The 144,179-nt window shown below is 41.7% G+C and overlaps 8 protein-coding genes across 8 annotated transcripts in view; all 8 read right to left on the minus strand.

Moving 5' to 3' along the window:
* Window positions 1–8,661: 8,661 nt before the first annotated feature.
* chchd6b (coiled-coil-helix-coiled-coil-helix domain containing 6b) lies at window positions 8,662–69,859 on the minus strand. The gene is made up of 8 exons (XM_080782324.1): window positions 69,611–69,859; window positions 68,779–68,869; window positions 68,267–68,321; window positions 65,834–66,005; window positions 47,077–47,160; window positions 38,493–38,563; window positions 27,162–27,297; window positions 8,662–8,949 (listed from the first exon to the last, which is right to left on the minus strand). Exons 1-8 carry the CDS (start codon window positions 69,692–69,694, stop codon window positions 8,926–8,928), a joined length of 717 nt encoding a protein of 238 aa, XP_080638450.1. The 5' UTR covers window positions 69,695–69,859; the 3' UTR covers window positions 8,662–8,925.
* Window positions 69,860–70,192: 333 nt separating this feature from the next.
* On the minus strand, window positions 70,193–80,430 carry tpra1 (transmembrane protein, adipocyte asscociated 1). Its single transcript, XM_080793486.1, has 11 exons — window positions 80,257–80,430; window positions 79,257–79,447; window positions 78,928–79,060; window positions 77,493–77,579; window positions 75,410–75,482; window positions 75,195–75,274; window positions 73,637–73,747; window positions 73,465–73,525; window positions 73,221–73,323; window positions 72,517–72,597; window positions 70,193–72,420 (listed from the first exon to the last, which is right to left on the minus strand). Exons 2-11 carry the CDS (start codon window positions 79,433–79,435, stop codon window positions 72,150–72,152), a joined length of 1,179 nt encoding a protein of 392 aa, XP_080649612.1. The 5' UTR covers window positions 79,436–79,447; window positions 80,257–80,430; the 3' UTR covers window positions 70,193–72,149.
* Window positions 80,431–82,236: 1,806 nt separating this feature from the next.
* Window positions 82,237–83,517, minus strand: LOC308325698 (chemerin-like receptor 1; the record flags this gene model as incomplete). The annotated part of the gene is made up of 1 exon (XM_080778340.1): window positions 82,237–83,517. One exon carries the CDS (start codon window positions 83,515–83,517, stop codon window positions 82,525–82,527), a length of 993 nt encoding a protein of 330 aa, XP_080634466.1. The 3' UTR covers window positions 82,237–82,524.
* Window positions 83,518–83,527: 10 nt separating this feature from the next.
* On the minus strand, window positions 83,528–89,037 carry LOC308325707 (chemerin-like receptor 1; the record flags this gene model as incomplete). The annotated part of the gene is made up of 3 exons (XM_080778351.1): window positions 89,015–89,037; window positions 86,653–87,511; window positions 83,528–83,601 (listed from the first exon to the last, which is right to left on the minus strand). The coding sequence occupies exons 2-3, from the start codon at window positions 87,479–87,481 to the stop codon at window positions 83,528–83,530; spliced, it is 903 nt and encodes a 300-aa protein (XP_080634477.1). The 5' UTR covers window positions 87,482–87,511; window positions 89,015–89,037.
* A 1,647-nt stretch (window positions 89,038–90,684) lies between these two features.
* On the minus strand, window positions 90,685–92,401 carry LOC308325715 (chemerin-like receptor 1; the record flags this gene model as incomplete). The annotated part of the gene is made up of 2 exons (XM_080778362.1): window positions 90,685–90,720; window positions 91,619–92,401. 2 exons carry the CDS (start codon window positions 92,399–92,401, stop codon window positions 90,685–90,687), a joined length of 819 nt encoding a protein of 272 aa, XP_080634488.1.
* Window positions 92,402–103,340: 10,939 nt separating this feature from the next.
* Window positions 103,341–112,992, minus strand: LOC308325722 (uncharacterized protein; the record flags this gene model as incomplete). Its single annotated transcript, XM_080778377.1, has 10 exons — window positions 103,341–103,624; window positions 104,172–104,294; window positions 106,777–106,860; window positions 106,997–107,263; window positions 107,936–108,055; window positions 108,749–109,015; window positions 109,916–110,049; window positions 110,667–110,835; window positions 110,949–111,341; window positions 112,755–112,992. 10 exons carry the CDS (start codon window positions 112,990–112,992, stop codon window positions 103,341–103,343), a joined length of 2,079 nt encoding a protein of 692 aa, XP_080634503.1.
* A 2,554-nt stretch (window positions 112,993–115,546) lies between these two features.
* trim107 (tripartite motif containing 107) lies at window positions 115,547–118,693 on the minus strand. The gene is made up of 2 exons (XM_080779802.1): window positions 118,635–118,693; window positions 115,547–117,545 (listed from the first exon to the last, which is right to left on the minus strand). The coding sequence occupies exon 2, from the start codon at window positions 117,532–117,534 to the stop codon at window positions 116,092–116,094; it is 1,443 nt and encodes a 480-aa protein (XP_080635928.1). The 5' UTR covers window positions 117,535–117,545; window positions 118,635–118,693; the 3' UTR covers window positions 115,547–116,091.
* Window positions 118,694–119,548: 855 nt separating this feature from the next.
* The window catches only part of LOC308323252 (phosphatidate phosphatase LPIN2), a 26,531-nt gene continuing 1,900 nt past the window's right edge, over window positions 119,549–144,179 (minus strand). The window contains exons 2-20 of the mRNA XM_080774961.1: window positions 138,162–138,362; window positions 137,971–138,066; window positions 137,049–137,302; window positions 135,691–135,804; window positions 134,737–134,848; window positions 132,122–132,995; window positions 131,734–131,827; window positions 131,365–131,552; window positions 130,490–130,583; window positions 130,313–130,382; window positions 129,289–129,381; window positions 128,626–128,708; window positions 127,501–127,651; window positions 126,890–127,038; window positions 125,769–125,855; window positions 125,458–125,610; window positions 124,776–124,890; window positions 123,640–123,743; window positions 119,549–123,082 (exon numbers count right to left, since the gene is read on the minus strand). Of these exons, the coding sequence (XP_080631087.1) occupies window positions 122,938–123,082; window positions 123,640–123,743; window positions 124,776–124,890; window positions 125,458–125,610; window positions 125,769–125,855; window positions 126,890–127,038; window positions 127,501–127,651; window positions 128,626–128,708; window positions 129,289–129,381; window positions 130,313–130,382; window positions 130,490–130,583; window positions 131,365–131,552; window positions 131,734–131,827; window positions 132,122–132,995; window positions 134,737–134,848; window positions 135,691–135,804; window positions 137,049–137,302; window positions 137,971–138,066; window positions 138,162–138,353 (3,168 nt within the window). The 5' untranslated portion in view covers window positions 138,354–138,362 and the 3' untranslated portion in view covers window positions 119,549–122,937. The remainder of the gene's footprint in view (window positions 123,083–123,639; window positions 123,744–124,775; window positions 124,891–125,457; window positions 125,611–125,768; window positions 125,856–126,889; window positions 127,039–127,500; window positions 127,652–128,625; window positions 128,709–129,288; window positions 129,382–130,312; window positions 130,383–130,489; window positions 130,584–131,364; window positions 131,553–131,733; window positions 131,828–132,121; window positions 132,996–134,736; window positions 134,849–135,690; window positions 135,805–137,048; window positions 137,303–137,970; window positions 138,067–138,161; window positions 138,363–144,179) is intronic.

The raw sequence follows: 144,179 nt of genomic DNA on the forward strand, positions 1-144,179 counted from the left end.
CTGCAAACCAAACAAACCAACTTTATGCAGAGAAAGCAAAGCAGCTTGAGGAAAATGTTTAAACCTTGAAAGTCTGTCCAAACCAAATGTCCTATTTAAAGGTTTAATCATGCTGCATCCTGCAGCCCACATGTCTTGAATTCAAGTCACTTCATAAATGTCTCATTGTCCTCGCGGTACAAAGGCTGGAGCCTGAGCTTAGTTAATCACAGCTGGCTTCTGTTGACACAGTCAGGAAGTCTATGCGAAGATGCCACGATAGAATGCCCCGATCAACTCACCAAACCTTTCTTCTCTTCGCGGTGGACAAAGCCGATGAGACACAAAAGATAAGATCTCTATACAAACAGAACCCTGCTGTTACCGACGGTGTTTTTGTGTGGGCGTCTGAGTGGTCGAAGAGAGAAGAGGAAATAGCGACGGAATGCTTTATGAAACTATGAGATGATCACAAGGCAGCCTGTGCACACCTGGTGGGGGCGGAGGATGGTCAGTACTATAGTGGTCTCAAAAGATGACAAGCAATATTGCTGTTTAATGAGCCATGCAGCTTGCAATGGTTGCGTAACAACTGTCATTGAGGTTGAATAAACTACCTCTCTAGACACTCCACAGGAGAAACCACTGGAAAACCTGTTGCTCCAGGACAGATTCACTGTAACTTCCTTGTGTAATCACAAAGTAACGCAATATCACACCGCGCCAGAAGCCAGCCGCACAAGTGTTGGAGGCAGCCGATGAGCCGAATCCCGAGCTCTTTTGGCGGAAAGCCGCAACCAAATCCCATATTGCACAGCCCGGCGATCATACAGAGCCAAAGTAATGTAGAATCCATGTTAGTCCCTACAGCTGCTGTGAAGAGAGGATTCCGGGGCCTAAATACGGAATAATGAGGCATTAAGGTCTGGAACTGGGGAGTGTTATAATAAGAATGGTGAATGGATGGGGGGGGGGGGGACAGTGGTTCCAGAGGATAGAAGAGTGAAGGGAAGCGGGTGTGAGGAAGGGAAAGATAAGACTGTGGGCTTATCCGTTACTGGGGAGGGATTAAGTGATGTGCCACTTTGGTTTGCCGAGTATGTGTCCATGTGCTCACGTATGCATTTACACGCACACGCACGCGCACACACTCACACACACAGTCTTTCAGACATGTACACACTGTCTCTCAGTGATGAAATCTTTTCTTCACTCCACACACACACACACACACACACACTCCTGCTGAGAGGGGTTAAGGTGCTGCGTTGCCCTCTGAGCTGGTCTTACTGGGCTGTAATGACTTTAGAGCATGTACAATTCTTTTATCCACCAGTGTAATGTAATAAAGGAGAAAGAAGGGAGCTATCTGCTTCAAGCTGCCTCTACAGGCCTCAAAGGACTCTTTTCTCTCTCTCTCTCTTTGTCTACTCCCCAAATGAGCCCTGTGTGACCTTCTGTTAACCTTGATGGGTTTTGTGGCCACCCTCAAATCCACCACGTTGTCAAATTCATGGGCAAATTTCCACTTCCTATAGCCTCATCATCTCCTGTTTATTGCTTCTCTGCCTTGACTGCACTGCACTCTTCTCTTCTCTATACTTTCTGTTTGATGTGGCACTACAGCAGGGGGTTACTGACCTTTGCTCCTGGATCTCTGCTCCTTCCCAGGCCTTGCTCCTGTGTTGTATGATGATAAAGCAGGGCTCAACTCCAGAGATAGCGGTCTGGGCTCCTGCTGCGTCAGGGGCCGCTTGTCAGCTCTTCACATCCCCCTTCAGCACATGAGAGAACCCTGTGCCTTTTTGACTGTCTGTCTGTCTGTCTGTCTGAGGACACTTGATGACATATTAGGCATGGAGTCCGGAGAGTGCTAAGTACAGAGCTCAGATCGTATTCAGGACCGATCGGTTGACAATAATGAACAGTTTGCAGTGGTGGAAGAATTAAGTACTCATATTTCTTACGTAAAAGCCATGTAACTTTGCCCTGTGTTTACATAGCAAAACAAATGCATGTTTACCAGCTACTATGAAATAGCAAGCTGAGTCTATCATCGATGTGCAAGCTAGTACTCTAGTAGTGTAGTCCAGTTGGGTTTCTCATTGGCTAAACCTCAATGCCTGTTTCTGTGTGTGTGTGTGTGTGTGTGTGTGTGACTTGTGTGTGTGTGCGTGCGCACCACAAATATGTCCGGGCGGAAACGAGTGACTCAGAACACAATAGTTCCGCCTTGGAGAATTCTGGTTCCTACCTAAACTACTGCGCTGAAACTGACACAGAGACAGTTATAGCGGAGCTCCAGCTGGTAATTAATTGATTTAATCAATTAGGGCTTGTTTTACCAATCATTAAGCTCTATACCAGCAGTTATCAACTACTGGAGTAGTCTGGTGGTGTTTACACTTACAGTTAATTACCTGCAGACACACACTCTGCTGTATATTTAGGTGTTTTCAATCCGTTTTGGTACACAGGATGTTTTTAGGTTCCATGGACTCAAGAATGGTTTGATTCACGCAAAAAACTTTACATTCTCAAGCAGGAAAAATGCCAACATTAGAATTAAAATAAGTCACAGCAGTCATTTTGACAAGTAACAGCAGCTGAAGCTATAATAATAATAACATAAATTGTATTTTATTTAAGAAGAGTTGTCCATGCTGGTGGCACATGCAGTTACAGTACAGTGACACATGAATAGAAAGCACACCCACCTACCTGTGTACCTGTCGAAATGGCTACTGTGAAAAGCATAGATATAGAAACGTAGATACCTCATTGGCCACGGCAGTTCGTTGGAACACTGGGTGTCTCGCGGCCGCCAAATTGGTAAAGGGGAGCCAAGCCTTCGAATGCATTCATCAATCATGTCCATTGAAGCAGGTGGTCTCTCCACTATTGAAATCATCATAAACCCACTGAAATCTCAACCAATTTTCAAGCAGTTAAGTTTGTAACAAATGACAGACATGAATTTATACTTGGTCACATCTAAAATGCATTTTTCATACCAGATACCTTTATCTAATCTGGGGGGGGGGGACTGATGAAAGAATATCAACATCCTAATACATCCTAATACTCAAATTATGACAGGCAATTCCTGCTGTCAAAATATGACCCCCCAGTCAAAAAACCCTTTGTTTGAAATAGACACTCATTCTTTCCAAGGTGTGATTTGGGGTCCTGAAGAAGAATACAAAATGAATATCAACATCTTAAAACCAAAATGTTGAATTGTGGGTTTGAGCTCACATGCCCTTTTGATGTAAATCAGGGGGGGGGGGAGTAACTACCTGTCAGTGGGGAGTGTTGGCTTGGAGGAGGAGTAGGACTAAGGCCTACTGTATGTAAAAGTAATAGTCACAAAACATTCACTGAAATAGACAATATACATGAAATATGTGTCTATATCCAACCTCCTCATCATTCTATTCAGGTCAGAACACAGCTATCTACAGTATGGATGTTTTTCAGTCCAGACATCCAGACAACAATAAATACAACAATGACATACTGTATGACTAAGAATGTGCTTCATTTGACAATGAAAGGTTTGGCTTACCCTGAGTCAGCGGTCATCTGGAGTTGATGACATTCAACATGTGCCAACAAAAAAAAAGTGAACTGCAGGCCAGTTTCTGCAGGGAATGGAGGTCTTGAATATCATCGAATATCATCTGTCCCCTTTTTGCATGATTACAGTACATGACGCTTTAATGATAGACAATCATTCTAATCCATTTAATTATTGTTCAAGGACGAGTTGGACACAGCCTTATAGTGATGTTCTTTTTTAATGGAGTACTCGCCTCTTGCTTTCTTCTCTTTTGTAGGTGAGGTTCCTCTTGTCCCATTGGTTCAGCTCGCATAGGGTGGGGTGGGCGGTCTAATTCAATTAGAGCCAGTTCCACATTAACACTGTTTAATACAAAAATTATTCAATTAAGTAGAGAGCTCTGTTGAGTGTGAGAGTGTGTGTGTGTGTGTGTGTGTGTGTGTGTGTGTGTGTGTGTGTGTGTGTGAGAGAGAGAGAGAGAGAGAGAGAGCGAGAGAGAGAGAGAGAGAGAGAGAGAGAGAGAGAGAGAGAGAGAGCGTACAAAATGGACTGATCAACTGACATTGATGAAGCCACACACACCATTAGGCTAACTGTTGAATTCTCATACATGTTGCCAAGTTGGCTCAGGGCACAGCTTTATTCAAGCACCTCATAAGAAGGGCTGTTTTGTCTTTGACATAATTATATTTCACAATGAAACAAGATATGTAGCCTATAGAGGTGTGGTAGATTTGATTTACGCGTGACAGAATGAGACACATTTATTTAAAAAAAGACAAAAAATGTAAACATTCAAAACATTTCATCAGTGGAACATTTCATCTTCCATAGATTTAGGCTAGTTTTGGTCCACCCAGTTAACCCATTCTGAACGGGAACCCATTTTGGTGTTAGCATCATGACATGCTTTAGCTATTGAAAAATAGCAGATCTACAAGCTCATAGCGCGCCACCGAGTGGCGCGCTACGAGCTTGTAGGTCTGCTATTTTTGAAAAAGCGAAGAACGACTGACATTTTTAGAATCTGATCTCAGGTCAGAATGGGTTAATCAGACCAGTGTGTGTCCAGTGAAAACCTCGTATGAATCTGATCTCAGGTCAGAATGGGTTAAGGCCCACCCATCAGTATCCCACAACTATACTACATTATGGTTATGGCATATTTTTCAGTGCAAGAGGATTTTTAACTGTATATTTCAGCCGAATTACAATGTATGCAAGGAAGTAAATCAATCTAACCACAGATGCACAAACAGGCCCAGAGGTAATTGAAAGTGACCGAGAGGTAGATGAGATGTGTCTGTTATTTCTGTGTTCCCAGAGTGTTACAAGAGTCTCTTTACTTAAACTGATCCCAATTAAACCTTTATTATAGAAGCCTGACAGCATCTCACATCTGGTGACATCGTTCTCTACAAAGATGTCAGGAAGAGAGCCCAATAACAAAACAAGACCTTTGCAGTAAATTATAAAACTTGGAATATAACACGAACCTGTACCAAACTAAAAAACACTCCCGTGTGAAGTGAGGGCAGAGGGCGCGCCGCTAATATATTAAAGTCTAACTAATGTTGATTACTGTAGGTGATGTAATGGTGATGTAATGGTGATGTAATACAAACGGAGCTAACACAACGTACGACGTACATTTTCCCTTCATTGTCAATGGCGTTTTTTTTTAAACTAAAAACAAACATTAAACCTAGGAGGGGCTATAGCGTCCCTCAAAAATAATGTAGGTGTTGTCCCATAAGTTTAGCAACAACACAAAGAAAAGATGTTGCCAGGACAACGGGTAGCAACGCGATGTCATGGCTGCAGTGACGTCGCCATGACTATAAGAGCCTAGGGTTTTCAGGTGAAGAGCGATTAGAACATTCATAGCGATAACATCAAGTAATATAATATCCAACCTCATCCTTCAAGACACGGAGTAGCTCATCGTGCTTTGGCTCTCAAAAGTACACTCTGAACTTGGTGGCCCCGCCCCTAATACATGGAATGACCTGCAAACTACATTCAAAGTATAGTATACTGTGGTTACTTGGGTCGTTTGATGTGTATGTCCCGTGGCAGTGTATGACGTAATGATTAATTTGTGCTCGATATGGCAGTAGTGGTGTCAGATTACATATTACATACAGTAGGGGCATTACCTTTAATCCACCCGACACTGAAACATATCGTCATTACGTCACCATCGAAAGCCAATTATATATACCCTGGCATTGGCACATACTGTATCTTCATCACATCATATTCTGCTATACGGGACATACTGTATGCATCGTAGTACCTGTAGTAATGAAATGACAAATGTCAACACATGCAAATATTCTGCTTATTACCTCTGAGCTGTAAAGCTATAATAACACAGGTTAGATTTTTAGAAATTCGTCACTTAAGGCAATAACCATAAACCCTCCAAATGATAGGACCACAGACCCCACCTCATAGAGGGGGTTCCCATTCAGCTCTGTTGCAGACCAAGCATTAGCACTTGCATTTAACAGTAGCATCCCTTGCTCTATAATATCCATGTGTTTTGTCGGTCATACTCACCTGAGCAGAGTAATTGCTTTGGACTGGAAATCAATAGCTGTGCGGCGTGCACATATAGTGAGGCACAATCTGCCATTTTCTAACCTCGCACCTTGCAGCTCTCTCCACAATTAAAGGTGAATTGGTTTCCACGGCAACCTCAATCCCACATCTTTCATGTAATAAAGCAGTGAAAAGAAGTGTAAGTTATGGAGGTGAAACACAGCCACGGGCAAAGTAAGGACTAGCAAATGCATCCGGTTGTTGAGAAGTACAAGCGAGGGCAATATTTAAGTGTTTTGGGAGTTATGTTTTCATTTTAGGATGTGACCATTTCAGGTCTATCGACCATGGCTTCTTTAATGCCTGACTTCAACCTACCCTTATTGTGTTTATCTCATTCAGCCCACCAAACTCTATTCAAAACATTTCATCAAAACATGTCCCTAGTGCTGACCCGTCCCACTATTCTACTCTCTTATCCAATATCTTGGAAAAATAGTAAATACCCTAATATTTCTGTCATTCAGCCACTTTAATTAAAGATGGTGGTTTTCTAATAAAAGCCAAATGGCAGATAGCATTGCCCGGGCTGTTCACGGCTTGTTTAATCAGAGTTGTTGAATAGGAAAACGCAATAACAGAATGAATAGGGGTTGGTATTTGTGCAGAAATGTCAGGGAGAGCGAAGGAATATGAGAGACTAATATTATGGTGCTGGATTTAATATAGGTAATATGTGTGCCTGGCACCTGTGCTGAGAGGAAAAATCCCCAATCCCTAGTGTGGCTGTGGAGATGTGGTCCGAGGTATTCAGAGAGCCACAGACAGAGGGATATAGGCATGTTGCTCACTCACAATGCATGAGAGCACACAGCAACCCAATCCCACCCAAACACGGTGAAATAACACGGATTGGCAATTGCGAAAATACACTACTAGAAAACCTGAACATCCGTACATATACACTACCCTGAAATCCTGCCCATAGACTGCTACGGAGGGGGGCCGTCTCAAGCCAACTTGAGCAACGAGAGCCACCACCGAGCTAGAGCGAAAGTTGCCTCGGTGAATGCTTCCGTCGTGGTCAAAACAGTAGTAGTGTAATATGTACGGATTTGGGGTTTTTCTAGTAGTGTATGTAGGAATTTCCAAGCCAGTCGAACAGAAACATGCACTCCCGGGGTGTGTGCACATACCTGTACAGTAGCCTTTCTCTCTTCCAGCAATGAAATCACTTCACGTTCATTCTCTCTCTGTCTCCCTCTCAGCAGCTCAGCGGCCAGACAGTCCATGCTCCGTGCACATATCAGGGCGGTGGCTCAGTTGTCTGTGCGTCTGTGTTGTGTGATCGATACCACACAGAGCCAAACAGGACTAAAAATTATAATCAAAAGTTTACTGCTTTCAGTTTTCACAAACAAGCACACACACACACTGGCTGGCAACTCTCTGAGTGCATGTGAATATGTACATGCAATGCCTGTACATCATTTAGGTTAATGCCCATATACACTGTGTGTGTGTGTGTGTGTGTGTGTGTGTGTGTGTGTGTGTGTGTGTGTGTGCGCGTCCAAGTGTGAGTGTGTGTTCGATAAGAAACCCCTGTCATTCCAATGGTGGCCGAGTGTCTATTTATCCAAGTGGAAATAAGTCTCTCTCTCTCACACGCACGCACACGCGGGGTTAAGTGTGTGTGTGTGTGTGTGTGTGTGTGCTCTGTGCACTGACCCCCAGGGTTATCTGGGAGCTTCCTCCACACCTTGCCACCAGCATCAAGCCTCGCTGTCTCCATGGCAACACAGACAGCAGGGACAATAGGTGGCCAGTCCGGTGGACTGTTCATAGGAGCATACTGTCTGCACGCACACATACACACACACGTGAAAACAGCAGATAAGACAAACAGACGGACGGACAGAACACATGCAACACTGGACTTGCTCACACGCACGCACACAAGGATGCATACGACACCTTCCTCAGTATAGTGGGAGCATTATTAGTACAGAATTGACAGAAACACGTCTGCCCACCATTAGTGTCGCGTTGAACACTCCCTATACTCTGGTGTAAATGTATCCTAATATAAATAGAAATCATCTAAGCATATATAGCTTGCTGCTTAGCAGAAATGGAAATAAAACAATAAGCTCTAAAGATATTTTAAAGTATATATTTGTTAACGGAAAAGACAAAGAGATTACTGCGGATTTCGGGTTTAGATTTAGTTCCAGACTCTATAGCATTCGGAAACCGTGTGGAATAGTTGTCTGTCTGACTACGCGAGACTAGCCCCCCATGCACATATACACTGTGTATTGTATTCTGCATAGTGCAGGCTATTGTATAGGGTGCACTCACTGCAATGCATATACAGTCCTATACTTTTGTTCATTATTGATTGTGGTTTTTTTTTGCAATGACAGACTGTAGGAAGGCTTACTCTGTATCTGTACCTTAACTGCTGGGCTGCCTCTGGTGCCTGCATGTCCCCCTGAAGGATCAATAAAGGCCTCTCTATCCACACGCACACAGGCACGCACAAATCAAAACAAACAGACAGACACACAATCTGCAGTGTCCTCTCCCCTGGATCACCGGGATTTATTTGGGCGACAGCAGGAGTGTGCCTGCGCAACTTCACAATAAATCACCTCATCATCATATACACTCACACCGGAGCAATATGAGTCAAGATAATACGCTCCAAAAATAAGAGGGATGTGCTTATAGTGATAAATAGGTGGACGGGTGGACAGAGAGGGACAGAAGACAATGAGCTGGATGAATGTGGACGCGTTCCTCTTGTTCCCCCTCCACTGATTGCTTTAGGGCCCTCAGCCGCGGCTGCTCAGCAAGCTCTGTAAAGAATGAGAGAGAGAGAGAGAGAGAGAGAGAGGGGTCATCAAATTCTAAATATATAATAAGAACCATGTCCTCCCGGGTGGTTTTGCAGCACAGAAAATTGACGGCGTGACAAAATAGTGGAGGAGGGTCAGCGTTCTGCAGAACATTATACAGTGCAGCAGCATATTCCTGTCATCACCACTGATGTTTATGCGTAAAGCACAGCAGATCTACAGGCTATGGGCTAACCCACACATACTGTACTATCTCAATGTAGACAAACCAAATTAGGGAACTGTTTCAGCCACATACACTAAAACGGCGGGTGCAGTACTCAGTTTAGACAGTTTTTGGTTTAGACTAGTCATTGGTTAGACCAGTCATTAGTCCTATACAACTACAACCTATGTCAAACCCTCACCCTAAACCTAACCTCCCACGGGGCAGCACACCTAAACCTAACCTTAACCCATGTCTAACCAATAGGTGGATCTCAATTGGCGGTGCACACACTTACTAGGTAGATACTAGGTAGAATAGGGTGGTGACTGCACTGGCACTAACAGGGGACTACACTGCGTAGGTGGCAAAAGGGTACACGGAATAGTGTACAGTGCTGTACACTGTCGATTGGGACACTGAGCTGGGCGGAGCCGAGTGGAGCTGGGCGGAGCCAAGCGGAGCTCAGATTTCTCGACTGGCAGCCATTACTGTTTTGTCCGCACTGACTGCAATGTTTTTAAAAGGTCTAGAAACTACTTTTTTAGCCCACGGAATTTACTTTCAAGTTATTTTTGGGTAGTATTTAGTTGTTTAAACTTCATATGTGTGGTCAATTAATCATAAAAGATCCTATTTAAAAATATCAAACAACGATGTCGGAGAATCCGAGAACCGTGTTGTCTCGCCTTGGGGGCTGCCAGCAGAGAGACGTACCCGTGTTTACCTCTCCTTTGTCGGCATAGGCCGAAGCAATTTCCCCTGTTTCTCCTACGGAACGAAATTATGACCCATGCCCGTCTATTGTGGATATTTACAGCCTACATGCAATTCGTTTCCAATTGTTTTATTTCCCCAAATGTCAAATTATAATAACAGCTATTATATTATTGTTATTATTATTACGTCTAGTCTATGGTCGAATCTGATTTAACCTGAGTCCTGATTCCGTGCAAAGAGTTGCTGAAAGGAAGGATATAGGCTACCTGTAACCTGCATATATATATATATATATAGCCTATTCACTTAATGATAAATGTTTTTACATTTGGATAGAATACAGACTATTGTCGCATCTGCTGTTTGATTTGTATTAGCAGGCACCGATCAATCACTGATCTACGCTATGAGCTTGTAGATCTTCTAAGTAAGTTCATGGTTAATTTGTGTATGCCTATACCTTTACAGCCAGCTAACAGCTAGTGCGTTTTCATATAGGCTAAGTTTATTGCTATAATGACATTTAACTTTGACAATATAGGTCTACTTTTACATTTAAAACAACCACATATAGGCCTATATAGCCTACTGTAAAGTGAGTATAAACTGTTAATTCAACTGAGAGAAATTCATTAATCAGAATGCTACTCTTAATCAGTTAATCACATTTGCATTTACATGAATGAAAAGGTTAAACCAGGCCAACTCTCAGCTCCAAATGGATAGGCTACATTTATCACAATATTATTTTACTGTGTAATCTAACACAAATCTTACAAATGCTGTCACTCAGTTATTTAATTTAGGCAGAAAATATATCACTGAATAGTGTATGCAATTAATGCATTCAAAAGAGCTGAAATGTTTTATGGACCCTAGTGATTATTTAATAATAATAAAACTGTATTTGTATAGCACCTTTCATGACATGAAATGCAGCTCAAAGTGCTTTACAGAGCAATGGAGAAAAAAAGAAGAAAAGCAAGGCAACGACATTAAAAAACAAGTAGTAATGCAATGCAATACAGTGAGGACATGAATAACAAAAAATAAAAGATCAATTAAAAGCAATGTTGTAGAAGTGGGTCTTGAGCTGTGCTTTAAAAATGTCTACAGAGGCTGCCTGTCGAAGGTACAGTACAGTTCCATGCCGACGGCCCGTAGAAGCAAAAAGCTGCTTCCCCGTATTTTTTAGTTGCCATTCTTTTAGGCAAAGCGAGCAGGCCAGCAGTGGAAGACCTTAGGGGGGCGGTTTGGGACATATTTAGGAAGGCAGTCATGTAGGTAGGAACTAGGAAGGTGCGAGACCATTGAGAGCTTTTTACACAAGTAAAATAATTTTAAAATCAATCCTAAAAACAACCAGTGGAAGCCAGTGCATGTGAAGCCAAAACTGGAGTAAAATGTTCTCTCATCTTAGTTCTAGTTAAAACTCTGGCTGCTGCATTTTGGACAAGTTGTAATCTGTCAGTTGTTTTCTTAGGCAGTCCTGAAAGAAGTGCATTGCAGTATAAATCAAGCAGAGAAAAAACAAAGGCGTGGATTAGCGTTTTCGCATCGTCCAAAGACAAATAGGCTCTGAAGGTGAAAAAAGGCAATCTGGGTAACATGATTAATGTGTTTGTGTGTTTAAGTTGTTTCGCCATACCCATTTATTTTGCCATAAATCAGATAGCTTTAAGGTACGGCCATGACAGCAATGGTAGGAAAAAATATATATAATATTAATCATATTCGGATATTCGGTTTTCGGGGGGCCAACTGTTTCCTATATTCGGTATTCACTGCAGTTTCGGCCAAGAATTTCCCTTTCGGTGCATATTGTATGAGTACCGGTATGTAAATAGTTCAATTCAACTTTGTAAATACAAAATGTATTTATTGTTATTTTGTCTTCAGTATAAAAATGAATGAACATTGAACAAGGATACCGTATCTCAGACTCAATCATGTAAAAAATAACGTCAAAATCAAGTCATTCCAGTAGAAAATTAACACAAATACATAAATAAAAAGTACATTCATTGAACATTAAACACAAACAAATAGATTGCACTGAACTGAAAATAGATTGCACTGAACATGAACATTACACATTGCAGAGAGAGGATGAACTGGCTGTTCTCTAGAGTCTCTACTACATTTAAATGTAAACTACTACTACTACTCTCCCCCTCTTCTTCGGGCCAGCCTGCACATTGGGCCCTGGTGTTCCTGACCCTGCTCCAGACCCCAGTGCAGCTGTACCACTATGGTCTGGTATGGCCTCGGCTAGGCCTGGTGGTGCTGTAGGCCAGCAGTCCGGCTCCGCTCCAGAGACTTCCAGACATGGCAGTCTCACGTGGTGGTGCTGCTGTAGGCCCGCCGCTGCAGGCCACCTCCTCACCCGTCTTTGGATCCTAAGGCAGTGGAAAATGAAGGTTTCAGAACCACTGGCTTAACAGGTTATTTGTATGGCAGTAGTGCTACAACTCAGAATTCCCTTATTGTTAAAAAAAAGGCTTTTGTGCTTGGGTAATATGTTCTGTTGTGGTCCAATGATGACTTTACAACAGGTTGCCAGGTTGTATTCTATTGCTAGTTTGATCACTTTCACCTTAAAATAACATGAATTAATAAATGACTGAAAATAGCCAATCTACAAGCTCAGAAGTCACAACATGTCGCACTGCAACGTGTTGGGAGCTTGTATATCTTCTATTTTTGGTGTGGACTTTTCTAGTCCTCTATAGCAGTGCTTCCCAAACTTTTTCATGTCAAGGACCCCCAAAATGATACTAATTATCCTGCGTACCCCCATTAGAAAAGATATGCCAGGGACAGACCCCCCCATAAAAATGTTTTTACAGATCTAGCAGTGATTTTCAAACAGTTTCATTTCAAGGGACCCCCAGTTTGACCTGAATTAGGCTATGAACCCCCATAATGGCATTTCTATCTCTGGGACCCCAATGTATATTGTAAAATCAGAGTGTACAAATGGAACGGGGTTCAACTAAGAGATTGTACCATTTATACAATCTATCTCTGAGTAATAATAACAATATAATAGCGGTTATTTATAATGCACTTGACATTTGGGGAAATAAAACAATTAGAAACGAATTGCATGTAGCCTAGGCTAGTAGGCTGTACATATCTACAACGGATCATTCATATCATACAGCGGTGAATTGCTTCGGGCTACGCCGAAAAAGGGTAGTTCTCACACGGGTACATCTCGTCTGTGGCCGCCCCAATGCGAGACGACAGTCACGACACGGTCCTCGAATTCTCCGACATGATTGATTATAATCTAATATAATGATTAATTGACCACATATATGAAGTTTAAACAACTAAATACTCCGCGAAAATAACTTGAAAGTAAATTCCGTGGCCTGTGTGTGACAAGTTTTAAGAGGGCTTAAAAACCACAACAGTAATGGCTGCCAGTGGATCTTTTTTATTTGGCTCAGTCTGTCATGAATACATTTGATAGCATAAACAACTAACTAAATACTATCCCAAAGATATTAAAATATTAAAATTCGTCGTGACAACAACGCATGTTTAGTTTTGCTGTTGGGGAAATGCACCGAGGGACTAACGCGATAGCATTACTTCAAAATCTCCGACGACAACATTTTTTATTTTCTTTATTTGGCTCTATCATGATACATTTGATAGCTTAAATAACTAAATACTATCCCAAAACATATTACAATTACCTTCCGTGACACAACAACACTTTTAAAAGAGTATAAAACTTACTAGTTTCCGACATTTTTCTCTGTCTCAGCGGCTGTCTTTCTTCCTCGGAGAAATTCCATGGGTTGCGCAGTACGGCTGCGCCGTGGCGATATACCCTGCATGGCTCAGGGTACATCCGAGCTGGACTTTGAAAGCGGGCTCGCACGGGGGAAAATAGTGCGGTGCCCTGTGTAGTGTCAGCGCCTGTCTTTTTGTGGTCTGTGGATTGGGAAGTACTGTCGCGCACCGTTGTGACGTCACATAAGCCGAAATACACCCTGTCCAGTGTCCACGCTCCGGTTTGAGATTCACCTAATGACTAGTCTAAACTAAGTATGCACCCCAAAACGGCTATACTGTACATGTACACTGATGGGATACTACTCACGATTTCATGGAAAAATATACTTTGTTAGCTAGTTCACCGTGGGACGGACAGTGATGTAGCACACAAATGTGGATGTCAGCTTATACAGTATATATATATTCCAATACCCAAAATCTCGGCCACTCACTCACTCACTCACTCACACTCGGTCACTCCAGCATGGCAAATTATGGTGAAATTGGTGACCTGCCGAATTATGTGACCATCTTGTCTTCACACAACTCACATGGAGTCTTTAAATGATGTGGCCTAAATACCGCTAGGTTGAACTCTGCTGACAAACTGCAATGATTTACGTTCGGACGTTCGGATTATATGATGTCAACACGATTGTGACATTATTTCAGCAGGTCACCAATTTCACCGTAACACCACCATGTTGGAGTGACGGAGTGTGAGTGAGCGAGTGGCAGAGATCTTGGGCACGCAGGCACGCACACACAATGCACTAGACCACTGGGAGATGGATTGCTGAGGTGGAACGCCACACCTACCATCAGCTCCCAGTACTTACTGCACGACTTCAAGCCGTGCTCCTCATACGCTGAGTTGGCAGTGACCAGGATCGAACCCATGACCTTGTGGTCGAAAGGCGAATGCGAATGCTCTACCGACTCTACCCGGGAAATAGTTTTTCGATTAATATTCTGAGAGCACCCTTGAGGACAATGACAACAAATATGAGCGACTTCTCCGCAACTACAAATACGGTTGTTGTACTATAGAGCAGTTCATTCCAGAGGAGCTGCTAGGTATTGGTATTATAATGCTAGACATGTTAACATGTTGAAAAGTATCGTCAAATATCCACATTCCCAAAATGACAAAACATATTGGGATATTACTCTCTGAAAGCTACATGTACACTGTCAGTTACAATTGGATGAATTAATGATGAGGATTTTACTGTGTTCTTGGCCACAAATCCAGCAGAAGCCACAGCATACAACACAATGGCATGTGACAAGTGGAGTGCAATATCTTTCTGAAAGCATCGCTGACAATACATTAAGACGCTTCCTGGAGACATCTCTCTGGCACCAGATGAACAAGTGCAGTCCAATACTGTAGGCATCCAGTTTAGAGAAGCAGTGAAAACCCCCCAAAAAAGTGTAATTTTATTAGTAATATTTCAAAAAGACAGCATAATAGTCCTTAAACCTTTCCTGTCAGATAATGTCTTAATGTATTGGCTGGGTATGTATATATGTCGGTGTACTCGACCAGCCACTGTTCTTGATGTGCAAAATATAAATTTGCACAAGATATATTTGGCGGACATTTAATTTCATTACATTTTTGTGTGGAGAAAAGCTGTATATAGGAGGGGCTAGCGCACCTCAAAAAGTTCACCTTGCATGAAGTGAGGGGCGCTCTTATAATCATACATCACATTCCGTGCTCAGCCAATCAAATCATCACATTCCGTGGTACAAACACACCGAGCTGTGCAAAAAGGTTTTATATTTCAAAAGTACAAAAACATAAATTATGTGTAAAGAATGGGTAGTTACTTCCTTGCCCTACTGCCAGTGTGTACAAGACGTGGCGCTAATGACAGAGTGACTTGTATAGGGCTGCAACTATCAATTTCCCTATTTTCTTAGCGATTATTCAACCGATTACCTTTCAGATTAATCGAATAATCTCATCGACTATAATCCTTAAGAAATGTCTACTGTATGACTATACTTTAGTGCTGAATACTAGTCTAGAATTAACATATTTCCTCTTAGTGATAAAGTCCTCTATAGTCACTATAGAGGACTTTATCACTAAGAGGAAATCTGTTAGAGTCTAGTGGGGAAGTTATTAGGCCCTCTTGTAAACAAACAATGACCCTGGGTTACTGAAGCATTAGGTAGTGGCCGCTTAGCAGGCTAGCTGGCATGCTAACTGTTATAGCGCTATGCTGGCAGGCCGATAGGCAAGCAAGCTGGCAGCCTATCTGTTGGCTTGCCAAGTGCATGCGAGGGTATCGCGGCCTGTGCCTTTGAATTGGAGATGAGCAGTGAATGTGACGAGGGGATTTAGCTTTGCTGTTCTACATCCCACGATATGGAGAAACAGCATGATGTGACTGCACTGTGTTTCTGGATGGCTCTATTTGTGTGTGTGTGTGTGTGTGTGTGTGTGTGTGTGTGTGTGTGTGTGTGTGTGTGTGTGTGTGTGTGTGTGTGTGTGTGTGTGTGCTGTACGTATGTGTGTGCACGTGGCAGTATGGTGCATTTGGCATTGTCAAACTCACCCCCTAGGCAGTGTGGCGGGACACTAAGCCTCATGCATAGTGTATGAGCTATAGCTCCCCAAGTCTCTCACTGACCCCTAGCACCTTCCACACTATACACTTGGCCCTGCTAACTTTTGTGCCTCAGGCATGAGTGTCAGGACTCAAGCAAATCCACACTTGGTTAATTTAAAGCTTTTTATGCATTACACCTAGGGCAGGTATTATACATTACACCTAGGGCAGGCAGGACAGCCAAAGTTTGGGATGTAGGAAGGGGCCACATGGAGCTAAGTCTGTGGACCCAAATGCAGCAACAACATTAATGCGCAATGAAATTGGGGCAGATGTGCCTTATGCTGACTGCTTAACTGGATGAACAGATTTCTTTGCTGTCAACTCATTATATAATTAGCAAAATAGCAACTACTCAGCTCGAATAGTTGTAGTGATAAATGTAAACTTTAAATACTGCATGAGTGATCATTTATTACTAGCTATATCAATAAATGCAACATGCGATCAATTGGTTATCGATCTGTCTGTTCTTCATCCTGTCCGCATGCACTCATTCCTGGGTACTATTTATTTACTCACTTTACAAGAAGACAGAAATTTAACAAAGTTTGGGGATGGATGTGGGCACCGTTTACTTTCCAGCTCAATGCACTCAGCCAGGGCTAAATTAAATATGTCTCATCACTGTCTCTCTACCATTGAGACAAACATAGACATATCAAAGATATTTCCATGTTAGAGATGTTAATCTGTCTGGCTAACATTGTTTCGCTATAGGCTATTTCAATGTTAGCTGTGAAATTAAGCAACTAAAGTACAACACAGTAGTAGTTTTCACTATTATAGATTATTATTATTGATAATGGTTGAAATTTTCCAAAAGAGAACGGAACTTGGTAACAGCATCACTGTCACAATTAACAGTAAGGAACACCTACCCATGTAACATTGCTTAATTGCTTTACACTCACACATCACATGGACACACTTCCTGTGTGAAGAGCCACACATACAGTACATACAACACATCTGAACAACTGTACTGCAGGCGCACGCACGCACACGCACACACACACACACACACACACACACAACTGAGTCGCTTGTCTTTTCTCTGAGAAAAACAAAAATAATAGAAGGTTAGAAAATCAATAACTGCCTTCTCTGCCCAAGGCTAATAGCACATGCTCTCTCTCTCTGTCTCTCTCTCCCTCTCTTTGTGGAGAGACAGAGACAGTCGCCAGGGAGATTGTCACTCACACTACCAAATGATCAGCCATGGCAAGTCTGCTTGATAAACACTGAGCCTTCCACTGATTACGCACTCAGTAAGACAGTCGGACAGTCAATTAGTCATTGAGGAGGGCAGTACATGGGCACCTAGTCAGACAGTCAGTCAGTCAGTGGGATGGTTGGGTAAACTCATTTAAATCATTCAGTCAGCAGGTCAGTCAGTTAGGTGCACTCGGTTGCCTGTTCAGTCAGACAGCATATCAGTCAATAAAAGGTTGAATATGACAGGAAGTCATTAATCAAATGCAGTGCATACAGTTACAGGGATGGTGTCATGGCAAGCAATGTCATGAGCAGCACGTATATGGCAATGTACTACAGTATATATATATACACACGTTTAAAGTGAATCAATCATAAGCTATTGACAATCTCCATCCTGATTCTAGTAGGTAAAAACCAAACAGGGTACCGACTGTGAGCAGACAGAAGACTAGAGCCTTTCACACACTAGAACATAATGATCGCGAGCGTCCAGCGTGACGACCCCCAGACCAGCAAGGCTTCCTCCACTTAAAGCTCACGACAGGCCATTACTAGCTCAGAGCATCGATCAAATATTATAGAGATGGCGGTCAATGGGGTGTAGTTTATGGATGAGACATTTACCTGGATGTCATCGGAGAACAATATGGATTTTAGAAAAAGGGAGACAGATGCAGAGAGAGAGAGAGGGAGAGAGAGAGGGAGAGAGAGAGCGAGAGAGAGAGAGGGGGGCATACCTAATTTACTGTATGTGTCGTACACCAGGTGGTCAGATCACAAGATGTGAAGCCAAGGAAAGATGAGATGGAAGAGTGTGATAGAGAGTGCGTGCGTGCTGTGCATGTGTGCGACAGAAGCTCTTGGAGGTATTTTTGAGGGCCTCTTATGTCCAGCTTTTAGTGAATGTAACCCAATTCTTGTCCCACCACAAACATTAAATGCCCTCGACAATGAATGGACAATTTTGACTGTTTGTGTGTTTGTGTAAACACAAACATTGCGCAACACAAACGTCGATGACGAAGGTGAGGACGCAAATTGTGATTGTCAGAATGAAATGATGTATGATGACGTATGATGATAAGAGCTCCCCTCACTTCACACAGGTGTGATCTTTGAGGGGCGCTAGTCCTCATATATACAGCTTTTTGTCGTTAACTCATTTGCCATTGACAATGAAAGGAGCATTTACGTCATAATGTGGACGAGGAAATCGGCTATCTACTGTATCTAACCACAGTGCAACTGCACTTAAATTCAGTTGTCATCTTAAAACATTGTATCATGGTTTAAAGATAATAACATAAGTTGACAAATGAATTCATAACTTTGGCACTTGTATAGTGAGGATGTGTTTCTTCTTGTGTGTAACCACATTCATGAGGAAAAAATAGAGTCCGCAACATACCAGTGACTAATGTTTTTCCTCTTGTACTGCCATTTGTCAGCACCTGGGCTAGAGTGGAGGTGCATGCTCTATTACCTTTGTTAACCACATTAATGTCCACGTAAAAATCACATGCTTTTGGATGAATGTGTATGTGTGAGTATGTGTATTTATTTGTCACAGTCTGACCTAGGTGTGGGTGTGTTTAGATCTGCTTCCTGCCATGCAGGGTGACCATGCACTCAATCCAGTCTTTGCCTCAAACTTGTTAATTTTTTAGACAACAGAGATTTTTGCCAAGCTCTTGACTGCAACCCTGCCTTCACTGACTGCCCTATTGGATTTTGACCCTTTGCTAGTCCATAGTTTAGATTGTTGACTTCTCGCACTATATTCAGCTGTTAGTGTAGATTTTCGTCTTACATAAACATTAAATTCATATTGACAATGAATGGAGAATTTACGTCATATGTGGACAAGCAAATCGGCAACTTTCGTCCTACACAAAGACTAAATTCATATTGACAATGAATGGAGAATTTACGTCATATGTGGACAAGCAAATCGGCAACTTTCGTCCTACACAAAGACTAAATTCATATTGACAATGAATGGAGAATTTACGTCATACGTGTCTGGGAAAAAAATGGAAAAAATAAATAATGTGCTTTATGTATGAACTGTATGTCCACCATTCCGAAAATAAAACTGAACTGATAACTTTTCACAATTGCATGACAATTGTATGTGCGCATATAAGGGTCTGTCCTGTGTGAATAGCATTGCACTGCAGGGCCAGAGTGGTAGCACCATGCATGCACGCACACTCACATTTGATGCTTCAACTCTGATGTATTTCTCTCCCGCTCTCCTTCTCTCGTCAAATCCTCCAATTCCTCCTTTGTGACGGTAGTGTCTAGTTCCTTTGTTGTTGAAATGATTGACAGAGATATACTGACTTAAACATGTACTTCTCCCGCGTTCCTTCAATACTTCAACACTTAACATTCCCTGGATTCCTTCCCTCATCATCCATTCATCTCTCTCTCTCTGTACTCTATGAACTCTTCCCTTAGTGACATGCCACTCTGCCTACAGTACGTTGATTTTCTTCATTTGGTTTTGTTCACTTTCACCACTTTCTCCATCTCTTACTCCTTAATTCCATTCCACTTCTTTTTAGCTCTTTCTATCAGTGACATTCTTTATGCAGTTTAGGAGGCCACATTCATATACTGCAGCGATACAGCTGACATCCCCATTTACTGTCAGATTACTTTCAAGTTTCAACCGATCAATAAAGGCAGAAAAAGGCCAAAAGAATATCTTTAAAAGATGGCTAGTAGCTAGAGCTAGGGTTGACCCGATCCGATCATTTCCACACTCATCCCATGTGTGCCCAGGCATTGCCTGGGCATTAATTCACTCTTAGTACTGTATGTCGAAAGGAATGTGGAAATAAACGGACTGGTAGGAGCATTCTAAAGGAATCCTCATTGATGTTGCCTCCCGTGGCTATCTCTGCAGCTGTAGGCTTTGTTCACATGATCCAAATAAAGCCTCCGTCGTCTTGGAAATGCCATAATTTCCCCATGATTGTCTTGACCTTGCTTTCTGAAGACCTCGTTTATAATGTCCACATGTTCCCCAGAGTTTTATGTTTGACCAAATACAGGGAAAAAGGCCGCTCAAGACTCAAGCAGGTTGAAAACATAATCCATCATCATCTATCTCTCCTGGTTTCAGTGAGAGCGTGTTTCCCTGGAGAGACACTGAGACTCCTCTTCACTCAGCATGCTTGATAAGAGTTCAAAGTAGATGTAGTGCAATCAGAGGAATGGAACACATCTGCAGGCTATATCCTGCCAGTGCACATCATCATATCATTGCAGATACACAACACGTACATAAAATGCAAGAGGGACAATCATATTGCCGTTATACATAAATACAGTTATATACATTAGTAGACAAGCACATTATGTGCATGCACTGCACGTACAAACACACCTACAGCTAGACAAACATACACCAAATGATTAGTTAAGATTATCTAAATGATTAGATAAGAGAAGAGAAAACCACAAGATATGCACTCAATTCATTCGCACCCGTGCGTACACACACACACACACACACACACACACACACACACACACACACACACACACACACACACACACATGTACTATCTTGATTCCCATTCCTCAGTTACAAAACTCTGAGAAGCAACTGTACTGTATCTGAACTGTACTGAACTGTACTGTGTCTGCAAACTGCATGTTGGACTTAATGAGTTGTTGATTCGCCTCATCTGTAAGTTGTGTCAGTCTTACAGTAAGGGCTGTATTTTGCGTGGCTTAAGTACCAGGTCTTATTACCTAACTTGAGTAAACTAAAGACCTGGAGGTGTGATCAATGCCATTTGGCTATTCTGAGTGGCCAAAGAGCATTGATCACGCCTCCAGGTCTTTAGTTTACTCAAGTTAGGTAATAAGACCTGGTACTTAAGACACGCAAAATACAGCCCTAAAAAAGTGCAAACAGTGGATTGAGTGAAAATAGACTAAATAAATAGAAAAAATAATGATTGACATGTAAAATGTAAATATCTTTGATACAGTGCCATGTTTTCTTGAATGAAGAAAGCAATGCTCTCTAATCAGCCCCACTGAACCGCTAATGAACCGTGTCGATTCAGCTGCACAAAAGCAGCCCTCTTGACCATCATGGCATCATTTCAATAATGGCCGCAGCTTTCATGAAGGGGCTACTCAATATAAACACTTTTGAAAGCCAATGCTACCACACACACACGCACGCATGCACACACACGCACACACACACACACACACGCACACGCACGCACGCGGACATGTACACGCACACGCACTTATATATACTTATTGTTTGTGTAAAATGAAAGGACCAAAACAAATCTATCAATGTAGCTTCACATAAAAATGAATAATAAATTAGACCCCCTGGCTGCTCAAATAGTGCTGTCATGCTGTGGTAATACTGCAATGTTGAAGCATATTTATACCATATCTCGGAAACCAGCTTGAATATGATTTTTGATCTTTGGTACTCTAAAGCACAACAACCATACATAAACACTGTTCATACACACATGAACCCCCTCGGCGCCCCCAGCAATTATTTGTCCACAGTAATGCCTGATTTACAGAATACTTACGCAGGTAACACTTAACGGAAATATGAGATCCGCAAGCTCAGAAATTGTCACTCTGCGACACACTGTGAGCTTGCAGATCTGTTATTTCTTTAAGTGCACAACAAAAAACGTGTGTGCGCAGCGAAGTATAGTATAAAGAGGCTTTCTCACTCAATGTACGCCTTCTATAGTAAAGCCTCGCCAATAATCAAGGCACAAATAGAATGGCACTTTACCAGGCACAACAGGAGTCTACACTCACAAATGCACACACACACGCACACGCACACACACACACACACACACACACACACACACACACACACACACACACACAGGCTCTCAGGTTAGATAAATGCTTCATTCAGGAGAGAGAGAGGTTCAAGGTTAAGTGTGTGGAATAGAGTGGCAAGTGTTTCTCAGAAGCGGACAGCCTCAATGATGGAGTTTTAAATGGCACAGCACTAACATTATCATTCTGCACCAACGCTTGGCGGTGGAACGTCTCAGTGCTGGAAGTGTAGCTGTGACACTGGAACGATGTTTTTCAGAAGTGTGTGTTGCTTTAATGCGACTTTAAGGTCACCTGTGTTTAGTCGCTGCGAGGCGGCTGAGAGACGTGTGTGTGGGTGTGAATCAGGTGTTAATCCCTGTTGTTTATTATCGTCTCTCTCCACCAGCCTGGAGGGCCGGGACTGAGGCGGAGATTATGTTTTTGCCATTTCTGTCTGAGCTAATGTTGAAAACCGTCAAACTGATAAGCGTCACATCTTTCATGCAGGCATAGCCAATAAGCCAAGGAAGACACTCCACCACAATCTTTTGTCAAATCGGCCTCATAGTCATAGTGGTGCTATACCACCCTGCTTTAAGCCATTCTGAACGTGAACCCATTTTGGCAATAATAGCAGACCTACAAGCTCATAGCACGCCACTCGGTGGCGCACTATGAGCTTGTAGATCTGCTATTTTTGAAAAATCGAAGAAAGACTGACATTTTTTAAATCTGATCTCAGGTCAATGGGTTAATCAGACCAGTGTGTGTCCAGTGGAAACCTCATATGAATCTGATCTCAGGTCAGAATGGGTTAAGCTTTGGCCTAAAACTCTTGGATTGAATTGAAATGTTCTCCTTGGATTTCTTGGATCGTGATGCAACTCCCCGTATAGTCCACGCCCATGCATTTCTGCCCATTTTCGCACTTTTTGCTTCTACTTCTAGAGTCACACAAACCACTACAAATGATCTCTGCATCCTGTGATAAACATGGTATCATCCATTACCATTTATTTTTAGGCTAGAGGTTTGGGACGCTATGATGAGGCCCTCACATCTGGAGTTAAGTCTGAGTCATAGTGTCACAGGCCATTACATGTCAGAGTACCCGTCTGTCTGTCATACAGATCTCTGTCTGTCTACCTTTTTATACCCATGAAAGTACAGTACACTGTACAAGGTACAGTAGATCTCTGTATCTGTCAGTCCTTGTTCTTTTCATGCCCAATTTCCCAATCGTTCTCCATTCTTTTCTTTCTACCTCCGTAATGCACACAATTGTTCCACCAGAAGGTAGAGCAGATGCCTGGGAATCACTGCTATAGGGCTCAATGCAGAGGACACGTTCCTTTCCTTTAACTGGCTGCTTATGGAGATAATACATGTCTTACGTCACACCAAAGACAGACAAAGACCTCATGGGCGAAGCTCCGTGATAAGGCAGGGTCTCGATGCGCTGACATTTTCTCGTGCCCCCTCACACACACTGAAGGTCTCCATATGCATGACAATGACCCAACCTGACGGAGGAGAGAAACTGGGAGTGATAGGGGAGCAGAGGGTGTGAAGGAATATCTTTAAGTAGCCGTCTTTTGTAGGTGGCAGAGCTCATAATGTGTGAAAAGGATTGTGTGTGTGTGTGTGTGTGTGTGTGTGTGTGTGTGTGTGTGTGTGTGTGTGCGTGTGCGTGTGCGAGTGCGTGTGTGTGTGTGTGTGTGTGTGTGTGTGTGTGTGTGCGTGTGTGTCATAACACATAAAAGACCTTATGAGTGACAGGTAGAAGGGCTGTGCCACTGTGTGTTAGGTGAACTTCAAGAGAGAGAGAGAGAGAGAGAGAGAGAGAGAGAGAGAGAGAGAGAGAGAGCGAGAGAGAGACAGAGACAGAGACAGAGATGGTATGTAAGGGAAGCAAGGATGATTAAACACAGAGGTTTAATCATCCTGTCAGGGGTTATTTATCAACAACAACCGGCACGTTGTATATTATCCCGCTTATTACACGGCTACTTAATTAATTAATTCATTAATGGACCCAAAAAAGAACACCCAAAAAGAGGAATCCGTCGGTCCAATGTTCTGTCATCAGTAAAACTGCTCTCTGTTGGCACTCAGCCAGGAACAGTGAAACTTTCCTTGTTAAAGTCCAGGCCCAATACTCTGCCAAGCGGCTGGCACTGTCAGATCCATTTATAGACAGGCAGACTGGACAGCTGCCCACGTGTCCAGAGGGGTCCCCGAACAGCCCAGTCATTCGTTATCATTAAGCCTGATCAGGAACCAGCAGTGGCAGCTCCACTTGTGTTCCTTCCATTAGTGCTCTCAGTCTAAATCATCAACTTCACTTCAATGTGCTCAAACTGTTTTGACATACAGGCCGTTCGTTCACTCAGCGGTGAATCTAGCTGAAAATGTCCACATCTATAATAATTCATGTTGTGTACCATAATAACATTTAATTGCACAAGAAACAGCGTTGTTGTTGTTTTACGGTATGTAGATATGCTTTTTCACTATTTTTGATTATTGTTATTTCTGATTTCTTATTCTAATTATTGTTATATTCTGTTGTGATGGGCCAGGGATGAACGTCAACAAATGCCTCCCTGATGATAACAGACATAATGAAGGCAAGATTGTGTCATATGATCTAGAAATATGAAGTCTTATATTATCTTATCTTCAAAAGGTACATCTAGAAGAAACATCCGTGATGTTTAAATTACGGTCTCAAAAGCCTTTGAGATTGAGCTCATGCAGGATGGAGAACTCTTCAGAACACTTAAATGTCAACTTGAAAATCGAACAGCCTTTAAAACGAATGCTGCCGGTCCCTCTTGGATAGTGAGATTAATCTCTGTCAGATTATAGCTCAAGAAAGATAGATAAAATGTTTCAGATCACAAGTTTGCTTCTACAACGAGATAAGCATTTAAAAATAAAAAAAAGGCACAGACTCTTAAAGGGACACTTCACCCTTTTTGCAAAAAAATGTATGTTAATGACGTTTAGAAGCTTTAGAACACTTTCCTGGGGGTCTTTATGTGTGTAATATGTGGTTTTAGATATTTTAGATTGTAGCAGTGAGCCCAGTGTCTCTGATGTCATGGACACTGGGCTCACTTCCTTCCTGGACTACATGTTGTCTCAGTAAGACAGCTCTCCCCCTATCCACAAGGAGGAGCAGTGCACCAAAGAATTATGGGAATTGTAGTCCAGGAAGGTAGTGAGACCAGTGTCCATGACGTCAGAGACAACAGGCTCACTGCTACAATCTAAAATATCTAAAACCACATATTACACACACAAAGACCCCCAGGAAAGTGTTCTAAAGCTTCTAAACGTTATTAACATATATTTTTTTGCAAAAAGGGTGAAGTGTCCCTTTAACGAAATCTTCTGGAAAAAGAAAAGTAATATTCAGCAAGTCATTGCAGTTCAGTCATTCCTCCTCTTGGTTGCAGGGACCAGACACTGAAATCTATAACCTTCATTCTCAATCTTCCATCAAAGCCAGCCATAGACTCCTGTCATAGACACTGGCAGGATTCAACCTCGTTCATCAGCGTCAGTCAAAACCCTGTCCTGTCCCGTGTCGGAGGAGGTGAATGGATGGTTCTGGGGTGAGAACCTATAAGACCCAAAGGAGAGCATGGGCTCTGAGCCTGTTCTGGTTGGCAAACTGCCACCGAGAACAGCAGCCAAGTTCTCAATGCTATCGCTCCCCTGTCGTCATTCAGAGAGAGACGGGTATGTTCTGGTGAAGCTGTGGATTTATACTCTTCCCCTCATGCTCTCTCTCTCCCCTCTTGTTCTAGTTCTCTCTCTCCCTCACAACCCCTGCCTCAAATTTGCCTGTTTTAATCAGAATTAAAGAATGCCTTGTGTTGCAGAAGAAAATAATTAATGAATAAAAATCCAGCGACTTAGCCACGTTCGCCACGTCATGACAATGAACACAATGTTTTGGGCCGATCAAATCATTAGAAAGAAGAAAAGAAAGTCAGGAGACAACACTATTTGTTTTGTTTTTCGTCTTATAAATTATTTGATCGGCCCAAAACATTGTGTTCATTATCATGATTCGTCACGATCCGAATTGGCTTTGTCCGCGGCGTAACCGTCTTTAAATAAATTATATTAGAAGTGCCAATGGAAGAATGCATTGGGGTTTCATTTCCTGGGCCACTCGCTTTTCTGAAAGGGGGCGGGCCTGCGGCGCTCTATACCTATACGCGCAGTGAGTAGGGCAACAAGCCGAGGGGGGCAACAAAATGTGCCAAAAAGTGCCAAGCCGACCCTCAAACGCGCTCAGTCCCATGCTTTGTGTCTGCATTTTGAGCACACATGCAGCGGTAGTAAATGTAATGTAAATGTACTGTGAGCACTACCTCTGTATTGCATTTTAAAATAGGTCCCCGCTACCCCTCCTAGCAGTTAACCATGAGCGCTACCTCCTCTCCACCAGCCTGCTGCTATCCGATGGTCAGTCAGCTTTCCACCTACAGTATGACAGTGCATGGCCCATTCAACTGCAGATGTTTGCCAACAGGAGCTAGAGTATATCAGTACTGAGTACAGTAGATTGCCTATTTTCATCACACGACAGCATCGTACGACAGAGCATACCGGTAAATATTAAGCAAAAGAGGAAAACCGAACAAGGTGATTGAGTCAAAGTAGAATACAATAATAGCATTTGTGCTCAATTGCCGTTTAAAGGCACACACGCACACGCACGCACACGCACACGCACACGCACACACACACACACACACACGCACACGCACACGCACACACAGTACCTTCTTGGCTTGCTGGATGCAGGACATGTACTGCTTGGCCAGGCCGGAGCACAGGAGGGACTGCTGTGGGTTGTCTCTGTAGCACTGCAGCACACGGCCCTGCAGCTCCGTGCACACAGTCTCTGTGTGCCGGGGCCTGGACGGGAGCACAGAGGTATAGTATATCAGTCTGACATTCACACTGTCACACCGCCCACACTGAACGCTTTGAGCTTTTGTAGATCAGCTCTTTTTGGCAAAGAGATCCCGTGTAGATTGAAAAAGAATGCACCGTGTACAGTACAGTGCAACTCTCGTCCGTTTGATTAAGTTCCAAGTAGTTATGTAGTCTAAAGGCCTATTCATAGTCTGGATTTTCGGTGATGAGGTGACCACCGCTCCAGTGGTGAGCTGACCACCGGAGCTGAAATAACATTGAGCGGTGGTGAGTAAAAACAGAGAGATGGGCTGGAGTGGTGGCGGTGGTTTGCTCTTCACCGTGGCTCGTGACGTCATGTTGTAGTTCGGTGGTCACCTAACCACCGTAAATCCAGACTATGTATGAGCATTAAGTAGTTACATTTAAATAATATTGATGATCAATTCCAAATATTATGAAGTATTCTGGGTACCCCTTGACTCTGAGATGACCCCCCCCTCCCAAGAGCCAAGACCCAATCTTTTCACCAAAAATTGCTGATCAACAAGCTCACAACACGTTGCAAACGCAACACGTTGTGAAGCTTGTAGATTGACCATGTTCTGCTATTGTTCTTATTTATATTAGAGTATTCGGAACACGTGCCTCTGCAGAGCAGTGGCCAGTTCTGGGGAACCACTCATCCGCTCGACTTCACAATCGACACTGCACTTCCTTGGGTCCTCAGCAATACACCTGCCAAGTGTTACTGGGTAGTCGACCGGATGAATGGTTCTCCAGATATGAGAAGGAGAGACAGACATTCCGGGAATTTATTTCACTTAATGAAACTTAATGTCATAAATGGACAGATCGAGCATCCATCAAATATATTTTAATCCCTTTTTGGCTGCAGTTTAGCTAGCAAATTGTATAACCCCATCATCAATGTATAAAGAAAGAAAACTCAGAATCCTGGTGTTATGTATCATGAAAATAAGGAGAATTTGATTTGAACTGACAGTATGATATCAAGCTCCTGAGGGTTTTGATTGAATGTACATAAACACTTATTTGAGCTTAGCTAAAAAGGTAACAACAACCAAGGGAATAGCTGGTTTGTGTCACAGAATGTGTGAAGAATGTAAATATACACTTATGGATAGTTTGTGGTTTGTTTTGTTTATAGAGCATTTGGAAAGGTAACAATATTATTTTAAGGCTTTAAATTGCACCCCATGGAGACGGATGAATTATGCATCGACAAAGCAGCTTAGGAGTCAATGTCAAACTAACTCTTTTCTTTCTTATCTTTTGCACACCATACAATACATGAGCGCACATAAACACACATGCATGCAAGTGCACGCACACACACACACACACACACACACACACACACACACGTACGGTATGCACACATACACACACAGGTATTGAATGCTAATCCTACAAGAGCGTAATCCTTGAGTGCTCTGTTGCTTGGGCTAATTTACCTTTGTTGTGACAGAACTCACAATTGGCAGGATAGGAAGGAACACACATGTGCATGTGGAAACATACACAGACTCACAGAGACACTAAAGCAATAAATATATATATATATATATATATATATATATATATATATATATATATATATATATATATATATATATAATTATATTCATGAATTATTCAATCAGTCCAGTGGTTACTTCTTAATGAGGATCTTTGTGCATTTGTGGTTCCTATCAGAGGTTATTGTGGATGTATTGCAAAGGACGTGTGTGTTGCATTTTTGTATGCATAAAAAAAAATGCACAAAGATCCTCATTAAGAAGTAACTACTGGAACGATTGAATAATTAATGAATATAATTATGAAAATCCTTGTCATTTTTCAGGCTGCACACAATGTTGTACTTTGTTCTTTACTGCTCAGACACAACCTCTGTTGAGAATAGATTTGTAATACAACAATACACAAGTGACCACTTTAGCTGCTTGATTGTTAAAGTGTGTGTGTGTGTGTGTGTGTGTGTGTGTGTGTGTGCTTTGAAGTCCGATAATACACATTATTAATTATTAAAATTATGACGTCATGAACAGGGCCTTCCAATCCTTAAGGCTGCCCCTGTACGTGTGTGTGTGTGTGTGTGTGTGTGTGTGTGTGTGTGTGTGTGTGTGTGTGTGTGTGCACGCGCGTGTGTGTGTGTGCGCGGGGGCAGACAGAGGGAGTGAGGGGGAGAGGGAGAGAGAGAGAGAGAGAGATAGATCAATTTGACAAGGAGAGACATTGCTTCATTTGATGGGATGGGGCATTCCTGTCTATTCTAGCAAAGTGACTGCTTGACATTCTCACACACACACACACACACACACACACACACACACACACACACACACACACACACAGCTGCCCTCCTGCAACCCCTCACAGCAATTATAGAAGCATGCATCCTTCACATATGAATGAGCTCAGTAGTCCCTGACTGCAATGACAAATATACACTGTGTGTGGGTGTGTAATGGAGGCAGAGAGAGAGAGAGAGAGAGAGAGAGAGAGAGAGAGAGAGAGAGAGAGAGAGAGAGAGAGAAAGAGAGGGGGGGTGTGGGGGGGAGTGTATGTGTACTTGTGTGTAAGTAATGTTTTCTTTAAATATGCTCCGTGTAAAATGAAAGGGTCCTTATCATTGAATGTCCACAGGATAAGTGTATCATTGAATGTCCACAGGATAAGTGTATGTGCTGCTTAACAGGGCTATAGAAAATCTACAGTGAATCTGTGGATATGTGAACAATAGGATCACATAAATCACTGGTGGTGACAGAATGAACTGCAATCCAAGAGACAGACCGACAATAACCCAAATGTCAAACAGAAAACTCATTCAGCAAACATTCATCCCAATACGCCAGTATTTGCTGACGTATGACATGCATTGAGTGCTGAGAAAACGCAGAATCTGAATTCACTGTATTGTCACATCACTGGTTTACAGGGTGAACACAGGGTGAATGTTAGTGGTTCACCCCCACTCAGTCTGACTCTGGACCGTCCTACATTAGAAGGTGAGTTGACAAGGTGCTGCTGTATATGGAGGCCTGTACGTGATTCAGCACTTCTGTCCAACGAATGGAATGAACAAAAGGCACCCTCTGTCAGAGTGATATGAAATGAATACGCAGGCTGTAAATAGCTGTTCTGCTGTGGTGGTGATGATGATAATAATGATGATGGTGATTAGGTACATCCAAAACTAATTTCCTGAATAAGGTCCCAATGAAAAATGTAGCCTGCGGAAAGGATTGGAAGGAGAGAATGAAGTCACCCACATGGTGCAGAGGTGTTGTGTTGAAATGTCAAAATGCTACCGTATAGTGGCAGCTGCCACCAGCTTCATTCACTTGATTACAATTATATCAGTGCTTGATGCAAGACTTCACGCCTCAAAAGTTGAAGGCCATTCTTAATCACTCCCTCGGAGTAAAAGATAACTGCAACAACAGCCCCGAGGTACTAATCCCAGATCCTGTTAGGAAAAAAAGCATCCTTTTCTCTATTTAACAAGAGAAACATTAATAATGGAATCCGAAGCATAAAATTGCCTCTGCTAATCTGCGTTCACTGCCTGGTTTGACAGAAATGAAAGGTGAGCTGAGCTCTGATTAGAAAAAAACATTAGCTAGTTATATAGATAACTTTTGGGTTATGGCAACCTTTTTGAGGAATAGCAATGTCCGTCCCTCCCTATGTCCCTATGTCCGTCCCTATGTCCCTAGTATGTTTAGGGTACCAATAGGGGCAAAAGTGGCACTGTTGTGCTAGAAACAGAGATATATCGTGTTGCACTGTTGCCTGCTAATTACAATGTGGAGCGTGCATGAGAGATGGATGGAGAGAGAGAGAGTTGTTCCGCTAATTTCCACACACAGTAACTCTGTCATTTCTCGACCGTTTCGGACGCGGGGCGGCTCTCCGGAATCGGGGCAGCACCCTGGGTGTGTTCCTGTGGGGTTGGAAGTTACGGGGACCCCCCGGGGACCCCCACACGTGTGAGTTGCACACTCACACGTGTGTGATTTTTTATAAGATTCAAAAGTTAAAAGGCTCATGCACAAGATACTGCTGCAGTTAATTTGTAGGAAACTTGTGGAAAAGGGTGCCATGATTTCTCTGACATTATCATACAGACCCGCTGTGAGAACAGGTTGGTAGAGGTTATTAATGTGGGTGATAAGGGGGATGATAAGGGGGATGTGGCGATGGATTTTAATATTACTCTGAGTGGAGGGAAAGGGAGGAGAGGATCAAAGATGTCATGGACAGGGTGAGATCAAAGGGAGTGACAGAGCATGTCTCTTGCATAGTACAAGACCTCATGAAGCTTCGATGATGCACCCACAACGGAAACTATTCCCTCCCCAGGCTCCCCCCATTAAAGCTTTTTGAAATCTTACAGCACATGCAGGACCTACACAGAACTACATACTGTACCTACCGCGGAAAGCCTTACAGTATGTCTTCAGACTGACGTTATTTAGCAAAGTTTCTGACTGCTGAGATTGCTGTAATGTAACAGCAATAATTATGATCATTAAAATGCCATTAATTTCTTTCACGACAGACTCAAAATAATGAGCTTCATCAGAACAACATCATCTCAAAGCTCCAGAACAGAGTTCAATCTCAACTCCCCGGAAACGATATATGAAGTATCTCTGTCTGTCTCAAGAATCAAAAAACAAGTTCATGCCGTGGGCCGAAGACAGACAGAGTTTCGCACATATACTGTATCTTCTACGCTGTCATACGCTGACAGGTTGAGTGCCGGAGGAGAGATAGGGGTGCAGGAGAACAATTCACACTCTGTTAGTCTAGCTGATTGATCCCCACTGAACTCCCTCAGTGGGATTCTAGGGGGAGAGATGGGAAGGGATAAGGAGAGTGTTTCATTAAAACAGGTGACACGTGGGAACAAGATAAGCCTGCGTGTGTGCATGCGTGTTTGCGTGTCGTGCTGATAACTTTTCAATCAGGAGAAGTTGCGGCGAGCTTGTTGCCGATGCCGGGCGAGATGCGCTCTTCATGGAGCGGGTGGGTCGGTAACACACTCCCATCGCAAGTCTCTTTATATCGCCAACAATTACACTATACTGCCTGTGGGTTTTATAACTATTTAACCAATGAAAACCATTAACCTAAGCTTTAACCCATTCTGACCTGAGATCAGATTCATACGAGGTTTCCACTGGACACACACTGGTCTGATTAACCCATTCTGACCTGAGATCAGATTCTAAAAATGTCAGTCGTTCTTCGATTTTTCAAAAATAGCAGACCTACAAGCTCGTAGCGCGCCACTCGGTGGCGCGCTATGAGCTTGTAGATCTGCTATTTTTCAATAGCTAAAGCATAACATGATGCTAACACCAAAACGGGTTCCCGTTCAGAATGGGTTAAAATGTGGGAGCGAGTTATATTTCGTGGCAACCCGGTCTCACCCAAACACGGTGAAATAGCACGGATTGGCATTTCTGTACATATACACGCCTAGAAAACCCCAAAATCCGTACATATTACACTGAAATCCTCCCCGTAGACTGTGACGGAGGGGCGCCGTCTCTACCGAACTTGAGCCACGAGACACACCACCGAGTGAGCTAAAGCGAGCGAGTTCCCATGTCGAACGTTGTGAAGTTCAGTAGAGCAGACTCGGCCCTGTCTGAGTTGTAACCCAATAAATAATGTCAAACAAGAACTCACCCAAACACGGTGAAATAGCACGGATTGGCAATTCCATACATACAATACTAGTGAAAAGCCACCCCTCCGTCGTGGTCAAACCTGTGTAGGTGCAATATGTATGGGTTTGGGGGTTTCCTTTGGGGTGTTTGGGTGAGATCGGGCTCACAAAATACTATAAAAATGCGGCCTCAACATCGTATTATTTAATTTGAGCTACACCTGGGCTCAGTACGTTCCTTTTAAATCTCCTGAGAAGTAACAGTTCAACCTTTGTACATACACAGTTTCCACTCGACAGCGTCGATATCCTTGTGTGTGCGTCAGAGAGACAACAGTACACACTACACAGTTTCAGTTAGAGATGCAGAGAGGCTTAATGACTCTATGTGACTGCAGGTACTGTCTCTGATAATGACTAGCCTTCCAGTGCTTTTGGAGGACAACGTGAGAATCTACTTTACAGTACGCTAGCAGCCCGGCTCACTAATTGTTACAACCAGACAAATGGTGCTAGACTTTATGAGAGGTATGAGTAACCAGATCAGAAACAAGCCAATCGACCATGTCACACGAGCACAACCTATTGGCTATTTGAAAATGGCTGATCTACAAGCTCACAACGTGTCACGATGCGACGCAGATAACTGGTCCTACCATGTTGGTCTCTTTAGTTTGTATTACTTTCATAGGATAGCTGGAGATCAGCAGGTTGACTGGCCTTGGCTGCATGCTCCAACGACTTTATTAATTGAATGTCAATTTGGACACATATGGGGCCCCCTGTCATTCAAATTAGCGGGCTGATTCTCACACACACTCTCACACAAACATCCACCAATGACGGAGGTCGGCAGGGCACGAGTTTACCCTTACCTTTCTCGCTCTCAAAAGACATACGTAAGATATCAACGAATATGTAACCATTACAAGCTAAAGTATGGTATTTTTTGTATTCAAATAAGGTTAAAAGAAAAGGAAGAGGGGACTAGGTGTAAAAGTGAGCCAGGAGCAGCAGGAGTATGGAAAGCGAGGAAGCGAGAACAATCAATAGCAGGATAGGGAGAGCAGAGGGAACCAGACATAATAGAGAAACGGCAAATAAATAAGAAAGATGAGGGCACAAAAGAAAATGAGTCGGTATATGCAGGAGAAAAATAAGTGAAAGAGATAGTTAAGACTTGTGTAGAGCTAGCTGTGCTGTGCTCCCTGCCTGCAGTCGTCAGTAAATAGAATAACCCATTCTGAACGGGAACCCATTTTGGTATTAGCATCATGTTATGCTTTAGCTATTGAAAAATAGCAGATCTACAAGCTCATAGCGCGCCACCGAGTGGCGCGCTACGAGCTTGTAGGTCTGCTATTTTTGAAAAATCGAAGAACGACTGACATTTTTAGAATCTGATCTCAGGTCAGAATGGGTTAATCAGACTAGTGTGTGTCCAGTGGAAACCTCGTATGAATCTGATCTCAGGTCAGAATGGGATAATTACTGGGTGGTCAGTGTAGTGTGAAATGACAGCGTGACCACGGCACAATGAAACATTGCCCACATACTGACAGAACATGATGAGCACATGGCTGCCTGAATACAAAGTGTGTATGTGTGTGTGAAAGAGATAGAGAGGAGAGTTGCAAGTTTGTGTTGCCTATGTATAAAGTGTGTCTGTGTGTCTGTGTCTGTGTGTGTGTCTGTGTGTGTGTGTGTGTGTGTGTGTGTGTGTGTGTGTGTGTGTGTGTGTGTGTGTGTGTGTGTGTGTGTGTGTGTGTGTGTGTGTGTGTGTGTGTGCGTGCGTGCGTGCGTGCGTGCGTGCGTGCGTGCGTGCGTGCGTGCGTGCGTGCGTGCGTGCGTGCGTGCGTGCGTGCGTGCGTGCGTGCGTGCGTGCGTGCGTGCATGCGTGCGTGCGTGTATATATATATATCTCGCTTGAGTTGAATTTTGTCTGCAGTAAAATTATGCAGGCACCAAGGTAAGCGGGACATAAATTGGACCACCGGAGGCATGGAGACTGTGGTCATTACCTACAGTATGCATCATATACCCCCCTTAGTGAAGCTAAGTAAATACATAATAGAGTGCTACGTGCTAGGTCTACATGAAATGCTGAATTATAAATGTAATAAAATGCTAAATTATAAATCTAAATTACATAAGTTTAGCCTTTGCATATGCCTGTGAGGTCGTCAAGGCTAGTGCAAGTGCTACTGTCCAAAATGGAGTCTGAAGAGGTGAGATTTCAGACTATATAAACCATATACAATAACAATGCACAGTACAAACACAACAGGTCTTACACCTGCATTCCACTTACTGTAATATGGTCGTAACAAGTCCTAATTATACTATATTCACAAGGAAATGCAATGTTTCAACCATATACCAAGCAGATATGTACCGTGTATGTTTTGCGGTTTGAAATTGGCAATTGTTTGAAAAAAGCAATTGTTTGAAAAAGCCTATAATAAAAGTGTGCATTGGAAAATCGCATTAATTAATGTAAAGTATACATGGTTAACCTGGAAAAAGTAAAATGTTCAACAAGCACGTTCAAATCATGTATACTTTACCTTATTGCACATGCAAACCATTTTCCAAAGCACACAGGCTTCTCATGTGTCCACTCTTCTGGTTACCTAGTAGTTTAACTATAGTACTAGACATATTTGGAAACTACTAAGCAAAGTAACAACACCCAGGGTTGGGTTTTAACATGCATATTTCACATACCATGTTAGCCTCTTGGCGAACAAGGAACTGTGTCAACTGTCAGTGCTCCTTGCAGGCTTCTAAGATGCTTCTCACTTTTCTCGTGGCTTTCACCTGATGCATGTTGTTTACATCGGGGTGCATACTTAGTTTAGACTAGTCATTGGTTAGACATGGGTTAAGGTTAGGTTTAGGTGTGCTGCCCCGTGGGAGGTTAGGTTTAGGGTGAGGGTTTGAGATAGGTTGTAGATGTAGGACTAATGACTGGTCTAACCAATGACTAGTCTAAACCAAAAACTGTCTAAATAAGTACTGCACCCGTTTACATCATGGATTCTACCATGAATTCGGCGGCAGTCTGTGCCGTTTCTTTGAGTACATAATCTTCTGTCACACTTTATAGGCACCCTTTGTTTTCCCGCCCACTCAGTTCTATTATATTCTTTTGACGTCTCTTTTGTTTTCCCTTAAGACATGACACTTCTGTTCTGTTACGGGTACTGGTAGTACTGTCAGTCACGTTAATCCATGCTTGTTTGTTAGGTTTTGAATGGAGGGAGGGTGTGGGTAACCTGACTCTGCCAGATCCAAGAAGCTTGCTACACAAATCTGTTTCACAGCTTATTGGGATCTGGGATCTCGGGAGCAAATTCGATGACAGGGCTGTTCCTTTTTTTCAAGGAACAGCCTTCAACTTGGTAGATGATTGGATGGGACCGTATGTCTATCACCGTGTGGGCGTGCAAACACAACCAATCATATTGACGTGTCTATATAGCGTCACATCCGGTTGCGCACATATCCCGCCCTTAGCTCACGCTGATTGGTTCGAACCGGAGCTGTTCGGTGTTAGCTCAATCCCCTGAGCGATCTCAGATGGATGCTGTGTTGGGGAACATGGTTACCCAATACCGCCCCCATCTGGCAGAGTCAGGGGGGGCAGCAGAGTCCATCGATATCTTAACAACACTGAAAGTGCTTCTCTCATTGGTCGTGTCATGACTCAATTAGCCAATGAGCTGAGTGCTTGGGAGTGTTTTGTAGCACGGGTGGCGACGTCGAAGAAAACGAGCACTCCTTTTTCAATCCGATTTTCCAATGGTACTGTAACATATATGTTGATATATTTGTTGGCTAAATCTTAACAAATGTTGACAAAATATTCTCTTACGGGGTAAGGCACAAAATCTTTTCAAATGGGTGTCTGTGCTAAAAAAACACATCAATTCGCGGATCCTTAACATGAAAATGTTTGACAACCACTGTTTTAGAGGATGGTTTAAAAGAAATATGGTGACAATGCCCAAATCTTCAAGGCGGAGGAGGAAAGAAAATAACACAGTAGGCTGAATGAATCCGTTTTCTCTCACCCGCCAGCTTAGTGATAAAGACTCACCATGTGTATATGGGGGAAAAGGGACAGAATGAATGGCACTCTGACAACGTGGGCACTGACCAAGCCTCCCGGCTCTCGCTTTTCAAATGGGGGGTGAGAATGGATGCTGTGGATTGGCAGCACCATGGAGGCACAGTCCGTGCTCGCACGGTACCGACCCTGATCAGAATTAACCCATTCTGACCTGAGATCAGATTCATACGAGGTTTCCACTGGACACACACTGGTCTGATTAACCCATTCTGACCTGAGATCAGATTCTAAAAATGTCAGTCGTCAAAAAATAGCAGACCTACAAGCTCGTAGCGCGCCACTCGGTGGCGCGCTATGAGCTTGTAGATCTGCTATTTTTCAATAGCTAAAGCATAACATGATGCTAATACCAAAATGGGTTCCCGTTCAGAATGGGTTAAACCTTTTTTTCCAACAGCTGTTGTGTTCAGAACTCGGCTGCCATCCCACAGGGGACCGTTCTATTCTTTGCAAAACGCCATGCTGTTTTTCATTTTCACTTTGTAGCTCTGTTTTGCCACACGAGCTTCATAACAAGACGTTTTGTGTTGAAGTCTCATGGGGTGGTCAATCATTGCTGTCGGTCGGGCAGAAACCTTTGTTCTGTATCTATATATTTTTCAATGTGGAGTGTGGGGGGGGGGGAAAGTATAGCTAAAATACCTGATCTACAAGCTGCATAACGTGTCACATCGTGTGTGAGCTTGTAGATCTGCTCTTTTTGAAAGATTTTGAAAGTGAAAGTGATTACGCCTGTCACATACTGTATAATTATATCATCGACGTTGACTGTTTTATAATCGACAAAATCGAATATCGGGAAGCCCTATAAAAAAAATGTATATTATATTTATTGTATTTTTTAGTTTTATAATAGAGATGATTCTGAATTTATATAGTATTTGGTGAATATTTAGGAGCGCGGTCACCAGTTCAGCAAATACATAAGTAATCTTTCCCCGAGTCTATTGGACTCACCAGGGAAAGGTACATCAGTATAATGAAGTCATAAAAGGGCTCAGGATGTAATAAGGCAGTGACAATTTTCGGAAAAGCTCTTTTAACCCATTCTGACCTGAGATCAGATTCATACGAGGTTTCCACTGGACACACACTGGTCTGACTAACCCCATTCTGACCTGAGATCAGATTCTAAAAATGTCAGTCGTTCTTCGATTTTTCAAAAATAGCAGACCTACAAGCTCGTAGCGCGCCACTCGGTGGCGCGCTATGAGCTTGTAGATCTGCTATTTTTCAATAGCTAAAGCATAACATGATGCCAACACCAAAATGGGTTCCCGTTCAGAATGGGTTAAGCATTCCTGAGATTGGTGCTATAAGACTAATAACTAATTCACAGCAATTACTTACCGGATGTGAGCCTCTGCCTTGGTAGCTGCCTCGTTGTATTGCTCAGCTGTCTGCTGGTAGTTTTCAAGGTTCTGGTGTGAAGAGAGGAGGAAGAGAGAAAGAGTGAGAGAGACAGAGATGGAAAGAGGAAGTCATATCAGGTCAGACTGTAATACTCTTTACATTTTCTTTGTGTTGGATCTTGATGAATGTCCTCTAGAAAATGGGCTGTTCAGGGCTGGCATATGTTAACCCATTCTGACCTGAGATCAGATTCATACGAGGTTTCCACGGGACACACACTGGTCTGATTAAGCCATTCTGACCTGAGATCAGATTCTAAAAATGTCAGTCGTTCTTCGATTTTTTCAAAAATAGCAGACCTACAAGCTCGTATCGCGCCACTCGGTGGCGCGATATGAGCTTGTAGATCTGCTATTTTTAAATAGCTAAAGCATAACATGATGCTAACACCAAAACGGGTTCCCGTTCAGAATGGGTTAATAAAGATCCCGGCTTTTAAAATCAATCAGTGTCAAGTTCATATTGTCACGAAGAAACAAAAGCACATTCAAAAGTGAAAATAAAACCTTCAGTCAAGTCCCCATGTATCCCCAGATTGTCAACTGTTTTATTGACTTCTGAGAAGTCAACCCTCATACCAAGCTGTAATAAGTCGTCTAGAATGGGCTTAACACATAAAGCATCATCTGAAATGCCACTTTCGTTAACTTCGCAACCTATAAACCTTATGGCGTAGCTAACAAATCTGATCATAGATGGCCCCTTGGCACCTCCATAAAGTTTTATTTTGTGTGAGGAACAGTGGCATTTAAGCAGCAATTACTACACAGCTGAGGCTTCAAGTCTGAGGGCACATTAATTTTCACCGCACTAAACTTTAGTGGTATGCTGTATAATCAGTACAGCGCAGTGTTAACTACAAAGTAGGGGCTGACTGCATACAGTAATGTTTGTTTAGATAGGGCAGAAAAGAGACAATGGAGAGCATCAGGAGTCAGGGATGATGCACTTTTCGGTCATCCAGCGGTTGGTACCGGCCTATAGCCCATGAGTCACTGATGTTAAAGCCACAATACATAATAGTATTAGCACATTGAGACGTCTCTTTCAGAGATGTGGGTGTATGAATGGACTTGTCATTTTATTATTAAAGGACCAAGCAGTCCTTTATTGTTTCCGAATCCGCTCTCCTAACAAAATCAGCAACCTGGAACAAACCAACACCCTGTGGAAGAAGAAATTCTCCAAAGACGTTGGCGATGGATTGGCCACACCCTCCGCATCTAGTATCACAATATATGCCCTGTTCTGGAACCCACAAGGGAGAAGGAATAGGGGCAGACCAAGACACACATGGTGGCGTGACATAGATGCAGATTGCAGATGTGAAGAGATCTGGCCATACATGGGGACAGCTGGAGAAAATGGCCCAGGACTGCAGGATGCCAGGAGAGCTCTTGTTCGTGGCCCAAGGTTGGGCGATAGGTGTAAGTAAGTATAACTATAATCCTGTCTCTCACTCCTTCAACAGAGCAGAATACACAAAGGCAACCTCACAAATAGCTTCCAATAACATAATCAATGTCAGAACAAGGAGGAGCCTAAACTATTTTAAAGTTTACATTGTATAAATTTACTTTCACTTGATGTGAATGCTCCGATGAAATGCGTAAGCGTTCCTTTTTGGTGTGTGCGCCAATAAAGAAATGGAAATGTGAGTACTTTGTCCGCCATTTATTACATTTTTGGATGTGCTACCTTTTTGGATTTTTTAAAAATTCCTATTTCTTGATGTACTGTATACTGGATTTGGGTTTGGCACTCCACACTGAAAACTATTGCCGATGCGCAAACCTCTTTTTCTCATAAAGTTCACATTGTATTTGACTTGACCAGTTGCATCTTGCAGTGGAAAGTTTCTGTATGAAAATACCAAACAACCCAAAGGGTGTAAGTGTTTATTCCTGCCTGTTAGCTTTGGTGGCTGTGTTACAGTATATAGGATTATCCAGGACAGGACTCAGGATTTGGCTGCAGTTGTTGCTAAGCCCCCCCGCCCCTTTGGCGCTGTATCTGGACTGGACTTAAAGGCCACACCTCCAGGGGACTAACAACCCATTCTAGCGTAACTCATATTAAATTAAAAGACAGGTCGTTCCATCCTTCCATAGTCTAACACGGGTCACAGTCAAAGAGGTTGGAACTAGCACTTAAACATTTATGTCATCATACTAACACTGATACCCTGAATAACTGGCATTAAGCTGACCCTTATTTTACATTGAGACAGGCCTGGTCTGTCCTCTTGGTGGAGACAAACCAGCTATACACTTCAACTGTCTCTCTGGGAATGTGTAATGATAAGTTTGTGACTTAGCATTTAGCTTTAGGCCAAGCGATCCCTGGGCATACTGGCAGAAAGTTGAAAGTTATAGTGGATAGAAATCCTTGTGGGATGGTGAGTGTTTGAGCCAAGATGAAAAGGGCCCCACAGGGGCTTAAAGCCCCAAGGTTCCTGGGATGATGGAGGGCAGGGGGAAAATCACAGAGGATAGGGCATTCTAAATGCTAGTTTAGAGGTGAAATGAACCTCTTATTGGACTGTCTGCCAAAGCTCAGTCCAAAAGGCTTCAAGTAGGGCAGTGGCTGAAAGGATGATCTGACAACGGTACGCAGAAAAGTGAGTTCAAAGAGTTCAGTGTCATCAACAACACAAAGCACTATATAACTATAATAAAGATATAGTTTTACAAATTGTTCTAAATGGGTGGCTGGGTCTATATAGTGGTAACTGATATATAGTTACAGTGCTTGTTGTGGAACGGCAAAAATAGCTGAACTTGTAGCTCTGCTATGTTTTGAAATGTTTTGAAAATGACAGGACATCAATGACATGCCTATATTATACATGTCCAAAGTAGGGATGTCAGGGTGGTTAAATCAACACTTCACACACCCCATCCAGGGTAGGAGGAGCAGTTAGCAGTAACAAGGCCAAGGATTATTTGCCTTGCAAATGGTTGAGGTGTAACATGATTTACAGTGTGTCACAAAGTGAGACTTGTGTACAAAGTCACTGGGGAAGCTGAAGCATGGCATGGAGAGAGACAGGAGGATATACCTTGGAAAATTGTGTGTTAGTGTCGTATGTGATGGCAGATAGAAGTGAAAGGTTTAAAGTACTTATTTCTTTCTCTTTTGAAAAAAAATGTCCATGCCTTTATTGCCAGTGGACTCCCAGACTATTGTACTACAATGATGGTGTCCTTAAAGGTCTCTTAAAAAAATCAGTCACCACTCACCAGCCACCTGCAGTTGATTCAGAAGGATGCAGCTCAAATCCTCATTAAGAGCAAGAATGTGGATCATATTACTCCAGTTCTCAGAACTTAACACTTTCAAAATACTACTGATGGTTTATAAAGAGTAGGCTAAACATTTCTGAACTTCGGCTACATAAATAAATAAATCAACCAGACCTCTCAGGTAATCTGGGACAGGTCTGCTTTCCAACTCCATAGTCCATTTAGGAGATGCAGCATTGTGATTTTGTGCACCAGTTGTAAGGAACAAAATAATATTTTCTATTAGAGTCCTATTAGAGCCCAACTGATGTCAGATTTTGGGATCTGATGGCGAAGTCCAGACCACAGATTACGATTAGAAATCAATTTAGAAAACAATTTTTTGAACATTATGTACATCATTCAGAAATCTTCAAACGGTATGAGCTTGTAGATCTACTAGGTAAAAAAAAAAGAACACATATATATATATATATATATATATATATATATATATATATATATATATCAGATATATCAGGACACATCAACAATTGCATAATTGCTGATACCAATGCTGTCAAACAAATCCAAATAATGTCCGATATATGGGCCAAACTCTACTGTGCATTCGTTCAGCTCTACACTGTTTTGTGTAAGTTATTCTGAATGGCCTGGTTGTGATATACAAATAAACTTGCCTTCTCTTGTTTGAGAGTCCTAGAGAGAGAGAGAGAGAGAGAGAGAGAGAGAGAGAGAGAGAGAGAGAGATAGACAGACAGACAGACAGAGAGACAGAGATTGTGCCAGGAAACAGACTACAAAGCTCTGTATTGAATCAGCCACTCCATCACAGTACCTTCGTAGCGCGACAGTTGGCACACACATGTACACATGCACACTGTGTCTGTCTCTCTCACTAGCGGACTCAATCAGTATCTACAGCCTTTAGACAAACACAGTAAGGGTTGCATCGCTTTTCATCCCTTTGGAAAACCGGACTGCAGTTGTTGACTTCACATATGACACACAAACACACACAGTCGCACGCACACACACACACACAGTCGCACGCGCACACACACACACACACACACACACACACACACACACACACACACACACACACACACACACGCACACGCACACGCACACGCACACGCACACACGTTATCAGCCTATATGCTAGAAGGTGTGGTTGCTAAGCCACAGTTAAATGTTGATTCAGGAGATGATCACACATCAATTACCAGTGGATTCTCCCTCTAATCTAGCCAGCCTTAATGTTGGCTTCTCAATCAAGACTTCAGAATTCATTCATACGTGTGTGTGTGTGTGTGTGTGTGTGTGTGTGTGTGTGTGTGTGTGTGTGTGTGTGTGTGTGTGTGTGTGTGTGTGTGTGTGTGTGTGTGTGTGTGTGTGTGTGTCAGTGTGTGTGAGTGTGTGTGTGTGTGTGTGTGTGTGTGTGTGTGTGTGTGTGTGTGTGTGTGTGTGTGTGTGTGTGTGTGTGTGTGTGTGTGTGTGTGTGTGCTGGATGCATGTATTTTTGAGTATGTGGGTACAAAATCAATAAAGCTTTATAGACAAGCTCTGTCCAGTGAGTCAGTCTAAAGACGCAGAGCTGACTGCTATTCACTGTTATATAAACCGCATCAGCATTCTGAAGGCTTTCACACACATACTGTACCTCAACTCCAGCTCTGCTGCACTAACAACGCCAAGGAGAGCCCTGCATGGCGCATGCTAGTGCTACACAACAGCTCTGTCTCATCTGCAAGCATCTGAGATCAAATCGCATTTTCAGAAATCACCAAATTAGGAAGCATAAATATGAAGTACATATGAAGTGGTTCCATGGATGAGTAGGGTACCCCACGCCTGAGACCATCTATTATAGAGGTCAGATTACTATAGAAACTACCTTAGATGAGTAGGGTACCCCACGCCTGAGACCACCCGTTACAGAGGTCAGATTACTATAGAAACAACCTTGGATGAGTAGGGTACCCCACGCCTGAGACCACCCGTTATAGAGGTCAGATTACTATAGAAACTACCTTAGATGAGTAGGGTACCCCACGCCTGAGACCATCTATTATAGAGGTCAGATTACTATAGAAACTACCTTAGATGAGTAGGGTACCCCACGCCTGAGACCATCTATTATAGAGGTCAGATTACTATAGAAACTACCTTAGATGAGTAGGGTACCCCACGCCTGAGACCACCCGTTACAGAGGTCAGATTACTATAGAAATTGGGGGCATGATTCAAGACACACATCAAACATTATAGTCACTATAGTGTTACCTAATAAGGCATTCTCCTAACTAGTTACCAATGTGACAGGATGTATCCTATGTGTCAGTCACTATATGAATGTGTTTAACCCATTCTGACCTGAGATCAGATTCATACGAGGTTTTCCACTGGACACACACTGGTCTGATGAACCCATTCTGACCTGAGATCAGATTCTAAAAATGTCAGTCGTTCTTCGAAATTTTCAAAAATAGCAGACCTACAAGCTCGTATCGCGCCACTCGGTGGCGCGATATGAGCTTGTAGATCTGCTATTTTTCAATAGCTAAAGCATAACATGATGCCAACACCAAAATGGGTGCCCGGTCAGAATGGGTTAAGTTCAATCCGAGTCCAAAATGAGGAATATTAGTTGCTTTGTGCTTTGGCCATTATGAAGGTGACACACATATCAATGCTCATGTATTCAGGCTTTTAAGTGGCTATTAGACCTAGTGGAATTTGCAACAGGTATAAGAGTGAAAGGAAGAATGATAGATAGGAGAAAGGGAAGGAGGCATGAAAGCAAGGCCTGAATGAATGGAGCGACTGATGGAAAAAGAGAGACGAGATGAAGCCAGGAGAGGGAGAGAGATAGACGCTGGCTCGGGACAGATTGTCTGTTTAATGCACCGTCCATATAGCCACGTTATCTCTCTCAGTACCCCACCCCCACCCCCCCTCTTTCGCCCCCCTCATCCACATTCTGGTCAGCTCCGAGTGAGGGGGAAAAGAAATGACACAAAAAAAAAGAAAAGAAAAGAAAGATAGAGCGTCCTCCATCCCCCATCCCCCCCCCCCACTTTCCACCAATCAGTCCCTTTTCCGTCAAGCATGGCGAAGGAGTCCTGCTCACCATGCGGCGTACGGAGGCCCTTCCATTTAACTTGGCTATGTAAAAGGTTTACTCAGAGGACTGAGGAGGCGAGTGCCTTGGAACAGATAAGGTAACCCCCCCCCCCCCTCTCGCCCCAACCCGAATCCCAGATGATGGGCTCCACTGCCAATATGGAGAGGGAGCTGGGGGGGGGGGGGGTCCACTGAGCATTGAATACTGCAGGGAAGGTCTGAGTAAAAATTTGTGTAAAGAAAAATAATGCCAGTGAATGTAACCTTTATGCATCATGTCTGCTTTATCCTTTTCTTCAACGTCGACGACACCACTTAATGCCCATAAAAGCTGCTTCTTTTCACGCTCTTGTTTGCCCTTGCTGTCCTCCATGCTCTTTCCTGCTTCTGATGCGCTACTAGTTGTCAATCCAAGCTTAAAAGCATGAGGCACTTTGTCCTGACCTTTAGTCGCACATCCCGCCTTTCGATAACATCTACGGTATCTACAGTAAGTGTGGAACGTGAAATGAAAAAGGGAAAATAAAGGGAGCATAGCATTTACTAAATCATTCCACTGCTGGCTTTTACGGAGCGGAATCGGTCAGCAGAGCTTGAGTGAAAAAAAATAAAAATAAAAAAATCTTAAAAGCACACAATAACCAGCTTCAACAGCTCTTTATTTATGCGACAAGACCACAGTGCTGCTGGCAACAGACGCAGTGATGAAAAAAGTATACTGTACATTTGAGTGTAGAAATCTCGCAAGTTATCAACTTCAAGGAGTCACCAAATCAATTGGCGGGGTCGCCAGTATGTCGCGTGTATGGGCGTGTATGGGCACACAGCAAGCAAGAGAATGGAAAGATGGATGCAACCACATCCACCTAAAAGTACATATGTACTGTACCACACGTCTCACTCCACAAGTAAGAAACTCAAATTAGGTAACAAGGATGTTTACATTCATAAAGAAATGCATTTACCAGCAGGAGATTTGAAAATATATGGATTCACCTGCCATGTTATGAAACGGATCAGCCCCAATGAGTACTGTTCACTGTGCACTGAGGTTCTGACACACCAAACTGACGAAAGCTTAACGCCAGTGAAAATGAAGAGGAAGGCTACTTTGATTGCCACAGATCCACATTGGAACCATGCCGTTCCCATGGGGACCTCAAGATCCAGACGATTAGATTTGTTTTTAATGGCTGTAGGTGGATAGACTTTGAAGTCGGTCATTTTTAAATGTATAGAAAAAAATCTATGGAAATAAATCAATATCGAACAAGCCTAGCCACATGTGCGAAGAAGGTGCTGCTAACGAGGACTAGCCTATATGGGATTATGGGCAAAAGAAGGTAATTAAAAAATACAAGAAACTGCTAGGCCGGGAGCTCTCATCACTTCCTTCTCGTATGGTGTCAACTTCTACCTCAGACAGACAGACAGGGCAGAGGTAATAATGGTGTAAACTTCTACCTCAGACAGAGGACAGACAGACAGACAGGGCAGAGTAATAATAATGGTGCCACATCATGTAGTTTATGCGCCCTCCCCCAAAACCCTCATATTCACCACACCCCCTCTAAGGAACAGATGTTACTAACGCCACCCTTAAGCAAAGCATTGGGAATGGGAATTGCACACGTTATCTCAAAAATCTACTAGGCATTTTGCCATTAAAGGTATACAGTATGCGCTAACAAAGTATGAAGTGTTTTGGTGATCCCGTGATCTTTCCTCTAGCGCCATTCCATGTTATAACCACCAACGCCAAGATTTCCTAACCTAAAGCATAAGTTGTGTCAAAATCTTATGGGCAGATTGCCATGAAACTTTCTGAGTACTAAATATTTGAGTGATCCAGGTGGGTCTAGGGAGCAGCATGGCCACTAGGGGCTGCTAGTATTCTACTAGTATTCTTGTTTACTACTTGAAGCAAAGTTTCCAAAGGCTTCAACATAATTAAAAGTATATATTTATTTATTTATAAATGTGTGCAAATAAACCACCATCTATTAGAAATACTGCACTTTCAAAATTAACACTACAAATGTGAGTCGTGACAAATACGAGACAAAAAAATAAGGAAATATAAACTTGCATCACATGAGCCATTTTTTGCCTTTTAAGGGTTTTGAAGAAGTAAAAATGTGCAATACCTTCTTCTCCAGTGTTTCTAACTGTTCTTTATAGAAGGCTGAGATCGTTGCCAACTCCCGGTCTTTCCTCTCCAACTGTTTGGCCTGAAAGAGAGAAAGATGGTATAAAAAAAGAGAGACAGACACACAGACAGGGGGAAGAGAGAGAGAGAGAGAGAGAGAGAGAGAGAGAGAGAGAGAGAGAGAGAGAGACACAGAAAAGGACAGAGCAGAGCACAAGCATAACGGCATAACAAAAAAAGCAAAGAATTCCAAAATTCTTCAGGCGATGGAATAATTCCTGCTGATTGACTACAGTGGATTTGTTTATACTGTTGCTGAATTAATCTCTCTAAAAGCAAATAGAAAAATACAAACAGAAGTGTTTTTGTTTTCTTAACAAGACATAGACTACATTCACACCATTTCATTTGATCTCTAGGTAGGTAATGCTATTCAGGGTGTGACGTTATGAATCCAGGATCGTATTTTATATCCCTATCCACATGTATTACATTTCAATACCCATGAATATTGCCGCATATACAGTATTATCCTCTACTTACTAGACATCACAATGAACCGACATAAAACACATTAACATCATAAATGCTACACAATCCCCTGTGATCCATCAGAACTTACAGTACGGGACCGTTCAGGTGGTATACTGTACATGTATGACTGGCACAGTGAAGCAGTGGGGCTGACATGGCGAGGTTGGCGTTAGGATGAGGTGAAGCGCTTTAGGCCTGCTGTGCCAAGCTGTGCCAGGCAGAAAACGGGCAGATTGGCTGTAAGAAGGCCCACAGTCTAGGCTACGGCGTAGCAGCATGCAAGCACAGGAAGTCAGGAGGCAGGAAACACCAGAGAAGAAAAGAACAAAGATTGGTATACTGTGAAAACAAGTCACTGGCTCAGCGTAAACATATAATGAGGACAGGACAGTTTGAACATGAATTCACATGATACAGCCCAAAACACTTGTTTTACAGTCAGTTAGAGGAGTTGCTCTAACCACATTTAATGAAAAAGAAAAAGAAAAACAGACTATGAGATTATGAAAAGTTGTAGCAAAACTGCAAAGAGAATACAAAGATATGGTCAAAACTTTTAGCAAATGTTAGACAATGGCAAACATTACTGATCATAACATGGCAGTGATTCTACTATAGAACACATTCCACATAAAGATGACAGAGACTTTTCAGTGATGCTGTATTTTGATGATTTGACGGCTTTCAAGCGTCTCCAACCTATTGGACATTGTATTGTGATGATGTCATCTATCATGGGTTAATTATAGACCATTGAGCTGAACTCAGTGAATGTGTGTTGACAGAAGTGACAGCCCTATAAATGCAACAATCAGAGTAGCGAATCATCCTACATTAATGTACAGGTACATACAGGGGTGTGTGTGTGTGTGTGTGTGTGTGTGTGTGTGTGTGTGTGTGTGTGTGTGTGTGTGTGTGTGTGTGTGTGTGTGTGTGTGTGCTGATGCAAATATCTATTACATGGTCTGCACTGAAACTAAAATTGCTGCTTTCCCTGAGATGGCTGTATAGTGGATGTACAATGCACATGAACACAAAACCAGTGGTGGAAAAGAGTGAGCTGGCCACATATGAACATAAAACCAGTAGAGGCAATAAGAGAGCATGGCCACATATGAACATAAAACCAGTAGTAGCAATAAGTGAGCTGGCCACATATGAACATAAAACCAGTAGTAGCAATAAGAGAGCTGGCCACATATGAACATAAAACCAGTAGTAGCAATGAGAGAGATGGCCACATATGAACATAAAACCAGTAGTAGCAATAAGAGAGCTGGCCACATATGAACATAAAACCAGTAGTAGCAATGAGAGAGATGGCCACATATGAACATAAAACCAGTAGTAGCAATAAGAGAGCTGGCCACATATGAACATAAAACCAGTAGTAGCAATGAGAGAGCTGGCCACATATGAACATAAAACCAGTAGTGGTAATGAGAGAGTTGGCCACATTATGAACATAAAACCAGTAGTGGCAATGAGAGAGAACACAGAACCAATGGAGGTAATGGGAGAGCAGTGACTGCATCGAACAGGATACGGTGCATGAGCACAGCAACGCTGGCTGGGAGGGAGAAGGCATGCAACTGGGATCAATGGGGTAAATATTCGTATGTATCTGAAAGTACAGTGTGCCGTCCACACACGCGCGCACACAGCACGCACACACACACACACACACACACACAGAGAAACACATACACCCCTGCAGGCATGCAAGAGCACACATACACATGCAGCCACAGCTGTTTCATGCGGTGGTGTAATGGTGACTGATTGTGTATTACTGTGTGCGTACGTGCGTGCATGCGTGTGAGAGAGTTTGAGCAGTGTTGTGAAGTAACTATAAGTACATGTACTCAAGTATACTGTACATTTTTTAGGTATTTTTTACTTTCTTCAGTATTTTGACTTTTCAATACTTTTACTTCTACCTCAAAGGCAAATATTGTACTTTTACTCCACTACAATTATATACAATTTAGTTACTAACCTTGTAGATTTTCATTATTATTACACACCACTTCAGCCCCATATATTCCGAAAATAGCAGATCGTAGATCGGCTATTTTCACAATGAACTTGTGAAATGGGACAACAGTACTTTAAGTATATTTTGATGCCGACACTATTGTACTTTTGAATATGGGAGACTATAGTATATATTGCAGTATTGATACTTTAAAGTAAAACATGCGAGTGTAGTTCTTCCATCACTGAGTTAGAGTGTGATATGGATCAGCTGAGAAGCAGCAGCTCTCCTGCAGGGAGATAAGCTCAACTGATACGGTCTGTCTCTGTCAGGCAGAAACTACTACATGGCCAAAGCTATTACTTTTCAGTAAAGGGAAACAAGCACCCGTGTTCCAATGGATGCAATTTAATTGTTATTCCCTTAAGACCGATTCTACAAAATGCCTTCTAAGTTCTCATATACTTTACAAAAATGTTCAACAATAGCAGTATACAAGCTGTACGAGCTCTCAGCGCGGCACAAAGTGAGGCGCTGTGAGCTTAATATATCAATTTTTTTAATCCAATACGACACATGCTTTTAATATGAGTTAAACCGTATCCACTTCTTTGACCGGGGATCCCTAGGGGGCTCTGTGTACTTTATCCCCTCGGCTAATTATTTCATCTTAGCAGAAATAGCCAATCCACACGCTAGTGAAATTGTAGTTCTACAAGTTCACAACATGTTGCGTCACGATTTGCTACTTTTGCAAGACACTGTTATACGGCTAAGCAAGGACATTCATTTAAGAAAAAACAAACGTATGAATGGAGATGCAAGGTTTCTGCCCGATAGCAATGATATGCAGCCCAGTCAGTGCCCACACGTATGCACATATAGGCAGACATTCACATGCACACTCACACAAGTACACGTGCACGCAAGCTGACAATGCATTATTACAAACCAATTTAATCTGATCCTATAACTTTACAGCCACATACGTGTCCCAAAAGAGCACGCCTGCACGGCACATCCCTATATTGTGTTCAATGCATTTACACACCCATTTTATTTTTCCGCTGCAGCTGTCTGATACTTAAGGGCTGTGTGTGTGTGTGTGTGTGTGCGTGCATGCGTGTGTGCTTGCGTGTGTGTGCACGTTGTGCGCGTGAAAATCACCTCTGCCGGCAGCACAGATGATGTGTAATTTTCTAGCTGAATACCTCCCAAAGTGTTGTTGTGTGGAATGGTGGCAGCGCCACACTCAAAGCACCGCTTTAACGCACGATGAAAACATGACATTTGAATAGAGGAGAGAGCGACAGAGAGGGGGGGAGGGCGTTGGAGGAGAGAAAGGCTAAACAAAGTACGAGGTAGAGAGTGAGAAAGCTGAAGAAAAAAGGCTAAAAGCAGAGAGAACAACACCCCTAATGCCACTTACCCAGGCATCCATTTCTGCTGGCTATAGGAGGGAGAGAAAGAGAGGGAAGCAAGACAAAGGGAGTGGCAGCAATGGTAATGGATGGGTGGGGGGGGTAAAACAGGACGTGAAAAGATGGGGTAAATATAAGTGTGGTAAAGAAAGACAAAGACAAATGACAGTCGAGATAAGGTGACGGGATGGAACAAAATGTGAGAACACACACAGGGACAGAGAGGAAGGGAATGACAGAAAGAGTGAGGGAAATGTGGTTAGCACAGTCGACCGCAAAAAGCATAATCCTATTATAGGATCATAGTTTACATTCGTAAAGCCTGCAGACTTGTTATATTGTAGACGTTGTGTGATACGACCACATGCTCACAATGTGGTTGTATGTCAGGCTCATGACTAGACCTCCAGGAGTCCAGGTAACTTGGATAGCATTCCTTCTGTCTCTCTCAGTCTCTCTTCTGTGTTTCCTTGCATTTTTCTATACATTCCTTGAACATAATCTATACCAAAGACATATACGTCCTTGACATCGACCTGCAATTCTCAAGAATATAGGTTTTTCTCTCCAACAAATGACAGGGTGACACAGGTTAATAGAGACATGTGTCTTGCGTACTAAATGAGATGGGGAGAAGAGAGGATACTGTAGTCACCACACAGCAAGTTCAATAAACAAAGATTATTATGGCGGTGTTCTGTAATTATTATGTCTTGATGCAAAAGAAGTGAAATTGCTCTGATGAACGGTGACAAGGAGTACATGTAAGGTTCTATAAACAGAAGAGAGATGCAAACGCAAGTTACACTGTTACACTATTATTAGGTTCCCAAGTTGCATCGTTCTCACGTAGGCCGATTTCCGACGGGCGGCACGTACAGGTCTAGTAGACCTAAACATGTCAAGTGACATGACTGCTATTTGTCCCAAAGTGACTACACAAAAAAATGCTACTATTTGTTTTATATAACGATGCAATGTTACCCCCCTCCAACTGTATATGTACTCCCCATTTTCAACTGTTTTTATTGAATTTTGACACTGTAAAAGTGTAAATGTATGTTTTCGCATGCCAATAAAGCTCCTTTGAATTGAATTGACATTCACAATTTCACATAGTAGATTGTTAGGTCAGGCATCGTCAATACTCGTCAGGCTAAGATAGACACTTTGAGGCGAATGAATCATTGTAATATAATACTAATATCATCACAATCATGATAACTTAATTCATAAAAAAAACAAGGACGGTTTAAAACAAACCAGCTATACCAAAGCCATGTGAACAAGAATACAGCAGGTTATTTATACATTAACTATTCGATACCATGCTCTACAACCTAGATGACAGCACATCGTGCAGGACATTAAGTTCATAAAAAGAGAATTATAGAATATGATTGTGGCCTGAATGTTGCCTCTGCCTATACGATGAGTGATGGCACCAACTCACAGAGATTCGTATCATGAATAAAAGTATATGCCATGTGCTATATTGCTAACATAAGGGGCAAATAAAGTGGTCCAGACCCACCACTGTGGCAATATGTTACATATTTTAAAGCCACATCCAGAATGATATAGATTTATAGACCTATATTCATTTATTATGTACTTTGTTTGACGCACAAAGTCATAAAGTGCACTATAATGTGTCACAATGCATCTATTACCACTTCCAATTACACTCAAACAAAGCATAATATGTTTCGCACGCACGCACACGCACGCACGCGCAAACACACACACACACACACACACACACACACACACACACACACACACACACACACACAGGCGTGTCTTTCCTTTCCCAGTCAACATAATGCTTTCAGTCCAGCCGTAGCGACGCTGAATAGAAGGGGATATATTAGAACAGCGGGCGGGCCTAATGTTGCCATGCCTCATAAAAACACCATTCAGCTAAATGAGTTGAACTCACAGAGCATCGTCACTGCACTCTGTGGGCGTCTGGGCGCGTGTGTGTGTGTGTGTGTGTGTGTGTGTGTGTGTGTGTGTGTGTGTGTGTGTGTGTGTGTGTGTGTGAGTGAGTGAGTGAGTGAGTGAGAGAGAGAGAGAGGTAATGTGTGTAACGGATACAGCCGATGCCATCTGTTTAACCTCGACACTCTTCAGTGGCTGGGCCCTAACTGAATGAATGTGAGTGTGTATTTGTGTGTGTATGACCCCTAACCGAGTGCTCACAGGAGTGTGGAGGGCCCATTTACATAGATAATTTGCTCTGGAAGAGGAACGGAGGGTTTGTTGAAATACGGGATAAACTGTACATACACTATTGACTTTGATGGAATCCATGCACAGTTGCAGACAATTCCATATAATCTCAAACATTGCTTTTCCTTGCTGGGTCAGTGTATCATTTCGACAGAAAAAGGGGGCAAATTTAATCAAAGGTAATCAAAGGTAATCATCTAAACACGGTCACCTAATCCTGTAGTATCTTGTGAATGTACATGTATCATATATACTCTATAGCTAAATATGTTTTTGTAAAGAAATTAAAGGGGTTTGTGAGAACTCTAATCCGAACTCTAGTTCAGAAAGTATGTACTACTAAACATTGTGGTTTACTTAAAACCACCAAATATCTCTGAAGAGTGAAGACCTTTCTAAATATCTGAAGTTACAAATAAAACGTTTTTAATGCAATAACAATGTCTTCTATTTCAGCATTCTATCTTTCCAGGAAGAGAAAAGAGAAAGTTTCTATTAGTTTGGAATTCCCATCGTCATCGATGATGTCATTGGTAGGCAGGTTTCTCAACTGTCCATAGATAGCCCACCTCTGAGACAGAGTGAGTAGACGGAAAGTGTGCCATGCATCTGATATTTGGCATTAGAAACGACCAATTATATGAACATAAGGTTGAAAATGGGTCCCTATAAATTAAAACACTTCATTGTGTACTAAAACAAAAAATAACATCATAATTGAGCACACAAATCTAAATTAATATCATCTGTATGTGCTGGTAGGAAGTGTGGGACTGCATTTGTAACATGGCAGGGGCTCCGCGTTGCGTCGTGCCCACACGTACGCCATGTCTTTCATTCTAGCCTGGCATTTAATGGGCAGTTAATGGGCTCTGTCTCTACCATCACATAAGCCGTATGTAACTCGCCAGTGGGATGCTGTGTATGGGTACAGTCACCTCCGCTAAGTAACACACACACACACACACACACACACACACACACACACACACACACACACACTGGGGTTTCAAATCTAAATTGAGCATGAAGCGTTACCAAAATTGTGCATCTGGTGACCCTCGTGGTACAACCACAGCAAACATGATTCAACTAAGCACAGAAAATCAAAGGTATTGAGTTGCCTTGAATCTCTCTCTGTGTGTGTGTGCGTGTGTGTGTGTGTGTGTGTGTGTGTGTGTGTGTGTGTGTGTGCACACGACTGCACTTGAGAGTGTGTGTGTGTGTGTGTGTGTGTGTGTGTGTGTGTGTGTGTGTGTGTGTGTGTGTGTGTGTTGTGTGTGACTGCACGTGCGTGCGTGCGTAGTGTGCACTAGTTTGTGCAAGCAACACAGACAGAACGAGACCTTTTGGTCTCACACACTGCCTGCCTCGTGTGGAAAGTAAACGCTTCCTTGGAAATCAATTATGTAAATGCAGAATTATGCAAAAGGAACATTTGAATAAATCTTTGTGTTTGGGGACGAAGGTTTTGGCATCGCTTTGCTCTTAGTGTTGGTGTCAGGACTGACGAAAAGAGACAGACAGACAGACAGACAGACAGACAGACAGACAGACAGACAGACAAGTTGCGGATTAGTCTTGGAGAATGTCACTGGCAGACAGTACAGTATGTGCAGTCAAACTACTAATTTGGATTTGTAATGAGGGAGAGAGAGAGAGAGAGAGAGAGAGAGAGAGAGAGAGAGAGAGAGAGAGAGAGAGAGAGAGAGGGGGGGGAGAGAGAAACATATACGTTGCTCTCACAAACGGTACATAGCTCCATTTGGTTCCATTTATACATATAGTTAAATTAAAACGGATAAACCAGTACTGTCTACCAGTCTTAAAGGAGCATTCAGTGATTTTAATGATTTGGAAAACCCCCCGGTCCGCCCCGGTAACAAGATGTGCACATGTATGTACGCACTACAGTGGGGGGGGGGACACGACAGGCCAACAGCACGCACACCAAGGCCCGCCCCCGCTTGATCATGATTGGCGGAAGGCCCCTCTCTATCCTGATTGGATGAAGGCTGCTGGGCCACCTATAGCCAAAAAACGAAACGGTTTTTTGACCCCCAGGGGTTAACTGGGGACAGGGAGAAACTCCTTATATGGTCAGCACTATAGTCTATAGTAGGGAGGATTATCACAACAAAACAAAAAGATAAGTGATATTTGAATTAAGTGAAATCACTGAATATACCTTTAAACGTGAACCTGTCATGCAGTTCATACAGCACTGTACTGTATACGGGCACATACCAGGCACGCACACACAATAGACATACAGTACTTGTGATTGCACACTTGCGCACATTCAGACTGTTTAGACTATGCATGTTGGTTGCTCATTAAATGTGTGTTCTCCTCACATAGCTGAAGGAGGCTACATTAATTAGCAGTTGATCATCAGCCTGCTTTCCCACCATAGACTGTCACCATGACAGAGAGACAGAGAGAGCAAGAGAGAGAGAGGCGTCTGAAAGACTTTGAGGAGTGGAGAGAAAAAGAACATTGAATGTGAAACAGAACAGATATGGGTTTATGCACTAATTAATTACAAAATGCTTCCACTTTCTCATTATGAATTATAGTCCAGGAATTTGGAAACCCAATCTGGTTCTGATGATCGAGGCCTTTAAAAACAAACACTGTTTTCATCCCAACTGTTGCCATGGTTTCAGGTCAGTCTTGCTATACCTAATGTTGAAACATGACAGTGTTGAGTCAAGATTTGTTCTCCGCTGATGTTTAGGAATTTGGGTAGAGATGGCTAAGTTCATGAACGGGTTGCCCATGCAACCCGTTAAGATGGTAAGAATGTGAGAGTGCCACATATATATAGGCCTATATAAAAAATAGTGAGTAATAGTGAGAGACAATAGTGAACAACAACAGAAAAAAGAAAACATTACAAACACTAGAAAAGTGTGCTCCTCAGAGCGCAGATCTCCACCAGGGTGAGTTCTCTACCCAGTGCTGTGTCAGTCATTTGGGTATAGCCAACAGCAGGGAAACAGAGTTGCAACAGACAGTGCAATTGTTTGGTTGTGGTGCCACCTATGGGCAAAAGGGGAAGCGCATTTGGAGGTGGACAATATAGAGGCCCTTCAGCATGTGATTGCAGTTTGAGTATGACTGTGTGTTGTGTTCATGATACATGGTATGGTGTTTGTTAGAAACAGGCCCGGCCCACACTGTTCTGAAGGCGATTACAGGCAAACCATGTGGACTATGAAGACCCTGTTTGACAGTCATTGTCACATGAGTCATGCAGACCTCAGCCATTTTGTACCTAATTTGGTGTGTGTGTGTGTGTGTGTGTGTGTGTGTGTGTGTGTGTGTGTGTGTGTGTGTGTGTGTCAGTAGATAGGATGCTGCATTCAGGATTTGTGGCATGTTTGTTAAATTGTCCAGTAAGCTGTGGAAGCCAATTGTAGACAGTCAATCATTTTGATTGTACTAAGTTAGTCATAATCATAGCCAATTGGAATGGAATAAGAATAAGCTGACTGATGCATCTTCAGCACTTTACCCCAGAGATATTGTGTTGTTTGAAAAGGCAAATTTAGTCTGGCACAAAGGACCTACTGTATATGGTGAGTGTAAGTGCAAAGTTGCATGCCAATTGGTCCAGTGTTGCCGAACATGCACAGTACAGACACACAGACGGATGGAAGGACAGAAACGAAAACATAGAATCAAAAAAATGATATGCCGATAGATAGATAGATAGATAGATAGATAGATAGATAGATAGATAGATAGATAGATAGATAGATAGATAGATAGATAGATAGATAGATAGATAGATAGATAGAAAGAATATATATTCTACATAAGGTCTGTTTTCTTTTTTCTCCCTTTCTTTTTTTCAAAAAAATATCACTTAAACCATGCATAATTTAACTATGATAGTGTACAAATGGAATGGAACAGTGCACTATAGGAGAACACATCTCAAATATATCACCCGATGTAGATTCCTGCAACGATCAGTCCTCCCACAGAAACATATTAGACATGTTCAGTTTGTTGAAATTAGCCTATCGTTGGCCAATGGCCTCAACATAATTGCCTACCGGTAAGTCACTTTAATGGCCAAATTGCCATGTTTGCCTAACTCTACTCTCTTATTAAAGGCCAGACTGCACCAATGCAACTAGTCACAACTGCTTGCAACAAAACAGTTTTAAGGTCAGTCCACACCAATGCAAGGAGTTGCAAGGTGTTGCATTGGTGTGGCCTGGCTTTAACACTGCCACATCATTGTCAAAGAGATGACTCTGATTCTGAATAATCAAACTGATAGGCAATAATTCTCTGTGAACCAGCAGTGTTAGGAAATTATATAAAAGAGACGTCTTTTAGGACGTTTTAGCTACAACTTATTTCCCCACGGAAACATAAAACATACTGTTTCCACTGGCCAATAACTCTGTGCCTGCTATCTCATTATGTCATAATGGCTTTCTGATCTGAGATGAATTTTACTCCTACACGTTTGGCCTTCAGACCGTCAGGATTATAGTGCTAGGCGTTCCACCTCAGCCCAACGGATCAAAATCCCCTCGGCCGGTGGGTGCTCCGCTTGTCAGCAATTACCACGGCTAGACACTACGGGAGCTTGTGTGTGAGAGAATGTGTGCGTGTGTCTGTGAGAGAGAGAGAGAGAGAGAGAGAGAGAGAGAGAGAGAGAGAGATAGTGTGCTTCAAGCGACAGGGCTTAGCGGCTTTAACATGCACAAAAGATGTCAAGTCTGTGATTAGACCAGCTGATAACAGGCTTATAGCCGTGTGGTGTGTGTGTGTGTGTGTGTGTGTGTGTGTGTGTGTGTGTGTGTGTGTGTGTTGTGTGTGTGTGCGTGTCTCTTCAGCACTCTTGTATGATCATCTGGCTACCTGTGGGAAAGACTAAGACATTCAGAGATTGTGTGTAGTAGTAATGTTTTAATGCTGCTCTAAAATATCCCATAAAAGCCTTCACAACACAGCTCTCCTCCACTCATTTTCATCAGAACCTCACACACATTAATACAAACAAACCTGCATATTTGTCTCGTAGTCCACTCCCTTTTAATTTTCATCTCTCTCTCTATCTCTCTCTCTCTCTCTCTCTCTGCTGGGTTTTGACATACTGCCTCCAATACTCTTCTCTCCACCGCAAATCTATTCCTCTCCTCTTCAGCTAACAAGCAGACGGTGCAAGCTGTATCCGGCTGGCTGGCTGGCAGAGTCATAAATTTGAATCCATTAACATACCACGATCCAGGTATCTTCCCTCCGTCTTTTCATCTCCCCTGTCCACATTCCCCAGCAGCTAGCTATCCTCGTGCTGCCATGTGCTATAGCTACTGTAGACAGTGCCAACTGATTTATACTCTGTTGTACGATGGTGCCGCATGCTAAAGAATAGCTGATCTACAAGAACACAATATGTTACGGATACGACTTGCCGTGAGCTTGTAAAGCAGCTATTTCCGGGACATGTGACACCGTCGTATGATGAAGTATATACTGTATATTAAACATGAGGCTGGTAAGAAAGATTATTCACCGCTCTCTCCCATGTATGTTCATCGGGGAAAAAAATACAAGCTGAATTCAGGTGTATGGGTCTTGGGACACATACAAATATAGTGTAATGCTTTTTTTAAATAGGAAAGCTGCAGGTTGTTGAGGCCCCGAGGGGCCTACATTCTGAGAGTGTACAAAAGTTATATCTGTGTTATATTTGTTATATTTGTACACTTGAAATTAATGAATGAAATGAAAATTAAATTAAACACTGTGTGTGCGCAGTTAAGTATGGTCATGTTGAAGCTTGTGTGTCTACATTTGTAGCGATATGACAGCTGACGTTTAAACGCGATAAGTCAAGCCCTTTAGAGGCTACCTCCAGGTCAGTTTTACCGTTTCATTTAAACTGTTTATCGATATAATATTAGAGTGTGGTAATTTTGTGTAACACATGCATAAATCACAGTTCGACACAGTTCGCTACTCGATAGACTTAAAAATCCATATACTATTCTGGATTTGAGTAACTTTACTGGAATCAATACACCCATCTGGCCATTCTATTTATCTGTACAGATACCAGCACTCTGGGCCCTATTTTACACCAGGTGCAATCTGGCTATCTTAAGGACAGTGAGAAATTTAAAAGGCAATTGAGAAAGACCAGCCCATGCAGTCTTAACTCCAGCACAGTGACAGCACAGGTATTTCCTGTCCATTTAGACAGCTACACGCGTATGGATATTATTTTGTATAAATTGTTAAAATAAATGGGAGCATTTCCTCGATCAGCAGTAGATCAGGAAAGCGTTTCTGTGTACACAAAAGACATATGTAAGAACTCTAAAAAATAGATGTTCGGAAATGGGTAAAAAATGTACAATTTCCACGGCAGACATTAAATCACAGACGCCATAGACTAAAAGACTAGTTAAGTTAAGTTAAGTTAACTTGTAATAAGTCCTAAGTAACAGTAATAACCAAACATAACGTGGCAGGTCGGGACGGGTGGGTTATGAAAAAAACCTGTCCCGCGCCTCACTACAGGCTAGCATTGAGGTTCACGGCAGTAGGTTTGGCCTACGACCTACAACCACAATGTCACAGGTTCAATCCTTCCATAGGACCCCCCTCTGGTGAGATTTAGCAGTCTCATATATGGTTAAACACGAAGCACATATTCCATACCTACTTATATGACAGTATAGCACAGTGAAAATAGGCTTAGGTCAAATATTTTCACTTTTTTCCACAAATTTCTCCTATAATGATGTGCCAATATACTATGGACGCCAGGTTGAAAGTGGTTACATTTTCAATTAGCTCAAAATGATAATGGCCTCAATATCATCCCCATCTATAAGAGCTACAGCAGGGGGGATTTATCTCTCACTATGCCTAACACACATTCAGTCACACGCAAGTATAGACAGCACAAAGAGGAGACAAGGGAGAGAAAGAGAGAAAAATCAAGACGGAGAGAGTAGGAGAGAGAAAAAGAGCTAAAGGAATGGAGGAGAAATTGGATCTGTGAGAATGTGGTGTCTGGCAGGCAGCACATGTTGCTGTGCAGTCTGCACACATCTATCCTGCTTCATTCCGTTTAGCAGAAGTGATGCTTCAACACTGCCATCTTGTGGCCGCCCAACATATCACCCATCGTGGGCAACCAGACACACATGTAGCTATCTCAAATTATCAGAATGCTTCCAACCACATTGGCATACTAAAATCCAAAACATAAACATAAAATGAACTAAAAAGGTATTTGCTTGAACTACCCATTGTGAGGTTTAGAAACGCCTCCGGTAGTTTAAAGCAATTTTCAGCTTGTTATACTCAGTGACAGGTAAGTAGTGTGTGGAAGATCCATACACAGCCACAACATCTGGGCACCTCCTCCTCATGCTGGTAACCAACCTAGCCACATTTTGCTATGGGATCACTGGGATGGCATCCCTTTCATCAACCAGGATTTGTCAGCCAACGTGGATATGTTGGTCACTCTAGCACTCTATGCCCAAGCTGATCCCACAAGTGTTCAATTGGGTTGAGGGTCTGGACTCATGACAGGCCATTCCATCCTCTCCCCTTCCAAATAGTGGAGGTGATGATCCTGGCTCTGTGGGGCGAGCATTATTGTCATATTGGGAGGAAGGCGTTGTTTTTTTCCGTATTATACTAATAAGAGTGCAATCCTCCAATCCACTAAGCAACAAAGGGTGAATACCAACATTTTGGGGGGACGCTACCCACACGTTTAGCTGTGTTGCTCATTCCAGGAATGCCTGATCCTTTATACAGGCTATACCTCATTGTAAAGGTGACTAATCAACAAATTATCAATAAAAATTATATAAAATACAATAGCTTACCAATTGGTTTTTATTAAAGGTGAGATATATTGTTGTTCACCGTTACTTATGTAAAGTGTCCTTGGGTTCATGAAAGACGCTACATAATTTCTAACTAATTATGACACAGTGACGTCTTTTCAGAATGAAGTTTGATCCAAGCTGCATGTCGCAATGACCCATGCACTGCACCTGGTTTGAATTATGATTGCTTACAGTATGTGTCCAATGATATTGGAGGTCATTGTTTGTTTTATTGAGGATCCCATTTTTATGCATATAGGTTTGTGCCTTTAATGTCATGCATGGCATGAAATGCCAATTTTACCCAGTGAGATTAGACTGGTTTGTTCAGTTGAACTGCATATTTGATGAGCCTACTACATGGTAGAATCCTGAGTATCCAATGTAACCCTTTGAGAGTGTAAAGATTTACTCGTGTGGGTCAATTTTTACACTCAGGATTATACAGTGTACACTACTACAACACATGCTCCCATTGATCTGTATGGATCTAAAAGCAACATTTCACTATCATGTGACAGCCATTCACCTGGAACCAACACACAGCAACACAGGCATCAAAAGCCTATTCATTTCAGCCACCCACCCCAGCAGCTCCTGAAACTCAATTACTTAAAGCAGATGCTGGTTCCTGTGTGTGTGTGTGTGTGTGTGTGTGTGTGTGTGTGTGTGTGTGTGTGTGTGTGTGTGTGTGTGTGAGAGACAGAGTTTTGTTCTACACTCTGAATGCCGGTGCATACTAATAGTGGTTTATTTGTAGCGGGGGTGATACCTCCGAGGCAGAGAGAATAGAGAGTGGAAGAAGCAGAATGCGGGAGGTGCTAATGAAGGAACGGAGAGAGAGAAGAGATGTCACGCTACCGCAAGTCATCATTTCAATTCACTCAAGGTGTTATATATCCTCACTCTCACAATTATACAAAGGATTGGATTTTTTTTTACGTATGCCTACTCTGCCGAATGAATGAATACAAAATGAATACAATGAATACAAAACAACCCAAATTTGATTCCTATAGTTGATTTTAATAACGGATACGAGTTAAATGATCCCTCTACGTCTACGACCAGGAAGATGCTATCAGCCTACCAGTCCATTATGTCCAGAACAATCTGGCTTTGTAAAAGTTTCTATCCTACGGCCATACAGTATCCGTCATCGCAAATGTAATGAGGTCATCACATTTGGAAAAGTGACTATGGACGTTTTTAGCCCCAAGGAGTGTTTTTCGTGCAAAACAAATGATTGCAATGGATTCAGAATCGTGAAACCGCCCTTGTTTGATTTCCTCACATGCTACTTAAAGCAGAATGAAAAAGGTACAGTAGGTTGGTACCCCAACGTACTGTATACTGTACCCCAACTTTCAGCAACTGGCACAGATTCTCCTAGGGAAACTGAATTTCAATCTTCGAGACATGTGTTACTATAGACACCTTTACAAACACATTGGTGAAGAAATGTATTGATAAGGAATTTATTCAGAGATTTTTGAGTGGTGCTAGCCACTCCTATAGAAAGCAATGTGTGTCCATATTTATGTTCCTGTGTCCGTCCATCCGTCCGTGTACGGAAATAGCATTTTGTTGACCACTAAATTAGAGAAAAGCACTGAATTAGAGAAAGGAGACCAGCAGAGGGTGCTGTTTATAAAGACCAGGCAACACATTTTATGGCGCGCGCACACACACACACACACACACACACACACACACACACACACACACACACACACACACACACACACACACACACACACACACACACACACACACACACACACACACACACACACACACACTTTGTATTGACTGGACCTGTCAGTAAATGTAGAAAACAAGGTTGGGAAATAGGAGCCAGCAGAGTGTCGTTGCGATGTGACATAATTAAACGCTGGGAGCAAATGTTATTAGTGAACTCTAGGCCAGCAATGGCTTCATTCAATAATCATTACAGCAAGATGGCACACCACAATACGCTGAAGGACAAATCAATTGTATGAGCCTTTCGTTCCAGGAGACAGTGAAGCGGCCAACCTCACGCTGTGTGACAAAAAAACAAGGAGGGAATTGCTAGCGACTGCAATTAATGCTCAGTAAATAGATCACTGCTCATCACGACAGAGATCAGTACAGCTCGCTCCAGGGCGCGCACACACACACACACACACACACACACACAGACAGACAGACAGACAGACAGACAGACAGACAGACAGACAGACAGACAGACAGACAGACAGACAGACAGACAGACACTATACTGTCTTTTTATTGGCCATGTGAAATTGTGAACACATGGCTACTAGACAACACAAACATTATGCATACAGTACAATCCTCCGTGACTTCCTTTCATTAGTGTCCCAAGTGTGTTCAGCCATAGATTAGAGCTGAGATGTCATGTGTTTAGTCATCCATAGAGAAGCTGCCGTATGCTTTGAAAAAGGCCACTTCTCTATATCAAACCAATCCCATCCAATCTCCTCTTCCTTTTCATTTCCCAATCCCCAGATCAACCACAGTCACAGTTGCGCTCATGTACACTGGCTGCCATTCTGACATGGATGTGTGTCAAAGGCAAAGCCATGTGTAATACAAGCACATAGCTTTGGAGGTAGGATTTCTTCTCACAATTTATTCTGCATTATACAATGTGACCATTCTAAATTAATTAGCATATAAAGTTATTTGCCAGGTTTAACTATCCTTAAATAGTCTGTCGACGGGTTTTAAGAACTTGCTAAAAACGTATTTATTTCGTAAGCACTTGAATTTTATGATGTATTTTTACTTTGCATTCCAATGTTTTTCTTTCCATAGTTTTTGGTTGGTTTTTTTGCCCTTGTTTTAACATGATTGTTTTACCTTGTTGACCACTGTACAGCACTTTGTTACATTGTTTTGAAAGGTGTTTACTTACTTACTTACTTAAATAGTGCATTGTTTTCAATATAACTTTAAACATTTTCGGGAACAATAAATGTACAGTATGGGTTGATAATGTGGTAAGATTTGTGACTATTGGTCACAGTGGTATATATTATTCAACTTCCTGCGATTCTTATCTAGACAATTAAGGAGATGTATTCTTAATTCACACTATCCTCACTTTACCATCAATGTTACCTGCCTGTCTTAATTCCAACTGAAGCAGAAAGGCCTTTAAGAATCATTTAAACAATTAAGCTACACTTTAACAATTAAGCTACACAGTGTAGCTTAATTGTTAAGGTCAAGAAATCACTGTTCCACAGAAATCACCGTTCCACAGGTTTTAAGTGTAGCCTACACTTAAAACCTGTGGAACAGTGAAACAGTGAAACTGAAATGTCTATATTTCTCACATCTACAATATCCTATATTGGCTACTGGGAGGGAGGGCTGGCCGGCCGGCGGACCACGTCACTCTGTATATGGAGATCCAGTTGTCCAGAGCCACAGATTCGACTGTTATGCCCATATGGTGATGTGCCGTTGTGCACTGCATAATGGCCCGACCGACTTCAAACTCTGCGTGTGCATCGGCAAGTACTCGAGGGAGTGCAGTGCCCGCACTGCCCAGTCATTTGTATTATGCATTTGCCCAGAACCGCCAATCCGACCAATATGTCCATTTATGGCCAAATATGGATATCCAGTTGTCCTAAATAGGCTGTATACCTGTATACTATTGACATCACTGATCTCCATATTGAGCATAAAAGAAACACAGGTAGACAGAAATCTCCACATTGAACACAAAAGGTTCAAAGCCCTCAACAGACGGATTGGAGGTGCGGCCCAAACCCTAGATACGAGGTAGCCTGAACCTCTAGTATGACATAATTACAGGGATAACATGCATGACGTAACACCCACAAAAATGCCAAATTTCTTCAATTTAGTCAAAATAGGTCATTGTCTATCTTCACAGAAGAATACATGTGCATGTTGTCTGCAATTTAACAGACAGATGTAGAAAGATAGATGTAGAATCACAGAATCCTTATGATATTTCATTTCTGTATTGATGTGTTACCATGTGTGTAAAATTGTACATTTCTGGTCAAGTACAGTCAGTTCAAAGTCTGACCAATAGAGGTTGCTGTTTACCAACACAACAGGTGAGGCGCACATCAGGTTGTATTTACTGGGCCATTATTTGTTACCAATATTATCTGAATTCCCAAAGAGGTGAAACGAAATTTAAATTCAGTGTCAGGCTACCAAAGTATAGCAAATGCTGCTGATACTGTAGGTTCATTTGTGAAGATTATATTGTTGAACAGGTGTTAATATCATAATAGCTTAAGGTTTTGTTTAGCATATTTCTATAATTCTCAAACCCAATACAGGGTAAATGAGGCTAACCCATTCATGACTTATGGCGCCATGGGCCATTTTGGATGTGGCCCTAAATAAAAACCTGCCTAAATGCAGGCGCCAGAGAGGGACCTGAGGGCTAAATCTGTTTTCATAAAAACATACTTGTCGAGTGACATGGCCAAAGCATTTCCGGGGGTCCCCAGCCAAAAAGGTTGAGAACCCCTGCTCTACAGCGAGTTACACCGGGCAGTATGGACACTGTTTCTACTCTTGTGAGGTCATACAGTATAATTATGGTCATGCAGGTACAGACAAAGCAACATCAAACACACGGTACATCAATAAGTAAATAACACAAATCAAATACAAATACTGTGACCCCTCTGCATGACTCACCAGTAACTTGGCCTTCTCCAACTCTTCATGGGTCTTGCCCTTCTCGATGAGTAGCGCTGGAGTCAGAAAATCCAGGCCCGGTGTCGTTGCACTCACAGTATCTTCTCTTTCTCTCTCCTTCTGGGCCAGTCTGGCAAGCTGCTCCTGCACCAGAGCCTGCTCCTGCTCGAACCTATAGATAGATAGATTCTTTATTTTTGTGTCACGCACCCAAGGCGCCCAGCCCACATGGACTTATAGGACACACCATATCATTGCTTCAATATTACAATTTACAATTTAGGCATTTAGCAGACGCTATTAATCCAGAGCGATTTACATTAAGCAATAACAAAAAAGCATGGGAATACATCACATAAAAACATTTATCATGAAACATGCGTAAGCTAAGAAAGTAACAGTGGAATATCTATATAATGAAACTATACATATATACTACTATGCTATACATATGTACTGTACTATGACGTGCTATGACTACATACAATGCAATTATAGTGCTGTCTACATAACATGCTATAAGTCTGTATCAAATGCTATCTAAGTCTACAGAAATGCTATCTAGGGGGGTGGGGTAAGTGCTATGGGCCATGATGGAGTCTGAAAAGGTGGGTTTTCAGACTACGGCGGAAGATTGGGAGTGATGCTGCAGTTCTGACTGCAATGGGAAGTGCATTCTACAGTTTTGGAGCCAGAAGGGAGAAGAGTTTGGGACGTGTGGAGCGTTGTCCCAGCGTTTTTAGTGAGGGTACTTCCAGCTTCCCTGCGTTGGCTGATCTGAGTGCGCAGGAGGGTTTGTAGGGTTTGATCATACTTGCAAGATATGGGGGAGCCATACCTTTGGTTGCTTTGAATGCCAGCATCAGAGTTTTGTATTCTGTGCGGGCAGCGACCGGGGGCCAGTGGAGGGAGCGGAGCAGGGGGGAGACATGTGAGATATTGCATTGTGTACAAGAAACAGGTTTTTTTGTTGTTGGGGTTATTTTTTTTACACAAACAAAACATTCTGCCTTTTTTCCCCACGCTTTGCATACAAAGTATGCTAAAACAAAATAATACATGTCTTAATTCTTTCAAGAATTGGACAATTTCTTGTGTGAGCTAGATTTTAAAGTGCTATCAAAATGCAATTCATATATGTCTGCTTATTATAAGCGACATTTGGCTAGTTTTTCTGTAAAAGTAGGGAGTCATGTAAATATTGATAGTTGCTGCCGGCTGTGTTTTTTAGGCTTGTCTCTAAAGTGTAGTTGCTTATTTGGGCTTGTTTCTAAAGTGTAGTTGCTTATTTGGGCTTGTTTCTAAAGTGTAGTTGCTTATTTGGGCTTGATTCTAAATTGTAATTGCTTATTTGGGCTTGATTCTAAAGTGTACTGTAGATTTTTTTTTGGCTTTCTTCTTAATGTTGTTTGAACCAGTGGTTCAGTTGCCACATTGTCTCACATCAACGACCCCCAGATTAATATAGTAATATGTCCATCTGAAAATATTTTAAGCCAAAAAAAATTCAATTTATTTTCAATATTTTTTGAAAATAACAGATCTAAAACTTCACAACGTGTCGCTGTGAGCTTGTAGGCTCAAGTAGTTAAAGGCAGTGTGAGGATATGAATCGTCAAACTTCTCTACCCAGCTCCCCATAATACAACTTGTCAAGTCTGGGAAATGTGGGCACAATAGACAGCATGGTGGCGCTCTGGTACTCAAAAGAACGCATACCATATAAATAAGGCTCTAGCCTTATTTCTCGCAGCTGACCCTGGTTTGAATCTGACCCGAGGCACTTTAATGTATCATGTATGTCACCACCCACCCCTTTCTCTCTGGCCGTTCCTGTCTCTCTGTTCACTGTACCTATCTTATTTTTTTTGTTTTGTGACAGATAACACATCTGCCATCGAGGAGGATTTTCTTTTCTGTCTTGAGATGCCTTCTCATGAGACTTATGCTATCAGCAAGTAGCACATATGGTATGAACAGCTATTAGCATGATGCAGGCCTGTGTGTGACATTCCATCAGCATAACATTGTAGCTGACATACAGAGTGAATTAAACGTGTTGACATGTCACTCAGCATGTGTACATTCCAGTTGTACACATGCTGTACAACTGGCATCAAGTGTCTGATACTTTGTATCTCTGTCAACTCAATTCGATATAAACTGCAAAGCACTAGAAGCTAATGTTTATAAGGTCTTAACAGGAGTTTAATCTCATATACTGTCTCATTCAGATATTTGATTGAATTTGGAATACGGTAATGCATTTGTACCATAGGTAGGTTTCAAGTCCTAAGTTATAGCCAAGGTTGGTAGGCTGTCGTGAAGGTTAAAGTAAAGAGTCAGTTTGTTTTCTTCTTCCGTATCTGTATTGCCCGAGCTCTGTTGTGAAAATAGTGTATAATGTTTAGTCGTTTACACAGGCACACCTACTTTCTGCGCATTTCCTCCTGTATTTCTGCAACAGATGGCCCTTTTGGTGTTGGACCTGCAAAACAGTATCACACAACTTTTAGGACTCCATAATCAGCACATTGTGTACAGACTACTAGAGTGGATTGAAATAGATTTTTTTACATCATGTCTTTCTTTCTGTGGTTTGTATAAAGTGACAATACAGTATTATGCTTGTAAACTCTGGAGTAGCCTACAACAAACTGTGCCTGGGATTGAACCAATAAGGGATTGCTCTACACATCAAACCAAATTGATCCCCCCCTCGGCTCTATTAGCTCAATGTAAAAATAAATAATAAAAAATCCAGCACGAATTCAAATCTAGGGTAGAAGAGCAAAAGTTACATTAATTAAGTTACCTTAAATCTAGGCTACTTGTCTTCAGTACCTAACCTTCAATGGCTTATTGGCTTGGCTTGTTCAATGAGTCATGATGAGAAAGTAAAGTATATTGTAAAGTAACACAGATGGTAGGTATATACGTCATACTTGGTGATGGTGGTTGTTTTGTTTGTGGTGGTGGTGGTGGTGGTGAAGACTCCTGGGCATCCCTCATCCGCTGGAGGACTTCTTCTGAGAGCTAGACATGAAATGGACAGATAAGACAATTGCCAGATTGTAGGGTCACCTTTTTAAAATAATGACCCATACGCCACGTCATTTTTATATTGTTATATCGGCATATATATATATATAGCTCTGGTAGTCTGGTCCATAGCTCTAAGGCTATTAGAGCTACATGTGCAGTAAGCCTACAGTACGCAGCATGATTTTGTCATAGCCTACTGTAGACAGTGTAAAGAGAAGCTGGCTGTAGGCTACAGTGTACACCTATCACGAGAATCCGTTCAACATATTTATCAAATTGACTTTATTACGGCATTGCCTGTTGTTGCAGCTGTTGTTCATGACTTGTAATTAATTATCATGATGCCACCAGTGAAATGTTCTAGCAAACCCAACTGTCATTATTCACCTGCACGTGATCAGCTTTCTGCGTGTTTATTGGCTGCGTGTGTCAATGTAAAAATCAAATAACATTATTCTATGGCGTTACAATTTAGCCTAACTATGTAGCCGACTTTTTTTTTTACTGGGCCGCTGTCTTTTTAACATTATAATTTAAAATAAATAAAACATGGAAGCGACAAGCGAGATAACAGCTTTCTGGCGGCGGCGCAGAGGACGTGACCGGGTTCATTCGAGGACATGGGAACCGTATCTGACAGGACGAAGGCTGCAAACGTATTCAATGACTTTATCGCATTATCACCCAACTCATTTGAACTAAACTTTGCCTCAGAAGAATTTCGAATTTTACCTTCACTCCTTGAATGACTGTGACATTATCCTCTTCGTCCATTGCGAATGAGACCTTCCTCGTCGTGCTTCCATTGCCGCCCATTCTGGTCTGCTGTTTAATATTGGCCTACCTAAATTAAATAGCTAATTTAAATTAAAAAAAACCTGTGCAGTGTCTAGACGGTCACTTTAGATGACGGAAAGCGACAGAAGTCGCCGCCACTGCGACCGGCGGACAAGATACTCCAATAAAGGTCACTCTCACTACAAACGTAACACAGTATCCCCAAACCGCATAGGTTGGATTAAATAATTCTGGCCAATTACATTGGATGATGTACCGCAGCTGGACAACGACGAGCGAGCGCACATGGGATATGTAGTTACTTACAGCCCTATTCTAGTTTACAGATCAGACAGACATTCCTTCAACTTCGACTCTCTGCCACATTTGAAGAAAATAACGTTCAGATTCAGAATGTATAATACCAGTCACATGTCACTTAATACCATAGCTTAATACTGCCACAAAGAATGTTTGGAGGAAAAGCTCCTGTCTGCAGCAGTACCTCAAATGAACCAGTAGATGGCGGTCAGCCCTTAATAAAGAAACCATCGGGAAAGAAAGAGCTTACATGATAAATTAAATAAAGCATAGTTTATTTCTGCTCAAAGAATGTTCAACACGTCACATTAGGGTTGAATATTCAATAAACGAAGCACTTAAATAAAATGTTCATTCTCCAACTGGTTTCACTATCAAATATCTTCAAACATTGTGTAACCAGACAGCACCAAAATTACATCTCAATGTTGTGAATTCGGCTCTCCACTGCACATTGACAGGGACCATCCTGCAGTGCTATTTTGGCAGGAAATTCAACCCAGTGTACAGCAACAATCATAATCCTAAACGTAAAGCAGAGAATCTGTAAGAAATACTTTCCCCATACATTTACAATGCTGCGTGTTGTGGCTTTACATGATGAAAAAAAAAAATGTCTCGTCATATACTGTAGTCGTCACTACAATAGAATACTGCTTGTTTAAATACACCAATCTTTCCACACTGAATGTTAGTAGCCTACTCTACAGTGGAGCATTTTCAAATATATGGAATATTATCTAATTTATATAGATAAGCAAACAAATAGGACATTTCACTTGAAATGGAATGATCTTCAGTCAAGTGCGTGTACAAGTAAGCCCTTTTAAGTTAGCTGCAAAGTCCTGATTTATGTAAGCAAGAGATCAGATGCCGATGGTGTGAGATATTCCAGAGGAATAAAATCAACTGCTGACAGACATGAAACAACAGCATTGGACAGGAAAACTCACCACTTCCATCTCTTGTCATTGACTTGAATGATGTTTATGGTCCAATGTCATGAAAGTAGTATTTGTAGGAAACAAATCAAATACGATTATGTCCAATTTGGAATGGAAGATAATTTGTAACACAAACATGGTTGGTCAGCATCTTCTTAATTTGGAAATAATCCTCAAGTGCGATTTCATTGCCACCTTTAACATGAAGCTACCAAATATGTATGCTTTAAACAGAAGGAATGATTAGTCTGATACAGCATAAAGTACAGCAAAACTCTAAAATAAAAAATAAATAAAAAACAAATATGACAGCTACAGGCATGTTACGGCCGAGACATAGAGAAGTCTTGGCTTCATCCTTTAGTGTTCTGCCAGCAGCACAGTTCTTCATCTTTCATGCGAGTTCAAGCCTGTGTTTAAACACATGACACCATACTACAGATTTTCACTAAGGAGAGAAACAGCACTGAGAAATCACACAGATCAGAATGAATTAGCACAAGGTCTTGCCCTGTGGAAAGAGAGGCACAGTGATTCAATACAAGTCAACAAGCTAGCCAATCACAGATCTAGTATAGACAGCAAATAATGAAGTCAGTTGAACTGCCATCACTTAAATAGCAAGCCTCGGATGGGAATGTCCAGATGTTGTTACCATTGAACAGTCCTTCACCACATGCTGTTACTCAAATGAAGGAACGTCCAACTTCATAATGATTGTATACACTTTCACTGTAGGTAAAGTACTGAGGGAAATGTAATGGGAAGTTGGGAACTGGCAGGAAAACAGACAAATCCCACTGTTCATTTATCTCCGAAGATTGTACAAATTTCCATTTGTACACTCTGTAGCATTAAATGAAAACCAGGATTTTACTGTGAAGAACCTACATTGAAAGATCTCTCAACCTGATCCTATTGCGGGCAATGTCCTTGGCGAGAGCCTTCTTCCATTCTGTCACAGCAGCAGCATTCTGAAACAGACACTCAAATTCACAGTACTGCCTTTTAGAGGCTATCAAAGTTCTGTTGTCACTCGTCCACAACCCCTGTGATGACAAAGACCAAGTGTTTCCTTGCTTGGCCCCACACTGCATATTCTGCTCTGCTCCCTCTGTTCTCGCAACATCCTTTCATTGCCTACCAACACCATGTTACAGCGTGGCTCCAAGTCCAGCAGCATGTCCAACTGTCTCTACTTGCATGATTTCCATCCATTCCTCATCTTCTCAGGCATTGATAGCTCTCCAGCGGTCGCTGTCAATGCTGTTTATGCTGCTGGCCCCATAGGGGCCAGAGGCCACATCGTCCAGGTAGGCGCCAACCACACCGGCCATACCAGGACCTGAACCGTCAAACTGTGTGGAGGAGTAGTACAAGCCCTGGTCAGCGACCTGCTTGCGGCCCAGGTTTGAGGAAGAGGTGGGAGGGAGGTGGACATCACTCTCATCTGGCTCATCCACCTGCGACTTATAAGAGAACAGGATCTTTGGCTCTGACCTGGGGGGGGATACATAAGGGTGTTGACAATTAGTTTTGTCTGATGAATAGCAATGACGACACATAGTTTTAGATGGTTATTCTTACTGTACATACCCAAAGAATCCTTTGAGGAAGGTGACGTAGATGAGTGGGGCGAAGATAGAGAAGTAAAGGAAGGTGGTGACGTCCACACAGCTGGTTCAGAAAAATGGCATTGAAATGTAAAAATAAATACCCACACTCAGCATTGCATGCAGGCATTCCCATGAAAAGGCTAGAGTGCAATTGTGTTATCAGCAGCAAAACAGTATCAGGATCAGAGAGATGAAGAGCTGAAGAGTGATACTAGTCAAATCCACATTTATCCACAGCTAGAATGAAAAAAAACTAGCCAAGTGAAAAGTTGTTTAAGTCTTCTGATGGTAAAGTAAGAAGTGTATAGTCTAGCTGCTCTAGCATAACATAAACTAAACATTATGTCAAACATTTATTGTGTGGAGATCAACAGCAGATGGGGGAAAATGTATTAACCAATTATAGCACAGCCCGCTTATCCATTTTAAATTACGGACAATCATGGCATTTCACCATTTTTAATCGTGTCTTGCCTTTCTCCAATTTGCTAAAGGGATGATTTAATTAGCTAATTTGTCACAAGTCATATGTCTCTGCTTGTGATTGTTATAGAGGGTGCGTGAGATCCCTGGATTTCAAAGCACTTGAATACAGAGGTGTGCTGTAGCTGCCCTGTATGCTGAACCACATGGTCACAGCATAACATGGTTCAGGTCTTTCAGTAAAATGTTGAAAATACTGACCAGAGTCCCTCTATGATGTCAGCACACAGCAGAGCACTGCCCAGCCCTTGCACCAAATTGAGCAAAGATAAGATGGCAGCATATACATAGAAACTTTTCTTAGCTGAAAGAAAAAAAGACAACAAGATTGCATTACAACAAACCAAAACATTTGAAACACAACAACTCTATACTGATTTGCTGAATTTAAGGTGTAATTTTGAAGTTAATCATTTTTTTTTAAAGGTAATATTTTGTAACCCACATGGCAGTGATATCCTGTCTTTCACTGGAGTTTTAGGTAAGATGACAATCAGCGAGTACACCTAAAAACAAAAGAATACATTGTCATGGAAGTTGTCAGATTCCCAATGCATATGGTGATGCTTTTTTTGGTATTTGTGCAATAGTTGCATATTTGTTTAGTTAGTACAGACCAGAAAGAAAAAGCATGAACTGGCCAACCAGAAGTGTCTTCCTCCGTGGCCATAGATGTTAAAGTCTTCTGCAGACAGATGTCTGTCTGGATAAAGGATCTCTAGCGTACCCTGAGAGGCAAAGAGAAATGACTCATTATCTTTTTTAACCCATTCTGACCTGAGATCAGATTCATACGAGGTTTTACACTGGACACACACTGGTCTGATGAACCCATTCTGACCTGAGATCAGATTCTAAAAAAATGTCAGTCGTTCTTCGATTTTTCAAAAATAGCAGACCTACAAGCTCGTAGCGCGCCACTCGGTGGCGCGATATGAGCTTGTAGATCTGCTATTTTTCAATAGCTAAAGCATGACATGATGCTAAACACCAAAACGGGTTCCGGTCAGAATGGGTTAAATGCTAATACAAACATCTGTCAATTTCTTACTGTAAAACAGCAATATCTACAAAACAACTTCGTGACTATTTGTCCTTCATATATTATCTCAAAAACAGTCCAACCGATCATCTTCACATTTGGTCACATGTGTACAGCGGACACCCCAAGGGAGTGCAGTAATTGTGAAGTCGATTGGATCAGCGGTTCTCCACAAAACTGCCATGTTCCTCAATTACATGCAAAGTCAATGCAAAGAAAAAAATCACACCCGTGTGAACTGAGTGGTGCAACTCCCCCCCCCCCCCCCTCTCTATCTCATTAGCAGGCAACAGTGCAGCACTATCCCTCTCTCTGTTTCTGGCACAACAGCGCCCCTACTGGTACTCATAGTCATATACTGGTGCTCATTAACCAACACAGCCGCACATAGGTGAACACGGACATTGCTGTTCCTTGGAGTGGTTGCACCACTCAAAAAGATGATTGCCACCTGGGAATTATGCGCATGTGGGTGCTGTATCAATGGGCCTGTACTGCTGAAAAGGGGTACTGCACTGGCCAATTTAATGACAATTATCACATGGTTGTGTGTGAGAGATATCAGAACACAGAGTCAGCCACAGTGCGTGAGCAATGTCAAGCATTTTGTTTAGTCAAGTGTGCCTTGCTCAAGAAGTCTTTGGCAGACTTGATGGAATCGTACAGTAGATGTAATTCAGCTAGCCTTCTGTTGCTGCTGTGGTCTGTTGTGACCTTTGAGTCTCTGATCGGCCTCCTGAAGTCACGGACATATTATCTCTGAGATAAGGCATTATTGTGTTCCCGGGATCAATGTCATGAAAAGAACACGCTGCTAAAATTATCACTATGATATAATAACTCAACAGCATATCATCTCATTGAACTTAAAATGTATATAATGCGTTGCAAAATACCACTGAAATCTAATTGCTGTCAATTTTATAATGGAAGGATTATTGACTTATCTATTTAATTAATTATTTGACTGGAATGTTTCCGAGACTAAACTTGAAAAGAAAATGCTGACATCATGGACATGAGGAATACCGTCAAACGTCAACAAGTGTTTTATTCAAAAGACTAACTAAAACTAAATACAAAAATTCTGTCAAAATGAACACTGTTCTCAGCACATAAATAGATATAATTACCTGTGTAATTGAGTAGCCCAATGCCAACACAGCAGTGATGGCTAACACACGCTTTATACTTGATTTGCTCTCCAAGTGACCTGACATAATGACAAGGATCAGAGAGGGGGAAAGGTCAGCGTTACCATTAGCATTCACTTGAAACAACAGCACACACCCATTTGTATACACTCATGTTCTTGTAAACTGGAAGTGAAACAAAATTGAGGACTAACCGAATGCCAGCCCCAGTATGATAACACTGAGCTCAATGGCCAGCAGGAAGAACCGGGTGATCTCCCACAGCACCTAAAGGGACAGACACGGAATAATAAGATACCATATTAAAAATCCACATGCTGATCAATCATGTACCATTAGAGTCCTGATATAGCCCATGGCATTACATAATCCTCTAGAGCGGACGACCGGACGTAGAACACGCACATCGACAAGCTGGGTGCTGGACTAAATACACTTCAGTAGGTATTGGATGGAGCCCGTGGCACACCACAGGTATAAGAAAGACGTTCTTTATTGAAATACTGACAACGTTTCGATCCATTTGATCTTCGTCAGGTCATGTGAACATACACAAGTTACATAATCCTCTACAAACTGCATGGAAGACAGTGTGCAATGTAAACTGTAGGTCCATTACTGAGTACACCACGGCATGGGGTCTGTCTGGTATGTGAGGAATGTCAGCCATGCCTTTGTATTCAGTGTGAAATCCTTGCAAAGGCATGCAGTGGCTGCATGGCTCCCATAAATCTAGCTGAGAAATTACTAAAAGAGGCATTTGTGACAAGATAAGGCAGCTGCTGAAAACTCTATGGTTATCTTTCTACTTATCTAGGAATATTTTATTCTGCCGCACATCTGTGTTTGTGGGATAGAGCAGGGGTTATCAACCTGGGGGTTGCGACACCTCGGGGGTCCCCAGATTATTTTGGGGGGGGGGGTCCCAAAATGAAGTGTTGTAAATGTGATTGGTCGGAAAAATATCGTATCCGGGGAAAATTACTCATCTTCGCAGATGAGTAAGGGTGGGACCGAGGCTAGCAATTTTCGGGGGTCCCGTTTTTACATAGTACTGTATATTTGTATGTTATTACATGTTCTGATGAATTGAATATGAGGACCCCAATGGAAACAAGCCATAGGCTTTCTTGGGTATAAATCCTCTTAGCAGAAGCAGACCTTGTATTGAACTGTACTTTTTTTTCCCCTGCAAACTGTTAATAAAGTATTCAATCAATATTCAGTCCAGCATGATCATATGTTGTGTTTCAACTGGCCCTGGATTTTCACAAATGATCAGGTGTTCACTGGCATGAACCGATTTGCTTTGCACTGTTCAAAAGAATCCCTGTAAATCTCACGTAACATTTACATCAAAGAAGTATGTTAAAGCAAAATGACACTTTGGCTGTGTAATTAGTAATTACCTTCATCATGATGAAACTAGTCATTTTTCACCATTGCGCTGTTGATTGATTCGAAATGATATTGCACAGTAATACAGCTCTTGAAGTCACTCAGTACACAAGCGAACACAGATAAGCTGATTCTATGTAACATAAAACCCAGTAGGTATATTTTTAAGTGGTGCAACCACTTCTACATCCAGCTTTGTCCGTGTACCTGTGTACCTGTGTGTGTGTCTTTGAGCACGAGTGGTGTGCGCATGCGTGCACCACTGGTGTGCACCCGCACCCGTGTGTGTAGTGCCGTGCATGTGCGCGTGCACCACTGGTGTGCGCACGCACCCGTGTGTGGACGTTGTTGCTACATAATTAGCGTCAATGCTAGCGAGCTAAAATATAGCCATCCTTGCTCTAGAAAGCACCAATGTTTCCATCTAGACCACCGGATTATCAGCAAAAACCTCCGAAAATCGCGCTAATGGACCAAACCATGGAGAGCTCCGTAGATTATGAGTTATTCAGCTTTTAGAGAGGGGAGTTGCGCCACTTGGTTCACACAGGTGTGATTTTTTAAAGACAAATGTCAACTTGATTTAGCTATTTAAAAAACAAAACTGTCTGGATCTGAATATACGGATGTTTAAATAGTAAAATCAACAGGACGTTTCTTCTTTATTTTCTTAATGCCACAATGAATTTTGTGATGGCAGAATCAGATTGTTTTTCCTGTATTAATTTATGTGCTAAAAGACTGGCTTTGAGAGCTGTTTCACGGTTTTCATTATTCATTTCTAATCAACCTTGCAATATATCTCGCCAGTTGGACCAGTTACATCATGACAAGGAAAATAAAAACCCAACACCTCTACCAATACTTTTGTGGTCTTACTTTGTCTATGATGGTGGCAGCGCTGGATGCACTGACAGTCATGGACACAATGGCACGGGTGATTCCGACTCCTGCTACTACAAAAACCTAACACAACAGGAAACGGTTAGCCAGAGTGCCAAGACAGTAAACTGAATTATAAAATAACATTTTGACAAAAAAGAAAATCAAGACTGCAGTGCAATGAGTATGTACCGTAAATAACAATACTGTCAATACTGTGTAATAACAGTAAGACAGTGAGTGCATAAAGTGTCAAACATGATGGTTTTTATATCATAACATGAACTAAATGTGCTTTTTAGCTAGCTAATAAGATGATTAGTAACATTTTGAGTATGTGTTCACCCAACGAGTTACAACAATCACATTTTGTCAGACTCAGAACTAAACCTAACTTAAGTATTTGCCAACGGGGAGACTCGGTTTTTCTGAAAAAGATGAATTAAAAATGGAGGACCCTTGTGTAAAGTCTTTGTGCTTTTTCTGGTTCTATCCTCAAGTAACAGTTTTTGTATTGACCTGTACTTTAGTTTGAAATGTCCCCATTCTGCATTAATCATCCGTGGTGATGCTCACACAAACATTCCGCTAGTCTCTCTGGTGTGAGCTCGGAATGCCCCCACTCCAAGTGTGCAGTGTTCTGAATTTAGAAAACAGGAACACACTGATCGCTCTGAATTTCCCCAACAACATGAAAGCACTCAGAGCAAGCCCTGAGTGAATGAATGAATACTACATCCTAAATTAGATAAGTAGGCCAAGTATGTGTAACTTCAAAGGCCAGGCACAAGAAACCTAGAGATTTACACTAATAGATGCAAGATGGCCTCTGAACACTGATTTGGATCCACGTTGCATTGAAGGGTTTACTCTTGGAAGGAATGAATGACTTACTAGACTAAACCAAATAGCAAAACATAGATGCAGCCAGTGGCGTCATGCTCGTAGAACGCAGTATGCAAATGCATACTACTTTGCACAAGAACAGGTTTACGTGAACGCACATACACAGCAAGCAACACAGCACAGCAGTATGGCTCCAGTAGGCAACTGCTTCTGTGGCATTCTGCACGCAACAAGAATGCCTCCTCCTCCATCAAAGAAGAGATTCCTCCAAAGCAAACTTTATAGTTTCGTTACTGCAGTGCAAACTGCACAGTAAAGAAGTTTGTCTGATTATTTTAAGTCTAGTCTAGTTTTGTGTTTGTGTGTCTGTGACTAAAACTCTCATACACTATAAACAATATACGCTTCTTAGGCTATCAGCTATTCTGTGCGCATGTGCACATGTAGATGTAGGCACGTGACATGGTACCGGGAAAAATAAATCATCATTACACCACGGGATGCAGCAGTCATTGTTCAAGGTCATCAGATGCTCATGGCTTACTGTATTGGATGCTACAAAGTAAGTTGTTGCAAAGTGCCCTACCAGCAGGTAGAAGGTTATGAAGATGGGACTGGATGTGACTCGTATCTTTGCCCTGGCTGAAGGCAGCTTCCACATCAGGAACACGAAGAACGCAACATTGGGAACCAACAGCAGCAGGTCCCAGAACCTTACTCTAAAATGAAGAAAACCAAGGGTAAGGCATATATGCATGAATGTACATTTGCCGTAAAAGGACCTAAATCAAAATGAGCTGTCTGTCAAGCTTTTGGGGATTATGTTTTTTATTCAAATGGTGAGGGAAACACAATCAGTTTCAAGTTAGTTAAAATATAGGCCGGCAGCCTGGCACATTCTCTGATATGGTTTACCTGGAGTCCCCAATGTCTTCGTACAAAACCTGCAAGCATTTGTGAGGCTTGGAGATGTTGGCCTCTGTGTCAGATTGCCAGGTTGGGAATGCCGTCGTCGTTGTGTTCACTGCTGTCGTAGGGAAAACGCTGCCATTGTATTGTGCAAACCTCACCACTGCAGTTACTGTGTCCCGCATTGTGTAAGGGAGCTGGGGAGAAGGAACCGTCAACATTATGTCAGATAATAATAACAACCCCTTCACAACACAGGCGAAATGACACAGGATAAACGACAAAAATGTAGTACAACAGTACCAAACCAATCTAACTGAATCTTTCCAGAAAACAGGTTTAGCTTGGTATTATCACTACAAGATTCAATATTAGTTTTCTTGGTGTACCTTCTCAGAATATGATTGGCAATTATATTGTTGTTGGTGTTGTCAGTTGTCACAGTGTTGAGTAACGGAGGCAAAGCTACACCTTTATACCAGAACTGGGCAAACCTGCCCCAAGTCCAACAAACAATTATGTAACAGCTAGACTCGGTTTGTTTTTTTTCTTCACCAACTACGAGTTAATGTTTGACTGCTGCAAACATACTTACACAGGAACAGAAGCTAACCCGAAACAGATCGGATGTGTATGCGTTATCGACAAAGATTTTACAATGAATTTAGCAGGACATCTGGCCAACATTAGACTGACCGTATCCTGACCGGTGATAACATTTCACCAGTTGAACCTCACGTTAGCTAATGGATTAACGTTAGCACATATCAAACGCGGCTAACGTCAGCTAACAAACAAACACCAGCCTCGTTTGCCATCTGCAGATGGGGTGTTCAGCTTGTTCTCGTTTGTCCATTCAATATACTGCGACTGTGGAATAAAATATCACGATCGAAGTGCGTCTGCTGATACAGCGTCAACGCATACACAAACAAACAACACTTGATGATAACGTAATATAGCATCAGTTCTGCAGCTTCAATTTTGTCAAGCGGATATAGCTCACCCTTATATCAACTCCAATGGCACACAATACTACTCCGTAGCTTTGTCTCAAGTTGGACTTTGTTAGCACATGGAAAACAATGTCTTTCACGCATTCTGCGAGCGATAAATTAATATAACACAAATCGGTGACATCGCCGAACTGACTTTACGAGCAACATTTTCCCTCGGTGTGGTCAGGTGACAAGTCAACGCCGCATCCAAAACATCCAAGATTCCAAGCCGTTGTCGCGAGAGATGGCTCTGGATGACACAGCTGTTGAAGCTCCACCCTTCTAAGGCTCCACCCAATTCATCCTCTTCTTCCTTTGGTTTTATTATAACATTTGAGATACGCACTGCCACCTGTCAGCAACATGCCCCTCTGCCTGTATTATGACCACAGTCTATGATTATGACCTTTTTTTTCTTCTTTTTTTCCTTAAAAACTTGTACAGAAGTCAGAATAATAAAGAGCCTATTTCAATTAATTCCAATGCTTCATCCTTCGTTGGTTCCACAAACCTGTGCATTGTTTCTTCCCTCTAGAAAAAAGGTGGCGTATAGTAGGCACGCAGTTTTCATTAAAATTACATTGTGTGTTTTATACTTTTATAACTATCCCTTCTAAAGCCTCCCCCTGCTTGAATACAATAGTCTCATTAGAACTTGTTACAGAAATGTAAAACATGAATATCTTCACTTGTCAATACAGACAACTACAGTAGGCTATTTGATTTTGTGCTGCACCTACATTATTTCAAGTTAAAAGGTACAGCTAGTCAAGCATTAATTCAAACTCATTGCCTTTACAGTATGATTAAAGATACTGGCAGAGAAACGTTTCCTTTTCTTTTTTTTAATCAAGATGAATATCTAATTGAGGATATGCTTTTCTCTAAAGATGAGAAATGAGTAATCTAAGACAAACCTTTACTTGTGAAACAAAAGAGCTCAACAATTTCTGCTTAATTTCTTTGCCCATGAATGCATAGAGAAACGGGTTCATGCAACTGTTTGCACTTGCAAGAGTCACTGATATCATACTTCCAGTTGTAATACATGTGTTGTGACTGTGGTTAAACTCTAGTAAATTGAAGATGTGGTAGGGAAGCCAAGAGATGACAAATGTGACTATCAGGGCAGTCATGACTTTGAAGGGCTTAGTGGACCTGGCCATCTTGTTGTTCCTTAGCCTTACAATGGTAATAGTATAACACACTTTACAAATATATAATAGATGGGCATGACTATATGTTATTTTGTTGCTTTGTCTAATAACAAGCCACTGTATACAGAACATTACCACTAGTGTATGACCCATGTAAATTATGTATAGCCTCTATATTTGTATGTTTCACAATGAAAAAACAACAGCAGCAGCAACAATTGCCCTCACACAGACCACCACTTTTGGAATGTAAGATTTAAATGTATTGTATTTTCTATGCACTAAATACAATTGAATATGGTCCAATGAATAAGAGAAGAGATGCAGTATCATGTGATTTCAATTTGTATGCATGGAAGACAAACCTTTTTATTAAAAAAAGAACAAAATGTCATTGTTTCTATTCTGTAAAATGAACTTGATCATAATGTAAAAAAAGAAAAGAAAAAGTACATGCTTATCTCAATGACCCTGTCCAGCCACCACAACACTCTGTCTCTGCCTGGGTTGGTAAAGCAAGTGTCATGTATGGCATCACATCTTACAATAGAAGCGTAATTACATCAGCAGCACCATTCAAATATACAAATTGTTGTGCAGCTTGAAATGCATTGTACAGTATATGTGCCAAGTGCCAACGTTGTACACTGTTAGCACTGTACAATTGAAGAAAATATAGTCTCATTAGACCATGGTATAATTGTTGCATTCATGCTATTGTGGTAAGAAATTGGTGAGAAATGTAAAATAATATGAAATTAATTATCTCTTCACTTGTCAATACAGACAACTATGGCCCTCTACTGTACCCTCTACTGTATTGTACTGTACTGTCACTGTACTGGCACACCCGAAAGCATCATATATACAGTTAACACGTGTGTGTGTGTGTGTGTGTGTGTGTGTGTGTGTGTGTGTGTGTGTGTGTGTGTTTGTGTGTACGTTAGGTTGCGCACAGGTGGTGAAAAACAACCATGCTGTTTTCGTGCTCATACCCAGACACCCACTCAGCCAGCTACCCACACACATAGCTCCGTAGCAAAAACTCAGCTATAGTCAAGCGTTCAACAACTCATTATGTATAAAGGCAGACTGGCAGAGAGAATGAAAATGAATAACCTATTGAATAGTTAAAGCTTGAGATGTAGATGTTATTCTACTTCCAGAGGGCCTGTCCTCACTGAAAGCATTTTCAAATATGGAAGAGAAGGAGTTCCGCAATTTCTGCATAATGTCTTTGCCCATGAATGCATAGAGAAACGGGTTCATGCAACTGTTTGCACTTGCAAGAGTCACTGATATCCTATTTCCAGTTGTAAAAAATGTGTTGTGACTGTGGTTAAACTCTAGTAATTTGAAGATGTGGTAGGGAAGCCAAGAGATGACAAATGTGACTATCAGGGCAGTCATGACTTTGAAGGGCTTATTGGACCTGGCCATCTTGTTTTTCCTTAGCCATACAATGATAATTGTATAACACACAGTTATGATTACAAGTGGAAGTACAAAGCCTAGAACAAAGCGAATGACAGGAATAAGTATTTCGCTGCTCGGTACAATATCAAAGTTTTTGTAACATTGAATAACCTCCTTATTGTCAGATGTAACATTAGAAGATGTAACATCACGAACCACTACGGAAGGAATGCTCATCAGTATAGAAAAGACCCAGGCAACAACAACTGCAACTACTGCCCTTTTCAACGTACGATTGTTTTGGGCCCAAACTGCGAGTATAACATTCACACAACGGTCAACACTGATAAGTACCATTAGGAAAATGCTGCTGAACATGTTGAGTATCAAAACAAAGAAAGTGAACTTGCACATGAAAGGTCCAAAATTCCAAGATCCTGTTGCTGCCTGAGCGATGTTGAAAGGAAGAGTTGCACAGAAGATAAAGTCAGAGATGGCCAGGCTGAGGTACCACATTGTGGTGACGGTCTTCTTCATCTTGAAGCCAATAACCCACATGACCACGCCGTTCCCCAAAATCCCTAGCAGGAAAATTATCACATCTATCACTACCAGGATGACACACCATGCTTGGTCAATGCACACTGGTGAAGGTTTGTTTGCAACGTCGTATGGTTCTCCAGTCAGATCAGACATATAGTCATAATCATAAGTCACACTGTTGGCTGATGGCGTTGGCACAGATGTCACGGTAGGTAATGGTGTAGGCATGGTGTTCTCCTACGGAAAAGAAAATGTGTTCAAGTTAAGTAACATTTTGTCATACCACAATGGTGCATGCATGTGTAGGCTTAGGCTATCAGTTGCACAATTTGAGCTGCAGAAAAAAAAAGGCTCTTTACGCTATGGTTTCCTAACCTGACTCTGCCAGAGGCGGTATTGAGTAACCATGTTCCCCAAGACAGCACGAAACAAATGTTTGTAGCAAGCTTCTTGGATCTGGCAGCGTCAGGTTAATGGTTTCCCTCATTGTAGTCCTATTTATAGTAATATGTAAACTACATTACAGACTCTTTATTAGATAAAGCAATAAAAACAGCATAGATACCGAAAATGTTTTATTGTAAATATGCATTTAGCAATGCAAATGCATTAAAGCAATAGTAATCACAAGGTACAGTGAATATATTTTATAGTACTGCAATAATACAGTGTGTGTGTTGCTGAGAAGAAAATGACCTTTTGAAACACAAATAAAAATAAAGCTTAATAGGTGAAGGCCCGAAAGTATACAAACAAATATGGTAATAATGTGCAAGTAAGCACTCACCTCACACAAGACTGCCTGTTGAGAACAGATCTGGGTATGCAGTAGTAAAGAAGAAGTATCTTATCTACTTCTCAAATTGTCACTTCTCAAAACAGGGAGTGGGGTCGTACCTTTATACCCCACTCCCTGTTTTGAGAAGTGACAATTGGGCCATCAAAGCAGCAAGTTTATTTGCATAGGACATTTCAACAACAAGGCAATACAAAGTCCATTACATGAAGCAATAAGCATGATTACATCAAGACACAGAGCAAAACTAGACAATATTATGGGCTCCTTGGATCGCAGATCTCCACCAGTTTGGGTTGCCTACCCTACCCTAATGCTATCAGCAGTAGCATCAGAGCTTAGTTTTGTACACATAGTTATTATTTTAAAATACTCATATTAAAAGTCAACATCATTTAAAAATCACACACGTGTGAACTGAGTGGTGCAATTCCCCACCCCTCTCTCTCTCTCTCTCTCTCTCTCTCTCTCTCTCTCTCTCTCTCTCTCTCTCTCTCTCTCTCTCTCATTAGAGACACAGCACTACCCCTCTCTCTGTTTCTGGCTCCCCCTACTGGTAAAAAGAAGTAACATACTCAGGCTCATAGACACAGGTACACAGGTACACAGGTACACAGGTACACAGGTACATGGACATTGCTGGTTGTAGGAGTGGTTGCACCACTCAAAAACAAGACATACTATACTGTACCATATACACTTGGCTGGCGTACCGGAGGAGGAGCACAGCAGCATGGAATAAGGGCATTTCTATATTAATTCACCAGGCAGCCAGTATGCTGATACATTTAGGAAAGCCATGCCTTCAGACTCTTGTCCTCCTCAGATACGTCAACCTTACAGCAAGCTAGGGGATCCCCTGAATGAAAGCAGCCCAGCCCTTTTAAACCTGTCTGCCAATAAACCCCACCCTTAATTTGAAACAAGGAGCACCTGGCTGATGTTGCCATAGTAACAGGTCTACCTGGTTACATAAGGATATTGCTAATGCAGCACAATTCTTGTTCGCCAATGCTTTTAAGTTCCTTCACTTCATGAGGATCAATCATTACTATTTAGTATTTAGACACACCGCCCCTATTTCTTGTCATCTAATGATGGGGTGTGAGAGAAGCAGATCACGTTAGGTCTACAGCTGTGCTGGTCAAGGCAAGGTGCAAATGCCTGCCCTTAAGACGAGATGTAATCTAACGTTTCTATAACTGCTTAAGAGAGGTCTATATAGTATAGTAAGTATAGTATGCTTGAGTTATTTTAAATGTTCACATCTCAGAATTCCCATCTTATGTTTGATGACTTTGCTTGTATTGAATAATGGGCATGACTATATGTTATTTTGTTGCTTTGTCTAATAACAAGCCACTGTATACAGAACATTACCATGACTAGTGTATGACCCATGTAAATTATCTATATCTATATTTGTATGTTTCACAATGAAAAAACAACAGCAGCAACAATTGCCCTCACAGACCACCACTTTTGGAATGTAACATTTAAATGTATTGTATTTTCTATGCACTAAATACAATTGAATATGGTCCAATGAATAAGAGAAGAGATGCAGTATCATGTGATTTCAATTTGTATGCATGGAAGACAAACCTTTTTATTAAAAAAGAACAAAATGTCATTTTCTCTGTCTCTGGGTTGGTAAAGCAAGTGTCATGTATGGCATCACATCTTACAATAGAAGCGTAATTACATCAGCAGCACCATTCAAATATACAAATTGTTGTGCAGCTTGAAATGCATTGTACAGTATATGTGCCAAGTGCCAACGTTGTACACTGTTAGAACTGTGCAATTGAAGAAAATAGTCTCATTAGACCATGGTATAATTGTTGCATTCATGCTATTGTGGTAAGAAATTGGTGAGAAATGTAAAATAATATGAAATGAATTATCTCTTCACTTGTCAATACAGACAACTATGGCTTGGACACGCCCCGTGTCCGAAACGGTTGAGAAATGACAGAGTTACCGTGTGGCGGTCCCTCTACTGTACCCTCCACTGTATTGTACTGTACTGTCACTGTACTGGCACACCCGAAAGCATCATATATACAGTTAACATGTGTGTGTGTTTGTGTGTGCGTTAGGTTGCGCACAGGTGGTGAAAAACAACCATGCTGTTTTCGTGCTCATACCCAGACACCCACTCAGCCAGCTACCCACACACATAGCTCCGTAGCAAAAACTCAGCTATAGTCAAGCGTTCAACAACTCATTATGTATAAAGGCAGACTGGCAGAGAGAATGAAAATTAATAACCTATTGAGTTAAAGTTAAAGCTTGAGATGTAGATGTTATTCTACTTCCAGAGGGCCTGTCCTCACTGAAAGCATTTTCAAATATGGAAGAGAAGGAGTTCCGCAATTTCTGCTTAATGTCATTGCCCATGAATGCATAGAGAAACGGGTTCATGCAACTGTTTGCACTTGCAAGAGTGTCTGATATCATAATTCCAGTTGTAATAAATGTGTTGTGACTGTGGTTTAACGCTAGTAAATGGAAGATGTGGTAGGGAAGCCAAGAGATGACAAATGTGACTATCAGGGCAGTCATGACTTTGAAGGGCTTATTGGACTTGGCCATCTTGTTGTTCCTTAGCCATACAATGATAATAGTATAACACACAGTTATGATTACAAGTGGAAGTACAAAGCCTAGAACAAAGCGAATGACAGGAATAAGTTTTTCGCTGCTGGGTAGAATATCAAAGTTGTTGTAACATTGAATAACCTCCTTATTGTCAGATGTAACATTAGAAGATGTAACATCACGAAACACTACGGCAGGAATGCTCATCAGCATAGAAAAGACCCAGGCAACAACAACTGCAACTCCTGCCCTTTTCAACGTACGATTGTTTTGGGCCCAAACTGCGAGTATAACATTCACACAACGGTCAACACTGATAAGTACCATTAGGAAAATGCTGCTGAACATGTTGAGTAACAAAACAAAGGAAGTGAACTTGCACATGAAAGGTCCAAAACTCCAAGATCCTGTTGCTGTCAAAGCGATTTTGAAAGGAAGAGTTGCACAGAAGATAAAGTCAGAGATGGCCAGGCTGAGGTACCACATTGTGGTGACGGTCTTCTTCATCTTGAAGCCAATAACCCACATGACCACGCCGTTCCCCAAAATCCCTAGCAGGAAAATTATCACATCTATCACTACCAGGATGACACACCATGCTTGGTCAATGCACACTGGTGAAGGTTTGTTTACATCGTATGGTTCTCCAGTCGGATCAGACATATAGCCATAATCATAAGTCACACTGTTGGCTGATGGCGTTGGCACAGATGTCATGGTAGGTAATGGTGTAGGCACAGATGTCTCCTACGGAAAAGAAAATGTGTTCAAGTTAAGTAACATTTTGTCATACCACAATGGTGCATGCATGTGTAGGCTTAGGCTATCAGTTGCACAATTTGAGCTGCAGAAAAAAAAGGCTCTTTACGCTATGGTTTCCTAACCTGACTCTGCCAGAGGCGGTATTGAGTAACCATGTTCCCCAAGACAGCATGAAACAAATGTTTGTAGCAAGCTTCTTGGATCTGGCAGCGTCAGGTTAATGGTTTCCCTCATTGTAGCCCTATTTATAGTAATATGTAAACTACATTACAGACTCTTTATTAGATAAAGCAATAAAAACAGCATAGATACCGAAAATGTTTTATTGTAAATATGCATTTAGCAATGCAAATGCATTAAAGCAATAGTAATCACAAGGTACAGTGAATATATTTTATAGTACTGCAATAGTACAGTGTGTGTGTGTGTGTGTGTGTGTGTGTGTATATATATATATATATATATATATATATATATGATTTATATCTTGATGGAATATAAATCAGACAGATCCATCATAATCACGATTATAGAGAAAGATGTGTATATTTGTGTTATGTTTGGACAAAATCTGAATCATAGCTAATTGTTTTGCAAAAATCGGCATTATAGAGCCACCATGAGGCTATTTTAACACTCCGAACGCGATACGCGTATAAATACGTTCTTAATTAGCCATTTTTTATGATGATGTGATCGGTCAGATAGAGGGGCACAGCAACACCACCATCCCTCGGCGAATTCGGCTAGCCGAGTTGGAACGATGCAGTGACAGACACGTACATAGATGGATAAATTACCAATTACCGACGAAGGGTAGATGGGATCAATGTGTAAAATTTTCCTCGTAAAAGTAGACATTCAGGTCTTTCATTCGGTATAGTATGCAGGCCTATAGGATATTTTTTAACTGCCTGTCAACGTCTGACATAAAACGGTCCCTAACTCGGCTTTCTGTTCAAGAAGAGCATGTTACATGAAGGTAAATATCTCCAGAATGGTGGACAAATTAAGCTTTCTTTTGAGGTATGCAGTGTGCTTCTCGCTATAAGAGAACATTTTGTCGGTCTTGGAAAAGGTTGGTCCACCAATGCTATCAGCAGTAGCATCAGAGCTTCCAAGGCTGCGGAAATCGTTAGCAAGCTAAGTGTGAAAATATGTAGGGTGGCATTTTATCCTTGGCCTAGTGGGAATGTGTATACCATATACAAAAGGAGCGACTGCACATCCGAGAAAAAAAAACGTAGAAGGCAGCCTACAAGTCTAGTCAGCAGGCATATAAACTGTAAGAAAAGGACACGGAGAAGAGATGGGCAACGTACTACTGTATTAAGTGATTTTAAGTGAACATTTTAAGTGAACATTGCTGAGAAGAAAATGACCTTTGAAACATCCTTTTGAAACACAGGTAAACAAAAATAAAAATAAATAGGTGAAGGCCCGAAAGTAACAAACAAATATGGTAATAATGTACAAGTAAGCACTCACCTCACACAAGACTGCCTGTTGAGAACAGATCTGGGTATGCAGTAGTAAAGAAGAAGTATCTTATCTACTTCTCAAATTGTCACTTCTCAAAACAGGGAGTGGGGTCGTACCTTTATACCCCACTCCCTGTTTTGAGAAGTGACAATTGGGCCATCAAAGCAGCAAGTTTATTTGCATAGGACATTTCAACAACAAGGCAATACAAAGTCCGTTACATGAAGCAATAAGCATGATTACATCAAGACACAGAGCAAAACTAGGCAATGGGCTCCTTGGATCGCAGATCTCCACCAGTTTGGGTTGCCTACCCTACCCTAATGCTATCAGCAGTAGCATCAGAGCTTAGTTTTGTACTTTAGTAGCTGTCTGCCTTCCTGCCTGTCCAATTGTCCATGAGTAGCTGTCTGTCTGTCTATGAGTAGCTGTCTGCCTTCCTGCCTGTCCAATTGTCCATGAGTAGCTGTCTGCCTGTCTATGAGTAGCTGTCTGACTGCCTGCCTGTCCAATTGTCCATGAGTAGCTGTCTGCCTGTCTATGAGTAGCTGTCTGACTGCCTGCCTGTCCAATTGTCCATGAGTAGCTGTCTGCCTGTCTATGAGTAGCTGTCTGCCTGCCTGCCAGCCAGCAAGTTGGTTAACAGAAAATAAATTGTTATGGCTGAGTAAAATAAAATACAATAAACACAATTTGCCTGAAAATAGATTACCCAGCTATGACCTTTTTCATGAAAAAAAATGAGTAGTGATATGGCTGACTGAGTAAAATAAAACAATCTACCTGAAAATAGATAGCTATAACTGAAGAGCAATTTCCGCAATTTCCGCAATTACCATTTCCGCAATTTCCTCAATTTCCATTTCCACCATTTCCGCAATTTCCGCAATTACCATTTCCGCAATTTCCATTTCCGCATTTCCATTTCCACCATTTCCGCAATTTCCATTTCCGCAATTTCCGCAATTTCCATTTCCATTTCCAACTATTAATGGCAGCTGGGTTTCATCATTCAAATAAAATAGAATTCTGTCCGTTTAGCTATAAAATTATGTCAGGGAATAGGGATACACAGTATATGTCTTTCATTTGCATTGCATCCCCCCCCCCCCCCCTCCCAAGCTTTTATTTTCGTTCGAGTAATAGTACAACTCTAATAGTATTACTTATAATAATGTAATTAAAGATAACTTCATTCAGATTTATTTATTTTTATTTCATTTTCCAGATTTTTTTTTCTTCTTTTTTTTTAGATTTTCATTGGTGGGCCAGTCATAATGGTCCCGCGGGCCTGATGTGGCCCGCGGGCCTGAGTTTGAGTATCACTGGCCTACAGAACATTACCATGACTAGTGTATGACCCATGTAAATTATCTATATCTATATTTGTATGTTTCACAATGAAAAAACAACAGCAGCAGCAACAATTGCCCTCACAGACCACCACTTTTGGAATGTAACATTTAAATGTATTGTATTTTCTATATGCACTAAATATAATTTAATATGGTCCAATGAATAAGAGAAGAGATGCAGTATCATGTGATTTCAATTTGTATGCATGGAAGACAAACCTTTTTATTAAAAAAAGAACAAAATGTCATTGTTTCTATTCTGTAAAATGAACTTGATCATAATGTAAAAAAAGTAAAAAAAATAAAAAGTACATGCTTATCTCAATGACCCTGTCCAGCCACCACAACACTCTGTCTCTGGGTTGGTAAAGCAAGTGTCATGTATGGCATCACATCTTACAATAGAAGCGTAATTACATCAGCAGCACCATTCAAATATACAAATTGTTGTGCAGCTTGAAATTCATTGTACAGTATATGTGCCAAGTGCCAACGTTGTACACTGTTAGCACTGTACAATTGAAGAAAAAATAGTCTCATTAGACCATGGTATAATTGTTGCATTCATGCTATTGTGGTAAGAAATTGGTGAGAAATGTAAAATAATATGAAATTAATTATCTCTTCACTTGTCAATACAGACAACTATGGCTTGGACACGCCCCGTGTCCGAAACGGTTGAGAAATGACAGAGTTACCGTGTGGCGGTCCCTCTACTGTACCCTCTACTGTATTGTACTGTACTGTCACTGTACTGGCACACCCGAAAGCATCATATATACAGTTAACACGTGTGTGTGTTTGTGTGTGCGTTAGGTTGCGCACAGGTGGTGAAAAACAACCATGCTGTTTTCGTGCTCATACCCAGACACCCACTCAGCCAGCTACCCACACACATAGCTCCGTAGCAAAAACTCAGCTATAGTCAAGCGTTCAACAACTCATTATGTATAAAGGCAGACTGGCAGAGAGAATGAAAATGAATAACCTATTGAATACTTAAAGCTTGAGATGTAGATGTTATTCTACTTCCTGAGGGCCTGTCCTCACTGAAAGCATTTTCAAATATGGAAGAGAAGGAGTTCCGCAATTTCTGCTTAATGTCATTGCCCATGAATGCATAGAGAAACGGGTTCATGCAACTGTTTGCACTTGCAAGAGTGTCTGATATCATAATTCCAGTTGTAATAAATGTGTTGTGACTGTGGTTTAACGCTAGTAAATGGAAGATGTGGTAGGGAAGCCAAGAGATGACAAATGTGACTATCAGGGCAGTCATGACTTTGAAGGGCTTATTGGACTTATTGGCCATCTTGTTGTTCCTTAGCCATACAATGATAATTGTATAACACACAGTTATGATTACAAGTGGAAGTACAAAGCCTAGAACAAAGCGAATGACAGGAATAAGTTTTTCGCTGCTGGGTAGAATATCAAAGTTGTTGTCACATTGAATAACCTCCTTATTGTCAGATGTAACATTAGAGACAGATGTAACATCACGAAACACTACGGCAGGAATGCTCATCAGCATAGAAAAGACCCAGGCAACAACAACTGCAACTCCTGCCCTTTTCAACGTACGATTGTTTTGGGCCCAAACTGCGAGTATAACATTCACACAACGGTCAACACTGATAAGTACCATTAGGAAAATGCTGCTGAATATGTTGAGTAACAAAACAAAGGAAGTGAACTTGCACATGAAAGGTCCAAAACTCCAAGATCCTGTTGCTGTCAAAGCGATTTTGAAAGGAAGAGTTGCACAGAAGATAAAGTCAGAGATGGCCAGGCTGAGGTACCACATTATGGTGACGGTCTTCTTCATCTTGAAGCCAATAACCCACATGACCACGCCGTTCCCCAAAATCCCTAGCAGGAAAATGATCACATCTATCACTACCAGGATGACACACCATGCTTGGCCAATGCACACTGGTGAAGGTTTGTTTACATCGTATGGTACTTCAGTCGTATTATCATTAAAGTAGTCATAATTTCCATCACTGTAGGCTGATAGCGTTGGCACAGATGTCATGGTAGGTAATGGTGTAGGCATGGTGTTCTCCTACGGAAAAGAAAATGTGTTCAAGTTAAGTAACATTTTGTCATACCACAATGGTGCATGCATGTGTAGGCTTAGGCTATCAGTTGCACAATTTGAGCTGCAGAAAAAAAAGGCTCTTTACGCTATGGTTTCCTAACCTGACTCTGCCAGAGGCGGTATTGAGTAACCATGTTCCCCAAGACAGCATGAAACAAATGTTTGTAGCAAGCTTCTTGGATCTGGCAGCGTCAGGTTAATGGTTTCCCTCATTGTAGCCCTATTTATAGTAATATGTAAACTACATTACAGACTCTTTATTAGATAAAGCAATAAAAACAGCATAGATACCGAAAATGTTTTATTGTAAATATGCATTTAGCAATGCAAATGCATTAAAGCAATAGTAATCACAAGGTACAGTGAATATATTTTATAGTACTGCAATAATACAGTGTGTGTGTGTGTGTGTGTGTGTGTGTGTGTGTGTGTGTGTGTGTGTGTGTGTGTATATATATATATATATATATATATATATATATATATATATATATACATATATGATTTATATCTTGATGGAATATAAATCAGACAGATCCATCATAATCACGATTGTAGAGAAAGATGTGTATATTTGTGTTATGTTTGGACAAAATCTGAATCATAGCTAATTGTTTTGCAAAAATCTGTCTCCTTTTCTTTAGCCTCTAGGCTAGGAAGTATGTCTGCAAAGTTTCACACAGTGACGGTCCAGTTGTAAAAAAATGCAAATCGGCATTATAGAGCCACCATGAGGCTATTTTAACACTCCGAACGCGATACGCGTATAAATACGTTCTTAATTAGCCATTTTTTATGATGATGATGATCGGTCAGATAGAGGGGCACAACAACACCACCATCCCTCTGCGAATTCGGCTAGCCGAGTTGGAACGATGCAGTGACAGACACGTACATAGATGGATAAATTACCAATTACCGACGAAGGGTAGATGGGATCAATGTGTAAAATTTTCCTCGTAAAAGTAGACATTCAGGTCTTTCATTCGGTATAGTATGTAGGCCTATAGGATATTTTTTAACTGCCTGTCAACGTCTGACATAAAACGGTCCCTAACTCGGCTTTCTGTTCAAGAAGAGCATGTTACATGAAGGTAAATATCTCCAGAATGGTGGACAAATTAAGCTTTCTTTTGAGGTATGCAGTGTGCTTCTCGCTATAAGAGAACATTTTGTCGGTCTTGGAAAAGGTTGGTCCACCAATGCTATCAGCAGTAGCATCAGGGCTTCCAAGGCTGCGGAAATCGTTAGCAAGCTAAGTGTGAAAATATGTAGGGTGGCATTTTATCCTTGGCCTAGTGGGAATGTGTATACCATATACAAAAGGAGCGACTGCACATCCGAGAAAAAAAAACGTAGAAGGTAGCCTACAAGTCTAGTCAGCAGGCATATAAACTGTAAGAAAAGGACACGGAGAAGAGATGGGCAACGTACTACTGTATTAAGTGATTTCTAGCAATTGTGGAAAAACTGGTAACATTGCTGAGAAGAAAATTACCTTTGAAACATCCTTTTGAAACACAGGTAAACAAAAATAAAAATAAAGCTTAATAGGTGAAGGCCCGAAAGTATACAAACAAATATGGTAATAATGTGCAAGTAAGCACTCACCTCACACAAGACTGCCTGTTGAGAACAGATCTGCAGTAGTAAAGAAGAAGTATCTTATCTACTTCTCAAATTGTCACTTCTCAAAACAGGGAGTGGGGTCGAAATTGAAACTGTGTGGGTTGAATTAATTTTCAAAAATGCTAAATCAGTACTAGTTGGCACCGTCTATAGACCGCCTGATCAGCACGGGTTCTATGATATTCTTGAGGGGTGCTTAGCTGGGGAGGAATCTGTAGAGAAAATCCTGATTGGCGACTGGAATACGGCCATGCATCGTAAGGAACTGCCTGTGTTTAAATAGTTTAGTCGGCTCTGTGATCTGCATGGTTTCAGCCAGCTAATTACCCAACCCACAAGAGTGTGTGATTCTACTCAAACTGTCATTGATCTCATTCTGACCTCGGACAAATCCAGAATCTCCAAGAAAGGGGTTATTGTATGTGGGCTCAGTGATCATTTTATGATTTTCTGTACCCGCAAAATACAGAAACTAAAATTTGACTGTCACAAAACAGTCATATCTAGGGACCTCAAAACCTACTCTAGTGAGGCCTTTAACCTAGAACTGGAGAGACTGGATTGGTCCGATGTGCTCAGGAGCTCACTAGTCGAAGAAGCATGGCTTGGCTTTAAAACCAAATTTACAACAGTACTAAACAACATGGCTCCTCTGAGAACCATCAGGGTCAAAACCCGCTCGGAGCCATGGATGAATTCGGACATACTGACTGCAATGAAAGCCAGAGACAACAAATGCTCTGAACTTCTTAAATGCAAGTCCAAGCTAGCCAAGCGCTTCGACAGTGATCTCCAAACCAAACTGTGCATCCTTAAAACCCAATGTAACAAGCTAAGAAACGGTGTAATTGCCATGACCAAATCAGCCAAAAGTAACTTTATCAATGATAAAGCCGAGGAAATCAAAAACAATCCTCGGGAGCTCTGGAAGCTACTAAACAACCAACTAGGCTGTGGTCAGAAACTTAAAACCAGGTTTACTAACATAAACATCAAATCAAATAACACCCTCATCACTGACAAGGTTGATGTAGCCAATCACTTGAACATCTTCTTTACAAACATTGCAACAATGCTGGTTAACAAACTGCCCTCCCACTCTGGGCGTTTTGGTGTAGAGCACATCAAAGGCTTCTACAAAAACCTAGGTGTTTGTAAAGATGATTTTAAAATGACAATGGTAACAACTGAGGAGGTACTTAAGAAACTGAGTGCCCTCCAACCCCACAAGGCCACTGGCCATGACAATATTCCCTCCAAATTTCTCAGAGACTCAGCCATCTCCATAGCTCCAGTCATCACCCACATAGTTAACCTCTCCATCAAACAAGGACAGGTCCCCAGAGATTTTAAACTGGCCAAAGTAACCCCCCTGTACAAAAAAGGGAGTAAATTAGAACCCGGCAACTACCGCCCTATTTCTATTCTAAGCTCCATCTCGAAAGTGATGGAAAAAATAGTCTATGAACAGGTTGAAAAGTATCTTGCCACTAATAAATTGTTGTACGAGTTCCAATCTGGTTTCAGAACATCCCACTCCACTGACACATGCCTTCTCTATTTGAGCGACCTCATCAAACACGAGGTGGATGCTGGAAAATACTGCGGCATGGTCATGCTGGACCTCCAAAAGGCTTTTGACACCGTGAACCACTCCATACTGGTTAACAAGCTTAAAGCTATTGGTTTTGATAGCACATCAGTGAGCTGGATGCAATCCTACCTGGAGGGGAGAGAACAGATGGTGGAAGTGAACGGAACACTGTCCCCCCCCCTCCCAGTGAGCTGTGGCGTCCCACAAGGAAGCATACTAGGGCCTTTACTGTTCCTAATATATGTAAACGACATGACTTCAGCTTGCGACTGCAACTTGTTCCTGTTCGCAGACGACTCAGCACTGCTGGTCTCGGACAGGAACAAACTGCAGGTTGAAAAGACCCTCAGCTCTGAACTCGGTAGAATCTGCACCTGGCTCGCTGATAACAAACTATCCTTACACCTGGGAAAAACTGAATCCATTCTCTTCGGATCAAATAGTAATCTCAAAAAGGCAGATGGCTTCTTGGTTAGAGTTGGTGACGATATTATCACACGGAAGGATCAAATTACCTACCTAGGTTCCATCCTGGAGGCCAATCTTTCCGGTGATAAGATGGCCACCAACGTAATCAAAAAAGTCAATCAAAGAACAAGATTCCTCTACAGGATCTCCTCACTGGTCGACAAAAACACCTTGAAGACCTTAACAGGAGCCCTCGTACAAGGTTTCTTTGACTATGCATCCACCTCCTGGTACCACAGCACCTCAAAGGCCCTTAAAACAAGGCTCCAGACCTCCCAAAACAAACTGGTCAGGCTCCTACTTGGCCTCACCCCCCGAACCCACCTCACCCCTGCCCACTTTGACAGGCTGGGATGGCTTAGGGTCGACGACAGAGTACAGCATCTTGCAATGGGTCTGGTCCACAAGATTCGATACACCACCAAGATACCCATGTACCTGTCTAAATACTTCCTTAATGTAAACGAAGTCCACACCCACAACACCAGAGGGAGTGCAACAAACCATGTACAACCCAGATTCGGCACAAACAAGGGGCTAAATTATTTTCGCTCGTATGCGACCAAAATGTGGAACGCCCTACCAACAGTCATTAAGACATGTGAATCCCTTGGCTTCTTCAAAACTGCTCTCAAAGGGCACCTACGGATGGCTGCAATTCGAAACTGGCCTCTGTAAAAGCTGAATTTTTATCTGGATTGTACTATGTTTTTGTATGGACGTGGTGTCGGGTGCCTGCACATATGCACACATGGCATCAACGCATGGTGTTGTGTGCAGGCGCCCTACACTCTGTCTTTGTACTATGGATTGTACTATGTTTTTGTATGGACGTGGTGTTGGGTGCCTGCACATATGCACACATGGCATCAACGCATGGTGTTGTGTGCAGGCGCCCTACACTCTGTCTTTCGTTTTCTTTTATCCCCCTGTTCCCCTCACTGTATATATATTTTTTTCCCTTTTCGCTTCCTATATGATGAATTCCTGTTCTGTTCTTTAACTACATAGAAGTGTCTATTTGTTTGTCTCTAAATGTTTTGATGAATTGAACAATGTGGACCCTGTTGTAAACAAGTGTAAGGCTTAATTGGGTCGTCCACTCACAGTTAACAGTCTTTGTATTGAGTTTGTGCTTGAAATGTACTGTAATTCTGCAAACTGTTAATAAAGATTTCAATCAATCAATCAAAAGTCGTACCTTTATACCCCACTCCCTGTTTTGAGAAGTGACAATTGGGCCATCAAAGCAGCAAGTTTATTTGCATAGGACATTTCAACAACAAGGCAATACAAAGTCCGTTACATGAATCAATAAGCATGATTACATCAAGACACAGAGCAAAACTAGACAATGGGCTCCTTAATTGGATCGCAGATCTCCACCAGTTTGGGTTGCCTACCTACAGTATAGGGCTGTATATACGTGTCAGTCGTGGGGTTAAGCCACCAGGAGTCCAGGACACAAGTATAAGCTGTGGGGGGAAATAGCGTTTGTACGGGTGCTTTTATCTAGTTAATTTTAAATATGTGTCTGACCCAAGTCTAAGGCTAAACCACACCCATGCAACTATAATGGCAACTCCGCGCAACAAAACAGTGTAAAGGACATGTCACACCAAAGCAAATCCATGCAACTGCGCCATTGGGGAAAATGGTTGCTTGCAACTACTCGGTGTTGCATGGCGAATTATTAGTGTGGTTTGGGCCTTACATAATCAATTAATTAATTATTGTATTCATTCATTTATTTAGGCAATATTACACGAGAGGATATGCTTTACTGTCATGAATGGCACGCCTGCGTTGCCGCAGAAACGGGCCGATAGGCGAGTTCCGTAGGCAGCGAAGTAGTCCAGACCCCCAGGAACGCGAGTTACCGACAGAGTTACCGTCCCCAGGGGGTCCCTCTACTGTACTGTAATGTCACTGTACTGTACTGTTACACACAAAATCATTATACAGTTAATGTGTGTGTGTGTGTGTGTGTGTGTGTGTGTGTGTGTGTGTGTGTGTGTGTGTGTGTGTGTGTTAGACTGCGTAACAGTGACTCAAAAATAATATGTACATTGAAACATTACAAGCTATAGGATGGCAGGCCAACAAATGAACCTGACATTTGTCTAAATAACATGCCATCTAAATTACATTTTAACCTTTGCATAAGACTACATGGTCTAAGTAGAGTCTGAATAAGTGAGATTACAGCGACAAATTAGGGAGTGAGTCAGCAGTTCTAGTTTTAGTTCTAGAGTCCAGCAGTTAATTCGTTTTAGTTATTAGTAGTGTTTGCATGTTTGTTTTCTAGGAAGTTCTTTTTTTTCTCTAAAGTGGTTAGTATTAGTGTTGATGGAAAACTTGTAAGCCACCGGATGTGGCCAGGGCATGCATGTTTTTTCTCTTTCCAGTTCCAGTAATTTCAGCTGAAAATGGTTTCCAAGAAATGACTTTTCGAGTTATCTTCTGATCTTCGCACCTTGAGAAGCGTGTTGGTCTGCCTTTACCGGTATATAGATGCTTAGATGTTTTTTTCTTCTTCTAAGAATTGGTGTTTTTTGAATATTTTTTTTTCCAGTTTTTCATGTGTCTTCATTAGACACCCTTGAGTCGTTTTTATGTGCAATGGTCTGTAAACAGATAGTACAAAAATAAAGAAAGGAAATGTATAGAAAAGTTCAGAGTATGTGCTCACTTACTGTGTACCAGAGTGCAGGTTAACAAGCAAATGCAGAGTCAGACCGGTAGTCTGACTTTGTATTTAGGGTTTCTTAATATAGTGACACCACACTATCAGACCCTCCCCTAACCCCTCCCCCTTTATCATACAACTACAGCTGTGGGTGCAGCTTCAGTTCAGGTGGATAACCACCTTAGAGTATACTGTATATGAATAGAGAAGGCACCCAGAGGAAACCCTGAGGCGAAATGGACATAGTGGCCGAATGAAGGTATTGCAGCCTGGCCCCAAACACATGAACGCGCTGTCCGTTGACTATCATTGTACACGTTCACGACGGACGACGCTCGTGCGCGTTCAACGGCAGCGCGTTCATGTGTTTGGGGCCACTCACCATTGCAATCCGTCCCAGAATGCACTCTGTTCCTACCAGGAAGGAGGAGTGAAATCGCCTCATGCGCTTTTGAGCAACTTAATGCAAGTGGATGGAAGGAGAACTCGGGTGTCTTCTCTATTCATATATACTCTAAGATCACCACCCACCAGGCAAACCAGGCATACTTAATGAACTGGTGGGCGTGTCCACATAAAAACAACATTTTAACAAATACTGTACACTTTTTTGAAAAAAATTATACCTCCTTATATAACAATAAGACCTGATGATCATGTTTTAGGGTGGGGAAAAAATCACGGCACTCCATCTTTAACAAAACACATACACATAGTCACATACAACCACATATCCCTCCCCCCTCCTCACATACAGCCAGTATACAGACCCACATAGGCAAGGCCAGGCAGTCTAAATACTAAAGGTTCGGGCCGCTATATGCAGCCCTCTGTCATCCATGCTACGCAGCCCTCACATTTCTCTTTCCCTGTCTGTCCTGTCTTGTCCTCTCCTTCATTTGTTCTCCTCCCCCCCCACCTCTCCCCCTTTTCTCTCTCTCTCTTTCTCTCTCTCTCCATCCTCACAGTTAGCAACGTTGGCCTGCACATCCACACAACAACGCAATATACACAATGAGCTATAAGCATTGACGCAAGTAATAAACACTAATCACACTTTTGTGAAGTGAGGGACACTCTTATCATCATACATCATCACATTCCATGTTCAGCCAATCAAATCATCACAAAGGTGGTACACTACACACAGACACACAAAGCTGGGCAACTATCTTTGTGTGTAACCTGCAGCTAGAGTCAGACTTCATTCATGTATGGAAATTAGATTTCTTTGACGTGGCCAAAAAAGGCAGAAAAGTGGATCGAGCAAATCATATTTACTCATCGGGAGATCTAAAGGTCAGAGGTCTTTTGACGAATGTGTTCAGTTCCTGATGTTCTACCATCTTCGTGAAGAACGATACCTGCAAAAACTACCAAAACTGCTGAAATGGCAGATTTCTTACAGAAACAAACACCTTTGGGGTCTATTAGAGTAATGTTAGCTCCATAGACACATGCAAAACAGAAAAAGTACAAAAATCACGACACTCCGTCTTTAACAGTAGCGTAAGGGTATTGTAATCTTTGTTAAAATAAGCATGAAATATTCTAAATATTATTACAGGGGCTTGCCTGTAATCATATTTAGAATATTATTATTGTTCCCTGAACAAGAACTCAATGAGTACCGTCTCTATGGCCCTGTAGTTTGTAAACAGAAAACGCATGTTCAGGACAGGATACCAATTTCATCCAATCTGGAGAAGAACTCACACAGGAGAAACAATTGGAAAATTGGAACTTGGATACATAGAAATGACATTTCAATTACCCTACCTTTAAACATAATATTTGAGCAAACAGAAACCAAATATATCATAGGCTTGGGGAGAACGTTCAGTGCAAGAAAGGACATTGTGGTTTAGGTTTCATGCTCTGTCATCAGGTCACTTCCCACTACCTCAGAATTTCAGCTGAATATCTACACTTGCAGCATCACTCTTTCCTCTGGCAACTAACTACAGTTGACACTTTCAGCAACACACACACACACACACACACACACACACACACACACACACACACACACACACACACACACACACACACACACACACACACACACACACACACACACACACACACACACACACACACACACACACACACACACACACACACACACACACACACACACACACACACACACACACACACACACACACACACACACACACTTATGTGTGCTTCTCAACAAGAGACAGAATTTTAATAATGATTATTAAGATAAGGTTTACACAGCTGGATGTCCAAATACTAGGTACATATTGTAGACGTGCCATCATATCATATGTGTAAAAGCCGTCTACGCCAGGCTAGAGTGGCCAGGGCGGGGGGGGGGGGGAATTATGTTTTCTGATGGGTCTTATAGAGCGCACATCCAAATCCGCTTTCACTTCTGCCCGTACTGTAAGAGGCCCCGGCCACAACCAAGAACAAACTCTTCCTCCTCACACCCCATGACTCACACAGCCCTAGATTATAGCAACCCGGCCTTGCGGAGACGCAGACTAAAGCGCACTGTTCTAGTTATTGTTCCATTATGAGTGGAATGTGATTAAACACAGAGAACCAAGAATGAAAAGAAAATTATGTAAATGTTCTAATTCCTCCCCATACTGTATCTCACAGAACCGTCTACCCCTGAGCTACTGCAAGTGTTTTATCCAGAGAATAACGCAATTACAGCAAAGTGTCATATCAAGGATGAGGATTGGAATGGACCGAAGGGAAACTTTACTGTGCGCCTTTATAGAGGAGATCAGTGGATGGAAGAAAGAATCATCATAAGATGTGCAACTTTGAATTCAGGGATTTGAGCTACACAACAAGCTACACAGTGGAGGCACAGGATGCATGCACTATTCTTGTTCAAATAATTAAAGTGCCTCACATTTCCAGAAATGCCGTGACTCCAGATAAAGGCATGTCCTTTCTTGCCAGGTGTTTGCTCACAATGGAAAACATGGAGGCAGCTCCATAAAGAAGTAAATGTCCACTCTGTGTATGTGCTTTCACTTTCCAATGTCGTGTGAAACTTCTCACATTGCCACATTCATTTCACGGCACAGCTTAGATTAGATATTGTTCTTTAAATGTAAGTCTAGAATAACAGTTTTTTTTATATTTTTATGCCATGTCTTGTAGACAATAAAAAAAAAGCCCTCATTGGATTCCTGGCGTTCTTCATCATCCTTATATCTGCTGACATGCTCTTTTATTGCTACAAGATCTACACTCAGAGGCGTTGGAATTCCCAGTAAGTATTCACATCTTTTCTTTAACAAGCCAGACCCCCCAAGTTACTTGAGCTTTACCCTGATGGAATTGACTGAAATGATAGAATTCAGAAACCACAATGTCAATATTTCTCACCGAATAAGTTTATGGAAAGTTAATTGCATTCTGTCATTCGCCTGTCAAAGGTCAAACACTACATGATCGAATTCAATATAGGCTTTAATGAACCACTATTATAATATCCCTTACTCCAGTGGTTCCCAAACTGGGGGTCAGGATCCCAAATTATTTCGGGGGTCCTCAGATGATTGTTTATCACATAATCAACAGTAAACTAACAAACCAACATACAGTACAAGTGTATGGGTATCTGCACATTTCTAAAGTAAACTTACAATGTAATGACTTGTAATGTAAAATGTTTTAATACCAAATTGGCCAAATTGCCAAATATTCCATATAGAAAGAGGCAATTTTCAGGGTGGTCAGGGTAGTCAGGGTGCATGGGGAGTCCCCAGTTCAAATCATTATTTTGGGAGGTCGTGGCCTGAAAAGTTTGGGAAACCTTAATTGCCCTAGACTGCAAACTAACCGAAACTGTACGGTTTGCTCCACAGTGAGCTCTTAGAACGTGTGGAGCTGCATCAATACTTACTCATTCCCGGTGGAGAAGAGGTTGTTGAGTAGGTCGAATCCAACGACATATCAGCAGACCACAGTCCAGCACATCAGACTGCAGGGTAGCCTGTCAGATGTGATGGTCCCCAAGGAAACGTCTGCTGTCTTCTTTCTTGTTCACCGTATACCTCCACATTCTGCTTCAACTTGGGAACGTGCCACACTGAAGACTCCTCTGTTGTCTTTTTTAAATGTCTTGTTATTGATTGAGTAGTATATAATCGGATCACATTATTTATTTTTTACACGTTACGTAATTATTCTTCATTATTATTACATTATCGATAGGCCACAAGAAGACATCAACCTTCAGCAGCAGGCAAAAATGTTAAATCTAATCACTGTTGGGCAGAAAACTTGCACTGTATGTGTTACAATACATCCAATATATTTATTCATTGTTATTGTACATGTTTTAAGTAATAATGTCCTGAATGTTTGTACATAACAGGACAAATCACCTGAAATCTGAAACGATTGATTTAACAAATGTATTGTACAAACAATCAAGACCTAAGAATAACATTCTCTTAACATGAGGATACTTGAGTATCCCAGCAAACCCTGAAGGTTCACTGTAACAGAAAGCCACTGAAGGTGGTATGGCCATAAGCGTCTTCCCAAACGTCCATATTGACAGCCATGTGCACGACCACATACACCTGATCATCTTGCTGCAACTGCAGGGTGACTCCATTGCCACCACTTCGAGCCCCTTCAGATCCAGTGGAGTGCTCAGAGGTGACGGCCACACGCTGAGCGTTCTTGTAAAGGTAGAGTGCAGCATCCAGTTTCTTCCCAGTGTGATAGAAGAATGTGAAGAAGTACACGCCAGCTACAGGTGCTGTGAAAATACCTGTTGATGCAAGAGATTGTTGGCCTTGGATTTGAACTGTTGACGTATTTTGGGTTTGGTGACCGATGATATGTGAAGTATGTTACTTACGGCCAGCCGTATTCTATTCTGTATTTGTATAATTATTTCTTATTTAGATTCATTATATTATAGTATTTGTGGGCCTGAATCCGATTCGTGTTAATTTAGTTGTTTTCTGTTAAGGCATCTTCAGTTTACTGTATATATTTTTGTAATTTTTTACAAATGTTGGTGTATTCAGTTTTAAATTCCTTGTCCTTCGAATTATTATGTTGCAATCTTTTACTCCTAGACAAAGAGTCGTAACAACATATCAACATTAGGAAGCAGAGAATTTCCGTTTTCTTTTATTGGGTCACATTTTTCCCTCACAAGACTATCTATTGACTGATGCTTGCAGTGTTATCCAAACAGGATAGAGTCCTATCTCACTGCTATTAAAAGAGTTCAACCAGGCTGTTGGATTTATATGTAACACTGTTTTGATCCATGGCACGTGGAGGCCAACATATAATTGATCTTTTACCTGTAGTTTCATTGTAGGCAAGGCCAATGTTTGTGATAACCATTCTGTAGATGAAAGTGGTGTTAGTTTGCGAGGCTCCATCATCTCCGTTGGCTGCACTGAATGCAATCGTTGGTCTTTTTTCTATAACAAAGAAAACATCCATATTTTATTCTGACAAATAAATACTTTGTTTACATAATGTTGTGCAATTGACACAATCAACATATTATTTACCACGATTATTACATCTGTGTGAGATTTGTCTAATACGGTGTAAAAGAATGTGTTCTTCCTGGTGGCCTGCCGTCTGATTGGCCTGGCTATCGAAAGAGAACAGCGCCACAATTGTGCACTGCACGCTGTAGGCAGCATGGCGGCAGGCAGCACTGTCAGACATAGGATAAAGTGCCTGTTTGTTGGGGGTGCATACTTTGGTTAGACATAATAACAGACCGACAAGTTACAACACTGTCGCTCCCGACATGTGCAGCGTTAAAATGAACACGTGACTTACTGTGAGGTTAGGGTTAGGGTTGGGTTTTGGGTAGGGTGTCGGACTCATGACTGGATAGGACTGTTAGTACGTTAGACCAAACATATACACCCGTTAGTTGGATTGGTCAAAATGTCAGTAATCAAAGTGTTTTTTGAAAGGATCAAGAGTCAGACGTGAATGATATATTCAAAGTCACCCTCACCACTCGCAAATTAAGTTGCACAACACTGATTCTTCTCAACACATGGGGTTCCCAGGAATGCTTTAGAGCAGCTATGATTAATTTAGCAGTTAGCAGCTCTCAGGTCCGTGGTCTAATACAGGGTTTTCTTTTGCTGAATGGCTGGAAAATGGAAATGGAGAGTTTACATAGTACACTATAGTACATGCATAAACTTTCCTTAATGATTATATCTGGTTTCAGTATTAATTTATGATATATTTTCTGGTTATTTTTGCAGTCAGTTTGTATTGGGGGTGGGCAGGGGGGGCAGGGCGGGGGTCGCGAGTAGGGTTGCCACCCGTCCCTTAAAATACAGAATCGTCCCTTATTTGAGAATTAAATGATGCGTCCCTTATTGAACCAATAAGGAACGCAGTTTGTTCCTTATTTTCCTAAATAGCCCCTACACGTCAACACTGAATTTAACAATGAACAAAACAAAACACAGGAAATATTAAAGTCAGCACAATTGTTCTAGCTGGAGGCACACACTACCTAAAGTAGCCTAAACCAGTGGTTCCCAAAGTGAGGTCCGGGGACCCCCAGGGGTCCTTGAAGGAGTTCCAGGGGGTCCCCAGCTAAATTATAGTTTGGAACCAAATGGACCCTTGTGGGTCTGTAACTCTGAGAGTGTACAAATGGAACCAAATGGACCATCAGAGTTAAATTAACATTGATTTTACAATATGAATTGGGGGTCCCAGAGATAGAAATGCCATTAAATGGGGGTCTGTATACTAATGCATGTCAAACTGGTTCTTGAAATTAAATGGGTTGAGAATCACTGTGTAAAAATCTTCTCTTATGGGGGTCGCTGGCATATATTTTATAATGGGCTGCTGATGTTGTTATGCTCATTTGGAAAACAAAATTCTACTTCAAAAGTTGTGGATAGCATACCATAAACAATAAGTTGAAGGGAAACTTCAACTTATTGCTTCGACTTATTGCTTCGACTTATTGCTTCAACTTATTGCTTCAACGTATTGCTTCAACGTATTGCTTCAACGTATTGCTTCAACTTATTGCCGGCTTTACCGTGTCCCTTATTTCAATGTATAAGGACCTAGGCCGTTATTTGGTGCTGGGCGGCTATTTGAGCATGGGCTGTTATTTGGTAATATACGGTAACTCTATGGCCACAACAGACAGTTGAACATAACTGGTATAACATTTAGTTATTTGTATATTCCTAGGGATAATGTTACAATGCATTGTATTCTCACCGGCCTTGGCTATTCTATATGGCTGAATGTTTAGCATAGTAAAAATGTGTCAACGTTTAATGTTACTTAAATAACATCAAATAAGTTAAAAGATGCTTTTGACATACTACTGTATATGTTTGCTATTTTTACTGTTATTATACACTTGTTGAATATTGGTATTGGCATATTAAATTGAGTATTGCTATAATTTTGGGTCATTACTTAGCCCATGTGGAAAATAATAATGCTGTAACTGTGACATACTGTGCAGTAGAAGTGAGTGTTATAGTGACTACTACTGGAGGCCTACAGTGTGGGTGTGGTATATGTTAAATACATTTAAAAAACAACGGTAAAATTGACAACTGTTCTGGTCTGAAGCCCTGTCAGGCTGTCATGTGTGTGCACGCGCAAGGCATGTGTCTGAGTGTATAGGCACATTCATGTGTGTTGATGTAGTATGTGGCTAGGTTGGCCTGGAAGGATATATGACATTTTGACCCATTCGGCCCTTGTGTTTGACCCATCCGGCCCTTGTGTTTGACCCATCCGGCCCTTGTGTTTGACCTATCCGGCCCTTGTGTTTGACCCATCCGGCCCTTGTGTTTGACCCATCCGGCCCTTGTGTTTGACCCATCCGGCCCTTGTGTTTGACCCATCCGGCCCTTGTGTTTGCTAAACCTGAAGGTATAATACCTGTATTTTGTTTCTTCAGTTCCTCTGCTTGGCTCTCGATTTCAATCAGCCGATCTTCTACGGTGGACAGCTTAGCAAGGCAGTCTGAAATCAGCACATCAATAGCACAGAGTCACTATAAATACTTGTAGAGTTTCAATTTAATGCGAAATCTTCCCCATGTGAATTTTTGATCGAACATACATAACAATTCTCAGAACAATCTCCTGTTCAAAATCACCTGCACTTTCTTCCTTCAAGTCCTCCACCTTCTTCTCACTTGCACCCAGTCTTTTTGTCTGATCTTCCACCTTGTTTTCACTGACACTCAATCTGGACATAAGGTCATGCACCTTGTCCTCAAGTCTGGCAATTAGGTCATCCACCGTGTCCCCACTGGCATGCAGTCTGCTATGAAGGGCTTCCAGGGCTTCCAGTCTCTTCTTAAGGTCATCCACATCCACAGCTCTCAGTCTGATCTCCAGGTCTTCCAACATGATAGTCAGTTCTGAAGAATATCACAGAAACGTATATGTTCACAATGGATAGGCCTAATACTTTAGAATAGAGCACCGAAGTCTGACGTCAATACCAGTAGATGGGGCAGCAGAGAGTACACTGGGTTCCCCCCCTCCTGCTCCCATCCCATTACATTCACTTAATTCAGAAGTGCCGCCGTGCCACACACTCTAAATTTGCGGCCGCACCGAGGCGCCATGACTCTAGCCTTTCATTGCCTTTCAATAAAACTATTATTTGCTAGACATAAGTATCACCTATACATGTTACTGATTATATCGAATGTTATATTATTGTAATCTGTTGTTTCTTTCCTACTCAATGAATCAATAATCCTGCACACACTGAGACACAAATAGCCAAAATTCTCTTCATACGCTCAAGCCTTTGATTGCCTTTCAATAAAACAATATTTGATCGACACAATTATCACCCACAAGTTAAAGAGAATGTTAGTATTGCAATCTGTTGTTTATTTTGTACTCAATGGATTAATACAAACTGAACTGTAATTTGGAGCAAATTGAATTGAATTGACTATAATCTTATATAAACACAATTGACACTCACGTCTGCTGATTATAGGAACATTTTAATCACAGAGAAACAAGGGGAAAAAAAGTAAGCCTAATAATATGAAACTAAATAGCCATTCACTCACCAGCAATAATAATCATATCACTGTCCAGCTCCATGTTGGACAGACTTGACCTGTCGGTCATGTCTGACCACCACTCTTCATGGCCTTCATCCTGCTCTCTCACAGGTACAACCTCTGCCTCTGTTGGACACACCACATTATCATTACTAGAAGGATTAATTGTGCATTGTTCAATGATGTTTACCCGTGGTTAATGTTTGCTGTGGCTATAACTGTCCATATAGTACATATAGACACCGTTTGTCATTCAAGCTGCCGAAGGCCGAAGGGCTGAAACGTTCGTTGTTGTTGTTGCTGCTGCTGTGGGGAGACCTCTAAATAAACAAAGAATCCTAAATGGATGCTGGTATTCCTTTCTTTTTTTTAATAATATTTGTTTTATTTGGAAAGTGCAGTACAATACATATAGCAATTTTACATATGACACAAGAGCAGTTCCCAAGATTTCTTCTTTTTTTTCCCACCCCTCTTCCCTCCCTCATCCCCGCTCCATGTGGCACCATCTCCAATGTCTCTGTATAGTCCTTTTTCTACATATGACATCGAGTCCACACTCAAACAGGGACAGACAAGGCAATATCACTTCAGGTGGTACATTTCAGGACAAAAAATAAAAGAGTGGGCGGAAAGGTATTCCTTTCTATAGACTATTGATGTCATAGTGCAGACATTATTCTTGTGGATGACTGACATCATAGATTGACCACACATTACATTTCTTTCTCTCTCTCTTAATTCTTTCCCCCAACACGGTCGAGGCAGATGGCCGCCTGATGTTTCTTACAGCTAAATTCCTCACTCTAAAAGATTCACCTCTTAAACACACTGCGTCGTGTCGGGTGTCTGTGGACTGAGGGTCCAGAGTCATCACTCCGACCAGCCATTGTCCACACTGCGAGTTGGCGATGTTTATGGGGTAGCGGAGAGTCTTGTCAGCCAGCCAGCCAGCGGTACACACATCCATGCCTTCCTTCCATGCCAGGTACAACTCTCCAGTTGTGGCCAAACGGCCGCCCTGTTCGGCACACTGGACTCCAGCTTCGTCGAAGGTGACGTTTACACCTGCGTAAAAGACCCTGCCTGGGAGGACAGAGAGGAGGGTTTGGGACTTTGGGTTAGGCTACATTTTGATACATTTATGTTCTCAGAACAGGGAGGGAAATAAGAGACACATTAATACATTAATACATTAATATTAATATTACATTACAGTCATACTTCACCCAAAGATTAATTTCTATCAATTAGTTTAGTGCCTGAAAGACATGAGGTACCAGGTAAACAATAAATCTAGCATCTGTCTAAATAACATTCTCTGGAACACTGCGAGTGGTATTGGGGTTTATATTTTTCTTTTATATAGTTTTGTCCTACCACAGCAGTGTCAGCCAATTCTATTTTATTCTTTTTTTTAATACGAGGTAAGTAGTAATTATGTACAAGAACAGTATACTTATTTTTTGATTGATGCAGACTTCATAAGTCATAAGTTCTCAGGTTTTTGCTTCATAAATGTGTCTTTCTTTACCCCAAATGTTACCCGTTACCTATCCACTTCGTGCCTTGTGGAACATACTGCAAGGCTTTTACCACAAACGTTAAGTATGTTGTTATGGTGGTAGATGCTATTTAGACAGATGCTAGTTTTATTGTTCTCTATGCACGCTATTTATGTGATTATTAAAGTAAGTGATATTATTTGGTTAAAAAACGTTTTTAGTGAAAAGGCTAAAGTTCTCTTCTTAACCTTTCTGGCGGGGGAAATGCTTTGGCCATGTCTCGCAAATAATCTGTATCCTGTGCGAGTTCTCTCACCTGATTTGATCAAATTGGTATCCTGACCTAAAAATGCAATTTCTGAGACAGGGACACTCCTGTTACTGAACAATCAACAGTATAGCAACGAGGACACAGCATTGAAAATATAGAGCTCAGCTAATGTAATACTTATTTTAACAAAACAAAATCACTTGTACGTACCTGACATTTCTGCAGCAAAACAGTACACATCCCAGGTTTCATCGGGATTGCGTGTTCCATATGTTCTCACTCCAGGAGGTTCCTCTATGTCCACCCCCCCGTTGCAGCCTTCCCGGGGTTTAGTGATGGGGTACCTGCAGTGAAGCACACAGGATACAGGATACAAGGAGATATTGTGTGTCATATGTTGAAGGTTCTGGAGAGTATCAAGGGCCTTCAGTGAGTTCCAATTGTTTCTGCTGTTGATTGAAGGCACTGTCCTTCTTGTACTGTATAGGTGTCTAAATAAAGTTGTGTTTGTGCATGTGTCTGCTTTGTATGCAGTTGCAGACATAAGAGGCAAACTTCAACTTCTACTAGATTTCCAAAGAAAAATCCCTACTGAAGGATAAAAAATCACACTTGTGTGTGTGACTGTGAAGTGAGGGGCGCTCTTATCATCATACATCATCATATACAGTACATCACATTCCGTGCTCAGCCAATCAAATCATCACAAATGTCATTTCCGGCCAATCACTATTTGGGTCTTCATTTGTCTGTCCTCACTTTTGTCTTCAATGTTTGTGTTTACACAAACAGGGAAAGCTGAGCATAGGGAGCCCCTCAAAAAAAATATTTGTTGAGGAGAGAGGAGGAGAGTAATCTACACAAATGTGTTTTGCCTAATTCGGCCTCATGGTGGCGCTATAACAGACCGTTGAGGAATATTTGGGGCAGAGGTTGGTCGTTGGCATCCATCCATTCCTACCTGACAGTCTGGTCAGAGAGCCAGCCAGCGTCACACTGATGGAGGCCATCATGATAAGCAGCCTCCAGCTGAGCAGGCGTAGCGATGGAAGCACTGTTCTCAATACATGCTGCCTTCGCCGTCTCAAAGCACATGGTGTAATGACCAATGTTGTAGTGGAACACAATACCTGAGAGAGAGAGAGGGGGGGGGGGTAAGAAGTGTGCATACTGATTTCCTTCTCTCAATTACTTTTGGTCTTAAAGACATTTTATAACTTAGGCAAATTAATTGGTGGTGTACCTTGCACCCAAATGTCCACAGAGGCGTGTCGTTCCTCTCCACCACAGATCACCTCACAGCGGTACGTTCCTGCGTCTTTGGACCACACCTCTGTCATCTCCATGGTGGCGTCGGTGGGGAGCAGCAGGTACTTGTCCATGGTCACGTGGCCTTCGTACTCTGCCGCCACAGTAACTTTGCCGTTGGACGCCGTCAGGATGAGCGTGGAGTTGTTCTCGGTGATGTGGGTCCACTTGATGGTGTGGGAGTGATTGGTGATGGCCTCCAACCTGTCCTGGATGTAGCACGGCACTACGACCTTGCTGCCCAGCAGGGGACGGAGTGGTGTCTCCACAGGGATTCTAACACTCAGTGTGTCCATGCATTTCCATACAGCATCGCACTGATCAGAACCTGTATGCGCCCGCAGGTCAAGGGCAAAAGAAACCAATCGGTCATTAGATGCAATGTAAAATTGGTCACAGCACTGACGTGTAAAAAGGCATCCCATCAAACCCAACCTCCAGTCACAGAGAGAGCCATCCCTATAGGATCACGTGTTGTGCCGATTTAGGCCACTGGAGATCAGGCTTGCCAACTCAGTTCCTCGTTTTAAATCACTCGATCCTGAAGACCCATTTCTACAAAGCTGCTTTTAATCCTTTATCGTTGTGATTTCTTTGCATTTTCTTATGTATTTTTCACTGATGTGCCATCATTTCGTGTTTTTGTTGTTGTACTACTGCCTTTCGATGTATATGTTCTATGCTCTTGTTGTTCAGCACTTTGTGACCTTGTTCTTGAAAGGTGCTATAAATATAAATAAAGCTTTATTATTGTATGTCAGCTGTTCTCGGTACGCAATACCGCTGCGGGGTGAAGTAGTCTCGCTATAGGAGCGTCTCACAGACAAGAGGAGGTTGAATGAACTGATACCAGTGCTCCCCAAAACAACAGGTTTGGGGATCTGTTGGGAATTGATTACATGAGACCGGCATCTGCGCGTACAGTCTCAATGTTTGTAAACAAGAGATCCATCTATGATCTTTGAGGTGGACAGGGGGTGGAGGTGTTACTGGTAATAAATAATAAGGTTGTCAACCATGTTGTACTGTAAGCAGCATAACATTTAAGGCAGCTAGCTGCTCCCCATGTGTTTATTGTTTTAAAGAGTAGGCATGTGTCAGTGGAGTGGGATGTTCTGAAGCCAGATTGGAATTCATACTTTTTCTTTTTGTGGCAAGATACTTTTCAACCTGTTCATAGACTATTTTATCCCTCACTTTTGAGATGGAGCTTAGAATAGAAACAGGGCGGTAGTTGCCGGGGTCTAATTTGCGTAGGGGGGTTACTTTATGATGTGGGTGATGATTGGAGCTTCAATGAGGAAGTATTAAAGGCTGAACTAAATCTTGTGTAGTCCGACTTGGAGACTGGTCCGACAAACTACAGGAAGAGGAAACATGTGGACTGTAATCCAGAAGACATCACTGAATTGAAAATCTAATTTATAAACAATTTCAGAATAAAATAACTCAAAGTATGTTAAAGTTGTTAGTCAAAAAGGGTTGAAGATTGCTGCCCACTAAAGTTTCTATCTAGGTCAAAGTAGGAAGAAGGTGGAAGGGTAAAGTTTATGAATATTAATTAATGATAGTGGGGAAAAAAAGAATGTTCTTGCTTCCCACTAATAATAAATACATTTATTATAGTGAAACGACTATTGCCAAATGACAAACATTTTATACACATTTCAGCCTTCAGGAACTTTACAACTTCTTCAAATCACATTTCCGCAAAGAAGCATATGGCCTCTTATCGACTAACCTGCATGTTCTTTAAATTCCTGTTTGGTGATGTTGAGCTCCTCTTGAAGACTGGCCACCAAGTCCCTCTGCTCCTTGAATTCATGATTGCTGGCTACCGCTTTGGCCTCTAGGATCTTCACCTTGGCTTCCAGGTTTAGCACCAAGATTTCCACTGTCAAGAGGTCACCGCTCACTCCCCGAACCCCAGCCTCAGACAGACAGAAGAGCAAAACAAGAAAAGGCCCACAACCCTTCATTCCAAAACAGAGTCACTCTAGATACTGTGTGCGGCCGCCGTACTCATCCACGTTATAAACAACCATCGGACACACGTCATTGCATCCAGCGGAATGTTACTGCTCAAGCTAAACACAAAATAAAGTCAAGGACCATCTGAGAGAGCTCAAACATGATAAGGGGTTGGTTGGCATGGTTACATTTCAAGTTTATTGTCACATCACAGGTTTACATGAATAAATGATAGGGTGAAATAATGTATTATTTAAGATAAATATAAGAAAATGTCAAGTAACAAACAGCAATGTCAAAGTAAGTTGTGTGTACTATTAATATATATATCAACATCAAACTAACAGTTTGTAGAATGGGTACATTTCACATGAAAGCACAACTCAATACAAAGACTGTTACTGTGGACGACACACTGATAAACTTGTTTACAACATGGTCCACCATTTTCAATTCATCAGAACAAGACAAACAGACACAGAACAGACAAACAAATATTACAGACTACAATGCATTTTGAGTATGATAACTCTTCTTCTGGCAGCAATGGTAAGCGTGCGAGATCAGAGATACTATCAAATATACAGGGAAAGGGTCATGATTATGACATGAGGGCGTTCATCCTTGTTCTCCTGACAATCAGACATATTTTAATTCAAGACGCCACTTCCTACAGACCTGGTACAGTAGAACATTTATTGTTATGAAAACAGCTTGTGTCTAAAGACATACTGTATGCTTCCTCTTATCTATGTGTATAACCATGGTCTGATCTTTGCCTTTGGCAGAGCAGAGAACCGTTTGACTGTAGCCTACTGTATTTAATTCTCCAGTGAGCTCATGCAGTAAAGATATAAGTACTTGCACAATATTAAAGATGCACTTTGTAAAAGGTATTTTTGTCAATTTATATTACTGACAGTGTCTGTGAGTTTGTGTTAGATCAAACTATTCTTATGTCTCAATCAAGTGGGTTACAGTAAGGAGTTTAGTGTCTTGCTCAAGGACACCGTGGGCTCCATTTTCGTCTATTTTGCTAAACATTTTTGAATAGTTAAAATGGCCAGTCTACAAGCTCACAACGTGTCGATGTAGAATGGCTAGTTGAACTATTCAAAAGTGTTTTTAAAAATAGTAAAACAAGGCAAAGAAGTATAGGGATAAGGGGGTTTAGCGGTGACGAAAATGTTGCCCCTTGACCCAAACACAGGGGGAGCCTTGGATCGAACCATACAGAAACCGTTCTATTCTTCTACTCCCTGAGCCACTGTCTAAGACACAATGTCGCAAGGAGGAGGACTCTTACTCCGCCATGTAACTCTTTGAGCTCCATTACTCAAACAATGCCACTCTCATAGACCAGCAACTTTGCACTCCAATATTATACAACGCCTAATCCAAAAACACATTATCCACACATATACCTTACAGTTACAGATTCTAATCAACACCATCCTGCCATGACATACATACATACATAGATCTTTAACCCACATATTGTGTAAGTGCATACAGTAACTTGTAAGTCATTCTAAATCAGTTGTCAGAACATGGTGATAACGGGTTCAAAGTCCATGATCCAACTCTTAGGAGTTACACAATGTTTTGTGACTATAAATAATCTGCTGCCCTGACAGTACTTTTGCAGCCTCAATCTGAAAAACATTTACAAAGTTTAGCTATTGAAAAATAGCAGATCTACAAACATATATTTTCATATGGTGGTCGGCAGCCTATTACATAATTATAATTGTTGGTGTCCTTGACATTTTGTAGAATCGACCTCAGGTCTAAATGTGAAAAAAACTAAGAACGACGACTATAAGAAGCCATTTCCACATATGCACCAAACATTCAAATCTGCTAATATTACAATGATGTGCTGAATGATGAATTTCACTTGATTACCTACACTCCATAAAGACAATGATGCCAGTGGCAGAAGCTCGTAGACAATAATCAAACACACACAAATACAGAGACACTGGGGCGAAAACATTATCTCCACCTCCCGGCCTTTCAGCCTGGCAGACCTGATCTAAAGATGAAAAGGGAGTGCAAATGGTAACTTATCATATAAACGACATGGAGCTACAGTAGGCGGACGTCAGGGTCTGCTATATAGTATGTCCGAGCTGATGCTATGGTCTGAAAAGTCTGAATATGGGCCTATCACTACTAGGCCATTCACTCTCATGTGATCCAGAGAGGCGATACGGTTACAGAAAACAATGTTCAAAGATTAAACATTTTGTTAATCAGTGATCAGTCACATACTGTACCTCTTTTAATTTATGCATTTGTAGAATTTACAAATTTGAGAATATACAAATGCAAGTTATGTAACCAAATTTAACCAAAAGTCTAAGAATGAGCATGTGATTATTAAGCTAGTTGGTATGCCAAAATAGGATATGGACACATGCACAATGAGAGGAGAGACGAGACCGGGAGTTGGATCCGGTCTCAGGGTTTATATTTACATACTGTAAACAGAAACACTCGCCTATCTGGTTATGCTATGTTTGCATAATGTGGCACTCTTATTAGGATAACTTTACATCCTCCGTGTTAAACAATAAGAATGCTTCTGGTTGATTTGAAGGATCCTGTATGGCAAGACATCAAGGCATAAGTAAAGTGAAAGAGTACAGTGTATTAAGAGTACTTATAACACAATATACAGTACAGTAGTACATTATAATAAACTAACTGTAGCCTATAGATTCAATCTTTCGTACATGGCTCCTGCCTTTGTGAGACATTATGATGAATGAATGCATTCGTGTTCCAAGGCCTCCATTAATTACTAGTACAGTAGGAAGAGGGATTTATCATGCTCCTCCCCTTTCTTAGCCCTTTCTCCCAGGTGCTTCTGTGTTTATTCCTAATAACAACAACACTACATGTTTAAGACGTCTCTCATGTCATCTTGAAAGATTTGGTCAAGTTTAGGCATTCTATTTAGTGTGATTCGTGATTAGAGTCAGGGTAAGGTTAGCCAGCTAGGAAATGAGATTGCAAACTCACCGATTCCAAGCTCATTGCAATTGTGTACCAGACAGTACCATACCAGTTCAGGAGTCACAACCTTCTTATTTTCCTTACTATGAGTTGACAGTGACACGTGCCTTGGGTTGTCCTGACATCATCCTGTAGGCCAGGTGCACAGGCTCGGTCAGGTTAGCCTTAAAGGTATACACGAGAGTCTTGCCACTGATGGGACTGACATTGTAGAAGCTCAGACTGTGGGTCTTGAAGCTCAGCTTGATCTGCAGCCTGCATGCCACTGTAGTCCTCTTCAGTGGTACAGCATGTCCCTCCTCAAAGGCTCTCAGAAGGTTTTCAAACCACATCAGACACCATGAGCCGCGGCTGCTTTCCAGGGCACTGGGCAGCCCACTGCGTGCTAGCTTCTCACTATAGCACACACCAACGATCCAGGGAGAGCCATCCAATTCTACCTCCCAGCAATGCTCGCCTCCATAGAAGCTCTGCGTGCTGAGGACCTGGAGGAAGCTGCTGAACCTCTTGGGAGAGGCTGGGTACGGCTGTTTGGTAGCACTAAAGGTAACCGTCTTCAAGTCCGCTGATAAGACAAGGTTGGGGTGAGCCGTGTCCAAGTCAAATGTCACCTCTGAAGGGTTGAGGACATTCCGAAAGGAGCGCAGAACCTCCGTGAGTCCTGCCTTCAACTCATCGTTTATGTCCTCGAGCTTGGAACAAGCCTGTGCAGAATTGATTTTGAATTCAACAGGATCTTCTAACTCCCCCAAAGGTTTGGAAAGGAGCTCCACAATGTGTGGTTGCAAGTCGTGAAGATGCTCACTGAACACTGTACCATCCTCTTCAGTCAATAAAGATTCAGCTCGGAGTAAAGCCTGTCTCAGCTGCTCCGTTTCTTCCGTTGCTTGTCCGACTCGACCGCTCATGCTCACTTCACCTGGATGTAGCTCTGTCTCAATCAGCTTCCTCCCCTCTGCACTGTAGTTCGAAGACAAATCCATCACCCGCTTCAGAAGCATGGCTGCTCCCTCTCTCAGCTGAGCATTAGCCGTATTGATCTCCATCTCCTTTTCCTTCTCTTTCTTCAGTGTACTTTCAGCCATCTCCAACTTGAGGGTCAATTCTGTAACTTGAGATGCTAGTCTGAACTTTGGTTCATAAATTGTCATCTCAGCTTTGGCCTGATCTTCTTCCAATGACATGGGGCACTCTCTCGCTCCATTTTTGTCAAGGGCATCGACAGGATCTGATATTTTAAGGTTTTTTAAGGGAATTTTCTCATGTGTGGCCGCTTTATAATTTTCAACAATGCTACACATTTTGAAGTTCTTAGCCAATGCTTTGATTCCATCATAGTCCGCCTGGCACTCAGGGCAGCAGTGGTGGTCAACATCCGCCTCCATGGTCTGAAGGCAAGCCGAGCAGTAGATATGACCACAAGGCAGAGACATGGGCTCAGAGAAGAGTTGCAAGCAAATCGGACATGAGAGCTCCAGTGCCAGGTTATTTTCGGCATGTGCTGCTTCAGGTTCGCCCACTGACATGATGGCAGATTCTAGAAAATGTAAAAATGTAAGGGTAATGAGTTAAATCAAGAGCTTAATGAAAAAACATAAACAAATATCTACCCATTGTAGGCAACTAGTAATGTACTGTATATACCAGCACTGTAGGCAGGACAAGGACCACTGCCCTACGTGTCTAACTGGAAGTACAGGACATACAGTATACGCCGGGCTGGAAGCAATTCAAGACCGACCACATACTGTAGTAGTCGACTAGGCTACTGTACTTCCAGTTAGACATAGACAGGTAGTTATTTTGCCGGCTTATCTCCTTGTGAGATGGAGAAGTGTTCCTGGTTAGGATAAACAGCTACATTATAGATCCAGAAGGAGCTAGTTAATGGCATACACACTAAAGATAGTCTGAAAGATAATCCAAATGTAAAGGCCTGATCTAGGATTGTTTGAGAAAATTAGACTATTTCCAACTTTAAACAAAAGAAGCCTGTCGGCTGCTGGACTAGATGGAAAATAATTCTATTTGGAACATAGTCTGTTTTTCTCCAATGTTTACTAACATTACAACAATATATAGGCCTACCTTAAACCTATATGATAAAAAATAATAATATTAAAATAATAATAAATAGCTTAAAATAATAGACTAATATGTTCGGTTGTCAATAAAGTCCTAAGTCAATCACACAGACCGATACAAATCTGGGACTTTAATAGTCAAACTGTCCTGCCTTCGGCCTGACGGAGTATACAGTTTTATATCACAGGGCCATTTGACTAGCTGTGTTGTCGTCTTGTGGAGTAAGCTCTATCTATGGTGGTCATGCTACGATTACGAAATTGGCAAATTGCACAATAGTTTAGTTTCCTGGATGACGGGGTTTCTAATCAGTTGTTGTGAGCAGAAGTGTTTGTTTAGCGTAAGGCAGGAAAACGAAACTTTGGCATTGGGCTCGCAAGAGGAATTCTCTAATCCATTTCTCATCTAATTAATAATATATTGATTAGCCTATGCTCACCTCACATTGTCGCAACATAGCCCTGAGCCCTACCTACACACACGAACATTATCTAAACGTAATAAACCACTTCTTCACTTTGAAATAAATGAATATCCTTACCTGTTAAACACGTAGCCTGCTCTGCAGTTGCAAGTCACCTGCTGTGTTGCGCGCTTGACTGTCCTAGGAGGAACCACATGTGACTGACGTGAACACACCCATAGTTACCGGTTAGTCCCACTCCCATAGTAGGAGATGTTGATTTATAAGTAGGCCACAATCCTTAGTGTATTTGTAAACTCTTGGAAGATACAAAGTGGATAAATCAAGTTGATTTATATATCCACTTTGTAACTATATCAACACAGGATTGTACTGTATCATATATGCTTCATTGCACTTAAATCATTCAAATACCGGTAGATTAAAATCTAACACTCAGAAAAGAAAAGCGCTTTTTGGCACATGCTGCTTATAGGTGAAGCACACAAAACACACACACACACACACACACACACACACCTGAGGGTGAGAAGCGAGGTTGCGTACACGCATCCATCCACCTGGGTGACAGCAGACTGCTGGGCGAGCGCTGGCGCTTCGGAATGCGGGGTTAGATAAATTTTCGGGCCTGGTAAGAACTCTAGTTTTCGCCGACTGGCGGGCACTAATAACTTTGGGGCAGGCCCGTCTAGAGTTTAAATGGACAGGTATCAGTCAAAAGGGAGACATCGAATAGGAAGGATGGATGGGGAAGGATCAACATATGGAATGTCAGAACAGGTCAGCTCCATATATGGAGATCTAAGGGTTTGAGGCTTGAGGTCAGATGTACAGTTGCTGGCCAATATTGATGACATCAGGGATCTCTATCCCTGATGAGGTCACATGTCCCCTGCTCCATCCCTGATGTCACATGCTCTCTCACTCTGACCAACCAACACACACACCGACAGGAAATGCACGATTCCATAGTTATAAACAAACTTAGAATTACATTAAAATTGGAAAATGAAACGGGGGATACGTTAGGTTTAGATTAACTTTATATACAGGTATGTAGAGAAACATTTTTCTTTGAAAAGTAACAGTAGACACGAATATTCTAAGCCCCAAAGTAACATCCCCACAGAGTTCATGTTGTGACTACAAGACACAAAGAGATCTTAATATAAAAATAATCCCTGAATATGGTCTAATTAAAGCACAATTGTGTGAGTGCCAGACCAAACCAATATTCTTCTTTACCGTTCATCGGTCTCTCCACATCTTTGGAGTTTGGAATGTATCCGATTGAGAATCAGAACCACCATTCATGTCATATAAAAACCATTTCTAAACTTTGTAGTGCGGGAAAGCAATGTGCAAACTACTAACTTAGCCATGGCTGTGCAGTGGCCATCATTTGATCCTATTGCATAGTATGTGTTAAGCATAACTGACACCAGTATCCAACGCACGATCATTCTATCATTCTATAGATGAACTTTCCATCTACAGTAACTATAGCTTCATACAGTACCTTTGGGTCTAAACTTTAAAGGGGTTCCACTCACTGAGTCAAGATGCTATTTGAAAACACTTCTGCCCAGAACCCTCAGCCAGGGGACACCCTGTAAGGAACAAACTGACAACGGCATGGTTCAATTAGTGCAAAACCCAGTCATATATACAGGGGTCAGGGTCAAGCACACACTCAAATCAATCAAAAGTATTTCATTCATAAACCTATACCCAGTATTCGATGACTATACATGATGATGGTTACATGTTATGATGGTTACATGATGCTTTTAAACAACTTTTCTTTTATCACACAAGGAGTGAGGGAGGCACTTCTGACTTGGTGTCAGCCATACTGAGACACAAGCTAGTCATTGTTGTCCAGTGATTTCTTTACTTTTCTCATAAACAATGTGCTCAACCAATTTCAACATCAGGCACATCACACAAAACAGACATTGTCGTCACATTGTTTTGCCATAATTTAAAATCATAAGAGCCTCTAAAATGCAGTAGCTCATATGTCTGTGTGGGAGGGAGGGTGACTGATTTAAACAGGCACACCTGGCCTGAGTCAAACTAGAACTGGACTGGCGAGCATTGTTGGGAGGTGGACGCTGGGTGTGGCTGCGCACCTGTTGTGCATGGACTTGATCAAGGCACAACAGGTTAAATCAGTCACCTCCACAAACACTCAGTAGATAACCTCTGTCCGGACAGTGGGGAGATCACCTCTCCTGTGTAAAAGGATATTATTGTGTATAATTCCCTGCACATGAAAGGAATAAAGACAAACTCATATTCTGTAGCTCCCACCAAAGAGACAAGCATAGCCTACTACAGAACACTTCAGTCAACAGCAAGCAGACTTTACAAGCCCCTCCCCCGCCCACTATGGCGAGTAGTGCCCTGCCACAATCTCCCAACAGCGTCCTACGGGTGGAGCTGACGGGTGGAGCCGCCCCAACGTACCCGCTTCCACTGCCCAGAGTGCCGAGACCCCTGCCTCCCCACGGACTCGCAGAAGAACTTCAAACTGTCCAACATCGCAGACGATTACCGGAACAGACGCCAGGGCCAGAGAGCCACCAGGGCACCATCCCCCCTGGCCAAGACCCCCGTCATGGTGCTGTGCGACTACTGCCCTCCGGCAGCAGCCAAGGCTCAGAGGCCGGGTCTTGCCACACATGGCGCCACGCGGCCGGTGAAGCCACTGCGACCACAACGCTCTGCACATCCAAGAGAACATCAGGAGGATCAAAGAGGACCAGGTCCGCCTCCAGCGGGTCGGCACCGACATCCTGGGCACCATGAGCGAGAACCCTTTCCTCTTCATTGATGCATACAAGAAAAAAATAAGAACAGTTGCAGACGTAGCTACAACAGTGCCTGTTTACTCCTGAAGAAGGCGTTGAATTTAGTGCAGGCGATCTGGGAGTCCAGATGGAAGGGGAGATAAGTGCCTTTAGTCCCTTACTGGACATCATAATGGCTGAGTTGGTGGCACCGTGTCATTTTCCAGAGGACGCGGCGGAGGTAGAGGCGGTGGAGGAAGATGAGCTGGATATTGGGCTATCGGTACTTGAAGCCATTATTGAGGAAGATGAGGTGGAAGAGGAGGAGGACTTTTACACAGGAGAGGTGATCTCCCCACTGTCCGGACAGAGGTTATCTACTGAGTGTTTGTGGAGGTGACTGATTTAACCTGTTGTGCCTTGATCAAGTCCATGCACAACAGGTGCGCAGCCACACCCAGCTCTGAGTCCAGTTCTAGTTTGACTCAGGCCAGGTGTGACTGCTTAAATCAGTCACCCTCCCTCCCACAGTCTGTTTGTATTCGTCGCTGTCCAGCAGAAAGCAGCTAACTCAATGCTATTGAACACCCTTTACATCTGTGTGTTGGTTAAAAAAAGTATTGAACCAAGAATGAAAAGTATTACAAAGTGCTTCTGACAAAACCAGCTAAATCGATAGGACAGCTAACCCCACGCCCTCTCCTGCAGGTTTCTCACAATATAATAAAGTCACAATACCAACTGTGATGAGGGAATATTGCTTTGTTTTAAAAAATATAAGGCTTTCTTAATTTCCTGAAAAATGAACAGCTGGTTTCTGCCCGACAGCAGAGATACAGTATGTAGTGTATATGGCCTGGTTTTGGTCAGTGTTTTTACTTTAATAATGGGCTAAAAGGCAGCAAATGTTTATGAGACAGGGACTGCCCATTAGTCCGACTACATTGCCGGTTCAGACTCACTCACCTTGTGGCTTCTGCGTGCAGTTATAGTTAGAGTTTGGGGATAGGGTTAGTAATGGGTCGGACTAATGAGAACAATGACACGTTACGTATGAGACAGGTAGTCTGATACAGATATGGATATATTATATAGTAACCAGAAGTTCAAGGTCAATCTCAAGGAAATCAAAGGCATAGTTGTCCAGTTGTGTATCTTTTTAGATACTATGTAAAAAAAAACAGACAGTTCATAGAGTACTGTAATCAAGTATTGCACAGTTGTCTGAAAAGCTTTTTTTTTTTTTAAATGCACTGTCCTCGAAACATGTTATGACTTAAATGTCTATATTTGCATGAGTGGAAGAGGACAATAGATTTGTGCGCCGTTATTCTGACTTGCTTGCAATGCATCACCAGTATTTGATCCCATTTCAGTGTATCAAAGGAAATATTCAGTAATGTCTTTTTTAAAACCTCAAACTGGAAAATAGCAAGACGTGAAGAAAAAAAGAGAAGTGCTTGCAAACCAGCAGAAACAAAAAGCGAGCCAGATAACTCAGAGTAAAAATAGCTTTCATTTGTATATAAGGATTTGTGACAATTTGTGAGGATTTCACAGCGTATATGTGCTCCACTCTGTGTGTGTGTGTGTGTGTGTGTGTGTGTGTGCGAGTGTGTCAGTCTCTACTGCAGTGCATCGAGGTCCAGTGGAGGCAGGGGTTCCTTCCAGTAGGAGAAGTGGCTGTATTCAGGGCAGTCAAAGGATGTGCAGCCCTTGATGGACAGAGCAGGGAAGAAGTGCTCCACCAGCTCACCCAGGTGACTGTACCTGCACGTGCACACACACACATTTTAACACATTTATTTATGTCCACACAAAGGAGATGCATACAAGGACACAAATAGAAAAGGTGCAGTAGAGTTACACTTACACAAAATCATGGCATGTGTTTTCATGGTACAAAAAGGCATGTAGGTGACCGGATTTAGAAATGTCTTCTAAATCCTTTTGTTTTCTATATATCAGTGGTGCTCAAAACCTTTTCTTGTCAAGGACCCCCAAAATGATACAGCAAGTATTTGGCAGCGGACCCCCATCTCAAAAGATTTGGTTCCAGGGACCCCCAGAAGCAACAATTTGAGTAGAAAAATGTCTAAAATATCTATATCTATACACACACACACACACACACACACACACACACACACACACACACACACGCACACACACACACACACACAATTAAAAAATAGCAGTAAAATCCTCTGTTCATTTAGCTCCAAAGAGTGTACACATTTTAGTTAGTTAAAATAACACTAGATTTCACTGTGTAAGCACTGCAAGGTGATATATCACTGTGCTTCCACATTGTATGCTATACTTACGAGGACTTGTTCCCTTTGGTTTTCTCCTGAATGAGCTCTCCTTTGGGGTTCACAGTGAAGATTCTGGTGTCAGGAACCCCTACCTCTTTGTATGCATAGGCGTCCTGCAAAACACAAGGCAGTGCACAGATATGGGCACTCGTGCAAGGCAGCATTGTTCCTCATTTCTGGAGCATTCGTGCTAGTCTTTACACATTTAACCCATTCTGACCTGAGATCAGATTTCGTACGAGGTTTCCACTGGACACACACTGGTCTGATGAACCCATTCTGACCTGAGATCAGATTCTAAAAATGTCAGTCGCTCTTCGATTTTTCAAAAATAGCAGACCTACAAGCTCGGTGGCGCGCTATGAGCTTGTAGATCTGCTATTTTTCAATAGCTAAAGCATAACATGATGCCAACACCAAAATGGGTGCCCGGTCAGAATGGGTTAAAATGGTACCTAAAGATCGATCTGTATTTATTTTGTTTTACACTGCTGTACACTTACAAGACAAACTAAATATTACAACCAGTTGCTGACTAGATAGAAGTGGTTAAAAGTAATGAAAAAGTGACAAAGACTGCTTGAGGTCATGGCGGCATGCATGTCATGATTAGGTTTTAGCTATATATAATCTATGTTGGGTGGAAAGTTGGAAACCTCTGTATGTCCAAGAATTTCCGGATTCAAATAAAAAAATGAGCAAAACTAGAAAAATCTACAAGCACAAAACATGTCATGATCTGCTACTTTTTATGCTTTTGTGTGACGCTGTTGTATGTTCAAGGCATTCAATTACGATAAAACACAAAGAGGATAGAAGAGGTTTCTGCCCGTCAGCAATTTACTTCCAAAAGAACAATCAAGAGTTAAATAGAAATTATGGATTTTGCAGTGGAGGCGATGGTGGGGCTTCAGGCAACTACTTCCTACTATGAAGTGGATGGGAATCACATATAATATTCACAAAATAATATTTAAAACATGCTGCTGCTCACCAGTCTTTCATCATTGATAATGCATGCTTGACACAAACCAAGGCTTATACTTCCAGCTATACTTTTAAAGCGCTCTTTAGTCACTAGAAAACACTCCCAAGATATGAACAAACCAAAACACTACTGAGAGCCATTGCACAGCATAGCTTACATTGGTCCTGTTGCCAAAGGCAGCATAGAAGGGCCGCCTCTGTGGGTTGAAGAGGTCTCTGATGTCAGTCAGACAGGCGATCTTAAACACTTCAGGCTTCTTCTCAATCACCTCTCTAGATATGTAATGGTTGGAAGGCATGCCCAGTTATTTCATATCCTCTACATGTGATTTATACAACACATAACATGCAGTTGCGTAGGAGTGGTATGTAGGATGGATAGTAGTGTGGTGTATAGAGGGTATGCGCATGCTCAAAGTGAATGGCACATCGAGTGGCAAATCGAGTGGCAAAGCAACATACAAAGTGAGTTTAACATTGTTTAACGTTGTTTAATGCAAACAGATTTTTCTGTTTGGATGTATTGGTGGTCAAGGCCAGAAAGTAGTTTTTTGCCACTCCGTAGGCATTCCTGCATAACTTCCGGGTTTGATGATGATGTCATACCCTCTATTGGAGGAGATATGGGTGACTGGAGGCACAGCCATGAGCCAGTTAATGCACTGACCATATGCTCCTTGTGAATCGCGAGCATCTGAGTTTGAGTCCAACTCCCATCATGTGTACCCTCTCTATGGCCTAAGTTTCCTGTCTCTCTACATCATCCTATCTTCTATCTAAATAAAAACTGCATGTGTCATCATAGTGTAGTGCAGTATGTAGTATGTATGTATTGGATACCTGTGTAAAGCTGAAAAGAGGCTACTGGGAGCGAGCAGTACAGGGCCTTTAGGGAGGACAGTGCCTTTGTCATTAACCCACTGGAGGTAGTCTTTAGTGATGCCAGCCATGCCGATAGCACGTGCCGAACAGTACAGGAACTTGTAGCCATTTCTGGAAGAGCGGGCAAATATGTCCGTATTCAAATTGAAAAGGAATGAGATAATAGTTAGGTTTCAGACTGTTGCTTTTTTTTTTTTTTTCACTTGGCAATGTCTACCAATAATATTTATGAATAATTAATAATTATGAAGTACTTAGTTTGTACTTACTGGTGTATTTTGTGGTAAAGTTTAGCGATGCCTTGGTGAGTCCAGTCCTTCCCAAATTGTGGCAAAATGTGACCCAGAGCATCAGACCTATAGAAGACAGATGTACATTTAGCATACTCTGGTGAATATGCACATATATATGTACTACTTTGGTTGTTAGGATGTTTCATTGTCTTATATTATATCATTCCCCAAACACTGACCTCAATTCTATCTACTGATGTGACCATTAATTAACCTCACTCAAGCATTCTCTTGTTAACAGCGAAAATGGTCAAGTTTATTTATCATATTAATATATAATTTGACATGGGTGAAGGGAGTTATAAAAGGAGCATTATGGTGATAATAAACTTGGTCAACCGATTGGTCAACTGCCTTATTTCTCCGTGGGATATAGCAGCTGGACAACCAGTCCAAGCTAGAGCAACATCTAGCTTGGACATCAACATCTAGGTAATACAATCAGCGCAAGCAAAATTGCCAGTTCGGAACAGTCACTGTGAGTGACAGAACTATGCCATACATGGATGAAACCTGGCCAACAAAAGTTGTTGATAATGTAGTACAATTCATGACTGAGAAGTCACTGAAGTTGCGTGCAAAGGAACCAAAAACAGAGCAGAAAACAGCGACATTTGAGGTTCACAGAAAGGCTGTGTAATGGCGAGGCCAGCCTTGTTAAGGTCAACCAACTCCATGCCCACATTGCTGGGATTTGGGACGTCCCAGCAGGACAAACATTGTATTCTCCGGGGCAGCTTCCTCAATGAAAGCAATATTAAAATGTTATAAATATTAACCATCAAGACCTGAGGCTGATTCTACAAATGCCTATCTTAATCAGTAGTTCTCAAACCTTTTACAAACGCTTTCAAGATTTTCAAGAAATGTTCAAAAATTGCCGATATACTGGCTTACAGCACGGCACGAAGTAACGTGCTGTGAGCTTGTACCGTATATCTGCCATTTTGACAGGTTTTAATGGGGTAAGTAATGTGCCACTTTCCCATGATCTTGGTCTTGTAAATATGGGTTAAGTTATCAGAGTGCATTCATCGTTGCCCAAGGTTAACAATGAATATTGTCAGCTAACGGCTACATCAGGTAAATGTTCTTACTTGGTGATAGTGCCGTCTATGTCTGAGATGATGACATGGTCGTTCCAGTTCCACAGGTAGATGGCGGCCTCACAGCGACAGGTTCCCTGGTACTGAGTGGTCACACTGAACACTACCTTGTTGGCCCCTTCACGCAAGTTTAGACTTTCCTGGATAAGGAGTCATTGAAATGACATACAGCAAGTGTTAAGAATATATCGTAAATGAGATACATGGAGCTAAATTGTAATCCCTAAACCACGTCACATGAAATTGTTGATTTTGTAAATTAATTTGTTTCATTAGCAAATTATTGATTTTCATTACTATCCTACCAGATCTAGGCCTACTTGCATAGTCCTTCCATAAGATCTAGTGTAACTAGAACATTACAGTGTGAAGATATTTTTTACGTTTTAGTTTTATTCTGCTATTTCTTGAATTATTATATTATTGACTTATTGGTCTTAATAGGGGGACCATCTTCTAAGCCTTTGGCTTTTACAACAACAACAATAATAATAATTTTCTTTATTTGTAGATTACTTCAAAACAAAGGATAAAGTGCTTTACATAACAGAATGTGCATTTCACAAGATAAACATGTTATTTGTGTATGTATTGTATCATACTATCTGCTCAGATGTGAGGCGCAGTGACTTGAAGTACATCTGATTGATACACTGGGCTGTGCTCATGTCATCTGTTGATAGGCTGTCTGGTAAAGTGGCTTCTCTGCCTAGCCCCGCCTCCTCATCGCTGTCCATGTCATCTAAAGTGGCCCTGCTGGAAACAAACCACTCATATATCAACTCTCTCTGTGGGCCGGGGCACACCTTAGCGCACAGCCGCGGACAGAAGAAGTTGACGCCCGACGTCATTCCGGCTTTTTAGACAGCTCCACCCCCACGGCTGACTGACGCGGAGGAGAGCGTTTCCGGGAATCTGTCAGTCGCGTCAGTGAGCCGCGGAGGTGGAGCTTCTTGTCTGTGTGTGTCCTTGATTTTACCCTTAATTATCATAGAATGAGATATCTGGTGACGCCAATAGTTTGACCATGACAGCTGTAAGAAAGTAGCAGTGACATTCTTCAGACTAGCCTGTGTGTGCGTGCGTGCTATATTATTATTATTTGTAGTCGTTTATTTGATAGCTAGAGAGTAAAGTTAATGAACAACAGTATTAAATAATATATAAGTGTTGGAGTTAGCAAAAATGCTCATTTACATCTATCTAGAAACATCTATCACAAAACCAGAACATAAAAAACAACAATATACAAATATATAAGAAAATAAGAACAAACACAAGAAACAAAATACATTAAACAACATAACGGTAGGTTAAAAATGATCACATTTCAGATTTGCCTTGTGATGTGTCTTAAAAGTAGAATATGTAGCACATTCCCTTATTGCAAGTGACAGGCCATGCCAGCATTTAATTCCCTTAAATGACAGCACATTCTGTCAAAATGTGGTGTGCCAGTTTATGCCACCTCACAGTTCCCTCTAGTGGTGGCCCTATGCCACTGTCCTCCCTGAATTAACTGAAAGGAGGTACAGTAGGGTACGCCCATGCAGAGTTATGTGTCTTCAATTCAAAAATAGTAAAACACAGAAACAATATGATTTGTTTTCGTACTATTTTATCATACTGCTTCTACTTGTATATCATTGTGATGTCAAACATGTGCATTCAGGTGTGTGTGTGTGTGTGTGTGTGTGTGTGTGTGTGTGTGTGTAGTGTACACTTGCTTCATTGTGGAAGGGACAGTGGCTGATGTGGGTGTGGAGTCCTCCATCTGTGCCTCCTCTTGTTCCTGCTTTGAATTGTTTGCCTGAAAGGACAGAACATCATCAGCAACCGTTTCATCAACGACTGAAAGTGCCCATAGCGGTTTCTTCATCTGCATGGGACAAATGGGAAGTCTTCCTCACTGCACAGTATCTCCATAGGACTGATTACAAAGAAATGCAAACATACCATCTCTTATTAGTCAAGTAGGCAAACTGGTAAATCTGAATGAAACTGTGTAGGCATGCCAGACTACATTATTGGATGGACTACTACTTGCTGCTTTCTGCACAGCGTATTTCAGACAGAAAATGGCTGTCGCAGAGTTTTTCAAATGTCAGTTTTTTTGGTGTTTGAGGGCAGAAAAATGAATTACTATATACTAATAATAAACACTTTCGGACACTATTCACTTTTATTTCAGCGCAATGCATGACATATAGAGTGATAATTAGTGACTAACTTTCAGGATGTACTGTGAGATAAGATGAGTCCACTATACAGTGTATAATAATGACTAATTAGCACTATACATTACCACTACCATTATTACTTTATAATGCACTATATAGTGAGTAGACTCAAGAGTGTGATTTCATACACACAATATCTCAGATGAGTACCTGGATGTTGTCCATGTCTTTTCTCCTCCAGGAGAACCACCAGCGGCCAGACTTCTTGGGCATCTTGTCTTTCACCAGGTGCTCTATGGTACTCTGCATGGACAGTGCCCAGTATACACACAACAATGAGTATGGTTACTAAACATAATACATAGAAGGAAAAACTAGGTAAATCAGTAGCAGCACGTAACAATAACGTAGTAACATACTTTACATAACAGTCATGTTATTTCTGTCATTCATAACATGTCAACATTGTAATTTTGGCGAAAGGGCCTTTCTGTGTGGAGTTTGCATGTTCTCCCCGTGTCCCCTATAGGGTAGGTAGTGGTACCCTCACAAAAACATGCAGTAAGTGTAGCACCCAGGACTACATTAGATAATTGGGTGAAAAAATTGGGTTGCAAAATCGTAACTTTAATTTTAATAATACACTTGAATGTGGCCACAGAAAACACTGGATACTATTACTTTTTTTTTTTTCTTAATATATTTTTTATCCCACGATTTTGTAACGCATTTTTCACCCCTGTGTCAATCATCTACTGTGATCCTGGGCTCTACACACCCTCCGCCAACCTGGGGAGAGCAACGGACTTAACTCATGCTTCCTTCATGCTTGAGTGTCCAAGTTGCTCCTTTACACCTGACAGGGGGGAGTTTCCCTGGTTGGACGTAGCGCGTGGAAGGAACACGTTATTCCAACCAGTTCCTTTCCCCTCCATCAAAACATTAACGTAACTGTAGCATTTGTTTGTTGGACTAGAAAGTGGTTACCAAGACAACACAGCTAAAGTGAAACAAATATAAACTCAGCCTCTCTTTTCTTTTTTGAGGGGCGCTAGCCCCTCCTATGCCCAGGCTGTGTGTGTGTGTCTGTGTGTACCACAGAATGTGATGATTTGATTGGCTGAGCACGGAATGTGATGATGTAAGATGATTTTCTTTGTTACGTGGCCATGGTTTAAGCATGATAATTCACTCTATACATCTATATATTGTACAGTAGACTCTTGTACAATACCTTGGGCAGATTCTTCTGGAAGGCTTGCATTGACAGTACCATTGGGGCAGCCACTGCCCAGTTATAATAACTATAAAAAGATAATGAAGAAAATAGGAAGTCAGAAATAAATGCATAATGAAAATACTAATGATTAATTAATTGTAGGCGAGCTAAATTATAATCTCTGACTCTTACTTTGAGTTGACGCAGATAACGAGATTTGGATCCTCGATGATCCCTGGGTTGTTGACAAAATCTTGGAAGGTCACAATGTGCTCTATGAACTTTTCTAGATAATGCACAAGACCAGAAAGCAAAACATAGAAATTACACTTTGTTCAAGAGAAAGAGTACAATTAATTAGGACACACACACACACACACACACACACACACACACACACACACACACACACTCTCACACACTCACACACACACACACACACACACACACACACGAGGGTTATCAACTCATCATTGCCCCCTGCAGGTCATAACATGGAACAGTCTTACTGGTAGGCACTGGCAGTCATTTTCATACAGGCTTCATAGCTTGATGTCTAGTCTAATGTCAGATTGTGTGTAGACTAAAACATTTAATGTTTATGTGTCCACCGAGATGCACAGCTTTCTCTTTAACCCATTCTGACCTGGCACCCATTTTGGTGTTAGCATCATGTTATGCTTTATCTATTGAAAAACAGCAGATCTACAAGCTCATAGCGCGCCACCGAGTGGCGCGCTACGAGCTTGTAGGTCTGCTATTTTTGAAAAATCGAAGAACGACTGACATTTTTCAGAATCTGATCTCAGGTCAGAATGGGTTAATCAGACCAGTGTGTGTCCAGTGGAAACCTCGTATGAATCTGATCTCAGGTCAGAATGGGTTAAAAACAGCAGCAGCAATGCAGTATGCGCTCATTGCGCTGTAACAGTAGTATCCAGAAGAGGGGGAGCAGGCACTGACAGGGCCCGAAACTACTTCTAGGGGAAACACAGCACACACTACACACTACACACTACACACTGCACACTACACATTACACACTCTCTAGTCTCTACCAGACGCACCTTTGTTGATTTGGGTGGTGTTGCCCTCCCGTCCACAGAGCGACATGCTGACATCCATGTGATCGCTGGTGGAATCTGACATGTACTCGGTACCGCTGTCCATGGCTCCACTGCCCACTGACTGGGGGGACTGGTTTCCAGAGTGGGAGCCCTGCTCGGCGCCAGGCCGAGACGCTCCCTCCGCCTCACTGTATAAAGACAATAGATAGAACTCAAGTAAAATACTGTTCACTTGTTGTTGGTGTGTGCCATGTCAACGTGTTGCGTGTTATGCTAGATTATATCAGTAATATAACTCAAAACAATTGATCATTCAGAGCGGTGATTCAAGAAGGAAGTCAATATATTGTGGGTTACAGATGACCTTACCTCTTGGGGAAATAGAGCGCAGCCATGTCAGGGTTAAGCTTAGTCAGGTCTTCCAGGTAGATGTCTGCAGGTCCCAGATGCTGACTGCGTTTACCTACAACAGAAGAATGATCATATATTGTATAGCTGCTGTCTTCCAGACAGTAGCTGATTGCCTAGAGTGCCTGTCCAACACATAATTGCAATGTCCCATTTCATTCCCCCTTTTACCCTCAGCACTATATATATATATATATATATCTCTCTCTCAACGTATAGGTGTTCCAGGTCTAAATGGCAAAATCAGCAAACAAAAGTATTAAAAATGAAATCCGTCTACAAACAACTCACCAAAAGGGGGAAAATATATAGTACGTCACTAAAAAGATAATTAAATTGGATAGTTCACCTTTCTTCTTGTCCTGCTGCTCTGTTTTCAAGGCAGCCTCAGAAGAGAATGTCGACTCTTCTGCAGTAGCCCCGCTTGTGCCAGCATCTCTCAATTCAACTCTCTCTGCAGTCTGGTTCCCCAGTGAGCTTTCACCCTCCTCCTCCCCCCCTTCGGTTCCGCTGTCCCCCTCACTGACTACAACAGCATTGCTGGGTCCCTGTTCTCTTGGCTCAGGTAAGGCACTTTGTCCGTTAGCCTGCGTTTCCGTGATTCCTGTAATGTCTGTTGTGATTACAGTGTCGGCATCAGCTACTGTTTTGGGTCGTTTTTGTGCATTATCCATTTTTGCAACGTCGATTGTGCTTTTCTTGCTAACAGAGCACATTGTGTCATTCACAGCACTGCCAGTCTCTACGATGGCTGCACTCTGTTTACTGGCTAGACAGTTATCTGGATCAGCATTACCAGCTGATAAACTCTTATGCTCCTCCTGCCATAGCATGGCTGGGGGGGTTTCCTTTATCTCCTTCCCTGCCAGCAGGGTACATGTCTGGGCTATTTGTGTGACGTTCTGGTGCGAGTCCAGATGTGTGATCTCCAATGATAGCAGGGACTCACTCTCATTCCACTCATTGGGAGTGGAATGAGAGGGCGTGTCAGGGCTTGTCTCTGGGGGGAGAGGGGTGGTTTGTATGGTACTATCTAAGTCCAGGGAGAGAGTCCTGGGCTGTGGCCGGACCACCGTCACGCGGCCAACTCGGCGGCCACAGCTAATCAAAGTCGGGGGGTCCGCATCGAAGGAGTCCTGTCTTCGAATGGTGCGGAAACGAGAGCTGTCAGAGGAGGGGACACGCTCTGACTCCACTGGTGACCTCACCTGAATCTGACACATCTACAGGAGGAGACAGAGAGCAGAATGTTTCACCAGAATATAAACAATGTTTCACTATAGAACATGTTTATATAGTGTATAGGGTTGGGGTTCAATAGTCAATTCCATTAACCTGTTCCGAGTGTGGGAAATGTATTTGGATTTGATGAGCTCAGAATAAAGCAAGCCTCTTATCAAATCATTTCACATTTCAAATGGCGGCAAACGTTTTCGGCTTCAGAAGGGGCTTGATGAACGGAATAAAGTTTGGCAAGTACTTTTTACTGCATCAGAACTCAGCTCTGAGTTCTGAATGCTAGACCCACTCAGTATTCCATGTAGCAATACCATGGCTCGGCGGCTCGCTAAAGAATCAGAGCAGGAGTGTCAAACTGGCGTGTTGGAGCAGAGCTGAAACGTTTTACCACCACTGGATCTCTGCTGTTTAATTTAATCAATCTCAGACCAGTGTTAATTTTGTTGACTAAGGCTAAGACTAAGACTAAACAATTTCAGAAGACTAGGACTAAGACTAAATGCTGCGTTATTCAAAAGACTAAATCTTTTCTGTCAAAATTAACATTGCATTAAGACTAAAAGACTAAATCTAAATCAGCTGAAAAAATGTATACCGTCTCTGACGTGCTTTGACATACTGTACATATTGTCTCAGAGTTTTAGCCATTTCTTGTGACAGACACATCGGACTGGTTGTGGTCATTGAAATATATCTATACTGTATGTGTAAAGACACAGTAGAGACATGTGGTACAGTAGAGCGTTTATATAGAGCAATGGGACAATACAGATGGCAGGTATGGTGGCTCCATACAAAAAGCGAAGTGGCAATAAATTATATTCCAGTCATACAGCGCGGGATTGGCCAAAATGTTTCCCAAACAGTCCATGGTTCATTGGTGACAGATTGGGGAAATAAAACAACATAAATGACAAGCACATCGAGTGTCTGAAAGAATGTTATTAGGCTAGTTAGAAAATCTTGGAGGCGCAAGAACTACCCAGCAAAGTTCTGAAAGGCACTGCCGAAGTGCTTCATGACGTCATTTAGTTGCTATTAAAGTTTGTTTTTGATTGGAGAATGTTGCAACCTTATGACTGCTCTAACATGCTTTATTTTGGAAATGTAATTAGCAGTTAACATCCCGCTGAAACATTTCAAACAGTTTGACACATTTATGTAATCAATTTCTATGGAATAACAAACGCCTTAGACTTGAACAGGTTACAGCGGCCGGTGGATCAGGGGGTCTGGGAATCCCAAATATTTTGCTCTACCGTTACGCTTTCAGCCTAAGACTTTTCCAATGCCTGGTGGAGACCTGTGCCCAGAAGGGCACTTTTTCTAGTTCCCTGTTATTTTCATATGCATGTGATACGGTAGATGATGCTGCATCATTGGTCGTCAAAACGAAGTTGTTTTTTGTATTTTTCTCACATACATATTTTGTTATTTTAGTACATTTTCTTCCTTTGAATATTTATTTGTTTAATTGTTTGTTCTGATAAAGGTAAAACTCAAATAAAGTTTTGATAAAACAAAAGGAAATATAATTAGCTCTCTACAGAGAGAAATAGTTTAGCTCACTAACAATTTATCCAAAATATTGTATGAGAGTTGAAAGCATTCAGATTCAATAAGCAGATTCACATTTCAAATTTGATCAAATTCCTTTTTAGCTCAAACCCTAGTGAATAGTTGAATACAAAGTGGCGGATTCTGTCTGCATGCATGGTGACGTACCTTGGGGAACGCTCCCCAGTTCCACTGCATCTGAGGTCCATACAAATCCTGGGGTTTCACCACAAGCTCAGAGTCACTTTTAGGAGAGGATGGACGACTGTAGAACACACAACTGTAAGGCAGGGAGACACAGACAAATAGAAAGACAGAACTGGTTTGAATGATTAGAACTGGTTTGAGTGAGTGAGCGAGCTGTCAGGAACATTGACTTTGCCTGAATGTAAATGTGAAATGTAAATGTAATGTGGTATGATCAACTGATGAGTTGTGTTTGACAAGTCAGCTGATGCGTGCATGACTTCAGTACCCTGCCTCAACTAACACCATGCTTCACATACTGTATGAAATGAGGGGTGAATGAACATCATTTTATAAAACTGTATTCTCTGGCAAAAGTTAGGCTGACGTTTGGTCATCAGAATGACAAAACCTGAATGAAGTGGCATTATGTAAGCACTAGAAGCTGTAAATGGCAAGCAAACATGGGTTAGTTATTTTGATTGGAAGAAAGAGTTCACTCCTTAGTCCTTGTGAGAGTCTGCAGTGATGTTAAGAAACTGAACCGGCAATCTGTGTAAATTTGCCTATTTTTATATCTGAATATACAGTGTATATATTGTATTTTGTTTTAACACAACAATACTATTCTCTTTGATTTGTGGTAATTGATCATTGCAAGAAAAATATATTTGGCGTCACTTGACTTAAGCTGCTGGATTGGAATTTACAGAAGCAAGTTGAGTGAGTCTGGTACTGTGTCTAGTTTAAGTGCCTAGAAAAGCTATGCAAATGAATAAGTAACACTATTCCTCCCTCAATAAGAATGATGAAAAGCATTTTCACTTAATGCACTTACACTTCACCCATTTTCAACCTTGAATGTTAGCAGGCTGAAATAGAAGGCAGCCATTGATAAGTTTGAAATGTAAAAGAAAAGAAGAAACCTTTCCTCACCTTTCTGAGGGTGACCATTCACATTCACCCTCAGAGTGTGGGTGAACATCTCTGATTGTTGTAGTTCCCAGCTCGTCAACAGGCTCCTCAGACATAGAGTAGTACACCGATTTACTGTTAGAACCAAACAAAGAAAAGTTATGATCCTGGGTTATTAACGTCAATAAAATTGTAAAATCGCAGCCAGTCAAACAGAATAAGTAGACATTTATTTTATTTTCTGGAAATGTGTTTGCTAAAATAGGAGAAAAACTAAACAGAACTGAACATGTGGCTTTTTTTCTAAGGATTGGGTGAGTGAGTGGTTAAGATGTGATTTGATTTAATTATGATTCACCTGTTAAGTAGCATGTGGAGTGTTTTCATGATTCTGAATCCATTACAAGCATTAGTTTTGCACAAAAAACAATCCTTGGGCTAAATTCGGCCATAGACATAGCCCAAATGTGCTGACCTCGTCACATTTGTGATGACAGCTATGGCCGTTTTTAGCCAGTGTTTTTTGTGCAAAACTAATGCTTAGAATTCAGATTCAGACACGTCACAAGCTACTTAAAGCATAATGAAATGTAGCCATTTTTCACCTTATATAGATTGTTAACGGTGGCCATATGGATTTGGCCGATGTGGTGACACCGGTCATCGGCTTAGCTAAATCATTCGAGCATGACCTGGGCTAAATCTGTGTACATTTTGGGGCTTTTAGACAAATTAGCGTGAAATATCCCTATGCTCCTCCAAGCCTACCTACTTTGAAAATGTGAAGTTCTATAAAAACTGTTCAACGTGTGTTGCCTATAATATACAAATAATAATAATAATAATCACATAGCCGCTGTAAGACAAGGGCACTTTAGAAATTCCACACAGTACTCAGTGTAAATGTATCTCTTTGAGTACCGGTATTTAATTAACAAAGACCTGTGATGCTACTAAGCCAGTCACAGATGATGATTTGACTGAGAACTGTGCCCAGATTGTCCGCTTTGAAAATACTGACTTTTATGACGTCCATGCAGATACTGTGTAACAGAGGAATGTTAAATTAAATGTTTAATTGATTAATTTAAGTAAATGTAACATCCCTAGTCAGTCCAGTGCTTTGTTGCCTTCAGAAGTAACTGAAAGATTAACAATTAACATTAGCAGGCTAATTCATAATCATCATAATATCTCTGAACCGATTAAGGTCATTTCTACACATGTACTGTGAGGCTGTGATTCTTTCTTGGTTTTTACACCATGAACACAATGCGAGTAGAAAAGCACAGGGTAAAAGCTATCTGAATAAATGGACCGATGCGATGACTTTCCGTGCACCCTCTTGCACTGATAAAACTGCTCTTCTGATCACTGACCTGTTCTGCAACGGCGTGGTGGGCTCCTCCGCAAGGCCCTCCAGCTCCCTGTCTCTTTCCCGCTCCCTTTCTCTCTCGTCAGACGAGGAGCTGACCTCCTCTCTCGGGTGTGTGTCGGAACGCATTCGTTTGCGACGGCGTTTCTTTCGCCGGGTGACTCCCGCCGCAACGGAAGTCCCCTCTGTGATCTCTTCTGTGCCTTCAGGGAGCTCGATGGGGATCGGAGAGGTACAGAGATGGGCAGGGACGCTGGACTGAAGCGTGGAAGAAATTAAATGAAGTGTAATCATGAAAAGAAAGGTTAAAGGACAACGCAGATTTCTTACATCTGGCCACAAAAGATCACAGGATCTACTGAATGTGTAGGGGGAGGTGACAAACTGACAATATAGACTAGCCTACGACACACTGTATGGCATCCCTCTTAGTATCACAAATGAAAAATAAATAAATAAATAACACTCATCTAATAAACTAAAACATAAACCTTGGTTGAAAAAACCCCAAAGTTGTCCTTTAAAAAGGAATACTCCAAATTTGTCGAGTGTGGCATAAACTGTTTCGATCAACACAAAACACCTTTCAGTTACATGCAATAGTGGTTGAGAAAGCACATTTTCGGTAACATTCTGAACATGCTGCTTTACTGTCTGAACAGTGATCACACACTATCCAGAATTCCATGCAAAGGCTTGGTTCTCGTGCAGTTCATGAGGCCATTGGCCCTACTGGCAAAGGAAAGAATGGCTAATAGTCTTTAACATCTGCCTACATCATTCACTGTGCAGACAATCTGTAGTGCTTTTGATTTGCTGTAGCGATACAGAGAGTGTTGACATACTTAGCACAATTGCATTCATAATTACTCCTAATGAAAAACAGTAGAGTATTCCTTTAAGTTATCAAATATCAACCATCCAACCTCCATGTCTTCAAATTCCTCCACGAAGAAGGCCTCTCCATTGTCCCCCAGTTTCATGTGCAGGTCAACTGGCTCTCCATTGATCTCAATGTCCACCTGAATCATAATCATAATGACAGTTGTCAATCATTGAGTGAGACAGAGAGAGAACTCTAGGGGGATTAAGGAGGAGGAGTGGAAATAAGACTCACCACTTTCTCCTTGGAGCGCAGCACGCCCAGCTTGCCGAAACGGACGTGAAACGGCGAGCACAGGAGCGACCCATCGGGCTGGCGCACCACGATGACGTCGATGCCTCCTGTGAGTGTGGCGGGGTTAAGACCACGGTACAGCTCCTTCACCGTCACGAACACCGTCTCCGCCAGCTGGCCCACAATATTCATCGTCTGAGACTATAGGGAGGGACAACAAAGGACAATAATAGCACAAATTTACAAACAAAAACATAGCCCCATCTGTGATAGTGGTGCCATCTGGGTTTTAGGCTTCATTTTGTTGTTGCGAACATAATGGTACCTGTAATACGTTTCATACTCTGACTGTACTCGCTTAGCCCATGCTTCTGCTGCATGTAACTTCCATGTGCTACCAGGGATTCGAACCTGCACGTTTCTACGACTGAGTTAGGATTGCTATACCCCCAACAACTAAATAATTAATTATTTATCATGCCTGCTTTCTGAGGGAGATACAGTATAATATAGAATTTTGCCTTTCAGTTGTTTCACCTGTTAACCAGTAGTGGTCCTATACTACAGTACCTGGCCACAGGATCTACATATTCTTAATAGAAGAGCAGGGAGACCAAATACATCTTTTGCAGTTGTGTTACACACTTTGTATTAACATGTTCTACCATAGCATACATTGTATTAATAACATAATCTACCAATTGGTCAAAATAACGTTTTATTCAGAAACATCAGTCAGTTTACCTAATAAGACAAATCGTATTTTCAATAAAAGAAAAGAAAAAGACAACTGTTAAGTGTTAATGTAGGCTAACAATTTAAATACTTCAACACACGCACGCGCGCACACACACAGCTTCCTATGTATTCCATTTCCTTACCTGAGGAAAAGACACGAGCAACTCAACAAATAGTTCTCAAATATTTAATCCAAGCTACTAGTTTACTGCTTCCTTTAAGCAATCTCAGAAAGATGCTTCTCGAATGAGCTAAATAAACCTTTGGACTAGATCTTATTGAACAATGGGCTAAAGATCAATGTATGTGAGAGAGAACAACATCTAAATTAGACTCTTATCTACACTGCAATCAATGCAACATGAAAAGGGCTGACTCATTTCCTTCATAGCCCGTCATTATTAATGATCAGTGGACTGAAGCATTTATTTTTGAACCATCCGTCTCTGAAATCCATGAATGACGATGTACTGTGGATTAAATGTAACTCACAGTAACAAATTAACACATTTACCTAAATCAACTTGAAGACTGTATCTTTATTATGTACTTTGTGTGACAAGGACGGTGGAATGTTTTATTACAGCCTTTATTTGCCATGGGTTTGGGGAGTGATAAAAAAAAGAATATGAGATGAACTTTCATTGATATTTTAGTGATTATGTGGGAGTGAGTGACCTCCCAGTTTAAGGAACATCACTGTGTCAAGCATGAGCAAAACTCTACCAAACAAAGACCACAATATAATTCTCAGTTGAGGACTCTGGAGACATTTTTAATGCAAGACAGCGGTTTTGCGTACCAATTAAGTTTCTCCAAGTGGCTTTTGCTCACTTGGTGGTGTCTCTTGTGGCTCAAGTTCGCTTTTGTTATTATTGTTTGTAAGGTGTTTCATTGCAGACGTTACTGGTCTTAAGCCCTAACCACACCAAAAGGTAGAGACGGTTTTAGCGTTGTCCCAGCGGTGTGATATGTCCTGTCGCACCTCGTCCCAGACTCCCAACCCAAGTGGTTCAAGTTCAACGCATGGAATTCAACGGCCCAAACCACACCAATGGGTCACCTTGCAACCGTTTGGATCCAAGGAGTTGCATGGTGACCCTTTGGTGTGGTTAGGGCTTTAGATGTAGAGTGTTTTGAGTGGTTGGGAGAGCCTCTATGTGTATGTTCTCGTTGATGTTGTTATGCTTACCGTTTGTAGACATGTTTGATGTAATGCTTTGTCTATGTGTTGTACCCGAGGTGACGCATCTCAAGGGGCTTATCCTTTAAATAACACTTCAATATAATGTTATGCAGTAGACTTGGAAATTTCACCTACTGTATGTACAAATGTACAGTGACAGCACATATTATAATTAAAAGTGTTAATCAAAAGCAAATTTATTTTGTCTGTGTGATTAAACAACGCTATGGTTACAGGTTAAGAAATTATAACCCAGCATGAATCAGACCTGCCCATCAGATCTGCCCAGTCCATTCAAGTTTTCAAATCTTTGCTTTACCTATTTTCTCTAGCATTCAATTCCATATGAACCTAAAATGTGTTGACATTAGTTTGCATTGCCAACCTTAAGTTGGCAATGGCTTGTATAGCAGCTCTGATTGTTTCAAATGGCAGGTCCGACTGTCATTAGACAGACACCCTAACCAAAACCCTAACTTAACCCTACTGATAAGCAATATTTATTCTCACTAATGAAGCAACACTTGTAAATCTGCACTGCAACCTCCTTCACACTATAAAAAGAGTATCTGTGGACCAAGCACCTTAATGGTTTATGTACCAAGAAGACCAAAAACCTTATTATAAAGACCAAACAAGACAACAGGTACAGTACAATAACCACCTAAACCCTATACTTCATTGGCTAAAACCCCCCAGGATCTTTCTCCCTTTTTTACCTTTATCTACAAGCTCACATGCATGTTTGTGACATGTGGTGAACTTGTAGATCTGCTACTTTTTGCAGAATGAATCGATAGGTTAAAGACATTGCAAGTCAGCTCACAGAAAGGAATAGATTATAGACTTTTTCTCACAACATTCTATAGAGACTGATAAGCAACTAGTCTAGACTATAGCGGGAAAAGGGACCCAACAGTCAGAAAGTCACGTTTTGGCTAAAAAGCTAATGACAACATAACATCTGACTAGTTTGTTTGTGCCTGTATCAACATTACTAGACATTCTCGTTTCGATATGCATAATTCAATGCTGCTCTGAGTAAGGGTGTAGCGCTTTCTCAGTAGCTTTATTGGAGTTTACAGCCTTGCCATGCCAAGAATAGCATGTTATTTTGAACGAATAACACTCACTGAAGAGAAGACTTAACTTCACAGGTTAGGTATTTGGAAAGTGGAAGTGAAATTGTTATATCCATATTGCAATAAATGGAAGACCAAAACAGACAACCAGACTGTCTTGAGTAATTAGTTTGATTATCATTATCTGCTTCTCTGTCCGTGTGAAAGAACATTAGAAACCTTTTAAAACTGAAAGTATGTTTTGCTGTCAATCCAGTTAGGTCTGGATTCCAGACCTAACCTAATCTGAGTTCCCAGAAGTTATGTCAAAATACAACGCTCACAATTCGCCAATTGGGAGGCGTTCAATCTTGGATGCAGACAGAAGTACATCTTATACACTCACATTAGACTGACAGGAGAATGGGCTCTGTGCGCCATGACGCAGTACGTGCCCGGCCCCCGGGTATAAAGGCACGTACTTACTACTCGCACATGCGCAACATTCGTTTTCGCCAGCGGGCGAGGAAAAGATCCAGACCCTACACAACAAGACCCAAGGAAAAGATCCAGACCCTACACAACAAGACCCAAGGAAAAGATCTAGACCCTACACAACAAGACCCAAGGAAAAGATCCAGACCCTACACAACAAGACCCAAGACATGTAAATTCTTTAGTCTAAACTAAAGTCCCACATTACCAACTTGGATGCAACTACTTATTAAAACATATTCGATTATTTAGTAAATAATCTTTTGCGATTATTCAATTAATCACTGCGATACATGTTGACACCAAAATGATCATCACACGTTATCTGAACACATACACCTTACAAATACAACCTGCATGTTTATCTTTTATATGTTGTTTACCCAGCAATCACAAATCTAACTTTTAATTTAATAAGGAACAAAGAATTGTGTACAAGATAAATCACTAAGAAGCTGATTATTCAACTACTAAAATTAAATAGATTTCCTGTCATGGAGTCCCTTCTAGTGTGGTATACTAAGTCCCCTCCTTTTCTGCCTTTACGCCAAAAGGTTTCTCACCTATTCCAGTCTTACCCAGAGTGAAGGATGTAGGTGTCCCTTCCCAACCAGACCTGGTTCCTCTGACCCGCCTTCTGCCATAAGATGCCCTAATGTCCTTCATTCCGCAGGATCCTCGGCTGTCTGTCTTGGCTTAGCCCCCCTCTTCCCGAATTATAGGCTACATTTTGCTAGATTTGACAGAACTGAGGCCTGTAGGGCCTGTAGATTGCTAAGCTAAACTTGGCTCTCTGTCAGATCTGCGGCTAAATGTTTTGACAGCCCTCTCTAGTGCTCTCTGTTCCTAACTGGGCAGCAATATTGTACATCTATGAGAGAGAGTCCCAGACTATTCACTCACACACTACTGCTCCCTCTTTCTCTCACAAGCACACACTCCTCCATGTGCACAGAGCCACACACACACACAACCATCCTCCCACACACCTCTCACACACTTGCATCGAATTCACACTTCCCCACTCACACACTGCACATGACAGCCAGACCAGCAGTTTCTGAAAGGGTCGGGTGATCTATTCACATTCGCTTTGCATGGATATGCAACACACACACGCACACACACACACACACACACACACACACACACACACACACCCCCCGCACACACACCCCCCGCACACACACACACACACACACACACACACACACACACACACACACACACACACACACACACACGCACACACACACCAGCTGATCACATTCTGGGCCTGACCACAGTACACTAGGGCGAATAGGCAGTCACATATGAGGGACGAGGGGACGACTGTCTCTACAAAGACTGTGTGTGTGAGGGGACTGGGGGGGGGGGGGGATTGGGGGGGCAGTGAATCCCTTCACGGAGGAGGCTTTTTACACAGCTAGACCCTGCCAACATGGAACTACCTGAAGATGGTAACTTTCAAATATCAATGTCGGTCTTTGCCAACGCTGCCTGTGGAAGAAAACTGCATAGAAAGGTCAGTTTAACTTTAAAATGTTCCAACTTGTCTAAATGAAAAAGCATTCCGCTATTAAATCAGTCACCTTCATTCACAGTGTAGCCTGGCCGCAGAATATTACAGGGCAAGACGACAATTAGTCGAAGCTTATCTATCAAGACATTTGGGATTTGTAGGTCCACTCAATTTAAGGCGATACTGATATTTGCCTGAAACTGCAAATAGTAGCTAAAAATAGTAGCTAAAAACCAGGCCAGAATAACATAGCTTAATTGGAGTCATGGGATTTCTCGTAAGTCAGGGAATTCTAAAAATATTGTCATGGGTTCTCATTTACCTAGAGAAAAAGTCAATGATTACATATTTTGTACATGGCTTCTTACAAGCACATGCGTTAAAGCTGCATCATCTACAATCCAGGACTTATTTTAATGAATACAATGTTAAATCTGTACTGTACAACATGTGTGTGCAATATAACTAGTACATCTGCAATGATTGGTGGTCTCCCTACTCTTCCACTGATTTTAGACCCTGGTGTCAGGTAGGACACCTAGTTGACAATGACAATGTCAATAAAGTGAATTAATCACGTTAATTAATACAATTAGAAGCATACACTAATGCGGCAATGCCACAATCTTTATTGTAGTTCAGACATTACTGCAATTACCTCTTCGTTTGGGGAGGTAGACAATGAAAATATGTATATATTATAAATCATGGGTTGCAGCTTTAAGCCCTTTAAGTCATTTACTGGCTCTAACCAGAAAACTAATATTAAACAACTCTAGTCGACGTCGCAAAATTGAAAAAGGATGTATTGTATTCAGTCCATCACCTGAAAATAATCAATTTCATAATCATGAAGAGGGGGTAATTGCAACCATCCTCAGCCAGGTATAAGGCCCATGGCAACTGAAGTCAACAAGTCAACAACACACATGCTGTACACCAGTGGTGTACACACACCTAGAGGGATCCTAACATTATTTTTGGGGGGTCTCCAGATGACAGTGAAGTGACAATTT

This window comes from Protomyctophum bolini, assembly GCF_963924005.1.
Source record: "Protomyctophum bolini genome assembly, chromosome: 2".
In the NCBI taxonomy this organism is placed as follows: domain Eukaryota; kingdom Metazoa; phylum Chordata; class Actinopteri; order Myctophiformes; family Myctophidae; genus Protomyctophum; species Protomyctophum bolini.

Coding starts and splice junctions, on each gene's coding strand:
- chchd6b (XM_080782324.1), bottom strand. CDS start 69,694: ATGGGCGGCAATGGAAGCACGACGAGGAAGGTCTCATTCGCAATGGAC. Junction 38,564..47,076: donor TAGAAACACTGGAGAAGAAG/GTATTGCACATT, acceptor TCTTCACACCAG/AACCTTGAAAACTACCAGCA. Junction 8,950..27,161: donor GCATCCAGCAAGCCAAGAAG/GTACTGTGTGTG, acceptor CATTCTTTACAG/AGCTTGCTGAGCAGCCGCGG.
- tpra1 (XM_080793486.1), bottom strand. CDS start 79,435: ATGCGGGACACAGTAACTGCAGTGGTGAGGTTTGCACAATACAATGGC. Junction 77,580..78,927: donor TCATAACCTTCTACCTGCTG/GTAGGGCACTTT, acceptor CTGTTGTGTTAG/GTTTTTGTAGTAGCAGGAGT. Junction 73,526..73,636: donor GTTCATGCTTTTTCTTTCTG/GTCTGTACTAAC, acceptor TTTTGTTTTTAG/GTGTACTCGCTGATTGTCAT.
- trim107 (XM_080779802.1), bottom strand. CDS start 117,534: ATGTCAGTGGGCGAACCTGAAGCAGCACATGCCGAAAATAACCTGGCA.